The 143,821-nt window shown below is 51.9% G+C and overlaps 1 protein-coding gene across 3 annotated transcripts; it reads right to left on the reverse strand.

The window, feature by feature from the left end:
* Positions 1-24,819: 24,819 nt before the first annotated feature.
* GFRA2 (GDNF family receptor alpha 2) lies at positions 24,820-120,656 on the reverse strand (the record flags this gene model as incomplete). Of its 3 annotated transcripts, XM_082616623.1 has the most annotated exons (9): positions 24,820-25,146; positions 26,055-26,108; positions 36,197-36,369; positions 38,541-38,681; positions 39,388-39,497; positions 81,218-81,572; positions 108,964-109,047; positions 114,892-115,206; positions 120,530-120,656. In XM_082616623.1, the coding sequence occupies 9 exons, from the start codon at positions 120,567-120,569 to the stop codon at positions 25,024-25,026; spliced, it is 1,395 nt and encodes a 464-aa protein (XP_082472749.1). In that variant the 3' UTR covers positions 24,820-25,023. The 3 variants fall into 3 exon arrangements, with proteins under 3 accessions (XP_082472749.1, XP_082472750.1, XP_082472751.1); XM_082616624.1 differs by lacking the exon at positions 114,892-115,206 and having other exon boundaries at positions 120,530-120,569; XM_082616625.1 differs by lacking the exons at positions 108,964-109,047; positions 114,892-115,206 and having other exon boundaries at positions 120,530-120,569.
* Positions 120,657-143,821: the final 23,165 nt, after the last annotated feature.

Genomic DNA, 143,821 nt, shown 5'->3' on the forward strand with positions numbered 1-143,821 from the left:
TTACAAGATATTGGCTATAGTTCCCTGTGCTATACATTAGGTCCGTGTTTACCTATTTTATACATAGTAGTGTGTGTCTGTCAATCCCAAACTTCTAATTCATCCCTCTCCTGCTTTCCCCTTTGGTAACCATAAGTTTGTTTTCTATGTCTGTGAGTCTACGTCTGTTTTGTAAATAAGTTCATTTGTATCATTTTTTTAGATTCCACACATAAGTGATATCATATATTTGTCTTTCTCTGTCTGACTTACTCCACTTATAATAATCTCTAGGTCCATCCATGTTGCTGTAAATGGCATCACTTCATTCTTTCTTATGGTAACAATTTTTTCCTCCACTTGACCATCAGCTCCTCAAAGGCAGCGTGCCTGCTCCTTCCTGGCTGTGTCCCCCTGGCACATAGAGGCACTCAGTCAACGTACATGGAAAGAATCAATGAGCACGTGGCATTTGGGAGGAGGGCTCTGGCGGGGGTGGGGTGTGGTGCTCAGAAGACAGGGGGCTTATGTCAACAAGTGTGAGAGGTCAAGACGGTGTCAGAGAGAGAGGAGACCCGAAGAGTTTAGGAGAGGGACTCCAAGGAAAGTAGGAATGTTCCAAAGGCATCCTTCCCTGGCTGCCACGAGATCCGCCCTGTGAGCAGTTCCCTCCAAACAGCTTTCCCACGTGCCAGCCCATTTATGATCTCAGAACCCTCTGTGCCCCAGTAAATATGAGAACTTTCCCAACAGCTCCTACCTCTGTGGAGGCTCTCCAGACATCCCTCCCTGACCCACCAGAGCTCATAAAGCTGAAGCAAGGGAAGGGAAGAAGGGATGGACATGGTGACCCCCCTCCAAGGCAGGGCCCCTGGAGAGCAACTGCCCAGCTCGTCGGCCTGGATCCCCTCCCTCTAGTGCTTTGGCTTCAGTATCTGGGAGAACAGGCCAAGAGAGAGTGACAGGGTGGCAGGAAATGGGGCCTGAACTCCTGCCCCAATTTAAAGAAAATAGGGGAGGAAAGAAGCCTGCTTCCAGATGGGGTTGTTTATTCTCCCTCTGAGCTGGGGAAGCAGAGCCTCAGTGAGAACAGACCCGTGGAGGGGGTGCTGGGACGGGTCTCCCCGCTGTCAGCCTGGGATGCTGGACCTTCCTCTTAGCCTCGCTGGCACCCATCTTTGCTCCGGCGATGCAAACTAAACAGCCTGGCACCACCATGGTAGCAAGTCCAGCAAAAGCTTCTCTGTCCTCCAGGGCAAGGGGCTGAGAGATGCTGCCTCTCAAACGGGGCTTCCCTTCACCCCAAATTCCCTGCAAAGAGGTGCCAGTGCAGGGCGGGTGCCGGGCAGGAATGTCAGTTCCAGCTGGGAAGTGCTCTGGAGATGACCCGGAGCAGCCCCACTCCCCCCGCCCCATTTCACTGGGGAGGAAACAGAGGCCAGCAGAGGAGCACCCCCCCTTCTCACAAGCACTTTCCCTCCTACGTGCGGCCAAGGGTGTGTGAGGGTCACAGGCGGATCCAGCAGAGCAGGGTGTTGGGGACACGGGGGTGGGGAAGCAGTGCTCCTGCCAGCACCTCCTACCCAGTACCTATCACAGGCCCCATCTAATCTCTGGCGCACAAGTCTTTGTTGTTAGTGTAGCAAAGACCTCAAGTTTTTCCAAGATGTGCTTTCCTTAGTCCTTGGGGACTACAGGGAGAAATGGTAAGGAAACAGACTTTTTCCTCCTGATGACAAAAAATCCAAGCTGGAAAACAGTGGCCAGGAGAGGGTAGGATAAAGGGCCAGGCTTCAGAGGGCCATGGCTGTCCTTGTGGACGGCTGGCCACTGCCACTCAAAGCCCAGCTCTCAACATCTTGCCCCTATGGCTGTGGGACCACAGAGAGCCCAGCTGGAAGGCTACTCAGCCTGAGCCCTCCTGGGTCCTCCCGGCAGCATCTTCAGCAGGCCGAGGGATTTAAGGAGCCCACTCTGCACACAGGTTCTCCACAAACATCTCCCTAACTTCCAGAGAGCATCTCAGAGCCTCAGAACTGTCACCTGAGGACTAAGACCACGGTCCTTATTCCCCAGACTCTGTACCGCCTGCATGGTCATTATTTGGGTTCCTCCTTTCTGCTCCCCCATGAAGATTAGCAGTAAACCCCCCAGAAGAAAAGGGCCTGTGTGCCTAGACACAGAGTCAGCAAGGAGGTGAGGCAGTCAAGGTGGCCTGCTTATGAGACACACAGCCTGTGGGACAGGCAGGAGAGTTCCAGAAGGAGAGGAAAGGGAGATGGCCAGGGGCCAAGAAATACCCCCAAGGCCACCTCTCAGGACTAGGGTCTCCCTCTGCATTATCTCCTCTACAAAAGTGGAGGGAGTGGTTCCTGGAGGGAGAGAAAGGACCAGAGGGATATTTTTAAAGCATCTTCTATCCGTTTTTCTTGAACAAGGTTTAGGGGATGGGTGACGGACATCTCTGGGTGGGTAGATAGGAATATCCATCAGAGCTCTCAGAATTCCCTGGGGCACTGGGAAGGGTGGGGTGTAGTTTGAAAATGTATATTCAAGGGCATAATAATTTCATATTTTAAAACAAAAATAAATGCCTGTCATTTTCATAATGCAAATTGTGGAAAAGAAAATCCAACAACATGCTTTTGATTGCTGGACCTGGGCATCAAAGTGTGCCATGATTCTCTGCGGGATGGGAGGACCAGCCCTGTGGCGGACCAGAGCAGGATCCCCAGGGGAAGGAGCAAGATTTTCATGCTCATCAGATTTGGACCTGGGTTTTCAAGTTTGAGAACGGAGGCGCTGCGTCAGGACCTTCACGGGGACAGTTTCGTCTGATTGGCTCTTTGTCACCAAGGATGAGATTCAGCACTTTCCCAAACCTCCCGCACGAAGGAAAACCCAGGGCTCATGGGGAAACACACATTCCCGGTGCCCACCACAGAAAGGGGCCTGGGATCTGAATTAATTTTAACAAGTAATCCATAGGATTCTTAAATCAAGCTGGATTAAGACATTCAGGCTTCCAGGACAAGTCAGGTAAATACATCTGTATTCATCAAAAGCCCTAGCTAAATAAAAAGATACACCCAGAGAAGGCTTGCTCCATACCTCCCCTATTTTCCACCACAGAGAACACTTTGATTCCTTTCTCATTTATTTTTCCAGTGCTTCTTTATGTAAATATAAGCACAAATGAATATATATTTTCTTCTTTCCTCCCAGGGTTTCACAAAAGATATACTATTTACATGTTCAGTACCCAGCTTTTGTCACTTAACAAAAATATTCTGGAGATCTCTACATGTCTGTATATGGAGATTTTCCTCTTTCTTTCTTACCACTGCATAGCTTTCCAATAGGTAGATGTACCATAATTTATTCATGCAGTCCCCTGTGTCCAGTCTTTTGCTATCACAAACAATGCTGCAATAAGGGATTTTGTACATAGGTGATTCCATACTCACACAGGTGTATCTGTAGGAGAGATTTCCAGAAGTGGGATTGCTGTGACATTGGTAGACATACCCAGTGTTCCTTGCATAGAATTACTCCACGTTACACTCTGCCAGCAATGGAGTGACTGCACGCTTCCCCACAACTTTGCCAACACTGTATTTTGTCAAGATTTCGGATTTTTGCCAAATCTGAGAGATGAGACATGGTATCTCTCAGTGTAGTTTTAATTTGCAACTCTCTCTTTATGAATAGGTTGCTCATCTATTCAAAGGGCAAAGGACCTTTTGCATTTCTTTTTGTGAACTCAATGTTCGTGTCCTTGCCCCATTTTCTCTTGGGTTATGGATCTTCTTCATTTCTAATTATTTTTACCTTAGAGGGCTTAGCTCTTTGTGATATGTATTACAAACAGTTTTTTCTCAGTTTGTCATTTGCCTTTTGACTCTGCATATGGCGTTTGGGGCATGTGTGTAAACTTTTTTATTTTTATGTAGTCAAACCTATCCACCTTTTCTTTGGCTTCTAGATTTTGAATCATGGTTAGGAAAGCCATCCCTATCAAAGCTGATCCCTGTGGTTCCTGAAAGCATTTTTAGGTTTGTGTTTAACATTTAAATCTCTGCTCCATACACTTTCTTCTCAAGTGCACATGGAATATTCTCCAGGACAGATCACATCTTGGGTCACAAATCAAGCCTCAGTAAATTTAAGAAAATTGAAATTGTATCAAGCATCTTTTCCGACCATAACACTAGGAGACTAGATATCAATTACAGGAAAAAAAACTGTAAAAAATGCAAACACATAGAGGCTAAACAATATACTACTAAACAACTAAGAGATCAAAGAGGAAATCAAAAAATACCTAGAAACAAATGACAACGAAAATCCGACAACCCAAAACCAATGGGATGAGGCAAAAGGAGTTCTGAGAGGTAAGTTTATAGCAATAAAATCCTACCTCAAGAAACAAGAAACATCTCAAATAAACAACCGACCCTTACTCCTAAACCAATTAAAGAAACAAGAACCAAAATCCCCGCAGTTAGCAGAAGGAAAGAAATCATAAAGATTAGATCAAAAATAAATGAAAAAGAAATGAAGGAAACAATAACAAAGATCAATAAAACTAAAAGCTGGTTCTTTGAGAAGACAAACAATATATTGATAAACCATTAGCCAGACTCATCAGGATAAAAACGGAGAAGACTCAAATCAACAGGATTAGAAATGAAAAAGGAGATGTAACGACTGGCACGGCAGAAATACAAAAGATCATGAGAGACTACTACAAGCAACTATATGCCAATAAAATGGACAACCTGGAAGAAATGGACAAATTCTTAGAAAAGTACAACCTTCCAACACTGAGCCAGGAAGAAAAAGAACACATGAACAGACCAATTACAAGCACTGAAATTGAAACTGTGATTAAAAATCTTCCAACAAACAAAAGTCCAGGACCAGATGGCTTCACAGGCGAATTCTATTAAACATTTAGAGAAGTGCTAACACCTATCCTCTCAAACTCTTCCAAAATATAGCAGAGGGAGGAACACTCTCAAACGCATTTTATGAGGCCACCATCACCTTGATACAAAAACCAGACAAAGATGTCACAAAAAAAGAAAACTACAGGCCAATATCACTGATGAACATAGATGCAAAAATCCTCAACAAAATACTAGCAAACAGAATTCAACAGCACATTAAAAGGATCATACACCATGGTCAAGTGGGGTTTATCCCAGGAATGCAAGGATTCTTCAATATATGCAAATCAATCTATGTGATACACCATATTAACAAATTGAAGGAGAAAAACCATATGATCATCTCAATAGATGCAGAAAAAGCTTTTGACAAAATTCAACACCCATTTATGATAAAAACTCTCCAGAAAGTGAGCATAGAGGGAAACTACCTCAACATAATAAAAGCCATATACGACAAACCCACAGCCAACATCATTCTCAATGGTGAAAAACTGAAAGCATTTCCTCTAAAATCAGGAACAAGACAAGGGTGCCCACTCTCACCACTATTATTCAACATAGTTTTGGAAGTTTTAGCCATGGCAATCAGAGAAGAAAAAGAAATAAAAGGAATTCAAATTGGAAAAGAAGAAGTAAAACTGTCACTGTTTGTAGATGACATGATACTATACATAGAGAACCCTAAAGATGCCACCAGAAAACTACCAGAGTTAATCAATGAATTTGGTAAAGTAGCAGGATACAAAATTAATGCACAAAAATCTCTTACATTCCTATACACTAACAATGAAAACTCAGAAAGAGAAATTAAGGAAACACTCCCATTTACCACTGCAACAAAAAGAAAAAAATACCTAGGAATAAACCTACCTAAGAAGGCAAAAGACCTGTATGCAAAAACTATGATACTGATGAGAGAAATCAAAGACAATACAAACAGATGGAAAGATATATAATGTTCTTGGATTGGAAGAGTCAACACTGTGAAAATGACTATACTACCCAAAGCAATCTACAGATACAGTGCAATCCGTATCAAATTACCAATGGCATTTTTCACGGAACTAGGACAAAAATTTTTACACTTTGTATGGAAACACAAAAGACCCTGAATAGCAAAAGCAGTCTTGAGAGAGAAAAATGGAGCTAGAGCAATCAGTCTCCCTGACTTCAGACTATACTACAAAGTGACAGTAATCAACACAATATGGTACTGGCACAAAAACAGAAAAATAGATCAATGGAACAGGATAGAAAGCCCAGAGATAAACCCACACACATATGGTCACCTTATCTTTGACAAAGCAGGCAAAAATACACAATGGAGAAAAGACAGCCTCTTCAATAAGTGGTGCAGGGAAACTGGACAGCTGTAAAACAATGAAGTTAAAACACTTTCTAACACCCTACACAAAAATAAACTCAAAATGGATCAAAGACCTAAATGTAAGGCTAGACACTATAAAACTCTTAGAGGAAAACATAGGCAGAACACTCTATGACATAAATCACAGAAAGATCCTTTTCAACCCACCTCCTAGAGTAATAGAAATAAAATCAAAACTAAACAAATTGGACCTAATGAAACTTAAAAGCTTTTGCACAGCAAAGGAAACCATAAACAACATGAAAAGAGAACCCTCAGAATGGGAGAAAATATTTGCAAACGAAGCAACTGATAAAGGATTAATCTCCAAAATTTACAAGCAGCTCATGCAGCTCAATATCAAAAAAACAAACAACCTAATCCAAAAATGGGCAGAAGACATAAATAGACATTTCCCCAACGTAGACATACAGATTGCCAACAAACACATGAAAAGATGCTCAACATCACTAATCATTAGAGAAATGCAAATCAAAACCACAATGAGGTATCACCTCACACCGGTCAGAATGGCCATCATCAAAAAATCTACAAACAATAAATGCTGGAGAGGGTGTGGAGAAAAGGGAACCCTCCTGCACTGTTGGTGAGAATGTAAACTGATACAGCCACTATGGAGAACAGTATGGAGGTTCCTCAGAAAACTAAAAATAGAACTACCATACAACCCAGCAATCCCACTACTGGGCATATACCCCGAGTAAACCATAATTCAAAAAGATACATGCACCCCAATGTTCATTGCAGCACTATTTACATTAGCCAGGACATGGAAGCAACCTAAATGTCCATCGATTGATGAATGGATAAAGAAGATGTGGCATATATATACAATGGAATATTACTCAGCCATAAAAAGGGATGAAATTGAGTTATTTGTAATGAGGTGGATCGACCTAGAGTCTGTCATACAGAGTGCAGTAAGTCAGAAAGAGAAAAACAAATACCATATGCTAATGCACAATTACAGAATCTAAAAAAAAAAAATGGTGCTGATGAACCTAGTGGCAAGGCAGAAATAAAGTCGCAAACGTAGAGAACAGACTTGAGGACACAGTGGGGGAAGGGGAAGCCGGGACGAAGTGAGAGCCTAGCACTGACATATATACATGACCAAGTGTAAAATGGATGGCTAGTGGGAAGCTGCTGCGTAGCACAGGGAGGTCAGCTCGATGCTTTATGACCACCGAGAGGGGTGGGAGAGGGAAGGTGGGAGGGAGGCTCAAGAGGGAGGGGATATGGGGATATATGTATACATAGAGCTGATTCACTTTGTTGTACAGCAGAAACAAACAGAACATTGTAAAGTAATTATATTCCAATAAAGATATTTTAAAAATCTCTGCTCCACTTGGAGATTTTTCCAGTGCATGGAGTGAAGTAAAGAGCCATATCTGTCTTCTCCCCAAAATGGCTGTTCTGTTGTCACGATATCCTTTAACTAAACTTCATCTTTACCATATTGATTTGAGATGCCACCTGTATCATTTACTAATTTCTTATGTATGTTCTGAGCCATCTTGGGACTGTTCTGTTCCGTTGGTCTGTATATCTCTTCCAGTGCCACATGGTTTTCATTACTGAAGCTGTGGAGTATTTTCAAATTCTCTGGTAGGTCTAGTCTCTTACTGTTCTTTTTTTTTTTTTTTAAGTTATTTCTAAAGTTTTTTTTCCATATAAACTTTAGAACACTTTGTCTAGTTCCAGGGGAAAGAAAAATTTGCTCATATATTATTGGGATTGTATTAAACATATAAATGAACCTAGGAACTATTGACCTTTTCATGATATCGAATGTTCACGTCCAAGAGCATGGCAGGGGCTGGGGTGAGGAGAGAGCATGAGTTCCAGCTGCAGGGTCTTGAGGGAGGTGTGTGATGGGTAATAAGTGTGGTGAGGGTCAAGTCTGAATGTACCGTGTTCCCCCAGCCATTCCTGCTGTGATAGCTTTGGAGCCAAAGTTCACCCGCATTGTTCCTAGTTCACTCCTATTACTTGAGATTTTATGAGAGGACATAAGAGGTACTGAAGAACTTTAGCAGGACACGATAAACATGTGATCTAATTTCAATCATCTCCTGAATATCCAATTTAGGATTAGAATTGCTCAAGTGTCACTGTGGGGAGGAAAAACATAGGAAGACAACTTACAAGATGAGTGGGTGCTTCCCACCTACTAAGACTGGGGAGTGGGATTTGCAAGGAGGGATAGGTTCCCAGACACCCCAGAGCATGCAGCTGTGTTCAACAGCTTGCAACTGCTTAATGCAGGGGCTGGGGTCCTATGGCACTGACATCAAAGGGAACGTGCAATACGGGTTTTAAGTTTTCAAGTTTAGAGAGAAGAGCATTTATGGATAGTACAGAGGGGCCTCAGCAAGACATTGAGATCCATGAAATTTCCCCTCGTCTTTCAGGTAGGCCCTTCCCTCCATCCATCTGAGCCTTCCTGCAGACGTATAAACCTCCTGCTGGCGTTGGGCAGGTCATATTCCAGCCACACCAAACAATGCAAGATGCTCAGAGGCAGCAATGGATCTCATCTCTCTGTACCTCTGCACACGCTGTTTTTTTCTCCTGGGTTACCCTTTTCCCCTTGGCTGCCTGGCATCTCTTGTCCATTCTTCCAGACTCAGCTCAAGCATCCCACCACCTCCATGAGGCCACCCTGACCCTTTCCTGTACGCCATCAGTCATTAATGCTCTGACACCCTCCTGGGGGTGCTGTGTGCTCTGTACGTCCTCTACTTGCTACACCCAGTGGTGTGCTTCCAAGAAGTCCTCCCCTTTAGACCCTGAGCTTCTCCAGGGTGAGGACTTCCTTCACATTTCAGTGCTGGACACATAGAAGACATACAATATATGTTTGTAAAAATGGACAAGCTGACAAAGCAATAAGCAGGAGGCCCCGGGTTCAAATCCCAAGCCTCCACCACCACCACTTACCACAACTAAGTGACCTTGGACAAGGTATAAAACCTCTGTTAACCTCAGTTTCCATGCCTGTAAAATGGAACAATTAATAACACCTTCTCATAGGATTGTTATTAGGATTAAGGAAGATAACCCATGTAAAATGCCTGAAAGGAACATAACTAAAATTAACCACTATCATTGCCGTTAATGAGATTTTAGTCAATGAGGCTTGAAGCTTGAGCTTAGTATTCAACAAGAGGACCCAGGGCCGGGCTCAGGTCGCATTTCCTGTAGGAGAGCTCTTTCCACCTTTTCCAATAAATGTTCCTGCTCCAGCTGAGGCCAGCGTCGGTGTGCCGGGCCCGCCAACGCAGATGGACTCAGAGTTTCCTGGGTTGAGTGTCCTTTGGAGCGGCTGCCACAGTGACAGAGAGCTCCTGAGCTCACCACAGAGGCTCCGAAGTCTGGGTGGGCGTGCCGGTGACACGCGGGACCCAGCAGGGCAGAAGCACAATTATAGCTCCGTGGGCCTTCCAGAGCATCCAACAGAAATGCTTGCTGAACAGCAAATCCCAGCTTTACATACAGTCCCATGGGAAAACCTCTGACAAAGGCCTGGTTATGTAACTGAGACGGCAAATAATTAGCACAAACGCTCCCCAGCAGAAGCAGAAGCAACACCCTCTAAGGCCCGAGTCATTCTCCAGAAGGAGATTGCAGAGAAAGTGGCTTGCCTGTCCCAAGTATTCGGAAAGGACTTTGCTCCCAAGAACAGATTTAATTGAAAATCTTTGGAGGACACCCTGCTGAACCAAAGGCCTAGGGATCTACCCGGGGTGGGTGGGGGAGAAGGGGTGACAAGTCTTTCTTCACTTCCTGGGAAGGTGTGGGGAGACACAGGGGACAGGAGTTTATGGGCACCAGGTACCCGCACACAGAAAGGGGACGCCTGTGCTGCTGGCTGGCCCATCGGACACTTTTTAAGGCAGGTCCTCCTTGGGCTCCCTGTGCTCAGCACATAGCCGGCTCTGGATAAATGGTGTAGAATGAATACATTTTTCCTGCATCTCAGGCTCCGGGCCCTCAGGGATTTCCAAAGGACTAGGGGAAGATGTGGGTCATCAGGGCGGAGGGGAGGGGGGCAGGCAGACCGCCTCCCCCTACGAGGTCCCACCTGCCTCCTTGAGTTAGCCACCACCCCTGGCTTCCTTTGTCTGAATCCAGGAGATGTATTTCTTCCAGCTAAGGGTTAAGCCCCAGCTTTCAGCCATGTGGAGTGAGTTCCCGCATAGATTATAAATCGGTGAGGGCTTCATAAAAAGCTGCTGAATAAATAGGCTATGCTTTAAAGGCTCTTAAATGTGAATTTAATTTTATACTGCAATTCGCCTTTGGAAATTTGCTAAATGCCAATCCGTGCATGTGTACGGGTGGCCGCCCTGAACGGATGCATGTGTAGACATGATACAGCCTCAGGGCAAACTTCAGAGGCTTAACTCTGCACACGAGCCCCCATCCGCACCCTACCACATTATTCATGCTGTCTTTGGCAAGGCTGTCTGAGCATTTGACTTTGAACCCAGCCCAGAGACGAATCAAGGCCTTCAGAGTTACCCCCGGTCTGCTCCTGATGCCATCAGCCCATGTAAGCCACGGGCAAAGGAGGCCTCACTAAAAGGCCAGGCCCCCTCAGCTTCCACAGGCTGGACCGGTGGGGATTCAGCCTCTGACCTCCTTCAGAGCAAACTTCAGGGACAGTGCCAACTGCTCGACACAGCCTCTGGCGCATTTCTACCAGGCACAGGGCAAAGAGCAGTGACCCAGGCTCCCAGGCTACAGTTCCTATCCCAGCGCAGTCGCTCATGGGCTGAGAGATCCCCACCTCATCACTAAACCTCTCTGGCCATCAAGCTTCTCTCAGAGAATCCAGATGAAAACCACTGCCAGCCTACTTCACAGTCCTGAGACGATGAAACAAGATCACGGTTGTGAAGTAGCACTTTGGAAACACAAAGCTACATGCCTGCACCTCGGGTAACTACTGCAGCTTCAAGACAGCACGAAGCCCCGTGCTCGGAGGACCCATAACCCCAGGCCAGGTTCAGTCTGTCCCCAACAAGGGTCTCTGCCTATGGCCAGGTGGAGCAACATGGTGACGGGGAAGGTGTCCTTGCCCGATGTCAGAAGCCCAGGGTGCCAGCCAGCCTGGCCACCCAGCACTTGCCTAGACCCCAATTTCTTGCACTGTAAAATGAAAGTCAGACCATCTGGCCTCAAAGGCCCCTCCCTGATCTCTGTGCTAAAGACACATGGAACCAGAGCAGTATTTGCCTGGACACTTTTTCTAATGGTGTCAGAAGTTTATTTGGGGATTTGCAGAGCCAGTGAGCCCAGTCCTGAGCCAGGTGGTCAAGATAACCCAAGAGGAACATCAGGCAAGGCGCCTGGCTCCAGGGGCTAAAAGTCAAGTTAAAACACAGGACACATGGGGCACATCATTCACAGCACCGGAGACTTTTCTGCACTCATCATAAAAATTTGCTGAGCGCTTCCATCGGGCCAGGTACTCTGTTACACACTTTACTTATGTGGTTTTGTTGCATCTTCCACAACCCCACAATGGAAATTCTATGACCTCCATTTTTATGAATCAGACAACAGGAGGTTAGATGCAAAGCAACTTGCCCAAGTTCACACAGCTGTTAAGGCACAGAGCCAGAAAATGCACATCCTGCTTCTCTCCAAAATCTATGGTCCTGAGCACAAGGCACTTGCCGGCTGGGGTTGGCAAAGAAGGCTTTGTGGAAGAGGAATGGCGTTACTTATTTGTTCATTGATTTATACCCCTCACCCCATGTAATTCCGAAAAGCTTTAAAGTTGTGTTTATAATAAAGGTGTGCAATAATTATAAAAGATCAAACCCCAGAGAGTAGAAAGAGAAGATGATGTATCTGACATTTGAACTAAAATGTTCTACTTAATCATGTGTTCATTCATTCATCGCTCCATTCTATGAGCATTTATTGAGTATCTTGTAAGGTCCAGATCCAGATCCTGTGCAGGGCGTACTGAGCTGAAGGACACACTCTCTGACCTCAAGGAACTTAAAGGGGGATGAGTGTGTGTGTGTGTGTGTGTGTGTGTGCATGTTGAGAGAAAGGAAATGAGACAGTCAGCCTGATAATGTTCTGTAGAGAAAGCACAAACACCAGGAGCACTGAAGTCAGCCTCTTTCCCAGACTTGGGGAGTCAGAGAAGTTTTCCTAGAAGGATGTGTAAGAGAGGTTGGCTAGTCCAAGTATTTCAGACATTAGAGCTCCTAAGCACACAATTTAGCTGAGTTCTCTGGCAACCAAAGCAGAAAGGGGAACTACGATCCATTCCACAGTAGTCTAACATCAAGGGGGCCTTTATTTCCCTGTACTCAAGTCTAAGGTCGTATGTATCCATATTTCAGGGACATGGCCTATAATGGGCAGTGTCTTCCAGAATGGGTTTGCAGACAGTGCAAACCTCCATCAAGTGGCCGTGACTTACAGCAATCTCCCAAGAGAGCCGAGAGCAGGACGCTGGAACGTCACCCAGTGCACAGGGTTAAACAGGGAATCAAACTAACGCAGTGCCCCTATGTGGCTTTCCAGTTCCCAAACTTGGTGCTGCAATTGAGCACAAGAATGTCGGAGCAGGCAGTGAGAAAACCAGGAAATGAGAAGGGAACCTATTTTTTAAGAGCCTGCTATGTACCAGCCCCTGCACTAGGCATTTCATCCAATACCTCCAACTCTTCAAAGTGGTTTCCCAAGGTCACAACGCTGGAGCTTACTGTTGAAGGCCTGGAAATTGAGCTGGCCCGGGTCGAGACAGCCCATCTTCTCAAGTTGGCCACCCACAGCTCTTACCCACTCCGCTCATTCTAGATTCTCTGACACCTGGTCCAAACCACTCACCTGATGGAAGAGGAAACTGGGGCTGACAGATGCAAGTGACTTAGACCAGGAGGGGGACCGCTTGCCTGACTCCCTTACACATTTTCCTCCCAGCCTTGCTCATCCTGGCAGATCAGCCAGGCTAGAGCCCCCACTAACTGCTACTTCTCAGTGATGAGGAGCTTTTTAGGACCCCTCTGCCCTTTGCCTGCCCTCCATCTCAAAGGCATGGCCACTTCTTACAGCTCTGAGGGCCAGACACAGAATTCTCCAAAGAAAGAACACATCCAGGACTCTATCCAAAGGAATGCAGTGTTCCAAAATCCCATCCATCTTTTATTAGGAGAATGCAGTGTCCCAAAATCCCATCCATCTTTTATTAGGAGACAATATCCACCCAGCGCAAGGAAGCCAAGAAAAGTGAAAGGGGAAATCCTTCCACCAGCCTGCTCTGTGGATGCTCCTCTCTTCCCATGTACACTTCCTCTGATTTCTCTCTGAGTTCATGTGCAAATAGCTAATGACATTTTTAAAAGGCAATTGAGGGACTTAGCTAAATTCCTCACTAGTTGCAAATTATCGCAGGAAGAATACCTTCACGGGGGGCCATGGAGGGAAATGGCCCTGGGCGGGAAGGCAGGCAGACAGATCGCAGGACCCACCGGCTGAGTGGGCTTCCTCCCAGCCACTGCTAGGACAAATCGTGGTCCCCGTGGTCACCTGAGACCACAAGAAGCTGCGTGGATGGAGGGCCAGGCCAAAGAGGCAGCGTTCCTACAGTCCGGTCATTTCTCTGTCCACTTCCTGTGATTTGCTAGTCAGTCGGCTTCCCACGAAGGAACTCAGGGTTTGGTTCAGAGAACTGTATAAGAGGAAAAAATTCCACCTACACTCTGTGTTCTGCCAGCAAGCAACTTCTACATGTGCGCACATATATATATATACCCACTTGTGTACACATATCCCAGGGGACCTCACTGCAGCACGAGAGCATCAGAAATAGAAAACATGTGTGACCCCGCAGTCGTGACACCGCCAGAGCTGATCCACTGAGCTCCACTAAGCATCCTTTTAAGTACAAGATCGTCAGCAAATTTAGAAAACTTAAGACCCAGGGCTGGCCATTCCTGGTCCCTCCCTTTTCCTTTGTCTTCAAAAGTCAGCATCTTAACACATATATATGGAATCTAAAAAAAAAAAAAAAAAAAAATGGTGGTTCTGAAGAACCTAGAGGCAGGACAGGAATAAAGACACAGACGTAGAGCATGGACTTGAGGACACGGGGAGGGGGAAGGGTTAGCTGGGACAAAGTGAGAGAGTGGCATGGACATATATACACTACCAAATGTCAAATAGATAGCTAGTGGGAAGCAGCCGCATAGCACAGGGAGATCAGCTAGGTGCTTTGTGACCACCTAGAGGGGTGGGATAGGGAGGGTGGGAGGGAGGGAGACGCAAGAGGGAAGGGATATGGGGATATATGTATATGTATAGCTGATTCACTTTGTTATAAAACAGAAACTAACACACCCTTGTAAAGCAATTATACTCCAATAAAGATGTTAAAAAAAAAAGTTAGCATCTTTGTGACCCCTGACCACAGGGAGGTGGAGGAACTTTGGCCTCTGACCCCAGCCCTGGTCCCTGACCAATGTTCCTCACTCTCTATCACCATTGGCCAGGAGGATGATTATCCCATAGAGGCCCTCACCCAAATGGACTTTTCATGAAGTTGTGTTTGTCCACCAGAGCACATTGGAATCTTCCCATTTTATCGTTCTCCTGAGATTGTATGTTTCCTCCCCATTTCGAGAGGCAGCTGTTGGTCTCAGTTATAATGGCTTGGTGATTTTCAACAAGCTCCCTGTCCCTGGGCTAATGGCCTTTCTCAATCACATACCTGAACAAGCAAGACTGGGTTTCCCCTTTCCTTATCAGTAGTTCCCACTTAGTAAATAACAACCCCCCACCGGACCCCGCTCCCCTTTCCTCCCTCTCTAACCAGCCTCCTCCTTAACACCTCCACGCTCAGGCACGTGCCCTGGGTTGATTTTTCCTTACTAAATTCCCAGCATATTTACCAAGACATCTGGCCGCAGTGCAGAGCAAGCATGCACTCTTGGTGCAAATTCAGAAAGAGACTTGTAGAAGCCTGGCTTGTCATTTTTTTTTTCCCTAGGAGGTTGAGGCTGGGTAAACCAGGACATGAGGTTATTTAAAGGGACAGGATGCAGAAATCCAGATGACAGTCGGCTTCATTATAAGATAAGCTTCCCGCAGAGGAACTCAGCTGAACTTGTTTAAACAGATGTCCGAGTCTCTCTCTGCTACCAAGAAGCTCTCCCCACAGGGTTCCCTTCAACATCCTCCTCAATTCCGACCAGGCTGAGATCCACGGTGCTTTGATGGCTGAACCAAAATTCTCTTTGTTCTACCCAACAGAACAGAGTTTGCTGAGCAAATTATTTCTTTTAAATGAGATTTCAGGGTATGTATGTAACCGCCTAAGAGAAGAAACCAAAGGAGGATCGGACTAGGAAATAGAGTCTGGATTTCTAGCCTCAGCCTTGCTGCTGAGGACACACTGTGTGGCCTGAGATACTATATAGTCTCTGGACTTGCTTCAACAAGGGAAAAGTTGTCCCAGGCTCGCACTCTCTGGGCTTCTGCTTCAATATACTAATTCCAGATTTCTGTTCCTCATTTTTTCTCAGTGTTCCACCTGCACACTCTCCTGGGACCCACTGAAATTCCATATCTACTTTCTTTCAGTCAATCAACAAACACTTGCTGAAGTTCCTCTCTGCCAGGCACTGTAGTAGGTGCTAAGGACATGGTGCTGAAAACACAAAAGATGAAGATCCTGCCCTCTTGGAGTTTACATTGTAGTAGAAGGAAGTAGATAATAAATACCCAACACACTCTGCACACACATGAACATATATGTGTATGTATGGTATAGTGGATCTGAAGGTGATAAGTGTGATAAGCTTTGAGAAAGTAAGTGTTCAAGATGGGAAGTCCTGAAGTAGGGGGCAAGGAAGCGTGCCTTGGACAAGGAAGATCTCTTTAATTAGCTGACATCTGAGCAGGGAACCTGACGGAAGGAAGGGAGGGAGGGAGATGGAACAGCCACTACAAAGACGCTAAGCTGGGAGCCAGCCTGGTGTGTTCAAAGAACAGCAGGAGGCCAAGGTGGCTGGAGCAGAGTGGGGGCAGGAGGGAACAGTTGGACAGGAGGTGAGAAAGGCAGCCAGACCAGATCCTGGGGACCTCCCAGGACATTTCAAGGCCTACTTTAGATATTAGACTATATTTGTTAAGCAAGATTCTATAGTTTCGATTTTTTAATCATTTAGATGAGTCTACTTTAACTCCCCAGTTAATTCAAATGAGAGGAACTTGGCCCCAGGTTGTAGAGGGATGCAAGAAAATGCACAGTGAAATCTGAAGAGGCTAAAACTAGGGGGGAAATGGCAATACTTGAACAAACCACAGGAGCAGACAAGGCTGCCTAACATACTGATGTCAACCTCATAGTTTCTGCTCTCAACTCCACTCCCTGGGGAAGGGACAGTGCCCTACAAAGGGGCTGGACCAGACAATGGGGAGATGCAGACGCAATGATAGCGACACGGAGGCCAGTTCAGGGACTTTGGGTGGATAGTCCCCCGAGATGCTGCTCAGTTGGATCCAGCCTCTGAGAGGAAGAGCAGCCTGACCTGAAGCAGAAGACTTGGGGGGAGAAAGCCTCACTTCTGCAGGGCCTGCAAAGGCTGAACAAAAATGTCTGCACCAGGGCTTCCCTGGTGGCTCAGTGGTTGAGAGTCCGCCTGCCGATGCAGGGGACACGGGTTCGTGCCCCAGTCCGGGAAGATCCCACATGCCGCAGAGCGGCTGGGCCCGTGAGCCATGGCTGCTGAGCCTGCGCGTCCGGAGCCTGTGCTCCACAACAGGAGAGGCCACAACAGTGAGAGGCCCGTGTAACACACACACACACACACACACACACACACAAAATGCCTGCACCAGAAGGTGACAAGGGAGAAAGCCAGCCAGGCAGAAGAAGGCTCAAAAGGAAGAGGATGAAAGACAGATTTCCTGGAAGAGAATGATTCCAAGTGTGCACCAAGCTGAATTCCTAACAGGACGCAGCCATGGGGAGTCAGCTAACCTCGGGGCACAGCCAGGGCCATACGCAGAGCCCACACCTGTGGTCTCAGAGCCCACCTGCCAAAGGTGGAGGCTCTGGAGTCACTTCAACAGTAAGGAAAGGTGTCTGAGGCCACAGCCCTGGCCTGACAAAGAGGATGAGCGGCAGGGGGGCGGGGTGGGGGGGATGGCAAATTCTCTGGGGGAACAGCCCCCAGGGATAGAAGTCAGAGGTCCTGCAGATGATGAACAGAACCTAGGGGGTCTCCGGGAGCACCCATCTCCCACCGGAAATCAGTCACACGATCAGTTACAGTTATTCAGATGGAGGTGGCACCCCCAGTCCTCTCACTGTCCTGAGCGTATCAAATTTTATGCTGAGGATGTGGATTCCTGAGTCTACATGGAGATGCCCAGGACGGGGCCAGGCTGAGCTGTCCCCCTGATGCGTGGGGAAGAAAGCCCCACCCTGCTCTCTGAGTGGGGTCCCTTTCCCCCCGGCAGACTCGGGGCGGGTGATGGGGTGGAGTGGAGGAAGTCCCGCCAGCCGACGCCCACAGAGGAATGCGACCCATAGCGCTAGCTCAGCCCCACCTCCACTCGCGGCAGGGAGGGACCCAGCAACTGTAGCTGCTCCCCAGATTGCCCAGGCTTTTTCTAGGCCTGTCCTTCCACAGCTGCCCTAGGCTGGACAGAGATGCATGGGTTTACGTGAGTTTGAGGGGTTAGCGAGGGGTCATCGCCGTCCCCTGGGATGATGGCATCTCTGGACCATTTCCAATCATCAATAAAGTCAAGTCTCCTCCATTTGGGAGAGAAGGTGATTTCAGCAGCCCCCCAGGTAGAAATGCTATAACTCTGCTTCTGGGAGGCAGGCGTTTTCATCCTTCATGTCACTGTGGCCTCACACTCACCCAGCTTTCTAACACAGTGAGAATTAAGGGTGATTTCAGGTGACTGGGGCCCCTGAAAAAAAGGCCTTTCGGGCTTCTCTGGTGGCGCAGTGATTGAGAGTCCGCCTGCCAATGCAGGGGACACGGGTTTGTGTCCCGGTCCGGGAAGATCCCACATGCCGCGGAGCGGCTGGGCCCGTGAGCCATGGCCGCTGAGCCTGCGCGTCCGGAGCCTGTGCTCCGCAACGGGAGAGGCCACAACAGTGAGAGGCCCGTGTAATGCAAAAAAAAAAAAAAAAAAAGGTCTTTCATCTTCCACTGAGGATAAGAGTGAAGAATGGCCTGGGCCAGTGGTGTTATCCCACAAGGATTTGTTTGGCCAACCAGGCCGGACTCTTGTTTTGAAATGGAGAAGAGTGTGAGCCGCGGGCCTGTATTTTAAACTGTCAAGTTCCCGCATGTGGGTGGGCGGGGGAGGAGAGGAGAGAGGTCAGTCCACCAGGCTCAGGAAAAATCAAGGGGGAGGTTTTCCTGGAAGCCTCTCTTCTGGCTGCAAGAGCTTCAGCACCCTGAATCATGCTCACGGTGGTAACTATGCAAACTCCTCCTACGGGGACGTTAGATGAGAATTAGTCACTTCTGCCTGGCGGGTCCCAGTGGAGGAGGCTCTGTGACCTCTGACTGCCCAGCAGGATCCAGGTCAAAGCGGTGACTAGAGAGCACCCTACCCAGGGAGGGAGGCCAGGGCCGGCTCGGTGGGTGCTCCATGTGGCCGACGGGTATGAACTTTCCGGGAAACACTGTTGTCTGAAAAGAGGAAATGGGGCAAAGCACGAGGGGTAGTACTGTCAGCCATACCCAGAATGAGACCCAAGGCAGCAGTCTGCAGTTCTGCATAAGATGGTGGGTGAAAAATTGGAGCAACCAAGCAGGGTGGCGGTGTTTATTGAAAGAGAGATGAATTCCGCCTCCTTCCAAGTTATTCTGTGCCGGGCTGGTGAGTCCAGAAATAACTGGAAGTCATAGAATCACAGAATCCTACTGTGGACGGGAACCTTGGAGATCAGCGTCTCTGACCCTTCCCTTTGTAGACGAGGAAAGTGGGGGCCGGCCAGGTTAAGTGACTTGCCGACAGCCACGCAGGGGCTCTCAGAGCCCCACTGCCCTGCTGGACCTTCTCTGCATTCACATGTGAACTTCTCCCCTCACACCCCTGGAGCGGCAGCTTCCCTTGCCCTGGACCACAGGTCCGTCTGGCGCCTTCCTGCAAACCAGGGAATGGCACTCCCTCCTTAGGGCTCAGGTGGATACACGGATGGATGAGTTGAGAGCAGCTGAATTGCAACCTCATATGCCCTCCCGGCCCGATGCCCCTGTACAGAGGACAACTTCAAAATCACCCGGGCAGCCCTCATGCTCCAGACCACACCTATGTTTGTATGGCCCACAGGCTACATGAATTCTCCCTCACAACCCCTGCCCAATGTGGGGCTTCTCCTCCCAGCGTCCTCTTCTACCAGCTCATCTGCCTTTACCTCCCTGTCGCAATGGCAACCTGCCCTCTCTCTTCCTCCGACCTGTGGATGATTTCAGCCCCACCACCCGTCATCACTTCCTGCCACCAAAGCCCTATGGTCAGAGAGCCTGGGATTGAGAGCTTGGTCTCACAGATCATCTAGAACAGGGGGGTCAACTCCAGCCTGGGCCTGTTTTTGTAAATCCAGTTTTATTGGAACACAGCCAGGTCCCATCACCTACGTATTGCCTCTGTTTTCAAGCTACAGTGGCCGAGTTGGTAGTTGCAACCAAGACGCCATGGCCCATGAAGCCTATCATATTTATTACCTGGCCCTTGAAAAAAAATGTTTGCCAATCCCCAATCTAGAGCAACATTTCTGAGGCTCAGGGAAGTTCTGTGACTTAGCTAGGGTCGCTAGCTGATGGGTGGCCAAGCCAGAGTTTGAGCCCAGGTCCCCTGACACCCTCTCCAGGTATACCCCAGACTTCAGGAGGAGAGAATATGGACTTGAATATGTCCTCAGACTCCCGCCTCATTGCCAGCCCTTTTTCCTATCGGGAAGTCACAGGGGAGGCGGTTCTGCTCACAGAGCATCAAGATGACTCAGAACTCATTCCCAAAAGCAAGATGACTCAGAACTCATTCCCAAAAGCTTGGGTTGCGGACTTGGGGCTCCCTCCCTGCAGGGAGTTCCTCAAAACCCCTGGGGGTGAAGCTGCTCTGGTCTTGCCTTGGGCCCCACCAGGGATGCCACGCCAGCCTGCCTGCCCCAGCTCCCACGGCCAGTCAACGCGTCCTGGTCTCAGTTTTGAGCTGGCGCACCCACGGCAAAGGCACACCTTCTGCCTTCCCGAGTGGAAAGGGGGTGGCGACTCAGACAGCGGACTCCAGGGAGCATGACATTTGGATGTTCTGTAGCCACTGTCCTCGGCGACTTGCAGATCAAATCAACTTTGCTTTACATATAGGAGGAAGTTTCCTTTTTTCCCTTGCCTCCCCCGCCCTCGTTGTTTTTTTTTTTTTTTTTTTTTTTTGCGCTACGCAGGCCTCTCACTGTTGTGGCCTCTCCCGTTGCAGAGCACAGGCTCCGGACGCGCAGGCTCAGCGGCCATGGCTCACGGGCCCAGCCGCTCCATGGCATGTGGGATCTTTCCGGACCGGGGCACGAACCCGTGTCCCCTGCATCGGCAGGCAGACTCTCAACCACTGCACCACCAGGGAAGCCTCCCCAACCCGCCCTCTTAACTCCACTTGGCAATGCTTCCAAGAGCAAAGTCCAGAGGCCTGATGGTGATCATTTCTTGTTTCTGCCACAGGAAATCATAAAAACATCTCAGGACATAGATAGGAGGAGGAAGAAGGGAGAAGCTCCAAGGGCAGACCCCAGCACAGCTCCTCCTGCGGCCAAGAGGAGGAAACCTGGCCGGCCAGGCAGGAGCTGAGAATCTACAGAGACCCAGCGTCATGTGGCCACTGGGCGAAGGGAGGGGCGTAGCTGAGTGCCAGGCACTTGGCAGGGTATCCCATTTAATCCCAACACCGTTCTCAGGAAGCAGGGCTGCGGCCCCATTTCACAGATGAGAAACTGAGGCTCAAATTGGACATGGTCACCCAGCTGGTGATCAGCAGATTTGGAATTCAACCCCAGGTCTGCCTCACCCCCAAATGTACCCTCTTTCCCTCCCTGGAGCTGCCACAGCCGGGCCCAGCTGGGGCCTGGGGATGAAATCCTTGGAAGGACTCAAGAGAGCAGCGTTGGGCAGTCCTGGGAAACCTGTGTTGCCAAACAGGGCCTGGGGTGCAGGGAACTGAGATAACAACTCTGTGTCTGATCTCAGAACAAGGCAGGGAACCAGCCATGCGGCCCACACACCAGGGCCGCCCAGGGCCAGGGAGCGGCCCGCTGGATGCCAAGTCCTCTGAGCCCCTGAACCAGCCTCCTTGGATCCCCCACTGCCGCTGTGCGTCTCTTCTAGGCCTTTAGCCCAGTCGAGTGGTCCCAGCTGCATTGAGAGGAAGGTGGCAGGGCAAGAGCCAGGCAGGAAGCTGATGTCTGGGTTCTGGGCAGAACCACAATTGCCTCAGGCTGGAAGCTTCCCCAGGGAGGGCAGAAGTATCCCTATAGGGTTTCAGTCTTGACAACATACTAGAGCTTAGAAAACAGGATAAGACAGCCTTGTAGACAGATGCATATCCCAGATCAGCAGTCACCATGGGGCCGGTGGCAAAAAGAAAATCTCATTTTACAGACTGCTGACTCTGCAGTAAAGGCACAGTGGGCCTATACTTCATGTGGATGACTCTCCCCGAAAGAAGGCGAAAGTAATTTCAGATCTCTGGTGGCCCCTACCAATCTTGTCTCAATTCCTTTCCTGCTTCTCTCCACTTATCTGTCCCCCTTAGCCTAATTTCAAAGTGTAGGCTCAAATGCCTTAATGTTACCAAGATTCATTCAAACCATTAAACTAACTAGCATTAAGATAGTGAAACTTTATTCTTCCCAGTTTTATTTACATATTTTGAGAGGATCATGGAGAACAGGAATCATCTCAACCAAAGGAATGAATATTTAATGGTAAAATTTCCTCTCTGTGATACCTGGGTGGGGAGATGTTTTAAGGCAGAATAAAGCTGCCCAGCCTCTGTTCCTCCTTCATAATGCCACCTCCATTTCCTTTGGGGAAATTTTCTCTCCCCCATGATGCAAGCCAAGGGCTTATCTCCCATGAGGGAGGCCAGACGTGACATACAGCCTCCTCTCCCACCCAAGTGGGGCAGGAGGTAGGCACAAGGCCCCAGCTGAGCCAGCTGGATGACAATGGTTGGTTGTTGTTCATCACAGAGACAGTGGCACGCTGACCCTGTAGACTGTGCTTTCTGTCCCTTCAAATGTCCTTTGGTTCCTGCCCGAGCCTCCCTTGGTCCTCCCATCTCCCACTGACTCTATAAGCCAACTTCTCCCAAAGCCTTCTAAGTGAATCAGTCGTTGCTGTTTGCAAAGAACATGGATTGCCAGCTGAACGCCACAGCTGTTCTATGTTGCTCTACCCACGTAAGGCCAGCGGTGGCTGGGGAAGAGGGCGGGCTGGCTCACTGTCCCTCCATCAGAGGCTGCAACATAGCACACCAACCTCATCACCACCAGGGACCCATGTTCCTAGTGCGTGTGCAGCCAGGAACAAGAGCCACTGGGGGGACCCAGGATTGGGAGAGAGAAGCATCTCATCTCCCAGGGGTGACAGGATGGGATCATGTGCAGCCCTGAAGGTCATGCTGACACAAGGACCATCCCTTCTCCCGGCAGTCTTCCCTCCTCCCTCCTGCTGTGCGCATACTCACGCATACCCTGAACACACACGAGCCCACACTCGCCAGCATGCGGGCACACACACACACGTGCACATGCACACACACACACGGCCAGCAGGCATTCCCCTAGTATTCTCTGAAGGAGAGTCTCTCCAAGAGAATATGGCAGGCCCAATGTCCGGGCAGAGCCTGGGTGGCAAACGGAGAAAAAGAGAAAAAGGATGGACCACAATTGTCTTCCTTCTCTGCTGGGACCCAAGAGGCCAGGTCTCTGCCTTCACAATCACATACCTTAAAAAAACCAGGAGTCCCAGCAGGAAGATACCACCCACCCTACATAAGACAAACTGTGCCGCCTCACAGGGCCACCCAGGCAGCCTTCTAACAAAAACATCCACAAGATGTGATGTCAGGTTGTCTCCACCCCCCCATCCCCACGGCTACGTTCATTCTCTTCCAGTTTGGGACCAACGGGGGGCATCGGTGCTAATTGGGAAGGGAGGGAGGCGATGACAGGTGAACAGCCCGCAGGCTCAGCACAGCGGGGACCTCAGCCCCACCGTCTCCTAACAGAGCTCTATCACCCACACCGAGGACACACGACAGACACACGTGTGCACACGCGGACACACACGCTCTCCCAAGGCCCACCAGGAGCCCTCGGGGAAGCAGCCAAGAGGTTGGCACTGGGCCAAGAACAAAATAGGGGCAAAGGCACACCCAGAGTGAGGCAGAAGGCAGACTGCTTCCTAGTACGTTTATTGGAGCCTCTGCTAAGCGTGACACAGATCAGGAACCCTCTTCCGCTGCCCAGTCAACCCGACTGCAGCGGGGACCCAGGGAGCCAACCTCCTTTGTTTCCCATTATAGACAACATTATTAAAAAAAATAAACTTTACAATAATACATTTTCGCTCATCTGTGAGGGTATTGTTTCGTTAGTTTTGTTCCTTAAAAAAAGGAATGGAGGGGGAACCACACGATATATGTATACGGACGTGTATATACATATATGTTGACAAAGGAGCCGTGTTATGTACATACAGTGTGTGTACATCTCAGAAATGAGGAAAGAGGAGAGCGAGGCAGAGAGAAAAGAGTTGGAGAGAGTCGCAGAGACCAGAGTGTGGTGCAGGTAGACGGGCCACGGTGGTCTTCTCTGCCCCTCTCAGCGCCAGCCCCTCCCTCCCAAGGGAGAACCACCAAATGGACCCAAGAGAAACCAAGGGAGTGGACAAAAAATCATTTCTCTTTGATTTCAAAACTCCTGCCACCAAGCAGGAAGAATCAGCCTCGAGGTGGTATCCAAGTTTTGCTCCCAACCCCCAGCGGGATATCCCAGGCAGGCTGGGCTCCCAAGCCCCCTGGAACTGCCCAGCCTTCCACCATGTGCTACAGTGGAGGTCAAGGGGGCTCAGCACCACAACCCTCCACAGGTCAGATCCAGCCCTCAGAGAAGGGAGGTGAAATAACCCCCATCCTTGAAGCCAACTGGAGGTGCTGAAGGTACCCAGCTGGACCCCAAGGGGGGCAGCCTCGCTGCTCTGCTGCCCGACGCCCACCCGCCAGCCCCCGGCAGGCCCCCGGAGTGGGGAGCTTGAGAAGAGTGGCAGCCATCCTGCCCCAGCCCATGTCCCCTAGGCAGTGGGGATGTCATCCTGGTCTCTCATGTCAGCAGGGTCCAGAGAGGAAAACACCAGAAGAAAGTGAAGGGCTTCTCTAGACCCTTGTGCCCTCCTCAGCACTGGGTTTCCCCTGCCAGGGGACCTCTGGGCCAGCTCTTAGGCTGCCCGCCTGCTTGTCTGTTTGGTTTAGAAAAACTTCTCCAGAGAAGAAACCTGGGAGGAGACAGGTTCAGAGACAAGGTGGGAAAAGACATTTTTTTTTTTTGCAAGGTGTGTGTGTGTCTGTGTGTGTTTCCATTTTGTCAGGCGGGTGTTCTCATCCGTGTAGCTTTCGGAAATCTCCCAATGCGATTCCCAGAGCCTACAAGGCCAGCTTCAGCATCAGGAAGGAGACAGCGGTCAAGGCAGCCGATGGTCTGGCTCTGCGGGGGCCTGAGTTAGGTTTGACCACCCTTTTACTCCCTGGGATGATATTGGTCGTGAGCTGTGGCCAGGCAGAAGCGGGAACAGAAGCAGAGAGAAGGACAAACGAGTCAGTAGGGCTGGGATCAGGCAGAAAAAAAAAAAAAAAGACTCTGGAAGTGGAGAACTAAGGCCCCTGCCCTCCTGGTCACCCAGGGGACCCTCTTTCGCAGAGCCAGGCTTCCATGGAGCTGGGCTATGGCTCAGCTGACTACTCGGGGAACAAGGCAGCAGCCCCCAGGGCAACGGGTGTCTCTACCTGCTTGGCTGACACAGACCAGCGAGGATGGGGATGGTATAAAGATCTAAAGGAAGAAAGTCCCAAGGTCCACAGGACTCGCTTCTGGAGAGGGGAAGGGAGGAGAGGCAAGGGGTGAAGAGAGAAGCTCCGCTCTCCGGGTTCCTAAGTTTGTTGGAATCCCTCCTCCACTGTGGAGCCTCCGCTGCACACCCTAGTCTGACTGAACTCTCTCTCCTTCTGCAGACTCTTACACTAACTTTACTTCTCCTCTAAGTTATATATATGCTATACATATACATAGTCACAGATCTACTCCTGTGCTGGGGTTCCTTCGAGGAAGGGCCCACGTCCTGTGCCATGATTCCACCGCCTCAATGTCACAGAACCAGCACAGAACAGGCTGCTGCGGACACCTGTCTTAAAGAGTCAGGAAGCCTTGCCAGGACCCCTGCTCAGAGTAGCTTCTTGCGTCTCACCCAAGAGACAAGTAAGGGCCCTGGCTGCAACATCTACACCCACCCACCCTCACCCCAGCAGAGTGAGCACCTACCCAGGTCCAGGTGGGCCAGAAGCTCAGCCAGCCCAGTCCATGCAATGGAATCTGGGAGCTTCAAGTCCAAGGCTCTCCTGGAAAACAACCCACTCTGGCCCAGCCCCCGGCACCCACCCCCACTCAGGCCCTCACTCACCTCTGTGAAGCACATGCTTAACTCTTTGGAGTTATTGGCCTTCAGTCCCTGCTCCTGTGGGAGAGAAGGCGCTAGTAAGGATGGATCACCAGGGCTGGGTCTCTGGCCGTGCTTTGTCCCATGACTCAGATGAGACGACATATTCCGTGGCCCTGCCATCCACCCCTGACATCACAGTGTACATGCAAAGAGCACTGGCAGCACAGAGACCTTTGCCCTTCTCTGACACTCTCAGTGGTTAGGACTCTTGAAGAAGCGAGTTCTAACTCTGCTCTCCAACTTACAGCCTAATAGAGTAATAAGCTGCTCCCGGGTCTGTCTACTATACTCAGAGTTCCTCTTGATGAGGCAGGGACCATGTTTTCTTTCCTTGTATAACAGCAGCTCAATAAATGTTATACTCAGTTACTGTCTGTTAACCATGATTCATTAATATATCTGTGAATGAATGAATGAATGAATGAATGAATGCCACAGATCAGAACTAGCATCCCAGTGCCAGCTCCAGAAAAATCATGAGTCCTCATTGGGCTCATGGGGAAGAGAGCTGTGATTGATTAGTGATGTCTGCCACTGGGGCAGGTTAGGCGGACATCTGGCCATGGTGCCAGGTGTTGGCTAGTCCATCCTAAACAGTTGTGTGGCACCTGGGAGCTCTGTGGTCCAGGTGAGGAATGAGGAAGGAAAGCTGGCTTGGTGATGACTCCAGGGTTTTCCACCCCTGGCACAGCCACCTGGATGAGGACCAGAGGGTATGTGTGATAAGCAGCCCTTTGTTGTCATCCTCATAATAGTGATCCACGGGAACCAGCTGGGAGATGTGATGTTTCTAAACTGGCCTCAAATGGCTCTGGCCACCAGAAGCAACTGGGAAGCCCAAGAAATTATGCCTAAACCACTGCTCTTGGCCAGAGGTATTAATGATGCCTTGAACATCACAGGCAATCTACCACCCAGGGCATCTGGTCAGCTAAACAAGGCCCCAGCTGTCACACAAAGGCCCCAGCCAAGAGCAGAGTCACTACCGAAGGTAGAAATGTGATCATGGGGACAATGAGTGCAGCCAAGACAGAATCAAGGCCTCAACCAAGGAGGATCCTGTATAAGACCTTGGCACCAGTGACTCTGGGTGCCAAGATCTAGCCCGGCCAAGCCACCAACCTGCATCCCTGCAGAAGGGTGTGTGCTCGGAGGCCCTTGCGGACCCAAGGACTGGATTCCACTGCCCAGGACCAAGTGCAGCTCCAGATAGGGCTGTGGGAGGTCACTGCCTGATGGAGCCTGCCCACCCCACCTCAGAGGCTGCGCTGTCACCATTAGCTTACACCTGACTGCCCCACCACCACCATCCTCACTCGGTCACCTGCCTGAGCAACTCCCAGCCCCAGCTGGGTCCCCACCTATGACATCCTGTAGCCTGTCAGGGTCTGTGCCACGCAAGCCAGCACCTATATTTCCTGGCAGCCTTTCTAGCTCTAACTGTTGCAGGTACAGCAGCTGTGTCTCTGCCCCCTCCAGGGTCCCTGTCTTCTCCCTGGTGCCCCCTCCCACAGTGCTCACTAAACAGGAGGCTGTGTGGAATCACAGGCATACAGCTGGGGATCCCGGTCCTCACCCCACCAACCTCAACCAAGAAGTTCCATTTTGACTTGTTTTATATGTTAGAGTTATCTACAGAATTATTTTTTAAAATAGTCTGTGGCTTATAAATAAATAAGGTTTGAGAAAATAGCTAAACTAGATGACCTCTTGGCCTGACCTTCTGCGACAGGATGCCAGCTCTCAGGGAACCCCGGGTCCTGGACACAGACCTGGACACAACTTAGCCTAGTCAACCACACAGAGAGGAGCCATTGGGGGAGGAGGTGAGATCTGAACGCTCAGCTCTGGAGCCGCCTGGGACTTGAAAGTCTTCTCTTAAGAGGGAAGACACAGGAGGGGGTGTTGGCAAATATTAGATAGGAAGCAGGAGGAAGAGGAGAAGGAGGAAAAGAATAGAAGTAAGAGGAAATGACAGGAGGGATGAAGTAGAGAAAAAAGGGAAAGACAGCACCCAAGGAGACTGGAGCACCAGGTAGGGAAGAGGGGGAGGGGAGGGAGGGGGGAGGGAGGGAGCATCGGGGGAGGGGAAGGAACAGGAGAGGACCCCTTCATCCCGTCCTCTGACCCATATTATCGTGAGAGAGGGATGCCACCTCCCAGGACCAGGGCCAAAGGAATCCGACCCACTGTGTGGTCTCTGACAGGCCACAGGGACCTGGTGGGGGAAAAGGACTGGGCTCCATGAAGATCAGGACAGGACCCCTCCCCATGCCCCTTTAGTGACCCACCTTGGATCCGTCATCCACAGCACTTGCCCAAGCCCTTCTGAACCAATGGCATTTCTATCTGGCAGGCTCCAGGGCTGACCTGCCACACACTGAACACGTGCTGAGTGGCCAGGTGGCACACTGGGCTTCCTCTCACTGTCCTCAAGTACTTCCTTCAAGTGTTACAACATCCAGCTTACAGATTTTTGTCCTCAGAGACCCATCCCAGCCTTTCCTTTTTAGACTGCAGGGTCCTAAGCCTTGGTGCCCATCCCCGTGGAACAGCCCCTTGATCCAAGGAAGGACCCCAGAGGCCAGAGCCCAGGGCTCTAGTCTTGGTTCAGCCACTGACCCCCGGCAAATCCCTTCATCTACTGGCACCTCGGTTTCCTCATCTATACAATAGCGATAGTCAAGCGAACCTGACTGATGCACTGTGAGATACATGAGACCATGCATGTGGCGCAGTAAAGCTCTGGACAAGTATAAACGCCCCTTAATCCCCAAGCATGATGCAGAGCGTTTGCATCCAGTAAACTCCCAGGACTGGGGCTGCAGGGTGAGACCCAGGTCAGCTGGTAGCCTGGGGCTATCCTAGCTCTACCCTGAGAGCTCAGCAAGCAAAGCCAGGGAGAAGTCTGGGCCCCCAGTGGACCCCTCCACCTGACTTCCAGAAAACACAGAACAGACAGCGAAGGGTGAAGTCTGCAGTCATCTCCCCCAACAGCAAGCCCAAGACCTCTCCCCCAGTCCTGGGCACACAGAACAGTGTGGGTGTTTGCCAGTCAGCCAACCTTTTCTGAAAGTGGCAGATGGGGGAAGTGCATAGAGAAAGAGGTTCCACTACCTAATGCCCAGGCCTTAGGCTCCAATTCACCGTCTCCTTCACCATTAACTCCCCCACCCCCCACCATTCCCCGCAGGGTGTTCCAAAGATGAATGAGTCACAGCCCTGCTCACACCCAGATGAGAGAAATAAACATCCACAAGGTCACCTCTACCCTAGTTCAGCAAATGGGAGGGGAAGAGGCTCTGTCTTCCCCAAGCCCCCCACGGTGCAGCTGTCCTCTGAGGTCACACACCCCCCAAGACCACCCTTGATGCCTATCTCACCCGATTATCTTGGTGGCAGGAAGGGAGGATGGCAGCAAAGACAAGGTTCATCCTTCTAGAAAGTTCTCCCAGAGGGGCCCTTTGCTCAGGAACTTAGGAGGAAATTATCGTCTTCCTCCTCTTCCTTGCCACCTCTGTCCACACTCCCGAAACTGGGTCTGGCATGTCCAGGTGCCAGGGACCAAGTCCAGTGTTGTCTCTATGGGAAAACCCCTGGCCGGAGCTGGCAGGCCCTCTCCTGTGTCCCCTGCTTCTGTTCCCAGCCCCATTCCCAAATCTCAGTGCCCTTGGCGACCTCCGCCCTGCACACGCCCACCCCCAGTAACACACCTCGCCCTCCTCCACTCCCCACCATCCCCTAGTACAACCCCTCTTTTCTTACCTCTGAGGACCATCAACTATCACTGACTATTGCAAAAATCTCCTAACAGGTCCCCCAGTCACTCTCCCTCGACAACCAATCTCCACCTGCTGTCAGATTATCTTCCCAAATCACACTTCTCATCACGACATCCCTGTTCCAAAGCCTTCAGCGGCCTCTCCACACTCACCAGTTCAACCTGAAAATTAGGTTTGACTTCCCACCCGCTCCTTCCCATATCAGAGCCCTGCGTTCTCCCAAACGCATGGCCTGTGTTCCTCTAGGTCAGGGGGAGGCAAACATTTTCTGCAAAGGGCCAGAGAGTAACAATTTTAGGCTCTGCCGGCCATAGCATCAGTCCCAACTTAACTGTGCCTGCAGCACGTGGACAATACATAACAATAGGGTGTGGCCCGTGTTCCAATAAAACTTAATTTCTTCAAACAGGCAGCAGGCCAGATTCAGCCGGCAGGACCCGCCCCCCTCCTCAGCGGCCCTGTGCTGTCCTGACTCCCCATCTCTGCTCCCTCCTTGCCCACCCCTCCCAGTTCTACATCTCTGCATCTCTGTGTCCTCAACTCTCCCTGTTCCTCCAGGCCCAGCAGCAGGGTACACCTGGTCCCTGAGTCCTGTGCTTCCACTGCCAACCCAAAGTCGCCTCCCCGCTCTGCGTCCATAACGCCTTATCCAGCCCCCTGGCGCACCCATCACCCCCTGCCCCGTAATTCTCTGAGCGTGCACCCTGTCCCTCCTGCTGGTATGAGGACCAAGGTACCGGCCTCATATGCTGGTCAGCCTCAGTGCCTGGAACAGAGTGACGTGGTAAGAATTTACGTTGAATAAATGAGGGAATGCACGGACGGATGAATAAATGAATGACTACAAAGGAGAGCCAGAGGGAGGGAAGAAAAGAAGGAATGCATCAGCCTCTCAAAGCTTTGAAACGAGCCGAATTTGTAAATCAGAAATGTATGCCTAATAGGCATATGGATACACTGACCAGCCTCTGGGTTGCATGCTCTGACAGCTACCGGCCTGCGTGCTGAGTAAGAGACCCGTCCAAGGAACAGGCAGGGGGCTGAGGAGACGGACGTGGCTGCCGGCTGCTGAGCCTGTGACCAGCATGTGGTGAGGAGGGTTCACGGCAAGCCCTCCAAACTCATTTTTAATTCCCCCAGATGTGATGGGCACTAGCAAGGGGGAGAGCAGAAATTGGCTGGTGGAGACAAGGAAAGCCAAGGAGATTGCGTTACTAGGGCCCCGCAGCCCTGCAGAAGGTGATATGACAGGGTCCCGCAAACTGGCCCAGAGCCAGTTTTTTTTTTTTTCGATACGCGGGCCTCTCACCGTTGTGAGAGCACAGTTTTTTTTGTTGTTGTTTTGTTTTGGGTTTTTTTTTTTTTTTCGGTACGCGGGCCTCTCACTGCTGTGGCCTCTCCCGTTGTGGAGCACAGGCTCCGGACGCACAGGCTCAGTGGCCATGGCTCACGGGCCCAGCCGCTCCGCGGCATGTGGGATCTTCCCGGACCGGGGCACGAACCCGTGTCCCCTGCATCGGCAGGCGGACTCCCAACCACTGCGCCACCAGGGAAGCCAAGGACACTGGAAACAAACCAAGTCCAGGGAAAGTGGGAAGCCACTGCCAGTCTGCCCCGCCCACGCTGCACTGCCCCGGTCCAGGCCCCATCTTATGACAAAAGCGCCTCTTCTAGCCAATCCTCCTGAATCTTCACCTTCTTTACCTACTTCTTTACCTTCATACCTCACGGCACACAGAGGGCATCCATGAGAGGGAGGAAAGCTGAACAGAGTTGCCTGCGAGCCACAAAACAGACCGTTTTCTAGAACAAAAAGCAGGAAGTTCCCATAAATCCAGGAATAGGGAACTCTGGGCTCTTTCTCTTGACCTGTGTGGAGCACCCCCTCGATGCTAGGCACTAAGCACTCGGTTATAAGGGCTCCCAAGGGGGGTGATGCGGCCCCTGCCCTCCAAGGATGCTTGTCTGGTGCGGGGAGCAGAACACGTTGTGATGGGGGCTGAAGGGAGGCAAGTGGGAGCCCTAAGCAGGGAGAAGGCAGTTCTGCCAGAGCAGAGTCAGGAGACCACGCAAGAGGTGACATCCGAGGAGGATTCAAAGGCAGAGAGCTGGAAGAGAAGGGAAGGAGACGCCCTTTGCCCAGAGGAACTGGTGAGGACGAGGGCCAGCATCTTGCTCAGCCTGGCCCTCAGGCCTACACCAGGGGTGCCTGACGGACTTCAGAAACAAAGGACCTTGGATGAGGGTACAAGGTTGATGGCCTCCTGTAGATGCCTCGCTTTAGGGACCACTGGGAAGGAGGGAGGGAATTCACACAAGGGGTGTGTGTGTGTGTGTGTGTGTGTGTGTGTGTGTGTGTGTGTGTGTGTGTGTGTGTGTGTGTGTGTGTGTGTGTGTGTGTGTGTGTGTGTGTGTGTGTGTGTGTGTGTGTGTGTGTGTAGCAGGGACAGAGGGAGACGCTGTTCTGCAGATTTTGCCACACTTTCTCCAAGTTCCAGAGAGCCCCAGGCTGGCAGGCCCACCCAGAGAGGGGACCACAGCCAGGAACGGAAGCATAGGAGAGCCAGACTCTAGGGAGCGTCAAGAACCACAGACACAGGGCCAACTTGCAGTCTGCCCAGCTCCCGGCTGCTCTCTGGTACCTAAGACACCCACATTTCTGCTCAGCAGCCCCTCGGTGGAGACAAGAGTCCCCCAATTCCAGGCCCCGCCCCACTGTGGGAAAGTCCTTTGGGGGAGCGGATTTGGAGGAAGAGTCAGCACAGTGCAGCCAGAAGAAAACTGTCCAGGAGCCGGGGGCCGGGGGTGCTGTGGACAAGTCACTGTCCTCACTGGCCTTCCATCCTTTGGGATTTGGGAAGGAGCTCTCAGAGGGCCCACGGATGCTAACATCCTGTCACTCATGTGAGGTCCCCACCTGGCTACCATCTCTGGGTCAGTGAAGGAGGTTCCTAAGGCTTCCCCCCGGGTCCACCTGTGGATAAGGAGGGCAGAGGAAAGTGATCTTGCCTCTCTCTCCAGGGGTGTCTGGGGTGTGCGGCCTTCCTCTCCCTCCCTCCCTCCCTCGCTCAGCTCCCTGTCTCTGCCCTCACTCGGAGACTCCCTTCTGTGGCCATGGGTTGCTCTCATTCCCAAGGGCCCCACAAGGGCTCCCACAGAGCCCTTCCAAGCTAGCAGAGCTGAGGGAGGGGGCACGGGCTGGGGAGGGACAGACCACCCACACCAGCCTCCAGCCAAGCTGAGGGCAGGGACGCGGGCTTATTCCCTCTGCACGCCCAGCACCTGGCACAGAGTAGTAGGTGCTCATTTAAAAGACCGCAATTAGGACTTCCCTGGTGGCGCAGTGGTTAAGAATCCGCCTGCCAATGCAGGGGACACGGGTTCGAGCCCTGGTCCAGGAAGATCCCACATGCCACAGAGCAACTAAGCCTGTGCGCCACAACTACTGAGCCCACGAGCCACAACTACTGAGCCCATGAGCCACAACTACTGAAGCCCACGCATGCTCCACAACAAGAGAAGCCACCGCAATGAGAAGCCTGCGCACCGCAAGGAAGAGTAGCCCCCGCTCCCCGCAACTAGAGAAAGCCCACGCACAGCAACGAAGACCCAACACTGCCAAAAATAAAATTAAAATAAAGAAATTTTTAAAAATGAAAGAATAAAAAAAATAGAGGACTGTAATTAAAACAGAATCAGAGGCACTTCCCTTTCAGTTTCTGTAAGAAAGAACAGGGGTATGAGGGTGATGGTGGGTGGGTCCCTCTGAGGGTCTGCTTCTCTTCCATTCCTCCTGGGAGGTCCGCCCCTGCTGTCCCACCAAGAGTGACTTAGTCAACACATCCGAGTGGACGGACCCTGGGGTCCTGGGGGAGCCCCCTGCCAGACAGCCCTCCAGGATTCAAAACACCTATCACGTGTGTAAGGTTCCTCACGTAAGTCATCTCTCATACAGATCATGTGTTAACCCCACTGGAATCAAACCAAGTGTAAGACAAGCCCCCAGATGGTGAGTCTACAGAAAGCCAGGCTGGGGCTGAAAGAAACCAGGCGATGGTTTAGCAAACCACTGAAGGGAAACAGCGGGGGGTGGGGGAAGGGAGTCTGAGTCATCAGGCACTGAGGGGGCTGCGGTGGGCATGAGACCAGGGCTTTGAACTTCTCCACGCCCACAGTGACTCTGTGGGAGTCTTAGGAAGGGTCCGCAGCCCCTGCTGAGTGGGCATCTCCCCGGTGAGCCAGCCCCAAGGGGCTGGGGAGGAAGGTTGGCAGTGCCCAGAGGGACCACGCCAGAGCCTGCTCACCTGACAGGTGGCACAGCCCTGACCTGCCGAGCTGCCTGCCACTCTAGCATGAAATTGAGTTGGCAACCATCTGTGGAGTGGCCCCCGAGCCCCGCCAGCAGCCACTGAAGCGAGTGTAATTAGGAGCCACCCAGGGGTGACACAGGCACCTCAGCCCAAATCAGGAGGGGCGGCCTAATGGAGGGGAGCGGGGCATGGAGGGGCCCACGCTGGGCCTGACCTGAAGGCACTTGGAGGTCAGCTGTTACAGCACAGGGTGCCCACCGGGAAGGGAAGGGGGAGTGGGCTTCCCAACCAGGACAGGCACCAGCAAGGGGTGCCCGGGGCGACCTGGACACTTCTGCCAGGCCCCATCCCTGCTCAGGTCTCATGCCAGCACTCTGAAAGCCCACTGCTCTTCATCTCTGGCTGTATTGAGGTTATATAGACCATCAAAAATTGTATCTATTTGTGAATTCCCTGGCGGTCCAGTGGTTAGGACTCTGCGCTTCCACTGCAGTTGCCCGGTTCGATCCCTGATTGGGGAATTAAGATCCCTCAAGCCGAGCGGTGCGGCCAAAAAAAAAAAAAAATTGTATATTTTTAAGGTGCACAATCCAATATACATAAATATTGTAAAATACTCACCACGAGTCAATCAACACATCCATCACTTCACACTTCTACCATCTTCATTTTTTTACTTTTTTTTTTTTTTTGTACTGAGAACACTTAAGGTCTATTCAAATTTCAAGTACTCAGTACAACACTGTCAACTACAGTCACATCACTGTAACCAGTTCTCCAGGACTTACTCATCTTGCAAGACTGAAACTTCATAGTGAGTGCCCACTGGTGATCCCACGGGCCCGCCCCACTCAGACTGGCGTCTTCATTGCCACACGCAGCCGGGCCTGTTCCCCCGGCCCCCAAACCTATGCTCACGTTGTGCTCCCACTGGCTGGACTCCAGACCCCACCCCTCCTTGGCAATTCCAGCCCCAATTCCTGCCTGAAACATCCCCTCATCCCCACCTGCACACCCTCACTGTTTCGCCCCTCCTCTGCTTTCCCTGATATTCTGCTCAAGGTCTTCTTTTAAACTCTTTGTTCTATAGTATGAGTGTGTATATGAGTGTGTGTGAGAGTGTGTGAGAGAGAGTGTGTATGAGTGTGTGGGGGGGGGCACGTTCTGATTAGAACCAACATCCTAAGCAAAGAATCTACTGTAGCAAATGGTGTGACAGCATGAGGATAGCTCAGCAGAGAGAAGGGCTGAGTGGGGAGCCCTGGGATGTGTCTCCACAATGCCACCCACGTGGTCTCCTCTTGTGGCACTGACCGCAGCCCACGTCTGGTGCTTGTTGAACTGTCGGACCCTCGACAAGACCACAAGGACCACAGAACACAGGACTGCATCAGCCTCATTCACCAGTGTCTCCCTAGCATCTCACATAAGACGTCGAACTCAGTGCATGCATGACACACGTTGGATGGATGCATGCATGCATGGATGGATGCATGGATGGATGGATGGACAAACAAATGAAAATCACAGGTTTTGGAATCAGATGTAGGTCTGAAATCTTATTCCACCACTAACCAGCTGTGTGACCTTGGGTGTGTCGCCTAACACCCCTGGGCTAGTTTCCTGCGTGTAAAACAAGAATCCTAACAGCGCATGGTGTGAGAATCAATGAAATAGGTAGAGTCTACTAGCGCAGTACCCAGTAATTAGTAGATGGTTAGTAAATGGTAACCATTCCATTTCTCCGGCACCCCCGTAGTATCTAGTACAATCCTGTGACAGAATAGGTGTCTGATACTTGCAAGGTGATACTTAGTGAATTAATCATGAAAAACTAGCTCCCATCAGCTCTTCCTACCTCTTGGGTCCTGATCCAAAGGGAGGAACTTGAGTGCCCCATCCCTGGTCCCCAGGCTGTAATTTCCCACCTCGCCTCTGGCATCAGGTGCTTCTCTAAGCCCTCAGACTGCCCCGGCTCCATTTCCCCAGCGGCAGAGCTGCATCCCCTTACCTGGAGAGATGTGCAGGTAGTGATGATGCTGGTCCCCAGGCTGGTGCTATCACTGAGGTCATCTGGCAAAGAAGGCGTTTTCTCTACCCGAGGGGCCTGCGTGGCCTGGAACGAGGGGTTTTTAGGGGACAGGTTCACATCTGTGCCATTGCCAAAGGCCTGGATGGCGTTCCCTGTGGGGAAAGAGAGCAGGGAGACACAGAGAAATCAGGGGCCCCTCCATCACTCTGCCCCTTGCCATCCCAAACTTGACCTTCCCTGTGACGGCCCAGAGCTGGGGGCGGGGTGGAACTCGTCCAAACTAACTTGGCTGAAGCTCCCTTTCAGATAGCTACCAAGGTCTCATATCGAGAGAAGAAAAGAGCAGGTAGTGTATATATGTCCATGCCACTCTCTCACACTACCAGACATAAGGTAGATAGCTAGTGGGAAGCAGCCTCATAGCACAGGGAGATCAGCTGGGTGCTTTGTGACCACCTAGAGGGGTGGGACAGGGAGGGTGGGAGGGAGGGAGACGCAAGAGGGAAGAGATATGGGAACATATGTATATGTATAACTGATTCACTTTGTTATAAAGCAGAAACTAACACACCACTGTAAAGCAATTATACTCCAATAAAAATGTTTTAAAAAAAAGAAAAGAAAAGAGCAGGAAGGAAGTTGAAAAAGAGAAACCGGAATAAAGGAAATGTACTGGATGCGGAATGAAGAGGAAAACAGGAGGAGAAGTGGGGTGTGGGGAGCCGGGAGGCGAGGGGCAGGCAGTGTCCACGCAGTGCCCACCTTCTCTGTGGCATTCAGTATTGCAGACCACCACGCTCACGTGGCCCCCCGACGTAGTCCCCCTCCCCAGGTGGCCTCATCCACCCCCCACTCCATCAGTTACACTAATCCACTCAGGACCAACTAATGGGACCTCTTGGACAAAACTGCATCCCCAAGCCAAGAGCCTAAATGAAGCTCCACCTCCAAGTCCCAGGTGCACTTCAAGCTTATCATGTCACCACCTGAACTAGGCACCACTCCTTCCACTGCAACATTGCCTCCCGCTGCGTTTCCAGTCCTGACGGTGACATCTTTCTGCACCCAAGTCCCCCAAGTCAGAAACCTGGGTTACTCAGGACACTTCCCTAACCACCCGCTTGCCATCAACCAAGCCCACCTCCCCACTCCGCCCCCCGCCGCTGCTCTGGATTAGTGGGTGCTGTCCTCTCCCGAGAGCGCCTACGACAACCTCTAGCGGACTCTGTGTTGGGTCACCTGTGAGAACCACATCCTTACCCCCACCCGCTCCACACCGGAACCAGAGAGTGAGCCTTCCGAAATCAGATCTGACCATGGCACCACCTGCCAACAACCCTTCAGCGAGCTTCACACCACCTCCACTACCTGCAGGACCCTAAGATCCAAACGCCTTCAGATCTGCAAGGGCCCTCACCAGGAGGACTCTCTCCACCTGTCCAGGTGACCCTGGGCATCCTTATGCAGTGTGGCAAGGCTAAGTGGTCTGCAGTTCCTGAAACCCACCTCTGTCCAGAGCGGACTAGCAGGCCCTCCCTGCCCCTTCAGCTGACCGGTGGCCAGTGATCCCCACGTGAGTCAGCTTCTGAGATGCCTTCAGGGCGCCTCTCCTCCAGGCTGACTTGGGCAGCCCCACCCTGGGCTTCTGCAGACCCCTCTGCAGACCTCCACCCTAGCACGGTTCCTCCCCCACCCTACCGTGATGGCTGTGACCCCCTGATGGTGCACCTCCTTCAGAGGGTGAGCTGCTCAATGACAAGCACTGTGACTTCCATCTCTAACCCCCCAGTGCTGTCAGAAAGGCAGGATGGACAGGTGGACGGAAGGAAGAAAAGAGGGCAGGAAAGGGGGAGGAGATCTCCAGGTGGGTGTGGATAGCGAGGGTGTCAGACTAGAAAGACCAGGCAGGCAGAGCTTGTGGCTGACCTTTCCTTCTCTCTAGCCTTCAGATTAGAAGTTTGATGAAACTCCAATGCCAAGGGGAAATCGATCCTTAAAGGGAAAAGTGACAGATGCTAAGACCTCACCACAGGGCTGTGCCTGAAGGAACCTGGCTGAGACTGTCAGGATAACAGACCAGAAACCTTCGGCCTTGACTTGACATAGGTGGAAGGCCTCCAGTGGCCTCCGGGCAGCTGCGGGGTGAATCGCCAAAAGCACAAAACCCATGGTCTCCACAGGCAACCCCCCTGCTGGAGAAGCCCCGCAGGCATCACTGGCCACTGCACGGGGAAGGAGGGAATGGCCAGGCAGAGCTCCAGGGCCCCCTGGGATAGGAGGGGTGGGGGTGGCTGCTGGCTGGGGAGGACGTGGCAGGACTCACGGAGGCACGGGTTCTCGGTGAAGTCCCTCAGGAACTTCTCACACTCCTCCTCCATGTTTCCGCTCCCACGACAACTGCACCAGGGGGACACCACGATGCCAGTGGGGCTGGAGTCCACGTAGTTGGGTGTTATATCAAACCCTAGGCAGGGGGAAAGGGAGGCAAAGGAGAGAGGAACAGTAAGGCTTCCCCCTGGGGCCCTAGACCCCAGATCTATCAGAAGAGGCTTAGGACACCCCCCTCCCTCCCATCCACCTGCCCCTCAACACACATATATCCCAGCTCACATTCCAAGCCACGGGGGTTAGCAGGGGGCCATGGCATAAAGGACAGACCAGGGTGGCAGAGAGGATACCCAGGAGCCCCCCCGACCCCCGCACCCGAGAGCACGGGCCCTCACTTTCTCTTTCGCCAACAAGCAGAGCATGTGTCCTCCAGTCAGGGAGGCTAAGGCTCTCTCTTGGGTTTGGATCCCAGTGCCAACGTTGACCAGCAGGGTGAACCTGCACAAGTTACTTAGCTTCCCCAAGCCGCAGTTTTCCCATCTGTGAAATGGAGCCCCACCCCCTGCCTAGTAAGAGCTACCGTGAGATTTAAATAAGACAGTCCATGTAAACTGCTTAGCACAGCATCTGGAATGTTGCACAATGAATGTTACCCTTTCTTCTTATTTTGGAAGCTCCTAAGGCCCCTGGGGCCTCCTCCCCCATGATAAAGCTCCGGCTCCCATCACAGCAGAGAGGGGCCATCTCAGGCTGTCTACCCGCCAGCCCTGAGATGGGCCTCAGTCCCTAACTGAGCCTGGGGCAGCCGGGAGCCACCGAGAGCCCGGGTGGGGGCAGCTTACCAATCATGCCAGCGTAGGAGCCCAGACACGCCTGGTAATTGTCGGTGGGGCAGCCGGTGAGCGTCCGGTAGGAGGCACGACAGTTGGCGTGGAAGTCCGCCAGCCGGGACCTGGGGTCAAGAGAAGATCCATCGGACGGCAAGTTATTCTGGCGGCCCTCCTGCTTCCCCGGCGGCAGAGTGGCTCCTCCACGACCTCCCAGGGTGGGAAGAAGCCAGGAAGACAGAGAGGAGGAAGATGGAGGGAAAGAAGCTTGGAGGGCTTTAGGCTAGGAGCTCCTTGAGGACAGGACTTCCTGGAGACCCAGGCACCCAGGTTAGGCAAGGCCTGCTCTGAATGGGTCTCTCCGTCGGAGGAACACAGAGGGAACCCGGGTGGGTTTGCTGAGAATGCCTGGGACCCAGGAGGGAAGGCCAGGCCCTGCTTCCTGCTCAACCCACTGCTGGTGACCTTTCCCGAGTCCTCCAACACAGCACCACTGCACAGAATGAGTACAATAATCCCCGCCCAGACACTTCATAGAATCCGTCTGGGGGTCAAAGGGGACAGCCCCCAGGGAGGTTAAAGAAAGAGTCCCCCTAGGACGAGACATCCCCTGGACATTCCTGACCCATCTCTTCTGCATCAAACCAGAGCAAAGCCTCCCCTGCCATCCCTCCACCAGCTTCCCCATCCTGCAAGGCAGAATCAGCCTTTTCTTCCCCTGCTGATGTAAACTGTGATCATCCGTTCCTCTCTGTCAGTGCAGATAAAGCTGCTTTGTAACCACCTGCACACAGCTCTGTGCTCCCCACTCGACCATGAGCTGCCTAAAGGCAGCTGCTGTCTGACCCGGTCTGTCTCCAGCCCCCAGCACCTGGATGTCAAGATCACAGGGAGCCCAGGGCACCCAAGTCCAATCTGCACAGCAACTCCCGCTCCTTCTTCTTCCTGCCCTAGCACCCTGGCCCCAGGCTGTTACCATCAACCAGCCCAGGCCACCGCCCACCTCCCCACCCACCGGGGCTTCCTATAGGCGAGTGCCCTTTGCCCCAAGGTCCTCGCCATCACATCCCGAGTGTCTCACAGCAGCTGCAGGCAGCAAGTACCAAGGTCTCGTTCACTGGTGTTCTCTCAGTGATGGGCACATAGTAGGACCTCGACAATACGGGCTCAGTGAGAACACTACAGTAGCCACAGGAAGGACCAGAACCCAGGCCATCTGCCTCCCTGCCCAAGCCCTGTCCATACGGTGAGGTACCTCACAAAGCCATCCCAAAGGTCACCCCAAATTCAGCTCACTTGCTTCTCCACTGGAACTCTGTCCGTATCAGGAAGGAGCAGATAGACAGAAAGACAAGAAGTTGAGAGAGACCAGGACAGCCTAAGAGGAACGCTCTCAACACAGAGGCAGCTCCTTGGGTCCCATCTGGTTTGCCTGGAGGCCCCACAGTCCCGGGAGAGGGGGTTTAGGAGAACGAGGAAGCTCTCCAGAGTGATTTGACCCCAAAGAGACCTTGAGTGTCCCTGGATCCTTGCAGCCCACAGAGGCAGCAAGGCGCTGGAGATGGAAGGTGAGCTCCCAGCTGAGAGCTGGGGGTGAGGTCTCACTTCAGCTCCGCCCCATCTTGCTGCGAAACCTCAGATGAGTCCTTGCTTCTTGGGGACTCATTTGCCTTATTTATCCAAGGAATAAAAAGTATTTTCACAGTCAGGGAAGATGAAAAAGTTCTGGAGACGGAGGGTGGTAATGGCTGCATAACAATGGGAGTGCACTGAACACCACTGAGCTGTACATTTAAATATGGTGGAAACGGTCAATTTTATGTTGTGTGTAATTGACCACGATAAAAACGTGACTTAAGAAGAGGTCCTTTCACATCCACCTTTTATCACGTAATCCTCACAGAAACTTTGCCAAGATCTGCCAAGCAGTTGTTATCACCATCCTCCTTCACAGAGGAGGAAGTTGAGTCTAAGAGAAGCTGAATAACTTGCCCAAGACCCCAGAGCTTCTGAGCAGCGGAGCCCAGACCCCAGCCCAGAACCCCAACAATAGGGCTACCCCTTCCGGCAGGTCCTCCACCCACATCCTGCTCCTCTATAAAAGTATCTTGTCCTCATAGGAAAAGAGAAGGAAAGTGTCTCTGCCCTCCCTCCTGCCCGTAAATCATACCCTCTATCTCCTCACCACCCAGTCCCCAAAACAGGGAAAAGCAGCATTTCCAATCAAGCCCCCAGCCCCTGCAGAATGACACTTGGTCTTGAATGGCCAGACCGGAGTCTGTCCTGCTCCGTGAACTAGCAAATGAATGAAGGTCAATGAGAGATGGTCTCTGCCCACACCCCGGACCTCCAGAGACCTGTCAGGAGGCCAGGAGGGGACACAGACTTAATAGTTAAAGGAGACTGGGAGGCCAACAAACCAAAATCTCTAAGCAGCTATCGTGGGTTGAACTGTGTCACCCAAAGAGCTAGGTCCGCATCCTTGGTACCCGTGAACCTGACCTTACTCAGAAATAAGCTCTTTGCAGATGTAACCAAGATGAGGTCACCGTGGATTAGGGTGGGCCCCCAATCCAGTGTCTGGTGTCCTTATAAGAAGAAGAGCAGAGACACAGACACAGAGTGAGAATGCATGTGAAGACCAAGGAAGCATTTGGAGCGAGGCGCCTACAAGTCCAGGAATGCCAAAGACTGCCGGCAACACCAGAAGCTAAGAGGAAGGCATGGAACAGATTCTCCCTTCAAGCCTTCACAGGGAGCACAGTCCTGCCAACACCTTGATTTTGGACTTCTGGCCTCCAGAATTGTGAAAAAATCAGTGCCACCCACTTGTGGCACTCTGTTCCAGCAGCTAGGGAAATGAATACAGCACCTTCAAAGATTTCACTGTTTGTTTTGGCCAAATGTCTCCCTCCAGAAGGAGCCAAGGGGCTGTGGTCAGGCCCTGCAGTGAGGAGGACCATAGGGGTCAGCGTGAAGCCACATCCGAGCTCCTGCAGGGTGTGGGGCTGCGAGATGACAAGCAGAGCTGCTAGGGGCCATCTCCTCCCCACCAAAGAGACGTTCTAATAGGATCTCTTAGCCAAAATACAGGAGTCCATTCTAATGTCATTTGATCACACAGAGAGCCCAAGCCCCTCCTACCACCTCCCCAGTGCTCACCGTCAGTCCAGCCCGTGAAGCCCTGTCTGCCCCTCCAGCCACATGGACTTCGTCTACCTCTGTGTTCCAGCTACACATATAGTCTGGACCAGTCAATTGCATACTTAATTGCATACAGATTAACTGATATTGCCCTGTTTGCTCTCTCCAACTGGAGCACACATTCCCAAAGTGGCAGACTCTTGTGATTTCTTCATCCATATCCTCCAAACCCCTCTGGGCAAGTGGTAGATATCCATTCATCTTTTCTCCAAATACGTATTGAAGCCCTGCCATGTGACTGACAGAACGAGGAGAACGATGGGAACGGCACGCATGTCAGTGCCATGTCAGGAAGGTAATTCCAGCTGATGGGGTCAGGGCTCCACAGAGGTCAATGCCGGCTCACCATCCCGGAGGAGCGTGCCACCTGCTGCAGCAGACCTGAGAGCCCAGCTCCAACCTCCCGGAAGCTCCGCTCCCCGCCCTGCACGCAGGGCCTCACCTCCCTTCTGCAAGGCTGGTTCTCCAATCGCTGACATTAAGAACCTCAAGGGTCTTGCTGTCCTCACCATCCACGAGGCATCTTAAAATATCACTGGAGGGCTTCCCTGGTGGCGCAGTGGTTGAGAGTCCGCCTGCCGATGCAGGGGACGCGGGTTCATGCCCCGGTCCGGGAAGATCCCACGTGCCGTGGAGCAGCAGGGCCCATGAGCCATGGCCGCTGAGCCTGTGCGTCTGGAGCCTGTGCTCCGCAACGGGAGAGGCCACAACAGTGAGAGGCCCGCATACCGCAAAAAAAAAAAAAAAAAAATCACTGGGTCCCAGGCTGGAGACGGAGGGAACGTGTGAAAATGGGAGTATGATGCCCGCAGAGAGAGACAAGGTCATCCAGAGAGAAGGGGTGGGTAAAGGAAGTGAGCCAGGACACGGAAAGTGAAAGAGTTCCAACACCAGGTGCAGTGGGCCGGCGAGACCCCTCAGTGAGGAGGGGAGGGCAGATCCAGCTGCTGGGAGAGACGGGAGCAGCTGTCACACAACCGCATTCAGTCTACGGCTCGCCTGCTGTGTGACCTTGGGCAGGCCTGGTGTGTCTCTGTGCTCAGTGTCCCCAGTTATCAAAGGGGGTGGGCTGTGCCTGCCTACCTCCCTCACGGGATATGTGGGAGAGCTGGGGCACAGAGTGGAGACACCGTCCTTATCTTTCTTCTCTACCCAGATGTCTCATCCCCAGCACCATGCCTGCCACAGACAAACGGGGAGTAGCTTTTCCTGTGTCTGATGTAGAAGAAAAATACCTGTTCACCCCTCCGAGGCCGGTCTGGACCCCACACAAGGCAATGTGAGCCTATCGGGGAGAGACAGCTCCCTCTCTCTCCCCACCAGGCTCCAAAGTCACCCTGCCGGACCGAGGTGAACAATGGCCTCCCTGCCCCACGTCACTCTCCATGCCACGCCGAGGACACAGGAGGAGCAGCACAGGCCCCTTTGCCAGACCTTGGGCGACCAATGGGGAAAGGCCACCTCGCTCCGGGGAGGCTACAGCCTACGTCCTTTACAGCAGCCCTGTGGCTCTCTTCAGAGCACAGGGAGGGGAGGGAGAGGAGCTAAGGGCAAGGGTGGAGGGAGGGGAGGCGGCCAGGCCTTCTGTTGCCCCATTTCTCTGTCCTCAGCATCCAGGCAGCCTTGGCAAGTCAGAGTGACAAATGGAGCCGCTTAGGAGGAGGCCGTGTCCGAGTCTCCAGGAGGCCTTTGATTGCTCAAGTTCCCTCTGTCCCTTAAGTCACACCAAAGTCCATAGCAGCCGGCTCCCTCCACCGGCAGGCGAGACCAGCGGGGCCAATTTCCTTCAAGCCCATGACACTCTCAACTCCAACCATGAGTGAGTCAGTCCCGTCCTGGTAGGTACAGTCTCCAAGGCAAATGTTATCCTTTTCATAGTGCGCAGTGAGCCAGCTGGGGACCTCGGGCCAGATGCCACTCGTCCCTGCTGACGCCAGGAGGTCCCCAGTCTCTTGGACTCTGTTCTCACTTCCAGGAACAGCCTTTTCCTAGACCAGCCTCATCGCTTCTCAGATTTCTGCCTTGAAGAGCCCCCATAGGAGTGAAGGCATAAAAGAAAGCATGAGAGAGAGAGAGACAGACAGACAAAGAGACCCAGCAAGAGAACCAACAATGAACACGAGCCAGGTCCATCTCAGCAAGATGGAGTAAAGACTGCCAAATGAGCTCAGGACAGCAGGTGGATCTGTCCAAAACACACAAACCCTCTTTGGGCTTGTTTCATCAGCAGCTGTAGCCTATTCAATCACAGGAAAGCGGCAAGAGAGGCAGAGAGAGACATCTGACCCCCAGTTTTATTAAACAGTCACCAGATTAAATGCAGGACGTCCATTTAATTTGAATTTCAGATAAACAATGAAGATTTTTTTTAGTATAAGTACATCCCATGCAATATCTGGGATATACTTATACCAAACAGTTTTTCGATGTTTGTCTGGAATTCAAGTTTAACTGGGTAGCCTGTATTTTTATTAGATCTGGCAACCCTATTTGATGGGCAGATGTGTTCCTGAAAGGAAAAAAGAGGCAAAACTGGAAGTGCCAAGGTCAACCCACATAAGCAGAATCATCCAAAACTGGGGGAGTGGGGATGGGAGAGGGTGGACTTCCTATAGCTCAGTGGTTCTTAAAGTGTGGTCCGCAGACCCACAGCATCAGTGTAAAACTGGGGAATTCTTAGAAATGCAAATTTTCCAGATCCCACCCCAGCTATAACAGATCTTAAATCTAGGGGCAGGGCCCAGCAATCTTCATTTTAACCAGCCCTCCAGGTGATTCTGATGCAGGCAAAAGTTGGGGTAATGAAGCAAATCTGCACAGGCTTCAGAGCTGGGATTGTGGGAACCCTCCAGACTCCACTCCCTGGTCTCAGCTTTAAATATACCTACGATATAGCCCAGCCCATAGAAGAAAGTAATGCTGCAGGCTGTAGCCCAAGAAGGTTCACAGTTACAAGACTGTGCATGTTTGTACACACACGCGCGCACACACACACACACACATTCCTATCCCCATACAAACACAGTTACACTTGGGTACACACCTCTCGCTTCTTTTCTTTGGCCTTAGCCAAGAAAGTACAGGTACTTGTTATCAACAAATCCCTCCCTTGGTGCAGATTGTAAACACCTTCCCAAGCACAAAGACCCTTCTCAAATCTGTCTGGCCTAGAATAATACTACGGTAAATTGCTCCCCCGAACTCCAAAGCGTTCCAATGCTGGCCAATACGTGGCTTTAGGGTCTGAAGCTCTTGGCCAAGTTTCCATTTATCAGGTTATACCTGTTATACTGCTACCACAGAAACCCATGGGTTTCTACTGGTTTAGAATCGGAGGAGGAGTAAAGGAAGCTAATATTTACTGAGGATACACCGTGTGCCAGTCGTGGTTATCGCATTTCACTTTCTGAACAATCCCACAAAGTAGACATATTTCACAGCGAGGACACGGCCGCTCCAAGAGATAGGTCACACGGTCACACACCCTACAGCCAGCAAAGCAGGGCCAGGCACCTGCCAGTGAGGACAGGGTCTTTCTCTGGCTCTGCTGCCATGACCCGCCCCCGCTAACAATGCTTCCAGACGGCGGCCACCAGCACTGCTGCATGCTGATGAACAGGGCACTTGAATACCTTAGGGAGGAGAAAAAGGGTTCCCAAGAAATGCAAATTACTCATGATGGTCTTCAGAGACAATTTAGGGGAACACAGAGGAAATGGCTTTCATAGACCCAAGAGCCTCTGGAATGGCTTTCCGAGGTCCCCTCCAGGGGTGCAGGGCACGGTTAAGTAGGCTCAATGTTACATGACACTGAGAAAGGGGAAAATGGATTTACCCCACGTGCCTGTTTTCTGACGCCTCCAGGGCTCCCTGTGGACAGGCTGAGCCCCCGTCCTTTCCTGCCTGTTCCCGAGGACTACCGCCACTGGTCTCATGAAATCAAGAATCCACTTGGCTTCCTTCCCTCCTGTTTATTCTTTAAGTGTACATGGATACTTATTCTTTCTGCCTAGAACAGCAGCTCCCCTTAGGGGGTGGGTTGAGGACTTCCTCCTCAGGCCAGGTAGTTCTTACAGGCTGTCAACCGTGGCACTCCACCATCCGGGGCCACAGGTGGACACGTGACCCAGGCTTGGCCCACCACACAGCTCTCTTCCTGGCCACACTGACTAGTCTAGGTATAAGGAAGTAACACAAGCCAGGCCAAGCAGAGCCCTGCCCAGAGACTTCCTAATGGAGCAAAGAAGAACATTCTTTTCTTTCTGGTTATAAGACACTATGGATGTGAGCCCAGATAAATTGGGACCGTAGATCTAGCCTCGTGGTCACAGTAAGGATAAGCATGCAGCTAACCTGCAGAGAGAAACAGAAACTAGAGACAAGGAGAGACAGAGGGAGACCTACTTGTATGAGTCCTGGAATACACTCCTGCCCTTTCTTTTTTTTTTTTTTTTTTTTTTTTTTTTTTTGCGGTATGTGGGCCTCTCACTGTTGTGGCCTCTCCCGCTGCAGAGCACAGGCTCTGGACACGCAGGCTCAGCGGCCATGGCTCACGGGCCCAGCCGCTCCGTGGCATGTGGGATCCTCCCAGACTGGGGCACGAACCCGCGTCCCCTGCATCAGCAGGCGGACTCTCAACCACTGTGCCACCTGGGAAGCCCTCCTGCCCTTTCTATATTTTATTGGAAACCAACAGATTCCTTTTTAATTTTTCTTAAGGTAGTTGGGTCTCTGTCACTTAAAACAGAAAAATTCTTGGGAATTCCCTGGCAGTCCAGTGGTTAGGACTCCGCGCTTCCAGTGCAGGGGGCCCAGGTTCTATCCCTGATCAGGGAACTAAGATCCTGCAAGCCACGTGGCACGGCCAAAAAAGAAAAAGAAAAAAAGAAAAATTCTTCACTACTGCTTAGCTTTGCTCTCTGATTTTATCTGATCTTCTTTGTCCAAGTTCAAAGCAAATAAAAAAGGCACACACTGAAAGGGACACACACCAAAAACCAAACCCACAAAGGGTCTATCTAATCCACGTGAAAGAGACAGGATCACAGGAACACTTCAGTGGGAGTAACTTGGAAAACCAATGATGGTACAGTTCATGAAGGAAGACAGACCTGGCCTTGGATTCTTTCCTAGAGAGGAATGGTTCAGATGGGTAAGCCACAGAAAGCCACGTAGCTATTGAAAATGACAAGGACATAGAGGATACCAACATGTGAAAATTTAAACATGAAATCATGTTAAGGGATAAAATTCAGGAGACCAGATACTTTATGCACCCTGGTTGCGGAACAGGGGAACATGGTGAGTGTGTGAACTGACATGATCCAGAATTAAATTTCAAAAGATGCTAATAGAATACACTGTTTATTACGTGCTCTTTTAATAAAGCTGCTTTAAGATGGTAATTATTTCTTTACATTTAATGGAATGAGGCCCCAGGAATCCTGCGTTTTTATGAACAATGATTTCTCGAAGGCTTTGGTTAGAGAAAATGTTATTGGTTCCAGAAGCATCAGCAAATGCGACTGACCCTAGATCCCAAAAGAAAGAGGCTGAGAGAGAAAAGTTACCCATCTCAGAGCACTGGCCCCTCACTCCAGGGCAGCTCCGAGTCCTAGGAGCTTGCAGGTGAGAGAGCTTGATGCCACACTGGCAGATGCAGACTGATGCCACACTGGCAGATGCAGGTCAGAACCCTTCTGGACCTGACCAAGAGCTCAGGGCAGGCTACTGCAAGGAGAAATGTTTGCTCCCTTTCCCCAGGAGGTCCTGAACTCTGAGAGAACCCCACCCCTCAACAGAAGGAGGCCCACCCGTGAGGTCCAATTTCTGACATCTTGTCATCCTGGTTGGATCTGAAAGTTGGCTCAGCTCTGTGGCCTGGACAAGGTCATTAAACCTCTCCAGGTTTCCTCATCTGCAAAACGGAGGTTATAATAGTACTTACCTCCTCGTACAGTGGGGACGAGGATTGTATGAGCAAATGGATGACACTGCCCCCTCAACCCCTGCTACACTGTTATCTAGATTAGGGGACTCCGCTCACCACTGCTGAGCATGGGACACTGTGTAGAAGGCATGAGCTCTCCCTTCAGGCCAAAGGAGTATAATATCTGTGATCTATTAACAAGCATCTCCTGCATTTACCCCGAGTCACACCAAGTACTTCCACTAACACCACCACACTTTACCCTGACAACAATTCTCTGAAGTTAGCATGACTACCCCTGTTTTACAGGTAAGGAAATAGAGGCATAGAGAGGTTAAGTAACTCACTTAATATCACAGCAGCAAGGCACAAGACTTAGCTTCAAATTTTAGCTCCAAAGCCCGTGGGTCTTCCCCGCCACCCCACTGCCCCCACCCTTACCCAGCCCTCTCTTTTCTCAACCCACTGCTCCCTCCCCTTCTCCCAGCATGTGGCAGCCGCAAAAGGAGAAAGGCTTATTTCTCTTCTGGTGTCATCCACGGGAATCAGTGAAGTGCTACTTTCCTCCTTGGCCCCCCCTTTTCCTCTAGTCTGGAGCTCACCCAGCATCCCCTCTCTCCTCCCGGTGAGCCATGAGAGCATCCAGAGGAAATGACCTGGAGATGGCTGTGGTTGGAGCCACTGGACCCCAGGTGACCAGAAGCAATAAATTAGACCCAGGCCACCATCAAAAGACTGGCATGCAGGCTGCCCTGGTGGCGCAGTGGTTGAGAGTCCGCCTGCCAATGCAGGGGACACAGGTTCGTGCCCCGGTCCGGGAGCGCCCCACATGCCGTGGAGCGGCTGGGCCCGTGAGCCATGGCCGCTGAGCTTGCGTGTCCGGAGCCTGTGCTCCGCAACGGGAGAGGCCACAACAGTGAGAGGCCCACGTACAGCAAAAAAAAAAAAAAAGACTGGCATGCCAACCAGAGTGGCCAACAGAAGCCTGCTTCAGGAGAGGATTGGGAGGGTCTGGATGGGACAGAAGCCAACCCGAACCCACACGGATCTCCCACCCAAGTCCCAGAGATGGGAGCCAAGGCCACATCCTTCTTCTAGACACCACCATGGGATATAGCCCTTCGTGTTCTCTGAAAACACAGGCAGATGGGCAGATGCCCTTTTCCCCAATTTCCCCCCAATCCCTTCACCTAAGTTCCAAACCTATTATTAGCTGGTAAGAGGACAAAAGAATTAAACGTATGCATCATTTGATTTTAATTGAAGGACTGTTCTATTTCATTGAACTGCTAAGTAAGCTGAACAAGAGATTGTGTTTACATAAGCAAACTCAGAGTCACTATAGACTTGCTGTCACGTTAAGTCAATACTTATGAAGGCTCTCTATTTAATTATTCAGTGAGAATTGACTTATTATTGTGTTAAGAGTGTAGTTAGCCTTGAGCTAGGTAGCCAGCCAGCTGAAAGATTTCTTTCAACTTTCTCCAAATGCTGATGTGGCTCCTGCTGGTGGTATGAGGTTAGTTTCTCCTCTCTCTCCCTCCCCACTGCCACCCTCCCTCCTGCTCCAGAGCAAAAAGCTCCAGGTCCACCTCCTTTAAGTCCTTTGAGTCAGGGGTAGCAGGTGATCCTGTGGCGGCCAGGAAGCAGGCAAGACCCCCATGGCCAGTGGTCGGCCTCTCACGTGGTCTTCCTAACCCCAGGGATTAGTCCTAAGATTCTGACACTTGAAGTCTCATGAGCTAAGTTCAAGCACTTTCAACCTTTATTCTTCCCATTCCAGAAGCTGAAGACCTCCCCCTCAAAGACCCAGATCACTCCCCACCTTTGCAATTCCCCTCTCTCCCACCTCCACAGAGTGTTTCTCAACCTTCACAATCCATCCAAACCCTATGATTTCACGGCATATTGTTACAGAGATTCAGATAGGCTCTGATATCAAATCATATTTCATAAAACATAACATACAGAGGAAAATCCAGCCTAAACTACAGACCAGTACGAGGGGCACAGTGACTAAAAGCAAAATCCCAGGCCTCAAACAACCTGGGTTCAAGCCCCAGTTCTGCAAATCACAAAGGGGACAAGCTTGGGCAAGTTACCCCACTGTGAGAACCCTCATCCAGAAGAAAGGTCTAGTTATTTCTGGGAAGTGTCACTGAGATTCCCGTACAGCACCTAGAACTGTGCCCAGCACGCTGGCCTCCGCTTTTTGAGGGACTTATTCTGACTCTGGTGACTATGGCCCCACTAATGCCCCCAAAGGAGGACTTCCTGGGTTTCAAGAGCCCGTCATTTGCCACCCTGACCCTCCCCCATAATCGGGAGCATGATGACCTCTCCATCTCATTTCTCCCCCTCCTCCTCCTCTCTCTCGCCCAAACCCTCGTAGCAACAGCATATGGCATGAGTTCCCCAACCATGATGCTCCATAGAGCCTCACCCCACAGGCTCCTCCTGCCAGGACTGCCTTCCCCCGACCACACGCTCCTTATCTCCTCTTCCAGTTCACCCTTCCAAACCCAGTTCAGGAGGTGTCGGCGCTTCCAGAAAACTTTCTGAGAATGATGCCTTGCCCCAACTCTGAACGTATTTCACAAACACCAGTTATTATGTTTTCCCCACCAATCATATCATAACATACATTTTTTGTATCTGTTTCTCCCATTAAAGTATGAAATCTTTCAGAACAGAAATGACTTTATTCATGTTTGAATCCTCAGTGTCCAGAGTAGTGCCCAACACTGAATACAGAGCCTTTTGGATGGAAGGGGGAAGGGAGGGAGGGAAGAAAGAATGGATGGATGGATGGATGGATGGATGGATGGATGGATGGATGGATGGATGAGTGGATGGATGGATGAGTGGATGGATGGATAAGTGGATGGATGGATGGATGGATGAGTGGATGGATGGATGGATGGATGAGTGGATGGATGGATGAGTGGATGGGTGGATGGATGAGTGCATGAGTGGATGGATGGATGGATGGATGGATGGATGGATGGATGGATGAATGAGTGGATGGATGGATAAGTGGATGGATGGATGGATGAGTGGATGGATGGATGAGTGGATGGATGGATGGATGAGTGGATGGATGGATGGATGAGTGGATGGATGGATGAGTGGATGGATGGATGGATGGATGAGTGGATGGATGGATGGATGAGTGGATGGATGGATGAGTGGATGGATGGATGGATGAGTGGATGGATGGATGAGTGGATGGATGGATGGATGGATGAGTGGATGGATGGATGAGTGGATGGATGGATGGATGGATGGATGGGGACTATATCTGGAGGCACAGAAGATTTTCCGCTAAGCAGGAAAAGAATCAAGAACTCTCCAAACACCTCCCCTTGAAAACTAAAATTACAAGCAGATTTCCAGGTGGCTGCAGGGTAAAATACATCAGGGTCACGTTAACTTTGGCACTAAGATAGGTCAGCCCCCCAAAATGCCCTTGGGTGGGTCTGTCTCCCTCCCCTCCTCACACACTGCCTGGTGGTTGTTAGGAACTTGGAAAAGTATCTTTGCTATCTCTGATACCAGCCATTTGCTAAAGGAGGCCCCAGTGGCCTGCAAGAATTAACACAAATCCTTAAGCACCACTCTTAACATGAACAAGTGCCTTGGGGACCCACAGAGGAAAATCCAATGGGTCCCTGTGGAGAAAGCCTGGGTAAACTGTCCATTCTCAAACAAGCAGAAGGGCAAAAGGAATCAGTGTCAGGGTGGAGTATTTGGATCAAAACACCTGCTGCTTATAAGCCCTAAACCCTGGAAACATCACGGTTATTCTTAGTGCCTAAATGGCTCTGACACCTACACAGAAGAGTGTGGAAATGAAACCACATATGCAAAAGTAAACAGTGAAATCACATATGCAAAAGTACTTCCATAAGATAGAATTCACTCTGTACATGTTTATTCTTTTCTCCCTAGGAATGATGCAAAGAGAATAAGTGCAGGGGGCCAGAGCAGGGACAGGAGGCTGATGTGGCAGAGAGGGAGAGAAGCCTGCATACCGCAGCCTGGCCCCAGCAGGACGCAGGAAGGACCGGGAGTCCGGGTCTGCTCTCACAGAGGACTGGGAGAACCCACACTCCCTCGGGGCCACAGAGGCTGCAGGGGACTTGGGCCTTCAGCCTGGCCCCGCCGCGTCCTTCTTCCAGGCCTTCTAGAGCCCACTGCATAGACAAATATTTTTCCATTCAGGCAAATATCTGGGCAGCTGTGCCACCACTAGGAGTATTTCTCATTATATAGACTAATGAGAACGCCGTGCTTCCTGGGAGCTATTTATCAAGGCAATATCCATTATAAATGACATTTTCCCTCAACTAACAAAGGATATGAGGCCGGGGAAGCTGGTTAAAAGGAAATGTTTAGCTGATTCCAGAAACCATTCAGAAATTAATGACCCACCCCCTTGCTGGCCAGTGCTCCCTTCTGTGCTCTGCCTTCCACTTGGACCCCTGCCCCTGGCCGCCCACCTCCCACCACCCACCGGAGCCAGCAGGTTGGGGAAGGGGAGTGACACTGGCTCCAAGGAATATACTGCCTTAGGAGGAGAGCCGAGTCTTAAGCAGCAGCATCACTGAAGCATATAAGACCAGATTATTTGTGGTCCCAACTTGCTGATGCAAGATGAAAAATACAGCAAACTACAGCTGCTGAACTCAGCTTTTTTTCTTTTTCTTCTTTCTCCTTCGCTGAGGTTAGTGTTTTACGAAAAAGGCTTTAACAATAAAATCTATAAACTGAGGGACTCCAACCTGTCAGCTTAAGGTCAAGCACACAGAACACAGCATCCAGAGAGGAAAGAACTGAATCCGGGCCCTCTGTCTCACCCGCAAGCAGGATGCTCACTCACACGGGTCCCCACAGGCACGCCCATGTGAAGGCCCTGCCACCCTGATGGACGCAGCACACGCAAGGCCACACACACCTCCAGGCAGAAAGTCCGCATTCCTCCCAATCACAGGCCCTTCCCCTAAGCCTTGATTCTTGGGCAGGCCCTTCCTGCTTCTACCCTCCCATTCCACAACAGGTAACAACTCCAGGTTGACATCAGAGGGCTGGGAGCCATGCCCCTCCCGTGTGGGTGGTACGTGCACCAACGCTGATTACAGGGAGCTGCAGTCCTGCAATGGGTCCAGTGCCTCCCGTGAGGAGTGGGCTGGATGGAAATCAGAGGGGACACGGCAAACCACTCAGGGAGAACAAGTGGTCACAAGGTCCCAATGGATTTGTCACCAGCTCTCCGAAAACTTCTACCGTAAATCAATGAAACATCAGAAACTTGGAGCTTCTGAGATTTGAACTGGAGTTTGGCTTCATCCAAGAAGACAAAGTGTGAAGGTAGACTGTTCCATGTGGCAGAAAAAAGATGGTGACTTCTACGTGAAGACATAACACCAGACAAAGAGTGAGAAGAATCTTAAGTGCTCATCAAGTGTCTGAATGCATTGATCTCAGAATAAGCAGTTCCTCACTGCTTCTACTGAATCTCTCACACATACCCTAAAGGGCTCTGCTAAGGCCGAGGTCCAAGAGATAGTAGACAGGACACAGGAGTACAAGGTACAAAGGGAAGAAAAGCCTGTAGGTGGAAATTGAGACAGGGAGGAGCAGACCCAGGAAGAGAGGAAAGGCCATCATGGCAACAGTGCAACAGAGAGGGGAGTGGACCTAGCAATGGGAAAGGATGAATGAGTAGGTTCTTGAGGCAGAAACAAGAGTAGCATTTGTTCTGGATGCAAAGAACAGAAGCCTTTCCAGGACACCTGGGCAGCCCTGGGCAAAAAGATTTCCCTGAGGGGCCTGCTGTAGACTGAATGTTTGGTCCCCACAAAATGTATATATTGAAACATAATCCCCAATATGATGGTTTTAGGAGGTGGGGCCTTTGGGAGGTGATTAGGTCATGATGGAAGAGCCCTTGTGAATAGGATTAGTGCCCTTATAAAAGAGATCCAGAGAGCTTGCCCCTTCCACTTTTGTTGTTATACCCCCTAGTATATGGTATTTCTGTTATAGCAGCTCAAATGGGCTAGGACAGGGTTCACCACCAAGCCCTCATTCTCTCCCATGAGTATAAGGGGCAGGGCTCCCCAGGAGAATTCTGAAGTGAAGGTAGGTTCCCCCAAGCTGCTCACTCTGTCCTCTTCCCAGTCGGCTGGAAAGTGGGTTGGCCATAACACCATTGGACATCCAGCACTTCCTGTAAAACACACTCCAGTTCCTGCATCCTGCTCCTGTGGTAGGCATCTGGGGTCAAGGTAGGGGGCAACATCTCGGTGTGTCAGCCAAGGTGGATCCCCACGGCAGCTGGCAGACGGCAGGGGTGACTCAACAGGTATGGCCCCAGTGCAGGGAGTCAAACAGGGCAGGAAAAATGGATGCTGATGGGCACAGTGGGTAGAAAGCTGCAAACTACAGCCCAGACCTACCAGGACACAACAGGGGCCATGTGCCATCAGGGTCTGCTCAAAGAAAGCCACCAGAGGACACCCCATGAGGCACAGAGCCTGAAGACATCAGTCAATCAGGCTGAGGATGTCTGAGCCCAGGCCCCAGGGAGTGGTCCTCCAGCTTCTGGCACAGGAAGGTAATGTGTCCCAGCAAGACAGCCTGACAGTGTCCCCCCATAGATGGTCTTCCATGGGGGCCTGGCATTTTGCAGTGGTCCTTCTTGTTGCCCCTTGGCCTACGAGACGTGTACTGGATGTCCTTACAGGCAACGTGAATTTCATTTGGGTATTACTGGTGGTGATGTTGGTGTTCAAGAGAAAGAGTAGACCCTACCATTGCTCTGGAATGGGGTAAAGTGGGTTTTAATATATGGAAATGAATGTGGCAAGAGGAAAGTAGACCAGTTGTATAGCTGATAGGAAGGCCATCCCTTGAATACCCAGCTGCACTCCTCTGAAGCAGTAGGTCTGCAAATAGTAGGTAGATAGACAGGCTGTTGGAAGGCCTAAAGCAGAACCCTTCCAAACCAGGAGGCAAACTGGGAATGGCAATTAGAGATCAGGTGGCTGGTGATCTGCAGGGAAAGGATCTGTGACGGGTGATGACTGACATTTTCATTAAGGTATCCAGGACCCCAAGACAGTGGTAAGTCCATGTGCATAGAACTGAACAGAAGTGAAATAAAAAATAACTATGTTCCGGTGGACATTCAGAAGTTGGCAGAGGATACCCCTGACCCACCCTCTAGGCTCAAATCCAAATAGCACACCTAATGGAATCACACAGAGTGTCATTCCTGGTGGAAGTCTCTGTGGGACACACTCAATGTGTTGACCAGGCTACAATGGCCCGCTGCAAAGGAGCCACAGCCCAGGCACAATCTCTGGACACCAGCCTTCCAGGCTAGGACTTTCTCCCACTCACCCTCATACAGCTGACCTTCTCAAAACCCATCACGTTTGACCCCTCCTGCTCTGAAAGGAAGCAGAGGGTGGCAGCAACAGCCATGAGAGAACACAGGATGCCACCCAAGCTTCCACATTCAGAGCAGAGCCAGACAGCTCGGAGAAGTTGGGGAGTCAACGATTAATATCAGTTAGTTCCTCCCAAAGGAGATTTCTGAGTTTCTCCCCAAACTGAGACCTCAGAGCTGGGTCACTCCAATCCAGGTCCTGACACAGACCACGCCCCGCAGTCTCGCTCCCACCACCAGGAAACAGGCTGCTGCCGCCAGCAACGACACACTCGAGAGGCTGAGAGGCTCCAAGGCAGGTGGCCGGGTGGAAACCTTCACGGAATTCCGATGCCCAGCCCGGGGAGAGCCACAGGGATGCTGAGCCAGCCCACACACTCAGGATCTGAAATCTGCACCATGGAAGCCTGGTTTTTTTTATGCAGTTTATGTTTCCTGTATTTTTATGCAGTTTATGTTTGCTCTAATTATTTCTATTTCAGTCCTGTCTTTGCAATTCCTGAGACCTACCAAACTAATAAAAAGTAATAATAGCTAACAATTTTGAGCATTTGCTGTGTGTCCGCTAAGCACCTCTAAAAGCATTAACGTGTTTAATCCTCACAAAATCCCCCACCAGACAGAGAAGGAAACCGAGGCTTGGAGAAATGACTGTGACGTGCCTGGGAAGTGCTGCGGCTGGGACTTGAACACTGGCCCGCCTGGGCTGCAAGCCCAAGGCTGCCAGTCCTCTCAGAGCGGCAGAGGGACCTGGGCTACTGCTCCCACGTGGGAGGGACATCGCCCTCTGGGCTTGGGTACGACGGTAGCAGCAGAATCTAAGAGAGGCCCCAAGGTGCAGCCACAGCCACCAGGGCAGAGCCAGTGCTGCCTGACCTTAAACACGCTCTGCCTTTTTTTCCTTCCCCCTCAAGAGTCACTGGGCTTTGTTGCCACGAGGAAGGCTCGCCCCTTACAGGCCTACAGCACACCTGCTTTTTTTTTTTTTTTTTTTAATTTTTATTCCTGGCTGCATTGGTTCCTCATTGCTGCGTGCGGGCTTTCTCTAGTTGCGGCGAGCGGGGGCTACTCTTCGTTGCGGTGCGCAGGCTTCTCATTGCGGTGGCTTCTCTCGTTGTGGAGGACGGGCTCTAGGCACGCGGGCTCAGTAGTTGCAGCACCTGGACTCAGTAGCTGTGGCTTACAGGCTCTAGAGCGCAGGCTCAGTAGTCGTGGCGCCTGGGCTTAGTTGCTCCGCGGCATGTGGGATCTTCCCGGACCAGGGCTCGAACCCGTGTCCCCTGCATTGGCAGGAGGATTCTTAACCACTGCACCACCAGGGAAGTCCCACACCTGCTTTTCTTGATCTCTGCCCTCAAGCTCGTGTCTTTCCCCAGCTCCTGTCTCTGCCTAGGAAACCACAGAGCCCCCCACTCACCCCAGAACAGACCCCAGCCCATCCTCTCCCAACCAAGTGCCCGGGAACCCACCATCTTACGTCCTCTCCCCTTCCTCAGAAAGCCCCCTCCCCTTAGCATTGTCCCACCTTTCCAAGCAGCACCTGCCCATTTGAGGTCCCTCCTACCCGCCTCTCATGGGAAATCAACTGTCATGAACTTTGCCAGGGCCCACCAGCCTTGGGGGTCACAGTCTTCCTCTAGCTAGGGACGCCCCTGGAGAAGTGTGGGAGACCCTGCCTCGGCGTGTTCATGTCCCATGGCCCCCACGGCAAGTCACCACAAATCGAGGGGCTTAAAATAAGAGAAATTAATTCTCTCTCAGTTCTGGAAGCTAGAAGCCTGAGATCAAGGTGTCAGCAGGGGCGTGCTCGCTCTGAAGGCAGCAGGAAAGGAGCCTTCCTTGCCTCTTCCCGCTGCTCATGGCTCCAGGCAATCCTCAGCGATTTTTGACACGAAGCTGCGTCGCTCCAGTCTCTCTGCCTCTGTCTTCCTCCCTATATGTCTATGTCTTCTCTCTCCTTCTTATGAGGAAACCAGTCACCGCATTTAGGGCCCACTCTAATCCAGCATGGCCTCATCTTAACTAATTACATCCGCCAAGACCCTATTCAAATAAGGCCACATTCTGGGGTTCCAGGTGGACCTTCTGGAACTTGGGAAGGGAGGCTATTAACCCACTTGCATTCATCAATCCCCTCCCCTTTATAGCCGGCACTTGACCTTGCCGCCCCCGACCCCAGCTTGGTTCAGAGGCAGGCTGAGACCCTCTGTGTCTGGCCTGAGCAGCCACTCCTCCAGGACCAGGCTTTTGCTCTCCAGGGTCTCAATCTCTGCACAGGAGAGAGGCAGGGCCCCCCCCCCCTGCCCATGCTGGGGGCCTTCTCTGGGTAGGTCCTGGGAGAGAGGATTGGGGCCGCTCCAGCACAGTCCCCAGGACCTGCACCGGCAGCCATGACGCCCTGGGGGAGAGATTCCCACTGTGCTCTCCCCCTGGCAAGGACAGCTGGGGGGCCTGGGCCTCACTTCCTCTGGTTCCCAGACTCCAAGCCTGCGTCCCCCAGGGCCAGGCATGCCCCAGCGTGGGAGAGGGCGAGGCTGTGCGGGGTGCTGCACTTGGCAGCAGACTCGCTGTGATGGGAGTCAGCCAGACCCGTGCAGGGGTGTTGCCCATCCTTGTCTGGCCACAAGCACCAGCCTCCACGCTGGGCCGAACCCCATCTTCAAGGCTCAGGCCCACCCGTGCATTCCATTCCCACCACAGTGGTCTCTCTGCACTGGCATCCCACTTCCAGCGACTGTGTGGATTCACGGCAAATACTTTGATTGTTTTCCAAAGGATAAACAGACAGGGGTCATTTTAATAGTAAAAAACGCCAGCTGGATATTAAAGCAAAAGTTTTTGGATGCTCCACACAAGCAAATGGCAGATGAGGGCTTCCCTGGTGGCGCAGTGGTTGAGAGTCCCCCTGCCGATGCAGGGGACGCGGGTTCGTGCCCCGGTCCGGGAAGATCCCACATGCCGCGGAGCGGCTGGGCCCATGAGCCATGGCTGCTGAGCCTGCACGTCCAGAGCCTGTGCTCCGCAACGGGAGAGGCCACAACAGTGAGAGGCCCGTGTACCGCAAAAAAAAAAAAAAGAAAAAAGAAATGGCAGATGAATCTGGGCCACTCTCCAGTCCAGGCACACTCCTTCCACCGTCAGAAGAATTCTAGAGAACACGGAGAAGGAGACACCAGCAAATAAACTCCTACTCACAGGTGAACCTAAAAAGTGGATTTGTTTGCCAGGCCGCACATCCAGGACCTTCTCTGCAGGCCCCCGTACCAAACCGACTCCAGGCATGGGCCCCAGCAGCAGACCTGGCACCAGGGTGCCTGCAGGTGTCAGTTCTCAAATTTCACAGTGAAGATAATCATCCAGGGAGCTGGGGAAAATTGGATTCCTAGGCCCCAAACCCAGGAAGCTGTCTCAATAGGTTTTAGGGAGGACCTGGGAATCAGCATTTTAATAAGAGCCGCAATTGATGGAGATGGGGGCCCACGGGCCACATCTGGAGACACTGCAGAATAACTGTGAAAACACAGCCTCTGGAGCCAGCCCTGCTTCAGGGTCCGTCCTATAAGCTGTACAGTCTTGGGCAAGTCACTTAAAATCTCTGGCCCTCAGTGTTCTTATCTGAGCATACAGAAATAATAGTAGGGTTGTAAAGAGCACTTGAGGCTGAGTGTGACAATTCCTCAGAGTGACAGGCACCTAACACACAAGCACTCCATCAGCGTCACCTGCCTTGCAAGGCCACATCCTTCTGGGCAAGCCTGGTCTCCCTAGGGAATGGCATTCCCAGCATTAGCGACAAGGGGAAGGGACAGGTCCCCTCCAGCAGCCTTGCCCTCTGGGATCTGGACAAGGAGTCAGGCCTGTGCCCAGGGAAGCAGATGCCAAATGGTGTCTACCACGCGGGCAGCCCAAGACCAGAGTACGATGGGGATGGGGGTGGGTAGCCACAGAGAGCGTGGCAGCCCTCGGAAAAACAGACAACCTGGGCTCTGGGTACCCTCCGTGCCTACCTCCCCTTGTCTCCCTTTATTTAAGTGTCATTAACAGCTGATCCCGGCTGTGCGTGAGGTTTTAGAAAGCGGACAGGCATCTCCACTGGAGCCTGAGTGTTAAAGGGGAGCAGGGCTGCCCCCACCCCTTCACACTCGGGGAGTGGCAGTGGTCATCCCTGAGAGAGCCCCAAGGGAAGGGGGCCCCAGGAGAGGACAGTGGAGCCCAGGAGATTTCCCCCTTTTCCCGTGGAGAGCCTGGGTTTCGTTATTATTAAAGCAGATGGCAATTTCTTTACAGCGGTAGCACCTAGGGTTCAGAGACACTTTGAGGGAGCGTGCTGATAAAATCCACAGACCACCCATAGGACATCCCTCTCCCACAGGGACACACACTTTCATTCACTCGAGCACCCTCCTCTGAGTACACACTCATCCCCCAAAGAACACACACGCTCGCATCTGCCTTCCTCCCGCTGCCATCACCAAAGGGCATCCTCTGGGTGGAATCACCAGAGAAGGACTCTCTCCTCTTTGCTCTTCCAGCCACCAGAATTAGGAGGACCCTGATCTGCCTGGCCCCCATGTTTCTGAGCCTGGGAAGCCCAAATGCCACACAGCACAGCCCACGGGCCTATGGACTTGCTCTCAGACCTGGAAAGCCTAGAATTAGAGATGCAGCACCCAGGATGCTCTGGAGAGCTGATCCGTCATCTGCACCCCAACCAGAGAATCCAAGGAGGGGATGGGCCATTGGGCAGAACCCCCCACGTCCTCCCTTGCCAGGAAGAGGGGAGACTGTAAAGCGTTTCTCTCGTTCTCAGTGGTTTGGGTGAAGAGGGACCTTCGAGACCAGTGAGCCCAACCGCCTCAGCCCAGAAATGAGGAAGCTGCTGTCCAGAGGCCCCTGTTTCAGCTCCTACCTGCACGGCAGAGAGGCAAGAGTCTGGCCTTGCACAGGCATCGAAGTGGAACGTGCTTCCCCCAACAGCTCCGCTGGTCAAGCTGCGCTTCCCTTGGTATTTCTGTCCCCGCACCTCCTCAGGCCACACACACACCGCCTGCATCTTCTCATGCAAACTTACGAATCATAAGACAAAGACACTTTTGACCTCACTGGGTGGCAGGAAGTGTACTGATGCCCTGAGCCCACGGCGCTTCTCTGTCACATACTCCCTCCTCTCCTGCCCAAATCCCAGAAATAAGGCAAGCCACAGTTGATGAAGCACAGAAGTTGGGATATCATTTCATTCACTCCCTTTGCTTTCAGATAAAGGAGCCAAGGCTGAGGGAGTACGGAGCACCTCTGAGGTTTCCCAGACAGATGGGGCCGGTTTGGGGGCAGGACCCGGGAATTCTGGCCCAGGCTCGTCCCTTCCATCAAGCTGCTGACACCACCCCAGCTCACACGTCCCTCGTATCTGAAAAGAGGCCCTCACGAATATAAATTGGCTCAGCTACTATGGAAAACAGTATGGAGGTTTCCTAAAAAGCTAAAAATAGAGTTGCCATATGATCCAGCAAGCCCACTCCTGGGCATAAACCTGGAGAAAACTATAATTTGAAAAGATACATGCACCCCAGGGTTCATTGCTGCACTGTTTACAATGGCCAGGACGTAGAAGCATCCTAAGTGTCCATCGACAGATGAATGGATAAAGAAGATATGGTGTATACACACAATGGAATATTACTCAGCCATAAAAAAGAATGAAATAATACCATTGGCAGCAACATGGATGGACCTAGAGATTATCATACTAAGTGAAGTAAGTCAGAAAGACAAATATCAGACGATATCGCCTATATGTAGAATCTAAAATATGACACAAATGAACCTATTTACAAAATAGAAACAGACTCACAGACATAGAAAACAAACTTACAGTTACCAAAGGGGAAAAGAGGGGAGGGATAAATTAGGAGTTTGGGAGTAACATATACACACTACTATATCTAAAATAGATAACCAAGAAGGACCTACTGTGCACAGAGGGAACTATAGTCAATATCCTGTGATAAACCATAATGGAAAAGAATATGAAAAAGAATATGTGTATATATATTCTGTGTACACCAGAAACTAACACAGCCTTGTAAGTCAACTATATTTCAATTAAAGTTTTTTTTTTAATTTCTGAAAAGAGGCCCTCACCGTGCACTCTCTCCCTGGTCCTCACAGCACCCTAACTGGGTCAGGCCTTACTGTCACCACCGCTGACTCGGGTGCTTGCAGTGAGACACAGTGCAGAGGCGACAGCTCCAGGATGAGACGATATCCCCTGCTGGTGTGACAACCCTCGCCCCTCCAAGGCCCAAACCTCCCTCAACCGAATCCCCAGGCCCACCGTCAGTGATAAAAAAGGTGGAATTGTGCCGTTACCCAAGGTCATCAGGGAAAACTACAGATGCTGAAGATTCAGGGATATTCTTTTCAGAAAAAACAGAGTTCGCCTCTCCTTATCCATCTACGTAGCCAACTCTAATTCCAAAAGGCCTTAATATGCTCTCATGTCCCTTTTCCAAAGTCATCTTAAAATATACTTTTTTAATCTGAAAGGTCCACCATAATAGCACTTTTATAGGTCACTCCTCAGGCAGCCCGCCAAGAACAAGGAAGCCGCCTGCATGGGGAGTATGGAGTTTGTACACTAAAATAGATATTTTACTCCTAAGAAAATCCTTCTTCTCTTTGCTTAAAGTCTAATGGTGCCTAGTGCATAGATAATCTGAACACACAGGTAATCTGCTTTTCTGTTCCAGAGAAAACCAGTGAAAGAAAACGGATGACAGAGGGAAACTCCCAGGGGCAGACAGAACCTTCAGCGAGAAGTGACGGCAGACACAGTGAAGGAAACAGAAATACTAGAAAAGCAAAACACAATTACTCAAGATTCACGGTGTCTGAGGCTAATTAGTGTAGGGTCCAACAGTTCTCTTTAAGTCAGTAACACCTGAAGGCATCGCGGACGCCATCTGTGCGAATTAACCAGTAGTTAAGGACAGCACTGTGTCGATAAGAAAAGGTTAAGTTACCTCCTACAATCTCTGTTTAAGGCAAGAAAGAGCATTCAAGAATTCAACAAGTGGGAAGATCCCACATGCTGCGGAGTGGCTGGGCCCTTGAGCCACAGCCGCTGAGCCTGCGCGTCCGGAGCCTGTGCTCCGCAACGGGAGAGGCCACAACAGTGAGAGGCCCACGTACCGAAAAAAAAAAGAATTCAACAAGTATTTCTTGCACCCTCCACTGTGCCAGCCTTAGGCTAGGTGCAGGGGTACGTGGACAGGCCACGTGGCAGCTGCATGCAGGATAACTTGGTGGAGAAGACACCGAAGAACGAGAATTGAAATGATAAAAGGTGCTTTCCCTTCCTCCCCCGACACCCATGTGTCCCTTCTAGAAGGAGAACAGGATTTTGAGGCCGGGAGGCCTGAGCGTGCCTGCCGCTAAGAAGAGGCCTTATCTTCAGAAGCCCCGTGAAAGCAGGCCAAGAGTGGGAGGTGCCAGGGCTGGGTGATGGAGAGGGCAGAGAAGCCCAGTGGGGCAGGAGAGAAAACCATTCCCCAAGCTAGAGGAAACCTGGGCCCCCTGCTCTAGGGCCCACATGAGGGACCCCGGGAGCTGCTGAACAGGGAGGCCCCATGGCCTTGAGGGAAGTCCCTGGTCGGGGGGCTCCCTCTGGGCAAGTCTGGGGTGAGTGGAGATTACAACTGTGGGGTCTCGGGGGTGCCCAGCAGATGCTGAAGGACCCAGCCCCACTGTAAGGCTGGCAGGGGGAGCAATGCCACAGGCGGGCAAGCAGCCTCCTCACCGCTGCAGGTTCCCATGCCCTGAGCCTGGATCCCGCATGCCACAGACAAGGGAAGCTCCATTAATGGTATTGCATTTCCTGCCGGCCAGGCTGGGGCAGAGAGAACCTGGAGCCAATTTAGAAAAATCAGGAAATGTGATCTGACCCCAGAGTGTGTTGTAGAGTGAAATCCACACACGTTACAGCTGCAATGCATCCTAAGAAGACCTCTGACGGGGGTCGGGACAAGCGGTGTAGGGAACAGAAAACATAACCTCCAGGAAGACAGACACGCTTCAAAGAGATGGTGACCTCAAAGGGTCTCCTAAGATGAACGGGAACTTTCCATTTCATTAGGAGGACGGCCCAGGCAGGGGAGCCGGTCCCTGCAGGACCCCAGAGGCAGGAAAAGCAGAGGGAAGTTACACGTCCAGGGAGGCTGGGGCACAGGCGCCTGGAAGGAGGGCCAGGAAGAGGAGGCTGCGGGTGGGGGTCCGAGGCAGGCAGTCTCAGATCCCAGATTCTTCTGGAACCAGAGGCGGGAGGGCCCTGGGGTTTGAGTGCTTTGAAAAGTTCATTCTGAGGACTTATCTGATGGCTGCTCACTGCCGAGCTATTTGCTTGCAAAATCCATTTCCAAATGGCCTGCTCATCGGTGAGAAGCTACAGGGACTGTATATCAGGAGCTGCCATCCTCCCGATGGTCCGCAGCTGTCTTGCAGCTTCCTTAGGCTGCAGCCCCTCCTATTCCACCAGACCCAGCCTGCAGGCCCTCACACCCACACCTCAAAATCACCAGGCACCTACCCTGGGCCCAGCCCCCGGCCTGCCCTCAGCCCGAGATCGGGCAGAGGAGGGTCACTTCTTGTTAGAATGAGCAGACTACAACCCCTGCATTTATGCGTGGCCCCTGGTCAGAACCAAGGGAGGAAGCCCACGGTCCCACCACCGCAGCGTCCCCCGCCCCAGCATCCCACACCTGAGGATGTGCCCTTTCAATCCTAGGAGAGAGGAGACAAAGGGAGAGAAAGCCCTGGCCCCTCCCCCATTTCAACCACCACCTGGCAGGTTCTCCCGGGCCCAGCAGGACTCAACAGCTGCTGAATTGGGGACCCACTGAAAACCCTGCTCTGGTTAAAATACATCTATCTGCAGCATTCAGAAAATAGCTATCTACAGTATTGCTTTCAGCTATAATGGAAAACTGATGGCTTTTATCTCCCCAACTTTATGACTATTGATGGGATAGAGGCTGAGGTTTGATGACCATTTAATAGCCGACCCTGTGCAGTTAGGAGAGCATCAGAAAGCAATGAAAGCGCTGAGATGATTGTCTGGCAGAGAATTCTCCGCTGAGGTCCAGGAAGCAAAACAACCACCCTCCCCAGGCTCCGACAGGAGAAGAAAATCAAAGTCATCATCATTTCTGTTTCTCCCCCCTCTTTTTTGCCATTGACCTCTGAGAGGTTGATCCAGGGGGGAGGGAGGGCAGTGGGGGACAGGAGCAATGCAGGTGTGAGCCCTTATGGAGAAAGGGAGGGTGGGAGGGGGGCTCTGGACTGCGGACTCCCAAGATGGGCACCCCACGCCCCGCCCCTTCCAGCCCAGCCTTCACTGTGCCATGGACAAACCAAATGGGATTCTCGCAGAACAACAGGGGCTCAGGACTGTCTAACGAGCTTCCTGCAAAGAGCTGGAAGGAAAAGGAAGGAAGTGGAGGTCCGGTCTAGCCCGTGATCCAAATGGTCTTAGACCTCCTGTCCACGGCCAGAAGCCAAAAGCCACCTCCAGGGCTCTGCATGGACTCAAGCATCAAGCCTTCCCTGACAGTCCGCCCCTTCCCCCTGTGTGGGGACCTACCCATTGCTGCCCGCCTCCCTTTCCATGGTACAGGCCAGCACCCTGTGCTGGGGAACACCACAGTTTTAAACATGGTGGGGAGGAGTGTAGGGGAGGGGGATTCTTTGCAGCATTCCAAGTACCATCACGGTGCTTCTCTCATTTTCTGTTCTACGACAGCCCCGTGAGGTGGACAGGACAGATTTGATTCTGTCTGTTCTTTTTTTTTTTTTTTTTTTTGCGGTACGCGGGCCTCTCACTGTTGTGGCCTCTCCCGTTGCGGAGCACAGGCTCCGGACGCGCAGGCTCAGCAGCCATGGCTCACGGGCCCAGCCGCTCCGCAGCATGTGGGATCTTCCCGGACCGGGGCACGAACCCGTGTCCCCTGCACTGGCAGGCAGACTCCCAACCACTGCGCCACCAGGGAAGCCCCTGTCTGTTCTTTAAATAAGGAAACTCAGAGATGTTCCAAGTCCTGAGTCTGGGACCCCAGTGTCTAACCCCCTGTCCGGTTAGCCCTCCACCACGCCAAGCCTCCTCGCAGGACAGGGCACTGCCCAGGGAGGCCAGACCTGACCTCTTGCCTGAGTCCTGCCACTCCCTAGCTGTGTGACTGTGGGCAAATAACTCCACCTCTCTGGGCCTCAGCTTCTTCATCTCTAAAATGAAATTTTGTGGGGATGAGCTTCAAGCCTGCCTCTAGCTCTGTTTTGAGGTAGAATCATGGATTCCCCCAGGCTCCACCCAGAAACATTTTCAGGCACAACGTTGTCCTGTTCTGCCCACAGCTGCCACCTCCTCAGACAGCACACCTTCCTCCCATCATGAATCAGGCTGAGGCACACTACAGACAGAGCAACCAAGGCCCACCCCCGCCGCTGCCAGCACCCCCTGTTACACATCCTCGAACTAGGGGCCCTCCAAGCCACGCCTCCTTCAAGCAGTGCAGGAGGCGGGGTGCTCAGGCCAGTGGGAGGGGATCTCCAGGGCCCTCTCCTCCCCCATCTGGGACCAGTACAGGTGTTCTTGTTGGTTCTCTCTGAGGCCCCCTTACCGGCTCCACCTCCTTAAAGACACAGGCCCTAATTAAAGCAACTAGAATACAATTGAGCCTGCAAAAGGAGAAACAGGCAGAAGAGGTAGCCAAGAGGCGGCCAAAGTGCCTCCTCCCCACCCCAGGCGTCTGTGGATGAGTTCCCAGCAGGGGAAAGGAGGAGGTGGGGGTTCCCCAGACCTGTGCACCTGCCCAGCTTTCTTCCCGCCCTGTGCATCTTCCAGGAGGTAAGAGACCACCTCTGCTCCAAGCACAGATCTCCACCTCCTTCCGAGAGCAGCAGGGAAAGCTGGCAGCTTAATGACCTCTGCTGCGGTAGCTTCCATCTTCTGAGCTCACTGGTTACCACCTGGCAGCTACTATTTTTTGATTTCTTAGGGATTTCCAATTGTCTCTGCTGTAATGAGGGGAGGATTAACAAGTTGCAGGCAATGACCCTTGCTTGGTTTACTTAAAACTCCCCCAGAGACACAAACACTTAGGAAAACCGGACGGAGAAAATACGCCACCACCCCAGACCCACCTTCCTTCCAGGCTTGGCCCACCAACCCTCTCCGTCCCTCTCTAACGTGGCCCGCAGCCCTGCTCTTGACATTATCAACCAGCTTGTTTTTTTATGATGCCAACACACATACAGATTCCTAGAACGTTCCACCTTGGGCATCATCTTTCCTTGTCTTTGGATGGCTGCTAAAGAGGCCTCTGCTTTTTCCGTTCTCAAATTCACTGCTTGGTACAGTCCTCACCCTGCACACAGCCCTGAGAAGTTAGAGGAAACAGACTATCCCCTCCTGAGTGGTCCCTCAGTGGAGAACAACCCAAACCCATAAATGGCAACTACCCAGAAATACGCCCACCCACTGTGAAGATCCCACTTCAGTCCAGTACCCTGTCCTCCCCTTGACCTCGAGGAAGGCCCAAGTCAGGGATCCAAGAGCTCTCTTGTTGTCTAAGTATCCCCTTCCCTCTGAGGGCCCACGTGTCCCCTACCACGTGGCAGGCTCCGATCCAAACATGAGTTTCCTACATGACAGAGTGAATGTACACGTGTAACCACAGCAAGCTCTGCGTGTCACCCACAGGGGAAACGAGACCACCACCCAAACCAGTAAACCTGCGTGTGCAGAGATGTTAAAATTGAAACATTCATATATTTAGAGGAAAAAGAGCTAACCAAACAGCATGTACGGGCTTCCCTGGTGGCGCAGTGGTTGAGAGTCCTCCTGCTGATGCAGGGAACACGGGTTCGTGCCCCGGTCCAGGAAGATCCCACATGCCGCGGAGCAGCTAGGCCTGTGAGCCATGGTCGCTGAGCCTGTGTGTCCAGAGCCTGTGCTCCACAACGGGAGAGGCCACAACAGTGAGAGCCCCGCGTACCGCAAAAAAAAACACAAAAAAACCCAGCATGTACTACATGACATCATTGTTGTTAAAAATATGTGTATGCATATTTTAAAAGCCTGGAAGTATACATTCTCCTAAACGTTCACTTATTTCAGGGTTATTTCAGGGTGTTAGGGCTGCGGATGATCTCTACTTTCTTGAGAGGACCTTCCTGTCTTGGCAGAATTATGTTTTCTAGCGAGCACACACAGCTTTTGTCATCAGCAAAAGCAGGAAAGTGGATTTCATTTTGAAAATCAGGAGAAAAAGAAAGAGAGGGGAAGGAGAGGAGGGGGGCAGAGGGAGCCTCCTGGTACCCACAATGCTCTGCCTTCACGTGACCCCCAAGAGACAGGAAGTTCACGTTACAGCAGCTCAGAAGGGACCTGAAAAGTCCCAAACCTGGCATGCATCTGAGGTCTGGCAAGGGGCCTCCAGCCTCTGCTCCATACCTCTTAGGATGGGGAACTCCCTACCTAACAAGGTGATTCATTCCAGTTTCCAACAAGATCACAGAGTTAGTTATAGGCCGAGGTAGTACTGGGACTGCGGCAGTATTAGGATGTAGTATAACTCCTAATCCGGGACTCTTTTCGCAGGCCTCTGTTTCTTCCACTTATTGAGCAACAAATTTGGAGAACCCAGAGTCTGCTGGAATTGGGGACCAACAGGTGGGAGGCTGGGACAGGTCGTCCCTATCTGCCCAGTGTCTCCCCAGGGCATCTCAAAGCTCCAATCTCTCCCCCTCTCTCTCTCTCCCTCTCTCTCTCACACACACACATATGCACACACATACACACACACACACACAAACACGCACACATATACACACACACACATAAACACACACAAACACATACACACACACACCCCTCCCACCACTGGCACCTGTGCTGCGAGCAGGATACCCCTCTCTCCTGGGAGGAGCCGTGCCCAGCCCTGCTTCCCCCTCCTGCCCCCTTCTGGAAGCTTCCTTCCCTCCCGAGCTGCGGGACCCCAACTCCACTCCGCCTTCCGTGGCTCTTCCGGCCACACCGCTCCCCTTTTCTGAATGGCTGCAGCACACGGTATAATCCTTACAACACTTAATTAAGCAGGGTCTCCTCTTCACATTCAATGTTTCCACAGGTGTGAGCCTTGTCTCCCCAGATGAGCTTACAAGCTCTTTGAAGGAACTAATGTTTACCGTGCGCCTGTGTGCCCGGCCCTAGGCTCACTGCTTTTCCTGCTTTATTTCTCTTAACCCCATAATCTCAATCTCAAGCCCCGGCCTCTCCCCCAAACTCCCACATACACAGTTCCACTTGCCTGTTCCAAAGGCTTCCCAACAAACAAGTTCGAAACCCAAACGTCTCCCCTCTATGCCCAGACCTCCTGCTCCCTTCCCTCAGGTAACAGCTTCGCCAGCCGGCGGCCACCAGGCCAGAGACTGCGGTGTCCGCCTGGACTCCTCCCCTCTCCCTCACTGTCCACATTCGGCAAGTCCCTGGGAACCGACCTCTGAAGGTCTCAGACCCAGCCCCTCCCCACCCACCCTCTGCCTCGCCTCCTGATCTCAGGCCCCATCACAGTGGGTCCCCAGCAGGCCTCCGGCCTCTCCCTCCTCTGACCCATTGTACACACAGTGGCCAAAGGGATCTTTCTAAAGTACTAACTGTACTGTGTCACTCTGTTGCCTAAAACATTTCATGGTTCCCATTGCCTTCTGGAGACAATCAGACTCCTTGGCAAAATGCACAAAGGTTTTAGGAGCTGATTCCCCCTTGCCTGGCCGCCCCTTTCAAGACACACATTCCCCCTGCGAGGACCAGAAGGGCTGCCTGCTAGAACAGGCCTGCCTACTCCTCCTTCAAGCTCGGCTCAGATACCTCCTCCAAGCCTCCTTCCCTGACAGCCCCTGCCAGCCTTGGGGGCCAGCCCCCCACCTCACAGCCAGCACAGCCTGGGGGCTGCTTGGGCAGGCCGGCAGTTTATCTCAGCATCCTGGCTGCTGAGCACCTAGAAATGGAGCTCCATGGAAGTCCTGGGGAATGGGTGACTAAGCTTCCATGTGGGCGTAACTATCCTGATTTTGACAAGGAGCACAGAGGCTGCGTGACGTTAAAGAACCAGGCCGAGGTCTCACAACTGCCTACGCGAGGATCAGAAGCCGGGGCTGCGACTCCAGCCCCTCTGAAGAACATTTCTGGGGAATCTTTCCTTGAGCACGTCGCAGTGCTCAGAGAGCACCCCCGGTCCACCAAAGGCTGAGTGATGGAGAACTCGCGCACTCAGGAGGACTCCTGTTGGACCAGCGCAAGGCACCTTGGGCCAGGCAGGGCATGAGCCGCTCTCCCCAAATTTCCCTCTCGCTCCGTTTGAGGATCTTACTGTTCCTTGGTGCTTAATTCAACGTCCTGGTTCTACTCTAGGTGGGAGGGCGACCATGGTGCTCCGCTACGCTTACCCACCTCAGAGACCCTGGGATAACAGAGGCATGTGCAGGTCTCCGAGCATTCCAAGAGAGCCCCCAAAAGGGCCCTGAGGAGGACAGTTGGCCCCAGAATACCAGGCTAATGCTACTTAAGAAGCAGGGCAGGATTCCTCACTTCTGTGGGTACCGCCCCGGGAAGACAAAGACCACGTCCTGGCTGGCTATGGGAGAGGTCACATCCCATATCCAGCACGGAGAGGAGGTCCAGTGCAGGTAGCCTGGGGGCACCTCTCAGGCACCGCTCAGCCTATTCTAGGAATCTCCTCAATGAAGAAGGCTGAAAAAGCAAGGCTCCTCCTGGCAGCCCCAGAGCCTTCTTCTCTGAGAGGGCGGGCCAGCTAGGTTGCTCAGAAGAGCCCAGAGCTTAGAGAAAGGTCTCTTCCCACATTGTAAAGAGTCTTTTGGCCATGGCTGGAGAAACTGAGTCTGCAGCATCCATATCGTGGTCCCTGAGAGCCCAGGGAGGACATGGGAGGAGGGGATGCTGAGGTCCTAATCCCACTGCAGTGGATGCACTAGGATCCAAGACCATCAGGCATGTGTGGCCCACACTATGGGCTGTCCCAAGGCTGCATGGCCTCAGGATCCAGACTGACCCTGGCCGAGGGTGTGCTCCCAGGACCTGCAGAGTGCCATGACGGAGCCCCTGGATTGCCCATGCTGGCAGGACCCCCAGCCCACACTTCCCAAAGCCAAGCCAGTGTTGAGTTTTCCTCAGCTATCTCTCCACTGAAGGGACAAATGAGCAACTTCCCCGCACTGGATGGTTCCCTTTCCATGAGGATGTTTCCCAGGAAGCTCTGACCAACCGACTTACAAACATTTCTTTAGCTCTCATCAGGTTTCTTTTTTTTTCTTTTTTTTTTTTTTTTTTTTTTTGGCCATGCCACTTGTGGAATCTTAGTTCCCCGACCAGGGGTTGAACCCAGGCCCTCGACAGTGAAAGCACAGAGTCCTAACCACTGGACCGCCAGGCAATTCCCTCTGGTCAGGTTTCTGTAATCACCACTTCATCAAAACTGCTTTTGAAGAGGTCACCAACGCCTTCCACTTTCCCAAATCCAACAGTTACCGATGCAGGGGACACGGGTTCGTGCCCCGGTCCGGGAAGATCCCACATGCCACGGAGCGGCTGGGCCCGTAAGCCATGGCCGCTGAGCCTGCGTGTCCGGAGCCTGTGCTCCGCAACGGGAGAGGCCACAACACTGAGAGGCCTGCGTACCGCAAAAAAAAAAAGAAATCTTCTTTGACTCCTGGGGCGCCATAACAACACCCCCAAACCCTTACCGGGCATTTACAGGGGAGCCAGGCACATTCTCAGGACTTCCTCTCATGCTGGCCTCTCCCTAGGAGAACCTACATATTCCCCTGGCCTTAACCACCATATATATGTTAATGACCCCCAGAATTTATAACTCCAGTCAAGCTCCAGATAGGAATGTCTCAAAGGCATCTCAAAATTAACATGCCTAGAATGGAACTCCTGATTTATCTCCCCCTCCAAGCCTTCACCATCTCAGAAAGTGGCACCATTGCCCACCAAGTGGCTCAAGCCAGAAGTCTGTGAGCTCTCCTCGAGTTCCTCTGTCTCCCTCGCTCCCACATCAAGGTACATCATTTCCATCTCCAAATTATCTCAAATGTACCCACTTATCTCACTCCACACGGCCACCCCCCGCCGGCCTGGGCTGCCGTCATCTCTGATCTCGTATACGAAACTAACCTCCTCCCTGGTCTCTCCAAGGTCATTCTTGCCTTATCCCTTAATTCTCCACCCAGTAGCCAGAGTCATCTTTTTATGTCACAGCTTCCATAATGTCACTAGCTGGCTAAGTGTACTCAGAAGAAATCCAAACTCCTTGCCCCGAGCTACACAGTCCCGTGTGACCTGGCTCTGCCCGCATGTCTCTCCCGAGTCCCCTCTGCCCCAGCCACGCCAGCCCCGTCAATGCCAACGCCAAGGCCAAGTTCCTCTCCTCCCCCCAACCCTTGCGCATGCTACCGCCTCTGAGGGAGATGTTCTTCCTTCCACCTGGCTTACTTCTGGCCCTCGTTCTTCAGGTCTCAGTTTAAATGTCATCTCCTCAGATACACTTCTCCTGACTGCTCTGCCCAAAGAGGTCCTCCCTCCTTCCCCCGTTATACTCTCTTTCTACATCCTGCTCATTTCAAAGATGTTAACCATATACTTGTCTGTTTGCTTGATTATTGTCTATCTCCCCCATCAGACTATAAGATCCAAGGGGGCAAGGGCCATTTCTACTGTGTTCTCCAGTAGGTATCTCTATCCAGTGTCTAGCACAGTGCCTGGTACACAATAAATATCTGTTAAATAAATGAATCAACATTATACATATATATGGCAGTACCTATACATATTATATACGTATAAGAATATTAAAAACAGAGATCTAGTTGGGAAGATAAAGTATCAAAGGAAAGCCACACGATTAGCGCCACAGGAAGGATGCAGATGAGTTCTAGAAAGCATCATTGGAAGGAGAGGCTAAGAAAGGGCTCAGGGAGATGAGAACCAAACAGGCTTTGAATGAAGTGCAAGTCTAGTTGCTGCAAACTGAGCGTGTCCCCCCACCCCAAATTGATATGTTGAAACCCTATCCCCCAATGCAATGGTATTTGGAGGTGGAGTCTTAGAGAAGTAATTAGGCCATGAGAGTAGAGCCCCCGTGATGGGATTTGTGCCCTCATGAAAAGAGGAAGGAACACCCAATCCCTCTTGGCACACATACAACAAGGAAGCCACGTGAGGAAATTACCCCAAAGAGGGCCCTCGCTGAGACCCCAACCATGCTGGCAACCTGATCTTGAACTACTAGCCTCCAGAATTATGAGAATAACATGTTTGTTGGTTAAGCCCTCTGGTCTATGGTATTTTGTCAAAGCAGCTCCAGGGGACAAAGACAGTAGCAAAGAGAAAGCCCAGGTCACTGAATGGAAGCAGAAATAATCAAGGAGCCTCCTGGTGAATGAAGTAACATCTGGGTAGCTGAGAGCATGCCCCGCCCTGTGTGAGCAAAAACACACCCAACCCTGACCAACTTGGACTCTGATTCTCTCTGCATAAGCAGCATCCCCATGATGGGTCATTCCTCCTTCCAATCAGCCAGGGATGGAGTGGGTTCTCACACAGAACTCCACCAATGGGAGCCTTAGCTAGTCAAGGGTGTACCTCATCTCTCTGGGGTGTGAGCTTTATGGAGCCCAGGTGCCCAGAGAGCAGCCTGGGTGGTAAAAGGTAAAGGCGCTCTCTACCCAGCCGTGCTGACCTCCCTGTAGCAGCCAGAGCAGAAAGCCGTATAAACCCTATCTTGCAAACTAACTATCTAGGTTGCAGCTTCTCTCTGTGTTTATTCTCCCAGAGCTTTTAGTAATGTTCAACATTCCAGCCTTGTGTCAATTTGCCACAGGAAATTCCAAGAGGAAAAATCTAGGCACCCTTGGCACAGAGTTCAAGGGTAAACAGGGCCTCGACTGAGGCTAGTAGCAGAAGCCAACATGGGATCTTCAAGGGGAAGATGGGTCTCTGGCAGGGTCAAGGATCCCATGTCCCTCCCCACAGAGTCTCCCCCCACTGCAACCTGGTTAAGTCTTCTTCAGGAGGATGTGACTTCTTTACCCCATGGCACTCCTGGGCACAGCTCTGCTCTGAAGACAGATAGGGCTGCTGGGTTCTGAGCTCTGTTCGAGGCCAGACAGGTCCCTGAACAAAGTTCATCTGTCTGTGGCTCATCTCCCCCAAGAAACAGCTGCTCTCTGGGCCACCAGAGTGACCCAGGGAAGGCCTGGTAAGAAGCAGAGCAGAACTGGGATTTCAAGAGAACTTGAATGGAAATGCTATCATCTAGTTCATTGTGTGGTTCCATTCCCATTGCAGAGGCAATCACCACAGTGTCCAGTCACTGGACTGTGAGTCCCCTGAGGGCAAGGGCCTCTGCCTACTTCATTAACTCTCTAATCTCAACACGAGGCCTGGCCCAGAGTGGATAATCAACAAACAGTGGTCAAATGAATAAAGGAATGGCCCCGAGACCCCCATTCCTCCTGCTACTGGTGAACCACTGGTCCCAGGAATGACTAGCTGGGTTCTAGCGGGGCACCCATTCTGCCCCTTCCATGCCAGTGGCAGACATCACTAATCAATCACAGCTCTCTTTGCTATTGAGCCAGGAGGCAGATTCACAATCCTTCAGACAGACAATCCAAGTTGGCCATCTAGAGATGGCAGAGATTCTTAAGTTTGGGGAGGTCAAAGAATGCTTCAAGAATCTAATGAAAGCAACAAGTTTCTCTTTAGAATATACACGCAAAACTTTACATCTGATTTCGAGATATTCAAGATCCTCTCCTTTAAAAGAAGTAAAGGCTTGGAAGCCCCAAGCCTGTACTCAAATAATCATTTGCTGCCATTTAGAGATAATCTGCTGAAAACATCAGCCAACAGGTTCTAGAGTCCAAAAGAAGCTGAGGGACAGCTCCTAGGAGCAAAGAATCAAACCCAGACCTGTCCACCCACACTGCCTACAGACACCAGACACGCTCCAAGCTAGGCAAGGGTGGGGAGGGGGCTTGCTGAAGGGATGCCTCCCCGCTCCCTGCAGACAGTTGAGAGGGGAGACACCAACCCCTCTGCCTTCCCAGCAATCCTCTCCGACAAGGACAGTGTCCACAGCACAAAGGAGCCTAGGCAGCCAGGGTAGTCCCAGGCTGGAATCTATTTATGTATATCCTCAGCACCCAAAGGTTAACTTACAGCCCGAGATATGGCACAGGGCCAGCACCGAGTTATTTATATCCTCTTGGCCAACCAAGAGGAACAGGGCATTTTAGGGGGCCTCTCCAAATGAGGCCTGGAGGGACACAGTTTACAATATAACACAATCATCACACACACACACACACACACACACACACACACACAATCTGGACCATCCTTGCAATGAGTGTAAGCTGAGAAAGTATAAACCAAAAGATTACGTTTAAAAAAGAAGTAGGTCGGGCTTCCCTGGTGGCGCAGTGGTTGAGAGTCCGCCTGCCGATGCAGGGGACACGGGTTCGTGCCCCGATCCCGGAGGATCCCACATGCCGCGGAGCGGCTGGGCCCGCGAGCCATGGCCGCGGAGCCTGTGTGTCCGGAGCCTGTGCTCCGCAACAGGAGAGGCCACAGCAGTGAGAGGCCCGCGTACAGCAAAAAAAAAAAAAAAAAAAAAAAAAAAAAAAAAAAAAAGAAGTAGGTCATGGCCCACTGGGGGGCTGGGGTGAGAGAAATTAGCCAAATTCCATGGAATCATTCCAAGAGATTCTCCAGGCTTTCCAGACTCCATATCAGAAGGCTTTTAAAGGTAAAGCTTCTCCTGGTCCTAAATCCACAGCCCTAAAGGCCTGTGGGATGTGAACCAGACGAAGGCAGAAGGCAGGGCATGGGCTCCCAGAGTGCAACTTCAAGAAGAGTCAGACCCACGGCTTGAGCAGGAAGCTTCCACTCTCAGAGGTTCCCTGCCTTGGTCACTGACCCCAAACTGATCCTGGTCCAAAGAGCAGGAGGAGGGTTCGGAAATGCTCCCAATACCCCTGAGCCCCAAAAGAAAACACCCTTGTTTAACCAAAACTTCTTCAAACCCCTGTGCTTTGTGCTTAGTAACATTCGAAAGAGCACAGCAGAGTCTGTTAAATATCCCACGGGGCTGTACAAGGCCTGCTGCTAGGTGCGCTGCACAGCACGTCTTGCTTTGATGTAGTGCCGTGTAGCGGGGGTCTGGCAGAGCTGTTCCTCAAGGAGTCCTGGGCCAAGATTCATTCGGGGAGAAGCCTGGGCATAGCCGGGCCAACTCACCCAGCTGAAGGGCAAGGGGGGCCAGGCAGGCCCAGTGAGGTGCAAACTGGGCACTGTAGCCCTGGAGCATGGAGCGTGTTCTAGGAGAGGCCTGCAGACAAGGGCCTCATTCCCAAAGAGTCAGCCCAGAGAGGCTCTCCCGTGACCCCCATCAAGGCCAGCTCCATCCACTAAAGTATCCAGGACAGGAAGGCTTGGGGGGTCCCCCGTTCCTGCTCCAAACACAATGGCACTGGACCCTCCCATTTTCACAGTCAAGATTTCCACCTGTGGTGGCCACCCTGGTAGGCAGAAACCTGGAGGAAACCAAGGTCAGGAAGGAAGGGAGAGCGCCCCTTCCTGGGCATAGTGGAGAACTGCCTCCCCAGCCACCCATCCCCTCCCGGGCTCCTCCATGGACCACAGAGACAGGGTCCAGGCGTCAGTAAGTCAAGCCCGCAGGAGCATGGAAGGAAGTCGGCTCCTCTCCTTCAAATCTGCCCTTCCACATCATCTACCCTCACGAGGGATCTCTGGCCATTTCCTCTTGTAGCAAGGGCTCACCTCTCTAGGAATATGACCTCAAGTGGAGGCGCAGATGGAGAAGGCAGATGGGAAAGCTGCTTGTGATAGACTCAGATCCAAAGACCGGGAAGGGTCCTTGGAAAATGGGCAGCATCCTTGTTTGATCAGTGAAGAAGCAGCCCGGGCACGCAGAATGAAATGGTCCATCCAGGATCACGCGGAAGACCAGGGGCAGGGTGAACACAGAAGCCAGGTCTCGCAGCTGCGGGGTTACCATGGCAAACACCTCCACCCACCTGCCACTCTGCATCACAGGCAGAGCTTCCCAAGGACACTTGGCCACTCTGTAACAAACCCCCAGGTCCTGCCAGACTCACCCTACACTCGGGTTCTGCCCTCACCCCTCGTCTCCCCACTTGCAGGACCATACTTTAAATCTGCATGGGGATGGGAGCTGGGTGGGATGGGAGTTGGGGGAGATGCATTAGAGGAACTCCCTGGTTCTAGACCAGGAGCTCAGCCGGCCACATCCAGGAGCACCTGGAACTTCCTACGCGAGACCCAACTCAATAATCCAGACACAGCACTGTCCGTGAGTCCCATGGTTGCTGTTATTTTTTTTTAAGATTTTTTTTGACGTGGACCAATTTTAAAGACGTTATTGAATTTGTTACAATATTGCTTCTGTTTTATGTTTTGGTTTTTTTGGCCGCGAGGCACGTGGGATCTTAGCTCCCCAACCAGGGATCGAACCCGCACCCCCTGCATTAGAAGGTGAAGTCTTAACCGCTGGACCGCCAGGGAAGTCCCACTGTTGTTTAAATTTACATCAGGATGCATGGCACTCACAGGCTTGGCTCGGCGCCTCTCAGAAAACTGTCAGCCCTTAGGTCCTGGGACACCTCATTCTTGACCCTCCCATACTTAGTTTTGTTTAAACACCCTCTCTACCACGTGAAGCTTCTGCCCCAGCTCTCCTGTTCCAAACTCCGCCCCCCATCTCCAAACAAACAAAAACCCCTCTGGCTCTTTGAACAGACACAGATGTTCTACAGGCTCTTTGAACAGACACAGATGCTCCACAGGCCACCAAATCCACCCTGCTCCACGCTCTCCAGTCTCCTTAGGAGCTGCACATGTTGTCCTCCCTTAAAACACCACTAATAACGGGTGTTCACAAGGCTGCTCTGGCTCAGGACCCCTGCAGAGAAGTCCACCTGAGGTTTGATGCCGGGCAGTGGTGCACCTGGCCTTGGTCCTGACACCCTGGCTTGTGGTCACTGAGCCTAGACTCAGGCTGGCCCTCCAGCCCCTCCAGTCCCTCATCCATCCTGTCACCGCACATACACCGTTTGTTGTGCAACCTAACCAGGTCAGTTTAGCATTTAGGACAAGGAGAAATGCATTTCCATCCAAGAACTAATAGGCTCCTTCCATCACGTTTGGGGAGTGACATGGCCCATCCAGTCTTGGCTTTCTCTCAACTCTTGGGAAGCTGAGCTCCAGCCCAGGAACCCCGCCAGACTCCTGACTTCCTTTTGTGGGCCCTCAGTTTCTCTTTTTTTTTTTTTTTTTTTTTTGCCTTTTTCTTTTGGCTGCGTTGGGTCTTCATTGCTGCATTCAGGCTTTCTCTAGTTGCGGCGAGTGGGGGCCACTCTTCGTTGCGGTGCACGGGCTTCTCATTGCAGTGGCTTATGTTTGTTGCGGAGCACGGGCTCTAGGCGAGTGGGCTTCAATAGTTGCAGCTCGCAGGCTCAGTAGTTGCAGCACGTGGGCTCAGTAGTTGTGGCACGTGGGCTCAGTAGTTGTGGCACGCGGGCTCTAGAGTGCAGGCTCAGTAGTTGTGGCGCACGGGCTTAGCTGCTCTGCGGCATGTGGGATCTTCCCGGACCAGGGCTCAAACCCGTTCGTGTCCCCTGCATTGGGAGGCGGATTCTTAACCACAGCACCACCAGGGAAGTCCCTGGGTTTCTACTTTTAACCATCCTCTTGTAGGGCGCATATTTTATTTGAAATCGTCCCCACTGTTTTTGTAAGCGATAAGGTATGTTTCTTTAAGTAAGCAAAAGAGAAAAGCCCACTTTCTTCAGGCTTTCCCAGCCCTGCGGGGATCAGCCCTTCTCCGAACTCCAGCTCATTTTCCAAACCAAGGTAGTGCTTCCCCTTCAGCCACACAGGCCCTGAGCTCCCTTCCCTCTGCAGCCCCATCCTCCAGTCCCCGCCACAACCCCCAACCCCATTTCTCCACTCCAACCTATTTATTGAGCTCCAGGCCCACAGGTCCAAATGCCCCAGACATTGCAACTGGGGTGGCAATGGTCTCCCTTGCACCGCCGTCTCAGATGCTGCGCACCCCCATTGCTGAATGATCCATCGCCCCAGAATTATTCACCCAGTAAGCATGGTGGCCACCATCCATGTATCCATTCAAGTAATGTTCACGGAGCACTCACCATGTGTCAGGCTCTATGTGCAGGACAGGTGCAGGTGCGAAGTAAACAAAACAGAAATGCCTCTCCCTCCAGGGAACTTTCAACCAGTCCCCAGTCCTGTCAAGTCTACTTACCAATCACCTCTGAACTGATACACTTCTCCCCGTGCTCACAGCCACTACCTTAGTCCAGGCCAGTGTGCTACACTGGGAGGAAAGCACTGGAGATCGGATCCAGCTCTCAAATGCATGAGCTGTGTGACCTTGGGCAAGTTACTTTCTACGACTCTGATCATTTGACAGATACAGACGATAACAGTACCTACCTCGTAGCCTTGTTGCAAGGATTAATGAGGTAAACCATATAATAGACCAGTGTCTGGGGTACAGTAAGCAATCTCTGCTTATCTGTGTGATTGCAATCCCTGTCTCCCTAGCAACCTCACCTCTGGCCTTCCCACCCCGTGGCCCACACTCCACGTGCACCCACCACCTGCAGGTGCCCATAACCACAGGCTCTCTCCTACCCTCCAGCCTTTGCATATTCTTTCCCCACATACAAATAACACAACAAATAATTCTGTGCAAAAGATGTTTCTCCCTCATCCATACATCCATCTAACAGCTGCCCTCCAACAACATGTGGCCCCATTACATGTTCCTTTCATTTGCATACTCATTCCCTGTCTTTCTCCTTCTCATGTTCCAAGGTTCAGCTCAAGGCTTCCCATCCTCTGGAGCCCCAGGCTGAGGCAGATGCCCTTCTCCTGTGCACCCTCCTCTGGGAGCCCACAGCCCTCAGCCCACTGCATTGGGATCCCTGCTCCCCTTGTCTGACTCCCTTCTGGTTGCTCCTTGGAGAGTGTTGTGTTCACCTCTACATGCCTAAGCCTTAGAACCATGCACGGGATGCAAGAGAGGTTCAATAAATGGTTAATAACAAATGAGAAAAACAGAAGAATCACAGAGGCAAATTTCAACTCACTGTAACAGAACAAACCTTCCAAATAATTAGACACTTATTAAGCAATTACTTTATGCCAAACTGTGCTAAGCTTTAACACACATGTCATCTAATCCTCACAATAATGCTGTGCCTTTTTATTCCCATTTCATGGGTGAAGGGATGGACACTCAGGACATTTTTTAAAACCTGCTCCAAATCACACAGCTAGTAAGTGGAAAAGTCAGGATTCAAACCCAGGACCGTCAGAGTCCCCATGCTCCACCCAGCACTAGACGAGTTCAGCTGTCAGTGTGGAAGGAGCTGCCTCTGGGATGTGCAAGAGCCCTTCCATGATGGCCACAGGACCTCACTGGGATAAGGGGTGGGCTTCCTTTAGAAGTAGACCTAAAGTAGGCTTCCCTGGTGGCGCAGTGGTTGAGAGTCTGCCTGCCGATGCAGGGGACGCGGGTTCGTGCCCCAGTCCGGGAAGATCCCACATGCCGCGGAGCGGCTGGGCCCGTGAGCCATGGCTGCTGAGCCTGCGCGTCTGGAGCCTGTGCCCCGCAACGGGAGAGGCCCCAACAGTGAGAAGCCTGCGTACCGCAAAAAAAAAAAAAAAAAAAAAAGTGGACCTAAAGTCACTGAAGGTCCCTTCTTACTCCAGGCTCTAGGGTCTATGATGTTAAATTAGGAGCTCCTAGGGTGGTTCATCTTGGTTTCCCCCATGGTGCTTAGCCTGAAGCTGGGCACAGAGAGGGCAAATGATAAACCTGTACTGAATAAATGAATGGACAGATGAATGAACGGATGAATAGATGGATGGATGGATGGATGAAGGAAGGAAGGGAAGGACGAATGAATGAATGAATGACAATTCGCTTTGCACATGTCCGAGTCACCCTCTCTTCCGGGCTCAAGATCCTAACCCAGTGAACTTGGGAATGTCGAGCAGGCAGAGTACCCCAGCCGACTCCCCTCGGAGCTGCGGCGACCCCTACCTGCAGAGGTGGTCCGTCCGGCACAGGCTGCGGAGGTCCAGGCAGTTGGGCTTCTCCTTGTCCTCGTAGGAGCAGCTGGGCAGGATGGTCTGGCGGCGGCGCTCGGCGCACGCCTGGTCCTGGCAGGAGCAAAAGAGCATGCGGTAGGTATACTCGCTGGGCACGCGGTCAAAGAACTGGCGCAGGGCCTTGTGGCACTTCCGGCGGTTGCAGCGCTCAGTGGGCGAGATCTCGCGGTTGCAGATGGAGATGTAGGAGGAGCGCAGCTTCTTGCAGTTGTCGTTCAGGTTGCAGGCTTTGGCGGCATCCAGGCAGTGGTTGCTCTTGGCGCTGACTGCCGGGTCTGCCCCTGTCCCTGGAGGGAAGGAAGGCGGCAGTCAGCCCGTGCTAGGGACACCCCCCAGGGTCACTGTGCTCTCTGACTCGGCTTGCTCATCTGTGAGATGGGGATCACTTAGCAGCCCTCCAGCCTAAGGCTGTGATGAAGATCAAGTGAGTTAACATGCGGGTCCACTGAGAAAGCTGTATGTACAGTGCGCTTTTAGGATGACAACTATTAAACCAAAGTCTTATTTAAAACTTATTTCGAAAACAGTATGAAGATTCCTTTAAAAAGCTAAAAATAGAGCTACCAAGTGATCCAGCTATCCCACTCCTGGGCATATAACCAGAGAAGACGAAAACTCTAATTTGAAAAGATACATGCACCCTAATGTTCAGAGCAGCGCTATTTACAATAGCCAAGACATGGAAACAACCTAAGTGTCCATCAACAGATGATTGGATAAAGAAGATGTGGTGTATATATACAATGGAATACTACTCAGCCATAAAAAAGAATGAAATAATGCCATTTGCAGCAACATGGATGGACCTACAGATTATCATACTAAGTGACGAAAGTCAGAGGAAGACAAATATTATATGATATCACTTATATGTGGAATCTAAAAAATAATACAAACGGGCTTCCCTGGTGGCCCAGTGGTTGAGAGTCCGCCTGCTGATGCAGGGGACACGGGTTCCTGCCCCGGTCCAGGAAGATCCCACATGCCACGGAGCAGCTGGGCCCGTGAGCCATGGCCGCTAAGCCTGCGCATCCGGAGCCTGTGCTCCGCAACGGGAGAGGCCACAGCAGTGAGAGGCCCGCGTACCACAAAAAAAAAAAAAAAAAAAAAACAAGACCTCACAAATCTAGCTAGGAAACGAAGAGGCAGAACAGCAGAACAATTAAGACTGGGCGTCCTACAATGGAGGCATCTGCATCGATTACTCATCCTGCTGCTTCTCAGCTGTGTGGCCTTGGGCAAGTGGCTGGACTTTCCTTCGCCTCAGTCTCCCTGTCTGGAAAATAGTACCTACTTCATAGTGTTGCTGTGAGCATGAATGAGCTCATTTTTCTCTCTCTCTCTCCCTCATGATAATTTTGCCCTACTAGATCATCCCCATCTGCTATTACATTGCCCATCTTTAAGGGAAAAAATGAACTTCTTGTGACCACACGCCCACTGCTAAACTACCACCCTATCTTTCTGCTCCTCTTTAAAGCAGAACCCCTCAAACGAGTCATCTATACCAGTAGTCACTTTCTCCCCTCCTGTTCTCTCCTGGACCCACGGCAGCCTGGCATTTGCCTCCTTCCTTGGCAGTGATCAGAGACCCTGGGGGTTCCTCCTCGCCTGCCCATCATCACACTGGACACAACGGGTGGCTCCCTCAGCCCCCCTTTTCTCACAGCCTTCCTGTTGCCTCCCTAGGCTCTCCCTCCAGGCCTGCTTCGCTGGTTCCATCTTCTCCACCAGGGCTCAGCCCCCTTTCTTCTATATGCACCCACTCCCCAGGGCCCTCCACTCATGCATGGCCTTACACACCATCAATACGTTGTCTACTCCCAAATTTATATCCCCAGCCAGGGCAGGGACCTCCGCTCTGAACCCCAGACTCATATGTCCAGCTGCCTGCCCACCAACTAACTCTACCTGAAAGGCTGTCACTCGCATCTCAAACCACACCCCACGTTCCTGCAAGGCTGCCCCCCACCCCGGGTCTTCCTCACCCCTCTGAAAACAACTCCAGCCTTTCAGGAGCTCAGGCCAAAAATCTTGGCCCTCCCTTGACTGCTCTGTTATCCACAGCAGAAAGACCTGGGAGAACACACCCAGAATCCAGCCACTCTCACCACCACCACTGCCCCGACCTCAGTCCAAGCTATTGTCACTGTGTACTGGTAAAGACCTCCTTCCCAGTCTCCCTGCTCTGTCCTTTTGCCTCCCACCCACAGCAATCTTCTCTCATCACAGCTGGAGTGAACCTTCTAGAACCTAAGGCAGAGATAATGCTCCTGGGCCCCAAAGCTTCCAGTGGCTTCCCCATCTCATTCAGAGGCCTTGGCAGGGTCCATAAGGCTCTTTATGTGTGCTGTCCAATATGGCAGCCATTACCTCATGTGGCTATTGAACTTGAAATGGAGCTAGCCCGAAAAGAGATGTGCACACCAGATTTTGAAATCTTAATAAGAAAAAAGAATAATGTAAAGCATTTCATTTCAAACAATGTTTTACCTGATTACACGTTGAAGTGATAATATTTTAGATATATTGTGTTAAACAAAAGTATTATTAATTTCACTTGCTTCTTTTTAACTTTTTTAATGCACCTATCAGAAATTTTAGAATTGGTGGGGGGGATAAATTGAGAGACTGGTACTGACTTATACACACTACTATATATAAAATAGATAACTAATAAGGACCTAATGTGTAGCACAGGGAACTCTGCTCAATAGTCTCTAATGACCAATATGGGACAAGAATCTAAAAAACAGTATGAGATTGGTTCAAGATGGAGGGGTAGAAGGACGTGCACTCACTCCCTCTTGTGAGAGCACCAGAATCACAACTAACTGCTGAACAATCATCAACAGGAAGACACTGGAACTCACCAGAAAAGATACCCCACATCCAAAGACAAGGGAGAAGCTGTAATGAGATGGTAGGAGGGGCACAATCACAATAAAATCAAATCCCATAACTGCTGGGTGGGTGACTCACAAACTGGAGAACACTTATACCACAGAAGTCCACCCACTGGAGTGAAGGTTCTGAGCCCCATGTCAGGCTTCCCAACCTGGGGGTCCAGCAATGGGAGGAGGGATTCCTAGAAAATCAGACTTTGAAGGCTAGTGGGATTTGACTGCAGGACTCCAACAGGACTGGGGCAAACAGACACTCCACTCTTGGAGGCACACACAAAGTACTGTGCACACTGGGACCCAGGGGAAGCAGCAGTGACCCCATAGGAGACTGAACCAGACCTACCTTCTAGTGTTGGAAGGTCTCCTGCACAGGCAGGCGGTGGCTGTGTCTCACCATGAGGACAAGGACACTGGCAGCAGAAAGTCTCGGAAGTACTCCTTGACGGGAGCTCTCCCAGAGTCCACCAGTAGCCCCACCAAAGAGCCAGGTAGGCTCCAGTGTTGGGTTGCCTCAGGCCAAACAACCAACAGGGAGGGAACCCAGCCTCAACCATCAGCAAACAAGCAGATTAAAGTTCTACTGAGCTCTGCCCACCAGAGCAACACCTAGCTCTACCCACCACCAGTCCCTCCCATCAGGAAACTTGCACAAGCCTCTTAGATAGCCTCATCCACCAGAGGGCGGACAGCAGAAGCAAGAAGAACTACAATCCTGCAGCCTGTGGAACAAAAATCACATTCACAGAAAGATAGACAAGATGAAAAGGCAGAGGGCTATGTACCAGATGAAGCAACAAGATAAAACCCCAGAAAAACAACTAAATGAAGTGGAGATAGGCAACCTTCCAGAAAAAGAATTCAGAATAATAGTAGTGAAGATGATCCAGGACCTCGGAAAAAGAATGGAGGCAAAGATCGAGAAGATGCAAGAAATGTTTAACAAAGATCTAGAAGAATTAAAGAACAAACAAACAGAGATGAACAATACAATAACTGAAATGAAAAATACACTAGAAGGAATCAATAACAGAATAACTGAGGCAGAAGAATGGATAAGTGACCTGGAAGAGAGAATGGTGGAATTAACTGCCACAGAACAGAATAAAGAAAAAAGAATGAAAAGAATGAAGACAGCCTAAGAGACCTCTGAGACAACATTAAACACAAGAACATTTGCATTATAGGGGTCCCAGAAGGAGAAGAGAGAGAGAAAGGACCTGAGAAAATATTTGAAGAGATTATAGTCAAAAACTTCCCTAACATGCGAAAGGAAATAGCCACCCAAGTCCAGGAAGCACAGAGAGTCCCATACAGGATAAACCCAAGGAGAAACACACCAAGACAAATGGTAATCAAATTGACAAAACTTAAAGACAAAGAAAAATATTGAAAACAACAAGGGAAAAATGACAAATAACATACAAGGGAACTCCCATAGATTAAAAGCTGATTTCTCAGTAGACACTCTACAAGCCAGAAGGGAGTGGCATGATATATTTAAAGTGATGAGAGGGAACAACCTACAACCAAGATTACTCTACGCAGCAAGGTTCTCATTCAGATTCGACACAGAAATCAAAAGCTTTACAAACGAGCAAAAGCGAAGAGAATTCAGCACCACCAAACCAGCTCTTCAACAAATGTTAAAGGAACTTCTCTAAGTGGGAAACACAAGAGAAGAACAGGACTTACAAAAACAAACCCAAAACAATTCAGAAAATGGTAATAGGAACATACGTATCGATAATTATCTTAAATGTGAATGGATTAAATGCTCCAACCAAAACACACAGGCTCGCTGAATGGATACAGAAACAAGACCCATATATATGCTGTCTACAAGAGACCCACTTCAGACCTAGGGACACATACAGACTGAAAGTGAGGGGATGGAAAAGGATATTCCATGCAAATGGAAATCAAAAGCAAGCTGGAGTAGCAATACTCATATCAGATAAAATAGAGAATAAAGAATTTTAAATGTTTAAAATAAAGAATGTTACAAAGACAAGGAAGGACACTACATAATGATCAAGGGATCAATCCAGGAAGAAGATATAACAATTATAAGTATATATGCACCCAACATAGGAGTACCTTAATACATAAGGCAACAGCAAATAGCTATAAAAGAGGAAATCAACAGTAACACAATAATAGTGGGGGACTTTAACACCTCACTTACACCAATGGACAGATCATCCAAACAGAAAATTAATAAGGAAACACAGTTTTAAATGACACCACAGACCAGATAGATTTAATTGATATTTATAAGACATTCCATCCAAAAACAGCAGATTACACTTTCTTCTCAAGTGCACACAGAACATTCTCCAGGGTAGATCACATCTTGGGTCACAAATCAAGCCTCAGTAACTTTAAGAAAGTTGAAATCATATCAAGCATCTTTTCTGACCACAATGCTATGAGATTAGAAATCAATTACAGGGAAAAAAACGTAAAAAAAAGGCAAACACATGGAGGCTAAACAATACGTTACTAAATAACGAAGAGATCACTGAAGAAATCAAAGAGGATATCAAAAAATACCTTGAGACAAATTACAATGAAAACATGATGATCCAAAACCTATGGGATGCAGCAAAAGCAGTTCTAAGAGGGAAGTTTATAGATATACGAGCCTACCTCAAGAAACAAGAAAAATCTCAAATAAAAAATCGAACCTTATACCTAAAGGAACTAGAGAAAGAAGAACACAAAACCCAAAGTTGGTACAAGGAAAGAAATCATAAAGATCAGAGCAGAAATAAATGAAATAGAAACAAAGAAAACAATAGCAAAGATCAATAAAACTAAAAGCTGGTTCTTTGAGAAGATAAACAAAATTGATAAACCATTAGCCAGACTCATCAAGAAAAAGAGGAAGAGGACCCAAATCAATAAAATTAGAAATGAAAAAGGAGAAGTTACAGCAGACACCGCAGAAATACAAAGCATCCTAAGAGACTACTACAAGCAACTCTATGCCAATAAAATGGACAACCTGGAAGAAATGGATGAATTCTTAGAAAGGTATAACCTTCCAAGACTGAACCAGGAAGAAATAGAAAATATGAACAGACCAATCACAAGTATTGAAATTGAAACTGTGATTTAAAATCTCCCAACAAACAAAAGTCCAGGACCAGATGGCTTCACAGGTGAATTCTATCAAACATTTAGAGAAGAGCTAACACCCATCCGTCTCAAACTTCCAAAAAATTGCAGAGGAAGGAACACTCCCAAACTCATTCTATGAGGCCACCATCACCCTGATACCAAAACCAGACAAAGACACTACAAAAAAAGAAAATTGCAGACCAATATCACTGATGAATATAGATGAAAAAATCCTCAACAAAATACTACAAACAGAATCCAACAGCACATTAAAAGGATCATACACAGTGATCAAGTGGGATTTATCCCAGGGATGCAAGGATTCTTCAATATATACAAATCAATCAATGTGATACACCATATTAACAAACTGAAGAATAAAAACCATATGATCATCTCAATAGATGCAGAAAAAGCTTTTGACAAAATTCAACACCCATTTATGATAAAAACTCTCCAGAAAGTGGGCATAGAGGGAACCTACCTCAACATAATAAAGGCCATATATGATAAACCCACAGCAAACATCCTTCTCAATGGTGAAAAATTGAAAGCATTTCCTCTAAGATCAGGAACAAGACAAGGATGTCCATTCTCAGCACTATTATTCAACATAGTTTTGGAAGTCCTAGCCACGGCAATCAGAGAAGAAAAAGAAATAAAAGGAATCCCAATCAGAAATGAAGAAGTAAAGCTGTCACTCTTTGCAGATGACATGATACTATACACAGAAAATCCTAAAGATGCCACCAGAAAACTACTAGAGCTAATCAGTGAATTTGGTAAAGTTGCAGGATACGAAATTAATGCACAGAAATCTCTTGCATTCCTATACACTAATGATGAAAAATCTGAAAGAGAAATTAAGGAAACACTCCCATTTACCATTGCAACAAAAATACCTAGGAATAAACCTACCTAGGGAGACAAAAGACCTGTATGCAGAAAACTATAAGACACTGTTGAAAGAAATTAAAGATGATACAAACAGATGGAGAGAGATACCATGTGCTTGGATTGGAAGAATGAATATTGTGAAAATGACTATACTACCCAAAGCAATCTACAGATTCAATGCAATCCCTATCAAATTACCAATGGCATTCTTTACAGAACTAGAACAAAAAATCTTAAAATTTGTATGGAGACACAAAAGACCCTGAATAGCCAAAGCAGTCTTGAGGGAAAAAAACGGAGCTGGAGGAATCAGACTCCCTGACTTCAGACTATACTACAAAGCTACAGTAAACAAGACTGTAAACAAGTATGGTACTGGCACAAAAACAGAAATATAGATCAATGGAACAGGATAGAAAGCCCAGAGATAAGCCCACGCACCTATGGTCAACTAATCTATGACAAAGGAGGCAAGGATATACAATGGAGAAAAGACAGTCTCTTCAATAACTGGTGCTGGGAAAACTGGACAGCTACATGTAAAAGAATGAAATTAGAACATGCCCTAACACCATACACAAAAATAAACTCAAAATGGATTAGAGACCTAACTGTAAGACCGGACACTATAAAACCCTTAGAGGAAAACATAGGAAGAACACTCTTTGACATAAATCACAGCAAGATCTTTTTGATCCACCTCCTAGAGTAATGGAAATAAAAACAAAAATAAACAAATGGGACCTAATGAAACTTAAAAGCTTTTGCAAAGCAAAGGAAACTCCAAACAAGACGAAAAGACAACCCTCAGAATGGGGGAAAATATTTGTAAATGAATCAATGGACAAAGGATTAATCTTCAAAATATATAAATAGCTCATGTAGCTCAATATTTAAAAAACAAACAACCCAATCCAAAAATGGGCAGAAGACCTAAATAGACATTTCTCCAAAGAAGACATACAGATGGCCAAGAAGCACATAAAAAGCTGCTCAACATCACTAATTATTAGAGAAATTTAAATCAAAACTACAATGAGGTATCACCTCACACCGATGAGAATGGGCATCATCAGAAAATCTACAAACAACAAATGCTGGAGAGGGTGTGGAGAAAAGGGAACCCTCTTGCACTGTTGGTGGGAATGTAAATTGGTACAGCCACTATGGAGAACAGCATGGAGGTTCCTTAAAAAACTAAAAATAGAACTACCATATGACCCAGCAATCCCACTACTGGGTATATACCCAGAGAAAACCAGAATTCAAAAAGACACTTGCACCCCAATGTTCACTGCAGCAGTATTTACAATAGCCAGGTCATGGAAGCAACCTAAATGCCCATTGACAGATGAACGGATAAAGAAGATGTGGTATATATATACAATGGAATATTACTCAGCCATAAAAAGGAACAAAACTGGGTCATTTGTAGAGATGTGGATGAATCTAGAGACTGTCATACAGAGTGAAGTAATTCAGAAAGAGAAAAACAAATATCGTATATTAACGCATATATGTGGAACCTAGAAAAATGGTACAGATGAACCGGTTTGCAGGGCAGAAATAGAGACACAGATGTAGAGAAAAAAACGTATGGACACCAAGGGGGAAAAGTGGCGGGGGAGGGGTGTGTGTGATGAGTTGGGAGATTGGGACTGACCTACAGACACTCATATGTATAAAATGGATAACTAATAAGAACCTGCTGTATAAAAAAAAAATAAGATTCTAAAATTCAAAAAACATAAAGTAAAAAAGAGTAGATACATGTATATGTATAACTGATTCACTTTGCAGTACACCTGAAACTAACACAACACTGTAAATCAACTCTAATAAAAATTTTAGAAAAGGAAAGAAATTTTAGAATTGCATGTATGTGACTCATAACATACTTCCATTAGCCAGCACTGCCATATACGACCTCACTTCCTACTCATCCCCCCTGTTCACTTACTCCCTTCCAGCCACACTGGCCTCCTTACTCTTCCTGGAGCATGCCAATCATGACCCGACCTCTGGGCCTTCGCACTTGCTGATTTCTGCCTAGAAAGCTCTCCCCCACCCCCATGACCACACAGCTCCTTTCCTCAACTTCTTTCAGGTCTCTGCTCAATGTTACCTCATCTGTGAGTCCTTCCTGACCACCCTCTACATAATAACAAGCCACTCCCTTCACCCCCTACTCTGATCTCTTTTCCCCAGATTACACATCACCATCTGCCATCGTATACACTTATTTAGTCATTTGTATTTTTCTACCAAATATAAGCTCCATGAAAGCAAGGGTTTTGTCAGTTGTACTCACTGCTGATTCCATAGGTGCCAGTGTCTGATACATAGTGAATGCTGTATCCATATTTGATGAGTGAAAAAATAAATGCATTTAGTACAGTATCTAGTTCATAATAAGTGTTCAAAAAATGTTGGCTAATATTATTAAGGAAGCCAAAAATGACACAGGGCCAGCAACATCAGTCAGTACAAGACCACGTGCACTCAAGCATCAATGTGGGGTCCAGCCCGGAAGTGTTCAGAAGTGAAACTAGGGGGGCGATCATCGAAGACTGAACCATCACCCCAATATCCTACCCAGACAACAACAGCCCTATGAAGGCAGAAAGAGAAAAGTTCCCTCCCTTCTTATAAAAATAAAAGGGGAATCAGGGCAGAAAGGGAATCAAGGTTCGTTTTCCTACCCATTCAATTAACAAATCTTTGAGGGTCCACCATGTGCCAGACACTTCCCCAGACACGTGGCTGGGGTCAAGGCTGAGGTGATGCTGATGTGCTGGGGAGGTCAGGGCACTGCCTGTAGGAGCCAAGAGGAAAGCATCCTGCCCAGACCAGGGGGTCCCAGAAGCAGCAACAGCTCTCCTGCAACCTACATGATGAGGGAGAGGAAGCAAAAAGAGTGGAAAGGGGGTCCCAGGCAGAGAGAAAAACAGCAAGGTCAGAGGCTGGAAGGAGCCGACAGCAACCCAGCGTGCCTGGATATGCAGCCTGGAAGAGGGACCACCAGAGACGATGCTGGGGAGCCATGCAAGAGCTTTCACCCATGGGGCAGGGTGGGGGCGAGGCACATGGCCTCCCAAGGGGTTCTCTGAGCAGCTGCCAAGCCACTCTGTCCGGGCCAGGCGAGGACCCAAGGACGCCTGTCTACACGAAGGCTATTCTGAGTCACCACTTCCGTGGGAGGCTCTCCCGGACCAGCCAGGGTGTTCTTTCCCATTCAGTGCACCTGTCAGGACGCTGGCTGGTGGAAGCGAACCGTCAAGCAGCCTGGGGCTGAGGTGGAGGAGAGCAAGGACATGAGGGGCCCCAGAGAGGAGCAGGGTGACAACCGCCAATGAACAGCAGCTAATTTAGGCCCACGACGGCTCTCAGGTTCCCAGGTGCACCTTCCCGCTCCCCTCAGTATGTTCCCGAGCTAATGTGGTGTAATTACAGCCTCAGCGGCTTCCATTTGGAACTTGAATAGTGAAAGCTTTTGCTAAGGGGGTGGGAAATGTAAACCCCTGGGCCAAAACTTGGTAAATTTCCTAGGAAATACACACACACACACACACACACGCACACGCACACGCACACGCACACACGCACACACAAAAGGTGGCGAAAGTAACAGCAATTGCCTACTTACGAGGAAGATGCCCCTTCTTATTCTCCCGGAGTGGGTCGAGAGGCCAGTGGGCCGATGATGGGGCCCCGCTCCACCGTGGAGAAAGGCCCAGGACTGGCCTGCTCTGGCTCCCCCAGTAAGTGAGGAAGCCCGTGCTGGGGCAGGCAGGCCTGGGAAAGCCTCTTCCCAGCCCATCCACTGCCTCTGCATCTGCACTAAGGCGCCTCTCCCTCGGGTCCAGAAGGCTTTGTTATCCTTTTCAAGAGTCCCCACTGGGGAGGAAAAAGGATGTGCTGGATTGCAAACACCAGCCCAGTGTGGGCCGCAGCCCCTGAACTAAAATATCCAAACAGCAGGGAGGGAGGCCCCTGCTAGCCCACCGCCACCCTGCCCCATCCCTACACAGACCACACAGCACCTTTGAGGGATTCAGGAGCAAGGAATTCCTCCCAGGCCTCGGCCAGCCCGCTCTCCAGGCCTGCTGAGAAGAGCGCAGATGGGCCAAGAAGTAAATGGTAACAGCTGCTCAAAGGAGAGGGAGGTGGGATTTAACCATGCTTGGCACCTCCCAAAACCTCCGTGGACTCATCCTCCCAGCTCCAGCCCCTGGGGACAAGGAGGGGTCAGCTGTAGAGGGACTGCCTCACCCCAGCCAAGCCTCACCCACCTCCCCCCTTCCCTCCTGGGGTGCCACCCCAAGCCAATGACCATCTGTCTTTGAATCTTCAAAATGATATCCTTGAATATTTTCTTTTATAGAGCTAGGTTTACCAAACCGCAGTCACCTGGGTACCACCTATATCGTTTTGGCCATATTACCAGTACCGCCTGTGCCAATATTTAATTAATTTTTTCTTTAAATCCCTTAATTCTTATATTAAATGAAATGTTTAAATTTCTTCAACAGACTCACTTTTTTTTTTTTTTTTTTTGTGGTACGTGGGCCTCTCCCGCTGCGGAGCACAGGCTCCGGACGCGCAGGCTCAGCGGCCATGGCCCACGGGCCCAGCCGCTCAGCGGCATGTGGGATCCTCCCGGACCAGGGCACGAACCCGTGTCCCCTGCATTGGCAGGCGGACTCCCAACCACTGCACCACCTGGGAAGCCCCAGACTCACTTTTTAAATTTTTCAGTACCTACCTAGATTTGTCCTGGATGATAACATCCATGTTAGTTCTGAATTTTTCCAAGACGTGTTAAAATGTACTACTGTTCAAATTCAAATATTTATTCCTGTGCCCATCTCCCATTCTGGCAACAGTGTACATGCCCTTGAAGGGAAGTAACTGATTTAGACGTGAAGTTCTTAAACTTTGGTGCATTTGTGACTCGCTCGAACTGCCTGTTACCCACAGATGCTCAGTCCCACCCAGACCGTCCCAGTCGAGAGCTCTGTGGCTGGCACCCAGGAATCTGGATTTCACAAGCTCCCCATGATTCTGAGGGTGCCTTCCAAAGCTGGAGAACCAGAGGCTCAGAGGAGAAGCAGAGGTGCCCCTGGCCTGGTCCCCCAACATGCACACACCCCATCCAGCCCACAGTCAATCGACCAAGCCCATCCTCCGCAGAAGGGAGTTGATGGGCCTCTGCTGTCACCAGAGCAGGTCCCCTGGGGGCTTCACTACCCCACCGCCCGCCCCGAACTGAGAGGCCCATCAAGGTAGACCTTCCAACCACAAAGCAGGCCTTTCCCTGGAGGAGCAAAAATAAGATGCTCTCCTTTCCACAAGGCTTCCAAAGCAATAGGACTTGAATTTTTCATCTCTTCCTTCTGGCCTTCCAGGAAACTGCCACGCTTGTCACTTGTCCCTAATCCTGCTTCTGGCCATGTCCACCCTCAAGCTGACCCTGGGCCCCTAGGCCATGCTCTGCAGCTTGGCCACTAAAGTGGAAGCCAGAAACCTGGGCCCTAATTCTGTTTCTACCTCTCCCAAGTGTGTGAAACCCCCAACAAAGCCTGACCCTCTCTGGGTCTCATTTCCTCACCTGAAAAATGACAGGTTTTTTTTTTTTTTTAATAAATTTATTTATTTTATTTATTTATTTTTGGCTACGTTGGGTCTTCGTTGCTGTGCACGGGCTTTCTCTAGTTGTGGCGAGTGGGGGCTACTCTTCATTGTGGTGCGCGGGCTTCTCATTGCAGTGGCTTGTCTTGTTGCGGAGCACGGGCTCTAGGCGTGCGGGCTTCAGTAGTTGTGGCACATGGGCTCAGTAGTTGTGGCACGCGGGCTCTAGAGCACAGGCTCAGTAGTTGTGGCACACGGGCTTAGTTGCTCCGCGGCACATGGGATCTTCCTGGACCAGGGCTCGAACCCGTGTCCCCTGCATTGGCAGGCGGATTCTTAACCACTGGGCCACCAGGGAAGCCCAAAATGACAGGTTTTGAACTATATGGCTTTCTAGGAAGTTCTGTGACTCTCCTGTCTACTCCCATCCCCCCACACGCCACTGCAGGACTCTGCGAGCTGGAGGGAATAAGGGAGCTCCCCCGTCCCACCCTGCAAACTCAACAGTGCATGTGCACACCTCAACACGCACACACACACCAGCGCTCACAAGGCACAGCTCCACATCCCTGTCGGTCAAACGGCTGTCAGCCAACAGCTATTTTCACGTGCTGACCACATGCCCCAGAAATCCAGCCGTGAGCTGAAAAGACAGAGTCCCTGCTCTCCAGGGGCTTTTATTCTATTGAGAGAAAGACTGGTAATAAACACACGAACAAATAAATCAGGCAATTTAAAGCGCTATGAAGAAAATCAAATAAGCGGAATTCAGAAGAGAATGAGGGATGAGGGAGGCCCTGTCCTAGGAGGTGACATCCAAGCTGAGAAAGAATGATGGGCAGAAGTGAAACATGCAAAAAAAAAAAAAAAAAAAAAAATCCAAGGTAAGGGAATCCCAAGCAAAAGGAAGAGCAGGTACAGAGGTCCTGAGACAGACATGAGCTCGGTGTGTTTATAGGCAAAAGGAAGGGGAAGTGGCTGGAGTTTCCGAAACGAAATGAAAGTAAGAGGGAGAGGAAGCCAGAGGGACAGTCAGCAGAGATCACGCGGGACCTCGCAGAGCAGGGTAAGAACTTCAGAGTTTATTCTAACACGCAAAGCACTTAGAGGGTTTCAAGGATGGGAGTCACCCGACCTCATGTACTTTGGCTGACAGATGGAAGACCGAGTTCCCATGAAGGGGAGGGGGCTAAAAAGGAGACCAGTTACAGGCTGTTGCCGTAGCAGGCTTGGGGAGAATGGTGACTGCAAAGATGTCCAAAAACGAGCGTATTCTGCATATAATTTAGAGATAAAGCCAACAGGATGGGTTGGATACTGAATGGAAAGGAGAGAAATCAAGGAACATGCCTAGGTTTTTGGCCTGAGCACCCAGCGGATGGTGGAATCATTTTGTGAAACAGGCAAAACTTGGAGAGAAAAAGGAGAGGCAGAAAAAAATGTTTTCAACTGAAGTTTGAGATGCCTATGAGATGTCCACATGGACATGTTGAAAGGCAAGAGGATAAATGAGTCTGGAGTTCAGAAGAGAGGTCTGAGCTAGTGATAAAACAGCATGACTGACATTGGAGGCTATTTAAAGCCACATAACTACATGAGGTAGCTGAGGTTGAGGATGAAAATAAAGAAGAAGAAGTGGGTCAGGCCAGAGCTCCAGGTGCCATCATTTAGTGGAGACTGGGGAGGAGCGGACCATGAGTGGTGGACAGTCAGGAGATGCTGGTGTCATGGAAACCAAGACAAGAGTTTCAAAAAGGAGGACAGTCAACTGAGTCCAGATAATTAGGGGCACAAGGGTGAGCAGAGAGGCACTCAACAATGAGATGTAGACTAAACAAACTCTAAACAGGGCTGGAAGGAAGGCAGGAAGGGTGAGGAGGAAGAGGGAGGGGCAAGGAGAAGAGATTCCACGTGGAGGCCCCATCTTCCCTGCTGGGTTGCAGCCACCCTGACCATTACCTCCATGCTTCTTGCCCTATGCGGCCACGCATGACCAGCTCTCCCTCGAGATTCATTAACTTTTACAACAGTCGATTACTGAGCACCCACTACATGTGGAACACTGCTGGAGAAATGAACAAAACTGACAAAACTCCTCTCTTCCTAGAGCTTACATTCCGGTGTGAACATGAGATTATAATCAAGTTAACAAAGGGAAACTTTCCCTTTGGCCTGAGGCTTACCCCGCAGGCTGCACGAGCAGCCCTGCCCATCCTGCTTGGGGCTGCGCTGGTGATGAAGAGCAGGGACTCCCAGCCATGTCTGGGGAGTTAGAGGACCCGGCTGGGCCACTGACTAGCAGAGCAAGCGTGCACAGGTAACGCAACCTCTTTCAGCCTCATTTAACTCATGTGCAAAATGAAGATACAACACCCACCCTGCCTACACACAGGACTGCGCTGAAGATTACAGGGGATAATGTGGACACAAATGCCACAAGCGGTTTCCAGCCCATAGCACGTGTGTAATAAATGCTTGTTTAAGAATGTGGTCCCTGCTGTTGGTGGGAATGTAAATTGGTGCAGCCACTGTGGAAAAGAGTATGGAGGTTTCTCAAAAAACTGAAACTAGAACTACCATATGATCCAGTAATTCCACTCCTGGGTATATGTCCAAGAAAAAAGTAAAAACGCTAATTCAAAAAGATATATGCACCAATGTTCATAGCAGCATTGTCTGTGATTGCCAAGATATGGAAGCAACCTAAGTGTCCATCGACATATGAGTGGCTAAAGAAGATGTGGGGTGTGTGTGTGTGTGTGTGTGTGTGTGTGTATACATACATACATACATACATATATACAATGGAATACTACTCAGCCATAAAAAAGAATGAAATTTTGCCATTTGCAGTAACATGGATGGACTTGGAGAACATTAAGCCAAGTGAAATAAGTCAGACAGAAAGACAAACACTGTATAATATCACTTATATGTAGAATCTTAAAAATACGGCAAACTAGTGAATATAACAAATAGGAAGCAGACTCACAGATATAGAGAACAAACTAGTGGTTATGGCGGGGAGGGGCAATAGAAGGATAGGGGAGTGAGAGGTACAAACTCTTGTGTATAAGATAGGCTCAAGGGCTTCCCTGGTGGTGCAGTGGTTGAGAGTCCACCTGCCAATGCAGGGGACGCGGGTTCGTGCCCCGGTCCAGGAAGATCCCACATGCCACGGAGCGGCTAGGCCCGTGAGCCATGGCCGCTGAGCCTGCGCATCCGGAGCCTGTGCCCCGCAACGGGGGAGGCCACAACAGTGAGAGGCTCGCGTACCGTAAAAAAAAAAAAAAAAAAAAAAAAAAGATAGGCTCAAGAATGTATTGTACAACATGGGGAATATAGCCAATATTATATAATAACTGTAAATGGAAACTAACTTTTAAAATTTGTACAAAATATTTTTTTTGATTTTTTTAAAAGAATGTGTTCCCTGGCTAGAAAGACCCTCCCCTCCATCTCTCCGTTTTCATGAGGCCCTGCTAGATTGGCCTGTCCCATGTGCCTGTCACTCCAGCCACACGCATCACATACCAAGAGCCAAAAGGGTTCCCAGTCTCCCTGTTGGTGAGCAAGAGAAGGGCTTCAGAGCTCCCTCTGCTTATCCAAGAAGCCTAAGAGAGCAGGACCTCAAAGATCTTTCTCACTTCTGGGCCCCTGCACCACCAGGAGCTGTGGCTGGTGGCCGGAAGCCCCACGCCATCCAGCATGAGGTGAAAGCTCAACTTCCCCGAGAGATGACCGGCCAAGCCCAAAATGCCCTCCTGCCAGGGCTCTGCTGTCACTCAAGGCCCATGGACCCAATGGGAGCCCAGCCTTTATCCCCACTGCTCTGGTGCCTGCCCTCCTCAAACCGGCCCCAGCAGTCTTAGTCCAGGCTCCCTAACGTCCTCAACTTTCTGTCAGAACTTTCCCCTAACCTCCACCCCACGTAGCACGCGGCCACCCCAGCGTTCTCCGGGGCCCCTGCATTTTTGGAAGCAGGCCAACCCACCAAAAGTCAATTTGATGAATGGCAAATTCACTGCAAATCAATTCAAAAAAATCAGTTGCTGGGCTTCCCTGGTGGCGTAGTGGCTGAGAGTCCGCCTGCCGATGCAGAGGACGTGGGTTCGTGCCCCAGCCCGGGAAGATCCCACATGCCGCAGAGCGGCTGGGCCCGTGAGCCATGGCCGCTGGGCCTGCGCGTCCGGAGCCTGTGCTCCACAACGGGAGAGGCCACAACAGTGAAAGGTCCACGTACCACAAAAAAAAACAAAAGAAAACAATTGCTTTTGAATATCATTTTATATTTTGACAAATTTTAAGCACTTTCAGAATTTTCTCCAATTCTGCAAAAGGCATATGCGTCTTGATTTTGTGTTCCTAGCAATTAAAAATTAAAACTTCATTCAGTATTTCACATTTGAAGGGACTTTGTAAGCCACTTTTGAAGGCTCTCTGTACTTTTAAATATAGTCTTGGTGTGTGTTTTTTTTTTTAATATTTAAGATTTTTACCATTCTCATACCAATTCCCACAATGGCTTATCAGCTTTAATTCTGAATTTATAACAATTAAAAACCAAAATTGAGGCATTTCATATTGATGTGGTTCACCTTAATCCTTCGTCAGCCTTTTTGTGTGTGTGTGTGATGAACGAAGGTAGGACTGGAAGCCCCAATCGTAAGCTAAATTTTTTTACTGATTACAAAATATACTTTATTGCTCTAAGAAGTCTACATCAACTCCTGATGCTTAAATTCCAAAAAACTGAATATATCTTAAAATACAGCAATGAAGACCATTTGCAAGAATCTTCAGAAGCCATGAAAACCATTCAAATGTGAATTTCTAAAAGCTTTACAAATGATAAAAAGAAACAAGTTTTGGCAGATTCATAAATCCGGTAAAATCAGAGATTTTTGGTCATTTAGCACACTGATTTTGGAAGAAGTGACCACTGGGCAGCTCTGGGCCCAGAGGTGGTGGGAGTCCTGCTTCCTCCGCAGGGTCATTTCTGGGCCATTTCTCCTCCTGTGGGACTCGTGACACCAGTCCACCCACTACTCCTCCTTGGCACTGTCATCTACGGACCCCATCGCTCCCCGCTGCCCTCTCTCAAGAATGATCTCCCATCCAGCTCACTGTCCTCCCTTCCTCCTCTTCCCAAGCATCCCGCCCAGGGGCTCCCCCTCCACACTCGCCTCCCTGCCTGCGGAGCTCCCCTCCCCCAGCTGACTTGGCTCCCCTTTCCTCACTGGCCCTGGTCTCAGCCTCCTCTCCTAGCGCTTCCTCTCTGCGTGAAGAGCCCCAGCCTCCCTCTCTGTCTATACTCTCCCTAGGTGACCTCATGGTTCCACGGCTGTAAATACCATCTATATGCTAACGATTCTCAACCTATATATCAACCCTGACCTCTCCCAGGGCTCCAGGCTTACATCCGACTGCCTACCTGGCATTTCCAGGTGGAGGTTTAACTAGCATCTCAAGACCCACGTGGTTGAAAGAGAACGCTGGAGCTCAGCTCCCGCCCCCAACCTGCTCCTTCCCTCATCTTCTCCAACCTAGTAAACAGTGGCACCATTGTGTTCAAGCCTAAATTAGCAGTCATCCTTAACTCCAGCCCTACAACAGATCCCAGCTCCTCGTGTCCTCTCCTCTCCCGCCATCGTAGGACGTGGACCACTGTCACAGTTCTTAGCCACTCTCCCGGCCCCTGATCCACTCCCCCACAGCACAAGAGCAATCTTTTCCAAAGCATAAATCACACAGGGCTACTCTAGTATCTAAAATCCTCAAAGGTTTCTCATTACTCTTAAAAAGAAACCCAAACCCCTTAACTCACCTGCAGCATCTCAGGGATCTGGCCCCTGCCTGCCTCTGTGGCCACCTCCCAAATCATTACCTCCACCTCATCACTGTCCCAGCCTGTGGCCTTCCCTAAGCCCCGCCCTCCACCGCCCGCATCCCCACCTAAGGGCCTTTCCCCAGCTGTTCCCTCTGCCATTCCCAGGCCTTCCCATGGCTGGATCCTTCCTGGGAGTCATACTTTGGCATTTCCAATCCAGAGTAGCCACCAGGCACCTCTGCCCATCATGCTATTTTAATCCTTGCTTAGCATTCATCACTATCTTACTTTTTATTTTTGAGTATTTGTTGGCTTGTTTGGTTTTTCTGTCTTAGGCTAATCGAACGTAAGCTCCACTAGAGCAACAAGACTCCTCTGTCTTGTCCACTGAGGTATCCTCAGCACCTAGATCAGGGGATGGCATGCAAGGGATGCTTCGTGAATCTGAGGGATGGACTCACACACACACCGTTTCTGCAGAGAGAGTACCTAAGCGTCCAGAGTCCAATGACGTAACCTCCAGACTGTAGGAGGCCGAGAAACACACACATAAGGTTCAGTCTGCTATTTTTTGTTGATCAGGAGAAGGACGGCCTTCCATCCCTCAGTATTCACCCCTGGCCACTGTTTCCAGGGCTTCCCTAAGAGGTCAGAAAGAGGCCGAGGGCAGCGCTTGTTCCCCGAGGGAAGGGCCACACACACCCCACTTTCCCACTCAGGCCTCTCCAACCCTGCCTCCTTCCCCTCCTTCCCTCTCCACATGCAGAAGGAGGCCACTGCCAAAAACCCATAAACACACATCACCCGACACACACACACACCACACACACACACACACATCACCCGAAACACACACACCACACACACACACATCACCCCACACACACATCTAACACTCCACACACACACACCACACACACACATACACACCACCCATGTGTGTACCACACACACTTATACTCCCCCACGTATACACTACACACACATACACACTTGACCCCAGTCAGATCTGTTCCTTTCTCTACACACTCATGGGCTTAAAAGAACACGGTGACAGAAAGAGAAGAATAAATACCGTATGCTAACACATATATATGGAATCTAAAAAAAAAAAAGGTTCTGAAGAACCTAGGGGCAGGACAGGAATAAAGATGCAGAGAATGGACTTGAGGACATAGGGAGGGGGAAGGGTAAGCTGGGAGGAAGTGAGAGAGTGGCATGGACATGTATACACTACAAAATGTAAAACAGATAGCTAGTGGGAAGTAGCCACATAGCACAGGGAGATCAGCTTGGGGCTTTACGACCACCTAGAGGGGTGGGATAGGGAGGGTGGGAGGGAGACGCAAGAGGGAGGCAATACGGGGATATGTGTATACGTATAGCTGATTCACGTTGTTATGCAGCAGAAACTAACATACCATTGTAAAGCAATTATACTCCAATAAAGACGTTAAAAAAAAAAAAGAACACGCTGACAGATCTGTTGGGAGGAGCATTCCCAGAACAGTTACTCAAATCCTACCTTCCACCCAGATAAATAAGGTGAGCATGGCTCCTGGCTAAGCCAGGAGGAGCATGCCTGGGACAGGGCAGGGATGGGGATGGGGTGGGCGGGCCAGAGCCACCTCAGGGGCCATGAAAGAGCTGGTAGACCCAGCCCAGAACTGCCCACACACACACATAGACCACCGCTGCTGGCAGAGCCTGTCCATCTGCCCAAGGGGAAGCAAGTAGGTGCCCCTAGGAGATGCTATTTGAAGGGAACCAGAAATACCTTGCCCCCCCAATACCTCACCCCAACCGTGGCACCTAAACTTCTACCATTAAAAAGCCTCTCTTTGGGGTTAAATTTTGTTCTCTCCTGGTTGTTGTTTTTTTTAATTGCAATTTCTTCCTTGGACATGAAGACAACCAAACATGAAGCCACCGACACCCTGCTCACGCCTTCTGCGAGCAAATCCTTCTCCTGGCTGGGGGAGCCCGGGGAGGGGGGCACGGAGAAGAGGAAATGAAAGGGAAGAGGGGAAGCGCTTGGCGCCCCTGATGGAGCAGCTGGCGTCCTCCTGTGGGTCCCCACTGCTGACCAGTGCGGCCAGGGTCACGGGTCACCTGGCCTGCCCTCCCCACTTCTCCCTGTCCCCATAGTCCCTCCCACCACCCCACACCCTCTCCTGGGCCATCAGACAATTCCTCCCTGAAAGGGGGGGTGTAAGAGGTGACAGCGCTGCAGCTAAGGCCCAATTTTCACTGACACTCAGAGTCTCTGACAGCTGTTAGAAGAAGAATGTGATTTTGAAATTTAAATAACATGCTTCTGCATTCAGCTCAAGGAGACAACCTGAGGATAAGCAGTTTATCGCCCGAGCCACCATGCAGGTGGCAGGGAGACAGGCTGCCTGCTTCCTCCGCGCCTCCCCTGCCCTCTGTCCCCAAAGCCCCACCACCTCGTCACAGGGGCCGCCTCACAGTGGGGTCTCTGAGAGGCACCAGCCGACCTGCTGGACCTTGCTCGCCACCTTCTGCTCAGCAACCCCAGGGAAGGAGGGGCTGGGGGCACAAAGGCTCGGCAGCCGCTCAGCAGAACCAGGGAAGGGAGGGGGGGCTCCCTGGGCACCCAGCGGAGTTAAGCCAAGCCCGACCCTCTCCCGGCCCCTACATGGCCAGTCAGGCTACCTTCACAGGGGACTGACTCGTGAGCCCGGGGCTAAGCTCCTCCCCGACCCAAGGGCAGCTCAGCCCCTCTCCATAGACCCAGCCCCAGAGCCAGGCTGTCACACTGAGCCCTGTCCGGGAGACTTCCTGGGCAGGAGTCCCAAGGGAGGAGACCCCAGAGACGCCAATCTCCCATCTGCCACAAGGTCTCTAGTCACTGTCATCTGAGCCCACCAGGCCCAGAAGGTATGCGGTTCCTGCTGAGGCTGGCCGGGCCTCTGAGCCATGATGCTATGATGCTGCCGGCAATGTCATTCCCAGATCCCACTCTCTCCTCTTCCGAGACTTTGCTGATTTTCCCCAGGCACCGCCTATTGCTGCCTCCCTTGAGCTCTCAGGGTTACTCTACCACCATTGACAGACCACCCAGTGGGCGTCTAAGTGGTGTCCGCCTGCCCCACAAGCCAGTAAGGACACGGTCTGGTGCCTTTCAAAGCAGCATCTTAGGTAGCGTCTGTACCACACAGAGATCCGGCCCCAGCCCTACCTCTTCCACGAAGCCCTCGTGAGCTTTCCTTTCCTTCTCTAAACCTCAGGGCCACCTGACAGGTAGTCCACACAGGATGCCTCAGTCTTGCCTGGACCTCTTAGCCACCCTCCCTTGTACAGCCCTAACGGCTCACACTAAACCACTAGCTGCCCCAGCCCCTGACAGCGTCACCTCTGGCCACCACCTAGGGTGCTCCTGGGCTCCGGCGCCCTGTGGGGAGCCATGCACACGTCATCACCCATCCATGCAGGGCTCCATTTTACAGATGAGAAAAATGAGGTTCAGAGTCAAGTGACCCACCCTGTGGTCAACCAGCTGGTAGGGCAGGACCAGGATTCAAACTAGGACCAGCAAGCCTCCAAGTCCACAGCCGCCCTCTAGTCCAGGATCCTCCATGGATGGGGTCAGGAGCACAGCACAGCACTAGACACCCAGGGGAACACAGGGAGAGGCGTGGGTGCAGTGACACAGAGACCAACGCCCACAATCAGAGGGTGGGCGCTGTAATAAGAACCAAGTTCAAGGGCACAGAGTGGGAGGGTGGTGTCCCTCAGGGGCCATCTGCAAGGCTTCTTGGCAGGGGTAAGTTTCCCTCCTCTCCTGAGCCCCCAAAAAGGGGACCACTGGAGCCTCCAACTAGAACATCCCCGGGCCTCTCCTGGCTCCATCCAAGCAAGATGGTCCACCCCAGAGGCTTGCGGCCAACTGAGGCTGTTGCCACCCATCGCTTCTTCCTCCAACCCACAAAAGGCCCGAGCCCAGGCCTCTCGCCAGCCTCCCTGTGTCCCCACCCAGTCACAATGCAGCTAAGGCCACAGAGGCTCAGCAGTAGCCCCAGGGACCTACTGTCCCCTGAAAATCGCCCCGTCGCCTCCCACTGCAGGCCCCACCCAGCACTAGCATGGGTGGAAGGCAGCCTCACGTCACCAAAAGCCATGCAACCATCTCCCAGATGCAGGCTCCAGGCTGGCCCTACCCCAGCCGGCCAATGGCCTTTGGAGAAATCACTCCACAGTCAGTTCTAAGAAGTTATGTGTTTTAGTGCAACGTGCCAGGCACTGGACCAGGCACCTACCTGCATTTTCTCATTTAGTCCTTACAAAACCCGAGCAGGTAGGTTTTGCTATCAGTCCCGTGTTGTATAAGAAGAAACCCGGGCTTGGAGGTGAGGCCCCTGCCTGAGGTACACACTGGGCAGCGATAGAAGCAGGACTGAATCCCAGTCTAGTCCATCCCTTCCCTTGGGGCCTCAGTTTCCCTTTTTGTCAGGTAAGGGGTGAGCTCAGATGATCTCCAAGTTCCCCTCCAGCTATAGAAAAGACAAGACGTGTTTGCATAAATATGCTCCATACCCGTGTATCTCCAATGCCTGCATCGGATGCCCAAGGCCCTGGAGGCCCCCAGCCTCACCAGAAATGCAGAGGCAGCACTCGCTGACAGCCCGGCCCACACCACCTGCCTGCCGCTTCTCCTGGTCCCTGAGGCGCAGCCCAGCGGGGAGGGAAACCACTGTCTGGCCCTTCCAGGCCTTTCACCCTCACTCTGATGGTTTCACCCCATGTGGATGGAGCGGTTCCCTTCCCTCACTGTCCGCATCACCCCTCACAACCTCTCTCTCCCTGAACCATCTCTTCTTTCCCTAAGAAGCCTTTCTCTCCTCTCTCCACTTTGTTCCATCCTCTCCTGCCTCCCAGATGGGACCAGCTGGGATTCAGTATTCACAGGGTCACAGGCGCTTGGGGAGGGAGGGACTCCACCCAAGGGACCCCTCTAGAGGAGCATCCTCGGCAGAGAGGATGGCTGTCACTTTGCCTGCATCCATCCTCATGGACTCCTCTGTATCGACCAGACCAGTAGCCATCCCCTTCTCATTTTACAAATGTAGGCACTGTAGCTCAAAAAGGCCCAACAGGGCTTCCCTGGTGGCGCAGTGGTTGAGAGTCCGCCTGCTGATGCAGGAGACACAGGTTCGTGCCCCGGTCCGGGAAGATCCCACATGCCGAGGAGCGGCTGGGCCCATGAGCCATGACCGCTGAGCCTGCGCGTCCGGAGCCTGTGCTCCACAACGGGAGAGGCCACAACAGTGAGAGGCCCATATGCTGCAAAAAAAAAAAAAGGCCCAACAAGGCCTCCAGAAACACTCCGTTTCCTGTTTCCAAGGGCAGTTTAAATTGCTACAAACAGGACAAACCTCATTACAAACGTCATTTCTTCTCCGTGAAATCTCCCTTCCCGTCTACAAGGCTAGGGCAGGACATCTGGATCCTTCCAACAACCCTGTCCCCTCTGTTCAGGGCAGAGCCAGACTGTTCCCCTCCCGGCCTTGGACTTGGGACTAACTGGACACCAGGAATTCCAGACCCAGTCACTGATCCCAGCACCTGTCTCTGAACTGGGCAGACAAGAGGGGAGGACTCGCCCTTCCCCCAGGGCCTCGGCCTCAGAGAGTGTTGGGGGAATCCAGGCAGCTTTCTTTGCCAACAGAATCCCAGCTGGGCTTTCGAAGAAGCCCAACAGAGAGAGCAGGCCAGAGGGAAAGAAGAACACACGTTCCAGGAGGCCCCGAATTCTCAGACAGTAGCAACTCGGCCCCAAAGATACAAGAGCACCCTTCTCCAAGTCCCTGGGCCCCGACTGGGGGTAGTGCGACCTAGAGGGGCCTCCATGGCCCACACCACAGCCTTTCCACACAGAGATGGCGGGGGGAACATCATACAGCCACATGTAAGTGTGTAGAAGTGGGGAGGGACTCCATACAATCCTGCAGGACAGATTGCTATCGTCCTGGAGCATCAGGGCAGGATCTGGGGTCCCCCAGACCAGGCTTTCCCAGGCAGCGAGCCACATGGGTGATACATGTGCCCAGATACTGACCCCTCAGCCCGCAGGGCAGCCAGGCAAGGGCCTGTGACCACCTGAGCTCCAAGCTGGTCTGCTCTTCCTAGATACCAAACAACACGGCCGCTGTCTGTGCGCCTGGATGGGGAAAAGGCTGCTCTAAGCTCACCTCTTCCTTCTTCAGAAAAGAAGTGTAAGGTCTGGAGCAGGGAAGTGACCTGCCCAAGCCCATCAGCCCATCTGTGGCAGAGAATGAGCTGGAATCAGGGTCCCGGCTCCCTATCCAGCCTTCTTTCAGCTGCGTGCTCCCCACCATGGCCCACTTGGTTCCTTGGTGGCTGGGCCAGGGCCTCCCCACCCAGCTATGTACCAGAGTTTCCTCAGATAGAGCCGCTCATGCAGCAACTCGAGGGCTGCTCTGGGTGGAGCGGGGTCAGCAGGGGCAATGAGGGGGAACCTTGCCCTCACTGTGGGGAGTGGTCCCCAGAGCCCAGGGATCTACGGTCGTGTGGGGCCCAGTTCCATCTGAGCAGCAGGTAAAGGATGCTGATTCAGTGAGCTGCAGACCAGTAATCTCCTCGTTTGTCTTGTCAACATCCTTGTCCCACAGAGTGTCAAGTCCATTATGGAAAGATTTTCTGCCAGGAAGATACTTAGTGTCAGTCCAGGAAGCAGCAGGGGCCTGAGCTCAGGTGCGGACCTCTGACCTTCAACCTTCAGGGGGCAAGCCAAAGCCATTTCTTCACTGGAGGTAAACCCAGTGGCTCCCGCCCAGGCAGTAGCACCTGAGCTCATGGTAGGGTGGGAAATGGGTATGTCGGGCTGCTGGGATTTCCCCATCACAGCGTCCACGCGCAAACCATCTCCTCAATCGGCTGGAGCCCCCTAGCACTGTCTCAAAAGGAGTGGCCCAAAACTAATCAGGAAATGTGAGAATCAGAATGTCTGTGCCAGGAGGGGCCTCAGTCAGTCAGTCACCCAGTTCAGCCCTGTGGGATGGGCAAGGCTTATCACTGCGTCATCACAGTGCCACAAGCAGAGGCAGGATGGGAACCTCGGCCATCACCCCACGGCGGGGTATGATGATGAGAGCCCAGGGCAGGCCACTCAATGCACAGACCATCTTCGAAGTCACCATTCCATCCACCACTAACCCTGCCCACCACCAGGGCCCAAGGGTATGTCCAGATGGTCACCCTTTGGCCAGTGCCTCCCTTCTCATGGGGCCCAGGATTCCTCCCACCAGTACATGTGTATCATCCTATCTCAATCCCTGAAAGCATGCTTTCTCAATGGGAGAGGAAGGTATCACCCCCAAGGGAGCAAAAAGGGGCTCCTGGGTAGGCAAAAAAAAAGTAGATATTACAATGGTTTGTGGCCCTCCAAAACTCAACCCTATCTGACAAAATTTTAATACTTGGCATTTACTATGGACTAAATTGTGTCCCCTCCCCAAACTCATATGCTGAAGCTCTAAACCCCCAATGTGACTGTATTTGAAGATAGGGCTTTTAGGAGGTAATTAAGGTTAAATCAGGTCATAAGGGTGGGGCCATAATCCAGTAGGACTGGTGTCCTTATAAGAAGAGGAAGAGACCTTTCTCTCTCTCTCTCTCTCTCTCTCTCTCTCTCTCTCTCTCCCTCTCTCTCTCTCTCCCTCTCTCTCTCTCTCTCTCTCCCTCTCTCTCTCTCCCTCTCTCTCTCTCTCTCTCTCTCTCTCTCCACCCCCTCTCTCTTCTCTCTCTTCTCTCTATCTCCCCACTCCAATGCCCCACTTCCTTCCCACCCATTCCCATCCCTACCCTGTGAGGACACAGCGAGAAGGCTGATGTCTGCAAACCAGGAAGAGAGCCCTCACCAGAAACCAAACCTTCCAGACCCTGATCTTGGACTTCCAGCCTCCAGAACTGTGAGATAATAGACTCTGTCGTTTAAGCCATCCAGTCTATGGTATTTTGTTATGGCAGCCCAAGCAGACTAAGACAGTATTTCTCTAGTTAGAGAGAATTAACTTTTCTCCTTAGAGGGGCAACAAAGAAAACAAAGAAAATGTTTGAGAACCATTGTTCTAGAGAGTCCTTCATTTGAAAGGCCTTAGGGTCTCACTGGAGAATCTTTCATTTCACAGTCTAGAGTAGTTCTTCTCAACTGGCAGCGACTGTGCCCCAGGGGACATTTGGCAGTATCTGGAGACACACTGCATTGTCACAACTTGGGGGACTGCTACTAGTGTCCAGTAGGTAGAGGCCAGGGATGCTGCTAAACATCTTACAGTGCACAAGACGGCTCCTGCCACGGAGAGAATTACCCAGGTCAATGTCAATAATGTTGCTGTTGAGAAACCCTGGCTTAGAGCAAAAGAAACTTCGGAAGGTTTTACATATTGCCACAAAGTGCCTGGAAGCCTGAGGTCTGGGGCCCGTGAGCAAGCCCACCCTGGCCCCCTTTAAGCAGCACTGGTGATTCCAGGAAGCTCATCCCAGCCCCAAGAGTTCCCAAAACTGGAAGGTCCTCCCTAGTGCCCGAGCAGGGGCAGGCTGCCCTGGGTCACCCAAAGGCCAGAGGGAAGAAGACCAAGAAGAAAGAAGGAAAAACTCACTGGGCTCCTATACACAGACCAGAGCAAGCAAAGCTAGAGCTCATATGGGTCTTCTCACTCCCCAGGCAGGCCAAGGCGGGAGTGGCCAGAGAGCAGAGGCTTTCCTCAGCGGGATTCAAGAAGCAGAACCCCCAGGGGAGAGGGGGATTTCAGAGCAGAATGGACGATGATGATGATGGGAACGCGGACAACCACGGCTAACGGCTCTCACGCACTCAGCAGCATGCTGAGCCCTGGACAGCCATTGGTTCACTCTGACCTCATGACCATCCAACGAGGTAGGTACTCTCCCCTCTGCACCAGAGAGGAAACTGAGGCATAGAGAGGTCAAGTAACTTGCCCAGAGTAGAACAGCTGGAAAGGACCCAGCCAGGCAGGACAGGTGACGAAATGGGAGAGCAAGACCACGTTTCAGATTCAAGATCTCCTGCACAGCAAGCTCATTCTAGGCAATTCCCGTAAGTGCTTTATGCCACACACAACCTTGTGGGTAGGTGTTACAGTTCCCTCTTTACAGATGAAGACCCCAGGCTCAGAGGCATTCAGGTGCCTGCTGGCGAGCCGACACCTAAGCCAAGCCCCAAGGCCTGATCCACCACCCACGGGGACCGGAGCAGGTCTGGCGAGGCCCCAGCATGAGCCCACTCACCTGAGAAGATTGAAGCAAGCCTGAAGATGTCCGAGAGGCGGGCGGTCACTGGCTCGTAGGGTGAGGCTTCATAAAACTCCTCACCTAGAAGAGAGAACCGTGTCAGGCCCAGGCTCACATCCTGCCCAAAGTGCTGTACAGGGCAGGTTAGGAATGAAATGCTGCACATTTCACATGAGAAAGGTACTTCTCTCCAACCAGAGCAGGTCAGAACTGCCAATACATCTCCCTCATGACCTCTCTTCATGTCCCGGCCTCTTCTAAGGACTCCCGAATGCTTCTGGAAAGAAGGCACAAGGGGAGCTGGAACCCTGTGGAAGGCCAGGTACAAATCCCAGGATCTGAAGCCAAAGGACCCTCCACAGTCTTTCAGTACAACTTCCTCATTTCACAGGGGAGGGCTCTGAGGTGGCCCAGAGAGGTGAAGCAACCTGCCTGAGATCACACAGCTACTCACGGCGGAGCCTGAGCTGGACTCCAGCCTCACACCAGCATTCTCTCCCATCACACCAGGCTGGCTCTGCCCAGACTTAAGGGGACAGGATTTCCCCTTTGCTTCCCACCATGCCACCAGGAAATCTGACTGGCTGAAGGTCCGCTGGGTGGGGGCCTGACTGCGGCTCCTGTCTGCCTGACTCCCGACCCATCTTCCCCTCCACCTGCTGCTTCTCAGCCCTCTCCTCCAGGCTCCGGGGTGCACCAGAGGCTCGGGGAACAGAAAAGCAAGCGAGTGACAGGAGATAAATGACACAAGGCTGCCCTGGAGACCCACCACCACCTCAGCGGGACTCCAGCCTCCTCTGCCAATGCCTCGGCAGCAAAGGAAATATCCTCTTGAGACATGACGGCGAGGAGAAATCAATGGATAATCACTCAGACTGTGTGTGTGTGCGTTGAGCGGGCGGGGGAGACAGATGATGAGCACAGCCTCACACACTGATTTCCCGTCCACCCGGGGCCCAGCGCCACGGGCAAGTACCCCCACCTAAAGAGGAGCACGTGGGGCAGCGCCCCTGGGGGCCACCTGCGGGAAGGAGCCGGCCTCCAGAAGAGGAGCCTTGGAATCTGCTTGCAAGGGGCTCGTTCAGCCAGGCCCCCAACGTCACCCACAGGCTAGCCCTCAGGGCTTAACCAGCCCTCCGCTGGGCCACGGACCAGGCATCTGTCTGCTATACCAGGCAGACCCCCCAGAGAAGGGTACAGACCCCCAAAGGATGTGGAGGAAGAGCATGCCCCCTGGAGAAGCAGCCCCACCCTTCACTGTACCTCACAGGAGCACCTTAGGCCCAGCCACACCCAGCACACAGGGCACCTTACGCACAGGGGGTGCCCACTGGTACCGGCCAGCGGACCTAATCCAAAGGTTAGTCTTTCCTTCAGGCCTGTCTCCAATCCCACCTACCCCCAGGGCATGCAGGGTCATCTCAGGCCTGCATGATCTCAGCATCCTCCACTCTACCCACCGGCACAGGAGAAACTCCCTGTGGTGGGGTTACCAGCCATGCTGTCTGCTGCCGCCAAACAACACCAGAGTCTAGGAAGCACTTTTGTAATAAAGATGATGTTGTCTTGTGCTGCCTGCGTGCCAGCACTATTCGAAGTGCTTTAGATGTACTAACTCATTTAATCCTCTTAATTTCTCTAGGGGGTAGGCACTATTCTTCTCCCTATTTTACTGATAAAGAACTGGGGCACAGAGACACTGAGGTACTTGCTTGAGGTCACACAGCTGGTAAGTGGCAGAGCCTGGTTTCAAACCCAGGAAGTTGGCTCCAGAGTCCAAGTTCTTAACCATTATGAATACTGTCTCCAAAAATAAGAAGTGCTATTGAAACCAAATTGTTCTTCAACAAGTACTACTGCTGCTTAACTTTTCACAGAGCAGTCTTCTGTGGGCTGGACTGCTCCCCCAGAGCAGGGTCTGTCTGTCCCTATAGCATCTGGCGTAGCACCGTGCCTGGGTATGGCTAGGCTAGTACGATTGACTAGGAGGGGACAGGGGATGGATCTCTGGGGGAAAAGAGCCTCTTCCATGACCGGGTGGGAGGGGCCCGTCCTATTTAACTCAACTTCCATCTCCTGGTCCTGCAGCCGAATTCACCAGCGGGAAATCCGAGGCCTGCCTGGCAGCCAGACTGAAGCCAAATCCAGGATGTCAGATTCCAGGGCCACGACCTGGGAGATGACAAGTAGGAGCAGCCTCGGCACTTCACGTTTGCAGGACTAGGATGACCCTGAACTTCAGCATCACCTTTGGGGAAGGCAAGAAGCCTGGTCCCCTGTGCAGCCAACAGTGACAGCCCCACCGTGTAAATACTGGTGGTTACGGGGGTGGTGATGGCAGAGAGGAAGCCGTGCTCAAGGCCACAGCTCTCCCCCAGGGCAGTGGAAAGGGGTCCAGATAAGGAGTCGGGGGCCTGGTCCCACCAGCTGCTTGCTGTGTGCCCTGGGAAGCCCCCGACTCGCCTCCCTGCATCTCAGCTTCCCCGCCAGAATGATCTCGAGGCCCTTTGCGGTTGGGACTGTCCAGGAGCTCGGCAGAGGCCACAGTCCTGCCACCGCCAGCTCTGCCCACACACTGAGAGCCTCAGTCTGCACGGCGAGCTCAGCCTCAGGTAGAGGCAGAAGGTGGAGCCGAGTTTCCGGGAAATCACAGCAGGAGAAGCCAGAAGCTAAGTGCAAACCCACATGGGTCTCTCCTCTCCGTGATCCCCCCACTCCGGCCCAAGCCAGGTTATTAAGAGTCTTAAGGAATAGGGAGGGTGTGCCTGTAGCCTCCCCGGGAGACCACTCAGCCCACACCAGGAATAGCCCCCTCTCAGGAAGATCCTGTCCCTCAGAGGAACACCACCTGCTGTTAAAAGGCCTCTGGGTTCCTCTGGTCAGCCCTGGACGGAAACCACCTCTGGCCCCAAGACCCAGGGGGAGGGGACTGTGCAGTCTGCAAGGGGTGGGGGGCAGGGTTCTGAGGAAGGAGAAAAGCAGGGGTCTGCCTTTTTAGAGTGGGACCAGGGGAAGGGTCCCCCAGCCTGTACACACCAGCACAGGGACCACGGCTTCCCCAGTGCTTTCACCCTCTGAAGCACACAGTAGGTGCTTAACAGATATTTGTTGAGTAAATGAACCAACAAACCATCTCAAGCCTTGGAACGGGGAGAGTTTACAGTCAGGCCCTCCTGGGCTGAAAGGGCCTTGAAGACACAGCAGAAGGCAGCATAAAATGCACATTATGCTCCTTCTTGTCATCAAACTGCCTCATCGTCCTGGCTCCGAGCAAGGTCCCTGGAGTCTTGATGCGGTGATGCCCACAGAGCCAGTCCCATGGGAAGGTTCTCAGGCGGCCCACCCAACTCTCCAGCCGGCAGCTCTTCCATCCCTTTCCTGTCCATTCTGCACCCACAGCAAGCCCACCCACCTTCCACCCAGTCTCCCTCGGGTGGAAACTGAAGGCTGTCGGAAAGAAAGCAAGACCCTAAACAACCCAGCTGGCTGAATCGGGGCCTTTAATGTTCTGGGCACAGAGTCAGCCAATGTGGCAGGCGGGGACACAGCTCCTTGTCTCACGGAGAACAGAGGGCCCGTCTCTGTGGCCGGCCCCCTCTCTTTGCTAACTTCTAGTTCTAGGACTCCAGCATTGCTGGCAACGGAAGAAGTGACTGCCCGATTCATGAGCAATTCCTTTGTTACCAGTGGTGGTAATGCTATTAATAATTCCATGCCCGCTTATTCCTATTTTCAGGGCACATTTGAACCCTCGGGGCCACTGCTCAGGAACCTCTTGATATCCAGGCCCCACCCCTGGGCCCAGTTTTCTCCTCCCCCTCCAGCAGCTGGAGGTGGGGCTGCCCCTCAGATCCTAGGCTGACGCCTCCCCTCCCCCAAGGGCACAGATCCCCAGAGCACCCCTCTCTCTTCTTCACCTCAGCCTCTCCATCGCTACTATCCTACCTTAGAATTTAAACTGCTCGACTCTCTCACATCTTTAAAAAAAAAAAAAAAGTCAGCCTTTGTTCTTCTCCCATCTTCACACCAAACTTCAAGAAGTTGGCCACACTCATCATTCCCCTCTCCCCGGCTCCCAGGCACCCCCTAAGCAGGCTTCTGCTCCCAGCAGCCACCTAAGGCGCTCACCCCAAGGGCATCAGGGACCCTTTCCACCCCTCTCCTGCTGGGCCTAAAGTCTTAGAGGCTGGTGACCCTCCTTCCTCTGAGAGTGAGCCCCTCCCGAGGTACCCTACTGTTCTTCTTACCTCACCCCCAGAGCCTCCTTAGTCATCTTTGCAGCCCATCTTTAAATGGCAGTGGTCCTGGGAGCTCTGTCCCTGACCTCCTCCCAATGTGACTGCACCCACTCCCTCGGCCCCAGTTACCACCTGCAGTCTGCTGGCGACTTCTAAATCCCTATGTCCAGTCGCCCTTCCTCACGTGCCCCCCAGCCCTGCATGCCCAGCTGTCTGTAGGGCGGGGCCGATGAGAGGCCCACACCCCAGAAAAAATTCACATCGCCCAGCCCTCCCCCCACTCACTACCTTCACTGTGATCAGCCACATCACCCACCCAGCTGCCCAAGACCGAAAACTGGGGGCCCCCTGACCCCTCTGACCCTTCACCAAGACCTGTGGATTCTACCTCCTGGACGGCTCTTAGATCCGTCTTTCCTGCCACTGTCCTCATCCAGCCACCATCATTCCTGGCCTGTAGCACAGCAGTGGCCTCCGAACAGTCGCTCCAATCTACTCTGTTCATTGGAACCACATGAACTTTGTCCTGAAGCACATATCCATCGTGTAAAACCTTCCAAGGGATCCGTACCCCTCCCATCTCTCCTCCCCCATCCCCACTTCCACCCGCCTCTACCACACTGAGTTACCCGCAGGTCTGTAAGCAAGTTCCACTAACCTGAGTTACCCGCAGGCCTTTGCCCAAGCTCTCCCTCCACCTCCCATACTCCCCCCATACACCTTCACCAGGTAACTGCAGCTCGTTCTTGAATCTCAGCTTGGAGGCTGCCTCTTCCAGGAAGGCGCTTTAGATTTTGTAAGAAGGGGTTTGATGCCCCTGCTCGGTGCTGCCGCAGCACCCAGTGCCTTCCACTCACATCACCAAATGACAGATAACTGTCACCAAATAACTTCTCTGCATCCCCCCGCCCCCGACCATGAGCTCCACGAAGGCAGAGGCTGCCTCGGCCGTTCTCAGCTGTTGCCACAATGCCTAGCAGCCGGTAAACTCTCAACAAACAGTTGCTGAATTAATAAGTGAATGCCTGACCCCAGTGGCCAGCAAATCCTCCACACCCCAGTCTGGAGGGGGAGGAAATGTGGGAAGGTGGCTGTCCGGGGAAAGGCTTACAGGTTCTGCCTTGGGCCTTGGAGGCGGGCTTGCCCAGGGCTGTGGGACCTGCCGCCCACACGCCGCTCAGAGCTCTGTTGAAGGTGCCTAGGCCAGGCCTGCGGTCAGGAAGCCACCTGAAGGGCAGGCCTCCTGGGAGCAGGAAGGCAGGAGGGGGCAGCGGGGAGCGTCAAGGGCTGGTTTGGTCTCGTGCAGACCTCACAGCTCCGCCTTCACGCCGCCTACCCCTCCCCACTCCTCTGTTCTCACCTGTCCATCCACCTGGGCACCCTCGCCTCACCTTCTCTCGTCACCACTGCACACGGCCGTCCAACCAGCCCCGGTTCACCTCCCCTCCCACCACCCCACCGTCTCTCCTCCCCACCTCCTCCTTCGTCTCTCTCTCCAACAACAGCTGCCCTCCTAGGCTGGGCAGCTACCTCCTCTGGGTTCTAGGCTCCCTGGAAGGTGGAGAGAGAGAGAGAGAGCTGTGGCCACTCCGCCCCGTTACCAAGCCCTCCCGCTGAACCTGGGCCCCAGGAGGCCCTCCCGTCACCCCAGCCCCAGCGTGCCTCCCATCGAGGCGGGCGGACTTACCCTCGGTCAGCCCCAGGTGGATGCTCCAGTAGATCTGCAAGCACTGCAGCTCCTTCTTCATGCCCCGCTTGCAGCGGCAGTCGTACAGCGGGCTCTCCTGCAGCACCTCCAGGGCCGCCTGGCACTCCTTGTTGGCCAGCATGGTGTTGCGGTCCCGGCCGGCCAGGCACTGGCGCAGCGTGCGGTAGCGGGAGCTGCAGTTGGATTCGGCCGCGCACAGCTCATTGGCCCGGACACAGTCCACTGGGGGGCGCCAGCCGTGGAGCTCGGGGCCCTGCGGGGAGGAAGGGCTGGCCAAAGAGCGGAGGGTCTCGTCTGGGTGGTGGGGAGGGAAGACAAGCACGAATGAGGGCCGCAGTCTCCGACCCCAGAGGCAGGCCTGGGGGCTTGGGCCCTTCTGGGAAAGCCACACCCATTCTACTCGGCACAGCAAGGCCGACTCAAGGCTGTCTTCCCCAACAGACAGCAGGTCGGAGGAAGGGCTGCTAAAGCGTCCCAGGAGTCCACCATCTCTCCTCAGACCCAAAGGAGAAAAGCTGCCCTCTGCCCTGGTCCTACCAGACTCTCTTCTGGTGCCACTCCGTGGCCCTGGGCCCAGGAGCACAGAAAAGCCAGAGGCCCCAGCAAGACCACAGACAGTCTAAGATGCCAGGAGTTGGCGGCTGCAGGACCTCCTGGGGTGGGCCGAGGGGGCATCTCACTTTCAGAGCACCCAGACCTCCTGCCAGCAATCTCGAGTCCAGCCAGAGGTCCATCCAAGACACCAGACTAAACCTTGAAAGCAGCAGCAGGTGCTTTAACTCTCACAGCCTCTTAGAGGCCAGAGTCAGCCCCTGCATTCTACCCTGGGGAAACTGAGGCCCAAAGAAGGGAGATGAAAACTCGAGGTCACACGCAGGCCGAAAAGACCCCTTTAACCACCCCCCCCCAACAGTCTATCCATTCTGAGTCCCCAGACTTCCCGAGGAGACAGGGAGAGACAAGCATGACCCCTTGGTCTGAGCCCAGAGGGAGGCGCTCCTCCAGGGGGGGCTCAGCCCTCCACATCTCCCTGTCCCACAGTGCAGCCAGAGACAGAAAACGTCCCCTGCGGACAAGTTCCACCCCAGACCCCGCCAAAGTAAGTGCTGCAGACCCAGTAACTCCATCCCACCACACCCCCCACCCACACACACCTCCCTCTCTCTCTCTCCATCGGGCTGTCTCTCTCCCTTTCTCTCTCCTATTTCTTTTTCTCTTTCTTTCGTCTCCTCCCCACCCTCCCCTGAAACCCTCTCCCCTCTGTCTCCCCTTTTATTTCTTATTTCCAGAAGCCAAATAACAAGTCAATTGCAAGCTGACCCTGGCCTCACACACAGCCCCTCGCCTCCCCAATGATGAACAAGCAGGAATCAGTCCACCCTCCTCATCCACGGCCTCAAGGGTCCAAACCCACGGTCCTCGGAAGGGAAGAGGTCAAGGAAGGAGATTCGGAGGGGAAGGGCAGGGAAAGAAAGGGCCGCTTTGTCCTTTCAAAAGCAAGCTCCCGGGCTTCCCTGGTGGCGCAGTGGTTGGGAGTCCGCCTGCCGATGCAGGGGACACGGGTTCGTGCCCCGGTCCGGGAGGATCCCACATGCCGCGGAGCGGCTGGGCCCGTGAGCCATGGCCGCTGAGCCTGCGCGTCCGGAGCCTGTGCTCTGCAGCGGGAGAGGCCACAACAGTGAGAGGCCCGCATACCACGCCCCCCCCCAAAAAAAAAGCAAGCTCCCAAAACGGCTTCCTCTGGCCACAGACCTCCTCCGGGTCTCCCGGTCCTCTCCAAGCCCCTCACTCAGATCCTGCCCCACAGAAAACCATACCATGGCCCAAAGCCAACACTGGCTTTTCCAAGACCCGAGGAGTGATCTGGGGGGGGGCTTCCTCCACTCCATCCTGCCCCAAAACATAAAAAGATCCTAGGGAGAAGTCCCCCACCCACCCCCACCCCCCGTCCCCAACCCCACAGAATCCCCTCCATCTCTACCCAGAACTGCCACTTCTCACTCCTTTCCCCAGGGAGGCCCTGCTCAGGGGGCAGCTACCACAGGGAGACAGCGACACCTAGAGGCAGAGTGCTGCACCGCGAGCCTGTCACTCCTGACTGAGTGCCGAGGGGAAAGGAATCAAGGAATGGGCTCCTGGAGCGCCAGGCCTACCCCACTAGGAGAGCAAGGGGTGGGCCTGGGTTGGAGAAGCCCTCAGGGTCCAGAGCAAAAGACTTGCCTTCTCCTCCTGACCACACCTCTGCCTCAGGACAGGAGGAGCTGAAGGCTGTGGCCAGGCTGAGACAAGACCATTGAAGAAACCAGCATGGAATGTGGTCATGGACAGTGGGGCATCTGCCCAGGTGTGGGTGGAGAAGTGTCCTCCGACCGAGCCCAGGAAGCAGCTTTACTGCCCGGCTTCAGCAAATTCCTGGGTCTCTGAGCAGGACTCAGCTGTATCTGGGCCACCCAGGAGCAGCTGTGTTGACCCAGCCTCACTGGTACCTGCTGCCCCACCTAGCCAGCCAGGTAGCCAGCCTGCTGGAGCCTCAAGACCGGCCCAGCCCTGGGCCTTCCACTGACTCCGCTCACCCCAGCATCCCAGCAGGCATTTCCCCTTCCCCATTGGCATCACCTGAGGCTGCACTGTCAGAGGTAAAATGAGAAAGGGGCATCCTACCCAGGCTTAAAGGTCAGGACCTTAGCCTAGGGAACTGGGGCAATAAGGAGACTTCCTCCCTGCCCTACAGGTGAGGTCTAGAGCCCCAAGGGATGATCCTTATAGAATCCTGGGCTTCCCTCATCCTGCCAGCTCCCAGGCAGGGAGATGCTCTGTAGGAGGGCCGGTGCATCTTCCGACCAAACTCCCTGACTTTTCTAGTCGGAGTCATGACCCCCAGAACCAATCAAGCCCAGCCAGAGAAAGAAGTCATGGCAACTCGGTGCCTTTGACCAAGAATTCTAGGAGCATAAATGTTGGAAGGTATCCTGGTGATGTTTCCAAATTCTAGATCAGGAGAAAACTCAGATCCCTCAAGGAAAGCAAAGACACGTAGAAGAGCTTTTAAAGACACAGAAAGACTGAGAAACCACACAGAACTACAGCCACCCTCGTGCATCAAATGCCCCACAAGAGCTAGAATGCCAGTGAGAGGTGGGCCCTCTGACCAGTCCTGATCCCCACCCCCATCTCATTTTCTCCCTGAGCTTGTCAACACTGGAGGTCAGGCAGGCTGGGCCAGAAAGGCCTCTCCAGCCCCAGACCTCACTAGAACCTTGGGAGGGGCACACCAAAGGCCCCTGCTCCTAGGAACATGCTTCACTCTACCTCCCCCCACTGAAAATGCCCACCACCTCTCAAGCTCCAGACAAGCCTCTCCCCCAAGTGGAATTTCCAACGAACTCCCAACTATGGGTTCCTTGCCAGGAAAGGGCCCTGGGGCTGAAATGTCCTTAGCACCAACCTATCCCTTGTTCTCGACTGGCCTAACCCAGAGCCTTTCAATGTCCTGTGGTCACTCAGTTAACCCCACACCCCAGCTTTGGAAAGGGGCTTCTCATGGGAAGAGAACTGAAAGGCTGTGACCAAAGAGGATACCGACAGCGCCCTGCTCTCAACTCCCCACACACTAGGGTCACAGACACCTGGGAGGACATCTCTGAACGGGCCCCCTACACATCCACAGGAGAACAGTCTCTCCTCAGGCTACTCAGCTGGTACAAGCCTGCCTGCAGCCTGTGGGGGGCTGGGCCTGGAGGTGACTGACAGGCTGGCACTGCTCTCCTCCACTGGGGGCCGGAGACCTCAGAAGGTGCCCACATCTGGAAGACCTGCCGGCCCAGGGTGTGTGCAGCTCAGGAGCAAGCAATCTGGCTGCTTTTCCTGAAATACAATTTTCTTTTCTTCTTAGCCCTGCTCATTCTTGGCCCCAAAAAGCTGCGTTTTTTAACCAGCAGTAGGAGAAAAGGTCAGGTTTTGTAATAGCCCCTTCAGAGAGAGAGGGTTGCTGGGAAAGGCCACAGGAGCACAGTAGGCCAGGAGCACCGACCCAGCCTCCTCCCTCAGCCCCCTCCCTCAGCCCCTCCCACCCCGAGAAAGCTGCCTGGAGAAAAGCCACCTCTGGCTCGGGAGGTCGGACAGTGAAGGCCACACCCTAGAGCTCGGCCTGGCCCCCTGGGGAACTCATGCCTGTGGGAGGGGGAAGAGGAGGGAACCAGCAAAGGGCCCAGGCCCCAACCAACATCGATGGGACTGGAAGCCCCCATCCTAGACAGGACAGTTCTTAGACACCCCCCACAAGTGTTTCCGGGACCTGCACCTACGTCCCCAGGCCTTCCCCTCTCCCTTCCTCCAGGAGGGAAAGGGTGCCCTCGTGACCCATCTGGGCAACCTGGCTCACCGCTGGCTTCACAGCAGCCCAGGGTGGCAGGAGCAGCAGCCACAATGAAGCAGATGTGTGCTCCTTCAGAGCGCGCACTCACACACGCACACACACACCGTTAGCCTGCTCCCTCTCTGGAGCACCTACTGGGGCAGCAGCCTTGCCTGGGACTCCTGGTTAGCACACAGCCTTGCAAAACCCACTTTTCCTCACCTCCACCCCCAAGAAGGCTCCCTCTATACCCCTGTTTCCCAAGATTTTGTGTAGCATAAAAAGGGGACGAGGGGTTGGTAATTCGGGGTGCGAAAGACACTGCCGGGGTTCAGGGGCACCAGGCAGCCCCTGCTCGCTGCCCTTGGGGGGAGTGGGCTTAAAGAATGAGCAGTGGTCTTTGTTCAGTCCAGGATTCTCCCCTCACCCCTCTCCTTCTTCACCCAAGGAAGCAAACTTTGGCCTCCCTCCCATCTCTGCCCACCAGCCATGGGGTCCCCTGCCCCAGAGGTGGCAAAGGGAAGGCACTGAACAGCGGCTAGAAACACTCCACTCCCGCCCACCCATCTGGCTCGGGTCTGGGCGCGAGGGAGGGCAAACGGTGGGGAGAAACTTGAAAAGTGTTCCAGGGAGTGGAGCCGCTAGGAAGGGATTCAGAGAGTGGGAAACGGGGTGCATTTTCTATAGGTTGATTGGCAGGTGGGGGATGGCTGCCAGGGCTGCCCCCACAGATGTCCAACCGGGAGATCCTGGAGAAACCCATGCCCTCTACCACGATCGGCTCAGGGAGCCGCCGGGAAAGGTGCGACTGGCATGATTTTCCTTTCCACGACACTGAGCCTCTCCCCTCCCTTCTCTCTTCCAGATCAAGAGTTGGATTTTTTTTTCCTGAAGTTGCCGCAATTTGAACCCATTATTTTGAGGGAAATGAGCGCTATCACTGCGTGTGAGTGAGCGAGTGTGTGTCTGCGTGCGTGTGCGCGGGGATGCTCTGGGTGTTCTAAGTCTCCTTGCCAATCCCCCGCGTAACCAGCCAGCCGCGGCTCCCGTCCCTCCGCCCGCATCCTCGCCGCCGGCCCTGCTCGGTTCCTCTACGCCCCGGCCCGGCTCGCCCCGCCGCGCGCTCTCCCGGCCTCTCCGTCCCCCGCCAGCGCCCCGCTCGCCCCCCGCGTTCACGGCTGCTCGCCAGCGCTCGAACGCACTGCCCGCGCAGCCCCCGAGGCTCCGGCGGACACGCTGCCCTCGCCACCCGCAGATACTCACCTAAAAAGAAGAAGAGGCAGAAGGCGTTTGCCAAGATCATGTTAAATAAATCCCACAGTTTTTTGTTTTTCTTTCTCCCTTGGATTAAAAAATAACAACAACAACAATAATAATAATAGCCAAGCAGTGATAATCAGCCCCAAATCCAATGCGGAGATCCCAGCTAGTCCACCCGATGAAGATCCTGAGTCCTGCGATGCTCGCCCCTGGCTGGAGGGGGTAGTGGAATGGAGGGCGGTGGGCGGCCTCTCGACGCCCCCTTTGCCCACTAAAATCAAATATACACGTATTCGGATGTGTGTCTGCTTTCCAAGCCCACAGCCGGTCCTCAGGTCTGCCCTCCCCTCAGCTCATCCGGAAAGGCGCGAGTCCCCACGGGTCCGATTCCCCTGCGCTTCCCGGGAGGGGACTGGGGAGGTGGGGGAGAAGCGATCTGAGAGCGAAGGGCTGGAAGGAAGCGGCGAGGGTGGGGGTCAGAATAAAGCGCAAATAAGAAAGAAATCCACCGACGGGTGTAAGCGCCTAGGAACAAACCAGCGGGAGCTTCGAGGACCAGAGACCGGAGTCGCTTCTTTCGCACAACACGACGGAATGATTTTTTAAAATCTTCTCCCGCTAACCCTTGCTCGTGTCACTTTTTTCTAATGTAATTCCAGCGACCGTGTGTCTCTGCGTGCGTGTGTCTTTCTCTCTCCTCTCCCTCCCTCTCCTCTCCCCGGCTCTCGCTCTTTTTGCTCCCGCTCTCTCCGGCTCTCCCTCGCTCTCCTCTCCCTCCCCCCTTCTCCCCCTCCCTGCTCCTCCCTCCGCCCGCCCCCTTCCCCCTTTGCGGCTCCTTCGCCGGGGCTGTCGCGCCCGCGCCCCTCTTCTCCGCCCGGGGCTCGGCGCTCGGGCTCCCAGGCGCTGGCGGCGCGAGGCGCGGGCGCGCAGCGGAGCAGCGACACTCTGCAGCGGCGGCGGCGACAAGGCGGTGGCGGTGGCGCCGGGGAACGAGGGCCGAGAGGAGAGCTCCGCCGCTGTCTCCCTCTGGTCTGCCGCCCGCCCTTCCCCGGATTGACCTGCAGCCTTGCCGGAAACTGACCGGCTCCCCCGGCAAAGGCTCGGGCTCCAACCCAAACCCACCAAAGCCTCCGCACCCTCCTCCTCCCCCCGCCGCGCGCCAATCCCCCACTGCCCCCGCGCCCCGGCCACCGGCTCACGGAGGCCTGGAGAGGCTCAGCGGAGGCCCGAGAGCGTGGAGTGCCGGGCGCCCGAGCCATCCCGGGGGTGTGGGGGGAAGGGCGCTAGAAAAAAAACCCGCTTGGTGGCTAGGGTCTGGGCAGGGGGCTGCACCAGCCGCGGGCGTATGCGTCCTTCGGCCAGCGAGCCGAGGCAGAGCGTCTTCCCGAAAGCGCTAGGGAGAAGAAGGATCCCCTCCGGAGCCAGCCCCCAGCGTCCCGGCGCAGCCTGCCTGCCCCGGTCGAGCCCCGCGTACGCATACACGTGTGCTCTCCGCGCGGAGCTCGAGAACTTTCCCCGCACGCCCGCGGCGCGCTCGACCCCTATACGCCCCAGAGTCGCGGCCCTTCGAGACTGCCCTTCCCCACTGGTCTCCCTCCTCCGGTGCGGGAAGAAGTCTGCCGAGCCGGGGCGGCCTGACCCCCTCATCGGAGGCCGGCGAACCTCCCCGAACTGCGCTGGAGGGATTGGGGAGGGGGACTCGCACCCCACCCCGGCGGGAGCGCCCCGGGACCGACCCTCCGCGCCAGGCTCGGCGGCCGGCGCTAGGCTGCGAGCTGGGCTCCGGGGAGTTCTCCCGAGGCAGCAGGCAGCTCCCCGCTTCCGAGGCTCTGGGTGGGGTCCCCTCCCCCTTCCGGGAAGGGGGCGACTGATCCATCTGTCCACGGGCCGGGCTCACGGGCGTGCGTTAGTCACGGCATTTACAGTAAACGCTCAGAAGCACCAAAAAGGAAGCATCTGGCTGGGATAGGGCTGAAGGAGAGGTGAGACTGCTGACACGTTCCGACAAGAGGGGGCGAGACGGTGGGCTGTGGACACGCGCGGGCACACCCACGCACCCCGGGCACCCCAGTTTCACGCTGCCATCTGACACATCCTCAGCTGCGTTAGAGCTGCCCAGCATCCCTCGGCTCCCGCGCACGCATTAGCTCTGCGCGCGCACCCCAAGTGTCGGGGCGTGGTACACACAGTGCCTCGTAAAGTTTCCGCGCTACCCAAAACCGGATCTGGGCTGGATCGAAGGTGTAGGTGTTAGTGCCTTTTAAGATGCGTTTTTAAATGAACAAGACTCTGGAAAAGAGTAAATGCTAGAAATGGACCTGGGCGCGAAGGCAGGGGTCACTTACAAAACCTGCAGCCTAGCCTTCGCTAGCGGAAAAGCTAGAGGGAGCAACTTCCATCTTGCGGATTCAGGCGGGAACGCGGCTTCTCCAGCCTTGGAAGCGCAGAGCTGAGGGTCTCCTCCGAACGCCTCACATATGCCCCATCCTGGGGCATCAGCGCTCACTCCATCCTGTCACCCTGCCATTGAGTGGTGCCCGCTTGGAGGCGTGGCCCTAGAGGGTGAGTGGAGAACCTGGGCCGGGAAGGCTTGGGGATTGGAGCTGGGGAAAGTCCCCTCGGGCTGTCCTCCCTGCCATTCCTCGGGGCCTCTTCAGTTCTAGGAAAGGACTTCACATTTTCACTCCGAAAGCTGGGAGACTTAAGGAACCGGCTTCAGAAAAGTTTAGGTTAAGGGTTGAAAACCTGATAGGAATTATACTCTTGGATCAAGGCTGGAGGCTGGGAGACTGGTGTGAATAAATTTTCCCCCTCTCCTCTCCTACTTCCTGGGCCTTCTGGCTGCGCAAAGGCCCTCCACCACTCCCACATTTCCGTATCCCTCTTCGGATTTTTCCTCTCCCAAGGCCCTACTCCAGGCTCCAAAATTGCTGCTAGGCACATCTCTCTACCTCCCCCACCTCAAAAACAATTTCTATAACTTTCTTTTAATTCTGGCTGGGCATAAGAAGGAAAATTCTCTGAAGCATATATGGGAGCTTTGCTGAGAAAGCAGTGATGAACACCGGGGCGGGGGGGGGGGTGCCCACTGATTTCCCATGGTGGCAAGGGGGGAATCTAGTAGCAGGAGGTGAGTGCCTGAGATCCTTCAGGGACTCCAGATCACAGAGTCGTCACAAGGACAGTGGACAACACCAGCCAGGCCAACATTCATCTTGTTGTGGGCATAAGGCCCTCTGACCTTGGGCCCTTTCTTCCCTCCAGTCTATACAAGCATCTCCCACTACACCTCACTCTCTGCTGACCCACCTTCCACCTGAACTGCCCTTAGATATGGCAGAGTCCAAGTGTCACCCCATGATTTCCCAAGAATCTCCCATATGCACGCACCCCTGCCCCATGCCAGGTTCTGCAGAGGAAACACAGATGGACGTGTGCTAGCCATAGGCAATTTAATCTCTCTGAACCTCAGTTATCTCATCTATAAAATGGGGATTTTTTAAAAAAAACCCAACCTTGTCTAGATGAGTTGAGATACTGTACACAGAGCAGCTACTCAAATGCCTGACTCTTAGAAAGTTGTTCATAAAATGTCACCCCTTTCCTCCAGGATCCAGAAGAATTCAGAACCTATGACAAGCCATAAACACCAAAGTGGCAAATGAAAACCAGAGATAAAAGGCTATGGGGCTTCAAGGGAAATAGAGACAGCTTTGTAGAGGGTCAAGAGAGAGACTCTCAGGAGGGGTAAACAGCTGCCCTTAGGTTCACGGATACACGTTCACACACCCTTCCTCAGACTTTAAAGGCCCATCCCAGGTGAGCTCATGGGTAGATGAGTCTCCTGCCCACCCAAGATGGCCCCTCCGCCATCACAGATCCGGAAGTTATAATGTGCAGGGAGAGGAAGAAAGGACACTCGGGCCGTTAGTTTCTTCCCCTTCCCTCTTCTCTCTAGGTCTAGTCCTCTGGTGGAGTGGATTCTCTGGAGGGGAAGAACAGTAGGGAAGCAGAAGGACTAGTGGAAGGGGGGAGGGTTGCAAGCCTACCCGAGGATGCACACATGCGCACACGCACTCTCATTAGCCACACGGCTCAACAGACCAGACTTGTGCTACTCCCAGCAGAATCTCATCCCCTCTTTTCCTTCTGTGGAGCAAAGAATGCTGAGGATTCCCTTGCCCCAGAGAGAAAAATCCAACCAGGAATTTAAAAAAAGGAGGTGCAACTAAGATGTGTCAGAAACCACGGAGCTGGCAAGCGGAGGTGCCCTCAGCCATGGGACAGCAGCTGACCCAGGGCCTCCCACAAGCCATCAACCAGCACAAACTTACTGGATCCTGCACCACAGTGCCAAGGGCTGTGGGGAATACAGTCCTGAGCAGGACTGCCCCTGCCATGGAAGCGTGCACAGGTAGAGTTAGATCGGGTACCCATGAAAAGAGCGAGCAGCCCAAAGGCACACTGGGGTCAAGTGAGAGAAAGGAGAGGTGGGCTTCAGGACTCACAGGGGGACGTAGGATTCGAGATGGACCTGGAAGGATGGTAGAGTTTGGCAGAGCACAGAGGAGGGCACGCTGGGGAGGGGACAGCATAGGTCAAGCACAGTGGTAAGAAAGGTTTGAGGAACAGTCCAAGCGTTGGGAGGAACAAAGGGCACAGGTGGGGAGAGGCCTGACAGAGAAGATCTGGAGGGTCCGATCGGGAGGTGCGGTGGAGGACAAGCACTGAAGGCTTAGCCCTTGTTCCCCTAGGAGCCACTGAAGGTGTTCGAACAGGCCAGTGGCATGAGAACAGTGTTTTAGAAGATTGATCTGACAACTCCATGAAGGATGGAGACAAGAGACGAGTTAGGAAGCGATGTTAACAGCCTCAACCTGAAATAATGAGGGTCCAAAAAACAGGAAGTAGTGGTGGGCCTGAACACAAGGAGAGGGTTGTCAGAGGCTCTATAAAGATGAATTGGCAAGATGTGATAGATTCAACACAGGGGACAAGGAAGAGGGGAATTACCTTCTACTCACACAGTGACCCAGGGGACAGCCCTGACTTCTCAGACTTTGTCATTGGAAAAAATAATTAAGGTAGCCAACTTTATGGCAAGATACATGTTGATATTCCTTTAATTTTTAGAATAACTCTATGGGGTAGTTACTGTTAATAGCCCCAATTTACAAATGAGAAAACTAAGTCAAAAAAAAAAAAGGTGATATAACTTGCCTAAGGTCATATTTTAAGTGGCAGAACCAGGATTTGAACTCTGGCAGTTGGGATCCAAGGCCCCACCCTGCTAACCTCTATGCCCTGAATAAATAAGCAAAGTAACAGCTCTCCAGTCTATAAATTTTCATGTCCCAATTCAGAACATCTTAAATACCCCCTTTCTCCCTGCCCTGTCCAGCAACAGAGTAAAGAAATCATGAGAATTGAAATTTCTTTTTTATCTTTCCCATGACCTCGTCTGGCCTAATCCTTGGAGTTCAAATCTAAAGCCTAGAAAGGATCCTGTCTTACCATGCATGGCACATGCCACAGTGTCCAACTTAGCGCCCTGGGCCTGAGTCATGATCATCCATGAGCTTTCCCAGGCCCGTTCCAGCCCCGTCCCTTCTCCTAATGGCAGGCTGACCCACTCACCAACCTTCCCTCCCCACAGAGGCCACTCCAGATCCCTGAGGCCCAGCCTGGCCAGAGTGAACTAGTCTGGGAATGGAGACCAGCAGGGATTTAACTAAAGCTTCTGATTCCCAAAGAGTGAGCAGGGCTGCTGGGGCAGGGTGGGTGGGACCAGGCTAGGAGGAAAGAAATGCATACCACAGTCAGAGGCATTGATTTCTCTAATTGATTTCGGTCTGTGTTCCCATGCTTCATCATTCTCTTTAGAGGTAGGCACCAGCAAGAGGTGGGAATCTGGCTTTACTTAGCCTCTCCCCAGGGCCTCAGAGACCTCTCTGCAGCTGCACCCATGCCAGAGAGGCCCCCCTAGCCCCAGGGTAGCCCATTAGAAGGGGAGAAAGCTGCTGCTGCTGCAGCGGGGATGCAGGGATGCAGATGGGGAGTCACTCGGTCAGGAAGCTGTCAATACCACCTTATGCAGATATAGCACCTCAGAGTTTCACAACTTCTTTCTCCCAGATCTTGAAGCCCTTACAGCATCCCCCCTCCCTCTGGGAAGAAGGCGTGGCCAAATCAGCATCCCTTCCAAGTGAACAAACTCAGGCTTGAAGATGGCCTATGACGTGGCCCAGGTTACAGTGCGGCCAGCCAAGTGGCAGAGCCAGGACTGGAAAGGAGGTCCTCCCACACCCTGGTCTCGTAAGCTTTCACCTTCGGACAGAGAAGCCAAGCATCCAGCCAGCCGGGGCTCCAGGGCTCTCTGCTGCTTTCTCCCATGCAGGAGATCATGGAGGAAAGGGAGAGGCACCCAGCAGTTTTTGGCTCTTCTTTTCATCTGGGACAAGTCTGGGAATGGCTTTTTCTCTAAACTCCTCTTTCCCCAAAAGTCACAGGCATCCTGAGAAAACTGAAGCCCCACGCCTCCCCTGCCACCTTCACAACTCCCCAGTTGTGAGCTGGTAAACAGCCCTTCTGATGAGCTACTGTCAGCTTAAAATATCCCAGCTACTGTCGAAGCCTCCGCCCCACTGGCCCTGGCTACGCTGCCCTCAGCTGATGCTGGCCCCATCCCGGCCGTGCCCCAGCGTTTCTCCTCGTGCCAGCACTGCACTTGGCAGACCCCAACTGCCTTCTCTCCTGAGCATGCCACCCTCCCCAGCTCTGAGGCGCTGGTGATCTGCCAGGTTACCCAAGGTCAGAGGCAGAAGCCAGGGAGAGGGACAGTGATTGCTTCTGCTAAGCTGTGGGGAGCCGGCTCCTGCTGCCTGGAGCCCCCCAGGAGAGCTCTCAGCCCCAGCGGCTCCCCACAGGGACAGTGTCTTTATTTACCTAAGCCTGGCAAGGTGGGTGGAGCATCAGAGCTGGGTCTGAGATGGACTGTCACTTGAAGGGCCCAGCTTGGTCTCCAGGGACTGGAAGGCAGCTCACAAGGGGCTCTGGACAGAAAATGGGGACCAGAATGTCCCTCTTGGAGCAGACATGGCTTCCTTAGGCCCAACCTAGAGTTTGGCCAGATGAGCACGTTTACCTGCGTGCCCACCTCCCTCACCCCAATCTCTTGTCCTGGGAACTTCTTTTCCCATCATCCAGAAGGTTGTTTCCTTATCCCCACTGCCCCCAGGTACTAGTGCTTTCCTGTTATCCTATCTCTCTTACTGCTCCCAGGGGGAGGGGTAATGTTTAACCAGAAAGAATGAATTCCAATCATCATCAGCCCTCAGGCTCTTAGGGTTGGAAGGAAACTTCCTTGACAACAATAATAAACAGCCAACAAGTGCATAGCACTCAACAACTCACAAAGCTTTTTTCTATAAATTCATCTCTCTTAGGCCTCCCAAACAGCCTCCTGAGGTGGGCATTTCTCAGACGAGAAAACCTAAAGTCAAGGCACCCAGTGACTTGTCCGTGATCACGGTGAGTGGCTGACCTAGGACTTGAACCCAGTCCTGACGGATTTCAAACTCCCTTATTTGGGAAGTGGTCTTTGCTTAAACGTTTCAGGAAAATAAACTCAAAATAAAATCCTCTTAATTACAAAAACTAAGACAATTTCACAGAAACACTTCCCAGGACAGGGTGCTCCCGGGGCCCCCATTCCCTGATTCCAGACAGCTTGGATATTTGAGTTGTTCCTTTGCCTCCCATAACTCCACCTCCACACAGATGGGAAGCATGAGGGAGTCTCCCAGAAATCCCTCAGACCGCACACATCCCTGGACAGCCAGCAGCCCGTCGGCCTCCCTGGTGGCAGGCCTGCGTGGATGGCGTCTGCCTGCAGCAGAGCAGGCCGAGTCCGCTTCTGTCAAAGCCATCAGGTGCAGTCGCCACCTCCTACTCCACAGCCCAAGTCATCACACGGCCAAAGCGGCTCCATCCAGAATGGGCCACTCCCCGGGGTCCAGGCACCCGCTGCCTCCCTATTCCAAAATGGGTGAGTCCCTGCTCCTTGGAGAGTCCGGGGCTGGCTTCACTAGAGGGTCTGAACTGCTGATGGCAGTGTGCGCTTCAGGATTCTGCAAGCGTCCTGGCCCTAGGGTGGGTCCCACTTCTTCATATTCTTGCTACCTGACTCCTGGGATGACACCCCAACTGGCAAATGTGGCATTTTGGTTTTTTGGGGGGTTTTGGGGGCTTTGGGGTTTTTTTTAACATCTTTATTGGAGTATAATTGCTTCACAATGGTGTGTTAGTTTCTGCTTCATAACAAAGTGAATCAGCTATACATATACATATGTCCCCATATCTCCTCCCTCTTGCGTCTCCCTCCCTCCCACCCTCCCTATCCCACCCCTCTAGGTGGTCACAAAGCACCGAGCTGATCTCCCTGTGCTATGCGGCTGCTTCCCACTAGCTATCTATTTTACATTTGGTAGTGTATATATGTCCATGCCACTCTCTCACTTTGTCCCAGCTTACCCTTCCCCCTCCCCGTGTCCTCAAGTCCATTCTCTAGTAGGTCTGTGTCTTTATTCCCGTCTTGCCCCTAGGTTCTTCTGACCTTTTTTTTTTCTTTTTCTAGATTCCATATATATGTGTTAGCATACAGTATTTGTTTTTCTCTTTCTGACTTACTTCACTCTGCATGACAGTCTCTAGGTCCATCCACCTCACTACAAATAACTCAGTTTCGTTTCTTTTTATGGCTGAGTAATATTCCATTGTATATATGTGCCACATCTTCTTTATCCATTCATCTGTCGATGGACACTTAGGTTGCTTCCATGTCCTGGCTACTGTAAATAGAGCTGCAGTGAACATTGTGGTACATGACTCTTTTTGAATTATGGTTTTCTCAGGGTATACGCCCAGTAGTGGGATTGCTGGGTCGTACGGTAGTTCTATTTTCAGTTTTTTAAGGAACCTCCATACTGTTCTCCATAGTGGCTGTATCGATTTACATTCCCACCAACAGTGCAAGAGGGTTCCCTTTTCTAAGTGTGGCATTTTGGAATGAGGGTCCAACTAGGGTTCAAGTTCCACCTTTGACCTGGGCTTGCTGGCAGCCCAGGAAGGAGTTCAGTACTGTAGCACCATGCACGTAGTCAGTGCTCAGTATGGGTTTCCACATTGCAAGAAAGAACAAAAGGAAGAGGAAGGCTGAGCTATGTGCTATTGGAATCTCTGTCCTCTCCTTGTCTCTGTCTCCATGCTAACTCCCCAACTCATCTTCCACCAGTGCACCCCATGGATTGAGGGAGCAAAGTGTCCTCGAGGTCTAGCCTCCAGCTCTGCCCCCAGCTACACATGTGACCTTAGGTCCCCTGAAATGATGATTCCCACACCCTGCCAGCCTCACAAGGAAGAAGGAAGATCAAATGAGACGCTGAACAAGGCAGTGCTTGGAAATGTATGTGGTGCAGCGCTCTGCAGATGCAGGCAGCAGCCATTCTGTTTGGGGGCAGCCCACACCCCAGGGAGATGTCTGGGGTCACTCTCTCCCACCTGCTTCAGGGACGAGCAGCCCACGCCCCAAGCACTGCTGGGACAGCTCTTGCTGCTCTAGTGACTTGGAGACAAGGTAAAGAGGAACATTCCCATTTCACAGATGGGAAAACTGAGGCCTCCAGAGCTCGGCACCTACCACACACTGTCAAAAATGCCTACTTCTTGTCTATGCTCCTCATTGACCCAAAGCTCTATGTAGACAGGACCTATGTCTTCTTCATCCATGTATCATCAGAGGCTGGCACAGCAAGTGCTCGTTGAATGAATGAATGGATGGATGAACCAACGATTCCTCTCACCTGACATAACCTTAGTACAGAGACTCGGGCTGGCATCGCTGACCTGGTTCAAAGCACTTATCCCCTGTCACTGGACTCACTGGAGTAAATGACCCATATATGAATATTTCTCTTTCCTCTTATTCTGTTTTTCTTAGAAAAATTGATAAATCTGACCAGAGGATTTTTTGGCCATTTAAGTTCTTTTCATTCACACTAGATTGGCTTATACTCTTCAAAGTCTAATTCTGCAAAGAGTTAGTACATTAATGGAAGTCAGACTCGTTAGAATTCTCAATCTACACAGTGAACTGCCTGGCTCTTACTTGAGAGTGTGTGAGTCCCCTACCCCCGACACGCCGCCCAGTGACCCCAGTAATTGTTCAGTCTGAAAACTAAACCTTGGTCCTCCCCCAGCCTGACCCCACTGAAGCCAGTGGCAGGGGTACAGCCCACAGAGAATAGACCACAGTGCTGGGAACACGGGGCTCCCCCAAGAAGGAGTTTCTGAACAGAAGAAAGAGTAAAGCTGAGCTCAAACCCCAGGTGGTCAGTGCCCCTGGTCACCTCTGGCCCCCTGGTGTCCCTGTTGTAGGGTGACCCCTGATGGGGGAACCCCAGTGTCCAAGCTTGCCTTCCGCCACATCCAACTAGTTTCCCGTTTCCTCTCAGCCAGCTGCCACTTTGCAAGGCAGTCTGATAACCCACCCTAAGCCAAAAGATAATCTATGTATTTGAAGAGTTGCCAGTGCATCATTGCATTTTCCAGAACTAGCAAAACTGATAATGATCTGTTTTTGGTCATCAGTCCCAATCAATCAATCACTGAATTCTTTAATACCTTCTTGGTACTCCTCTCTGACGCATATGCATTTTAAAGAAATATGAACAGAGAGACAGGACTTAACGCGAAGTAAAGGCTCTCTAATAGCAGAAATGAGGCACCAGGAGAAGGAGATTCAAATGAGAATCCGAGAAGATGAATCTGCATCTGTGGCATGTCAGCCACTCCCCTCTCTTCACTGGGGCAGATGCTGTTAATTGATTGCAGCTAAGACTTAATGCGACGCACAAGGCAGCCATAACCAGTCACTTGAGTCGGCACGTGAGTTCAGCTAATCCACTTGCAAGTGTGGCTCCATGAATTCTGAATGCCCTCCGGTTCTAAGATCTGGGGTTTGGGCAGGTACCTGGGAAGCTGCTCCCTCCACCCTTCAAATCACACTCGGGGCTGACCCCCATGTATGCCCAGCAGTGCCAGGAGTGTCCCATGGGGGTGTCCAAAAGACTTTTCAAAAGAGAGAAAACTTCCTACTCCCTGAAGGAGGACAAGGAAGGGGTGTGTTGGAGCAGGACTATTGTGCCGAGAAAAACCATCAGTCCCTGTTGGAATCTGATCCCTGATACAAAAGCACTTCCAGGGGCTTCCCTGGTGGTACAGTGGTTGAGAGTCCGCCTGCCGATGCAGGGGACACGGGTTCGTGCCCCGGTCCGGGAAGATCCCACATGCCGCGGAGCGGCTGGGCCCGTGAGCCGTGGCCGCTGGGCCTGCGCGTCCGGAGCCTGTGCTCCACAACGGGAGAGGCCACAGCAGTGAGAGGCCCGCGTACCGCAAAAAAAAAAAAAAAAAAAGTGCTTCCAACCTCCCATCAGTCCTGAGGGAGGGGGCATTTCTCCCTGAGGTGCTGCTCGGTCCCTACCGGACCACCACACCCAGAAGCTCCATCCCTCTCTCTCTTGGCTCTTGGGTCTGACTCAGGCCACCTGAGGATGAGAAAGGGCCTCCCCTCCGGCCTCCCCCACAGGAGAAGCCAGGAGGCGGGGAGGCCACAGGGCGTGCCTGATGTTGTGTCCGTTAAGAACACGAGGAAAGCACTTAAATGGGCTGCACAAGTGCCACGCCAAGCCGGCCGCCCCAGCCCCAGGGCAGGAGACAGGGGATGCAGGCAGCCAGAGAGCACACGTTCCCCACTTCACACACTCCATCCCAGACCCCTGCTTTCAGAATTCAAGTTACAGTTTCCTTTCCTGCCTCCCCACACCTGCTTCTTCCTTCCCGTTGGTTCAAGAGGATGCTGTATTGAGCACCTGCTATGCTCCCGGTACCATCCTGCTGCTGAGGGTACAGCAGACAAGGCTCCTCCCCCGGGAGCCCCACCCAGTCCTCTCCTGGACACACTACCTTGGGCCAGCCAGGCCCATCTCCAGTTAGGACACCACCACGTGGGCCTCCTTACTGGCCTTTGGAAAGAGGATATGCAAAAGTAGTGGAATGCCTCACCCTGGCCCATACGATCTCACTTGATCCTCAAAAGAGCCTGTGCACAGGGGCTTCCCTGGTGGCGCAGTGGTTGAGAGTCCGCCTGCCGATGCAGGGGACGCGGGTTCGTGCCCCTGTCCGGGAGGATCCCACATGCCGCAGAGCGGCTGGGCCCGTGAGCCATGGCCGCTGGGCCTGCGCGTCCAGAGCCTGTGCTCCGCAACGGGAGAGGCCACAACAGTGAGAGGCCCGCGTAATGCAAAAAAAAAAAACAAAAACAAAAACAAAAAGAGCCTGTGCACAAACAGGCAGGTCAGGCTCTCCAGTCAGAAGGAGGCTGGTTGGCTCTGCCACTTACCAGCTGTGTGACCTTGGGAAAGTCCTTTAACCGAGATGCGCCTCCAGAGGGGAACAGTAGGCCTCCCTGTCTCCCTCACACAACCGGTGGTCCATGAGCCATCATTAAAGCACCTGCTGCAATAGACACAGACAAACCAAATCGACGAGGCGCTGCCTCTGTCTTAGATAAGACGGTATCAAAGAGCTTCCAGCCTGGCTGGGGGAGGCAGATGGACAAGCAAATAAGTGCAACAGAGTTTGGAAGCTACGGTGTAGAATTAGGGTATAGTGGGGAGAGGGGTTGATTTAAAACTGGATATGTATAGAAATGGGGATTTTAGAGCCGTCAATGCATAAAGAAATAACACTAAGCTCTTAGCAGGGGCATTCCCATCTATGTAATTGTTCCAAGGATCAAAAACGATGGTTGGTTTGAGCCTGCTCTGTAATAAACTGCGGAAAGCTGTCCAGGGCAAGGTATTATACTATTAATGTAAAATGTCATACTTCACCCAACCAAGACGGGTCGTATTGGTTAAGCGAGGCTATGCTACAGCCAAAAAACAGCTGCAGAGTCTCTGAGGGTTACGCCACCAAGGTTTATTTCTTCTTCATGCAACGTGCTCCGTGTAGGTTGGCAGGGGGCTCTGTTCCACACAGCTGCTCAGGGATCCAGACTGACCGACGGGCTGACATCTTCCATCTCCCAGAACACAAGGCCTTCTCAGTCACGGAGGCTGGAGGAGAGAGAGCTGGAGTGTGGAGAGCCAGGAAGAGTGATGGGTGTCCCTTTCACCCACAACCCATTGGCCAGAACCAATTACGTGGTACTGTCTAACAGCACTGGGACTGGTCGATGTGGGGGAACAGATGGGATGTCTAGTGGGCATCAATGTCTTTATCACAGGGGCCAAAGGAAACCTCTCTCCATCTTGGGTGTTGGGCTAATCAGGGAGTCCTTTAGGGAACTCTGTGTCTGGTCCCCTAGGGGCCAAGCAGTCTCAGGGGGATGGGACTGGACCTGAATTCTACCCATCTCCAGAGTGACTAGCCATGGCAGAGAACTCAGGGACAACCACAATATTTGACTTATGTCGGTGACTCAGATAAGCCCAGAGTTAATAATAATCATAGTTAACATTTATTGAGCACCTACTATGCGCTAAGTCTAGAGCACCTAAGTTGTTTCATTTAAGCCTCACGATAACCCAGGAAAGTAAATGGTATTGTTAGCCCCAGTTGATATATGAAGATAATAGAGGAGTCCAGAGCTCTTCATACTCTTCAGTGAGTAAAATAACAGAGCAGGAAGTAGAATGCAGAACTACCCTGTCTCCAAAAACCATTCACTTTACCACCAAGCTATACTGTCTCCCACTGTAGTCCCAAGATCTGGATTCTCCCTGGGTATATGACCTCTGGTAAGTCAGCTCACCTCTCTGAACCTCAACTTCCTCATCTGTAAAACGGGATTAATAGAAATACATTATCTCATGGGATTGTTGAGAGAATCAAAAGATTATCTCTTAATTATCTTAGAGAAAAGAGTTTTTGTCAACTATACACTTCTCTGCTGTTACATGACCAAAAAATAGCTGTGGATTAGACACCTCTGCGGGATCAGGCAAGAGTCTGAAGAAAGATCACACCTGCTGGATGGGGTTAAAGCAGGACAGATCCCTTATTCCCCGAGGAATCTTGCTGACACACTCGAAACAGCCCCAGCCAACCAGCCAACTACAACTAGGTATAGACCTTCCTTGCCTCTTCCTCTGGCCCCAGGCTCCCTTTGGCAACTCTGCTACAGCTTCATATTTGTTTATCTTTCCTGCAGAGGTTTCTGCAATATTTCTCCCAAGTGGGACAGCTACATCAATAAGTTCCACTGCATCAGGAATGTAATGAAGAGCAGAGTGTCTGGCTTGCTGGCTGGGGCTTCTGGTCCAGTGCACAAGGCACCGAGTCACACACACACACCCCTCCCCCCTCGACAGTTTGGCCCCTTATGCCCTCGCCAGCCCTTTTCCCCTTCTCCAGCCTCTAATTCCATTCTGCCCCAGGACCCAGGACCCCGGCTCCAGCCTGCACATCCATCCCCCAAAGTGCTGACCAGAGATCCTACCCTTCCCCAGCCTGGAGCTTTCTGTCAAGACGTTTCCTCCACCTAGAATATCCTCCCATCATCTCTGCCTGTCAGATTCTCTCCGATAACACACAAAAGAGTCAACAACAACAACAACAACAAAAAAAAGAGTCAACAGCGGTTATCTCTGGCTGATGAGATTACAGATTATCTTTATATTTTTCTTTCCAATTTTCTCTCTTCAGAGATTTGGGGGAATGAGCACATGTTATTTTTACACTCAGAAAAGCACAATGAAGTCATGCTTCAAGTCCCTGCCCTCCTGCAAGGCACACCCCTCACCCTAGCACACAGTTATCTTTCTCCCCTGAAATCCTATAGCTCTCAGCCCTATCACAAATTGTTTTGTACTCGAGTTAATTTACTGCCTGTGAATGTCTGATACCCACAACCAAATCATAAACGCCGTGAAGGCAGGGACACGTCATCCACATCTGCCCTCCCCTGCATAGCCCTTTGCATACATCAGGGCCCCAGGCACACACGAAGTTGTGAATGAGACTTAGCGATTTTCAGGGACAGCCTGGAAAAGTATACTAGGGACGGCTCTGGTATACTTTACATTGGCTTGGGCTTGTGGGGGGAGGCGGGTGAGATCATTGGAAGTTAGAATGAAGGGGCATTGGAGTGTGTATAACCCAATGGCCTGAATTTATACAGACTTTCTGACAGTGAATTTGCCCACTAATAGGACTTTATTACTCCCACCCCATGAGCAGCCAAATTAAGGCCTGGAGAGGTAAAGCCATTTGGCTCAAGAGTCTAGAACCCACATATCCTGTCGCCCAGCCCACGCCTTAACCACTAAACCACAGCCGCCACTCCAAGATCTTATTAATAGCCATTTCTCCCCCCAGTCAGCAGCTGGACATGGCTTGCCAGGTTAATAATTTGCTCATTAGGCGCCTAATGAATTACTTGTTAATTGCTAACTTGACGCACAGTCAGCAGTCCCCATCTGCCTGGAGAAATGGCAGCAAATAACCATAGAAGGGCCGGCCAAGCTCCGGCCTCTGGAGAGCAGGAGTTTTCAGCCGGAGAGGCTGGTGGCAGTGGTTCCCAGGGGAAAAGCCTGTCTTGGCCAGTCGCCTGGAGCATTGAGAAGTCCCCAGGGAGTGGCACTCTCCGGGTAAGCCAGCACAGACAGGGCACCTCTTGCTGGACCGATAAGTTCCCTACAAATGTTCAGGGCTGCCCAGATCTTCATCCCCCATCTTTCAAGCCTCCTCTCCACAAGACTTCCCCTAATGATTTTCTTATATTTTCATTTTCTCTGAGCTTCCACCACTTGAAGTCAGCACTATTCAATTTAAACGTCACATCATGTTTTGTCTGAGTATCGGTCTTGTCGCCCCATCTTGAAGGCTGCTGCAATATCCCTATTGGACTCCAAGCTTCCTGAGAGCAGAAACCACATCTTTCTTGTTCATCTTCGTATCTCCTGTACCAACAGTGCCCAACTTAATAAGTATTTATTAAAGGAGTGAATAATTTACACTTTCCTGGATAAATGTGTACTAGTTTGCTAAGGCCGCCATGACAAAATACCACACACTGGGTGGCTTCAACAACAGAAATTTATTGTCTCACAATTCTGGAGGCTGGAGGTCCACGATCAAGGTGTTGGCAGGTTTGGGTTCTCCTGGGGCCTCTCTCTTTGGCTTGTAAACGGCCGCCTTCTCACTGTGTCCTCACGTGGCCTTTCTTGTGTGTGTGAGCATCCCTGGTGTCTCTCTGTGTGTCCAAATTTCTTCTTATAAGGACACCCTTCCAAGATTGGATTAAGGCCCACCCTAACAGCCTCATTTTAACTTCATTACCTCTTTGAAGGTAATTATCTCCAAACACAGTCACATTCTGAGACAGTGGGGGTCAGGACTCCAACACAGGAATTTGGAGACAGACACAATTCAGCCCCAAACAATTTCCCACCCCACAATGCCTACCTCAGTGCTAGGCATGTATTAAAGAGTCATTACATGCTCCAAAGCTGATAGGCCTTCCATTTTCTCTGCAGGAAGGGCTCACCTTTGTGACCTGGGTTCGCAGTCCTGCTCAGGTGCCAGAAAAACTCCATGGTGGAATATTGAAGGCAAACCCTCTTGGTCATGTTGGCTCCCAAATCCTCATAGCTGTGTTATTTTTGAAATCATTTTAGAGCAGCACTGAATAAAGATGATGATTTTTCACATTTGCATAGCAATTTTTTCTTATCAGAGCACGTACTCGTGTGATCCTTCCAGCATTGCTGTGAGGAAGAAGAGGGTTACGACGTCCATCTTACTGGCAAATAATTGAAATGGGAAGGAATTAATAAACTTTCCCAAGTCATGACTTTCACTCCCAGGTCCCTTCCTAGGAACCCCTGTAGGACGGGACTCGGTCATTTGCTTCTCTGTGTCTCAACACCCGGCCTGGTGCCAGGCACGGAGAGGATGCTCAGGGGATGTTTGCCATTAACAACAGTGGAGCTGCCGGTAGAGCCTTGATCCACAGCGGAAAGAGGCTGACGAATCAGTACTGACTACCACCACCCACCCCCGCCCAAACACCCTCAGGAGAAACCAGCTCGAGGGCCAAGAAGATGGCCAGCTTCAGTGTCTGAGGTTCCCATGCCAGCCTGCTTTTCAGATAAGACCCTGAAGGCCAAGGTTAAATCGAACATGATCTGGGAAATAATATATCTATTATCACTTTCACACTGCTCCCAGCGACGATAAGGAAAATGTGTTTATGGTACAATTGCAAAATGATTTCACATATTATTTATTTTTATCCCTTTATATCGCAGGTGTTTTTAGGAGCTCTCTCAAATTCATTGCAGAGTGAAGCAGGGGATACATTTTAAAAATGCACTATTGCATTTCGTCCTCAGAACAAAGCTTCAAAGAGGATGAGAAGGATATTACACCCATTTGGCAGAGAAGTAAAGCAAAGCAGAGAGAGGTCAAGTATTTGCCCAAAGTTGAACAAGGAGCAGCGGGCCTGACTCAGACTATCTGTCCTTTCCTTGGTATCACTGGATCGATGTGGGAAGAACTCTGAGGAAATGGACCAGGAGAGGTCCCTTCTGCGGGCAGGAGGCAAAGAGAAAACTTTGCACCAGCAGGTACCAGATTCTATCTGCAGATGTATCATCTTTGGCAGACACAGAGTTTTTAAACACTTTGAATGATTTCAACTGAGGTGCAGACTCCCCAGCCCCACACAGGCCACACCGCATCAATCCCCACTGTCCACAGTTATGTTGCCATCTGGATGCTAATGGCTTTTGAGTTTGTACCCCGTTTAGCCTGTGAACAGCAGCCTTGCAGTGGGCTTCCTTGGGCAGCCCAGTGGATGTTTGGGATGGGAGACATCTTTAGGTACTAGACTCAGGAAGGGGAGTGGGGGAACAGCCAATGCAAACTGCACCCCCCGTCACCCAGCAACAGAATTCTGCCACAGTCAGGCAGACCCTGAACCAGGTGATGGGATCTGGCGCCTTAAAGCCTCCAGAGGCTGCTTACCCTACAGTCCTGGGCATAACTGGACCACATTTTTTACCCTCCGTGATCATCCTCCAACACATGGTGTGATATAGGCAATAAAATAAACCAGCCGAGGTCTCTCATCAGCTCAGCCAACCAGAAGTTGTGAGCCTCACAATCTCCATTAAAAAACCAACACAAGAAGCACATAGCCGATGACACAACAGTCCCACTGCCGCCTCCCTGCTGGCTTTTTCTCTGATGAACACAGGTGCCCCAAACCCAAACAGGCTCCCTGCTGCGGTGTATAACTCTGGACTCCTGTGTAAATGACCTAAAACATACAGTCCTTCTCCACCCCTCTTCACCAGGTACGTCTGTCTCTAGCTTGGGTGTGGTCAGCCTCCCTCCCTCTCCCCTCCTCCCTTAATTGGTCTGGAGCTTTAGAGTTGCTCTTTTGTGTCATACTGATGTCCCCACTCTCTTCAAGTCCTTCCCTTCCCCAGGCAGAGTCCATCCTAAGCATTTGCTGCCAACATAGGTCAAAATCTATGACCACTTGGTGCCAACTCCTTGGCACACTGAGGACGCAGAAGGAGCGGCCTGGGGGGGGGGCAGGAGCATGACAAGTCCCAGCGGGATGGTGGGAAAGGGAGGCATCCAAGGGGCTGCCGCTCAGAGACCCCCTCTCAGCAGCCCTGCAGCGCTGCCAAGGACCCAGGAGAATGCCATCGGGAGAGTGGGCTGCGGGCATTCAGTGGAGCCGACGGTGTTGGTGGGAATGTCAGCTACAGAGGCCGAATTCTCTGGGACTCTGTGGCACAAAAAGGAGGTGGTGCAGGACCAAGGCCCGGCTCCTGGAAAGGGGTCCCAGGAATGAGGTGAGAGAGGCACTCAGACACGCCTAGTACATCTTGTGCCCTGGGTACCAGTCTTGGTGGGACCAGGGGTATCTCCCAGCAACCAGGCAACCCCCATGGAGCAGGGAAACCTGGAAAGCACCTGTCTCTGCCAGGACCTCAGGGGAGGGGGCTGCCTCTTGATGGCCTTGCAGAAATATTTGACACTCCTGCCCTTTCCAGAAAATCCATTTTCAAATCCCACTGTCTTGGGAACAGGACAGTGGCTGGACTGGCCTCTCAAGCCCCCAGGAGAGAGGGGGAGATGTGGGCAGAGAGCAGGACAGACCCAAACCCCCAAGCTGGGCCAGAACGGAACATGCACTTGCAGCCACCTCCTTGGAGGCCATCGGGGCCCCTGTGGAGTGTCCCTCTGCTCTCTCGGCCTCATGTCTGCCCTGGAACAGAAGGCAGAGCTGGCCTCCCTCTGAAGCAGCATCACAGCTGGTCCACAGCTCAGCCAGTGCTGCAGGAGGCCCCAACCGAGGCAGGGTCTTCCCTGCAGCTATAACCCCTTCTAAATTCCCAAGCCAGGACACCTTAACTGTCCACTTTTCCCGCTGTTAGAGAACTTGGGGCGGGTTTCCCCAGGCTGGATCAGCCAGATAACTGAGTGTTCTTCCCAGGACTAAACCCCAAAGAATGTCTCCACAGGGCTTCCCTGGTGGCGCAGTGGTTGAGAATCTGCCTGCTAATGCAGGGGACATGGGTTCGAGCCCTGGTCTGGGAAGATCCCACATGCCGCAGAGCAACTGGGCCCGTGAGCCACAACTACTGAGCCTGCGCGTCTGGAGCCTGTGCTCCGCAACAAGAGAGGCCACGACAGTGAGAGGCCCGCGCACCGCGATGACGAGTGGCCCCCGCTTGCCACAACTAGAGAAAGCCCTTGCACAGAAACAAAGACCCAACACAGCCAAAAATAAAAATAAATTAATTAAAAGAAGGCTCAACATTAAAAAAAAAAAAAAAAAAAAAAAGACCGTCTCCACTAACCAAACTCTAAGCAAACTCATGGGCAGGGCCCGAGCGTGTGGAGTCTCCCCAGTCCCCTGTCCACCTGGGGTGATTGGTGGGCTCAGGGAGCGGCCCTTAATATTCCCAAAGTCCTGGGCCCCTTGTCACAGGTTCTTCAGATGCCAGAAACCCTGGGGTCCTCCTGCGTACAAAGCCTCCCCCTCCACACGCCCCCAAAGGCTGTCCTAACAACTCCATCCCGGGAGTGAACGGAGATCTGCCCCTCCACTCCCACCCCTAGGACACTCATTGCAGAGTCTGCCTTAGCTTCTTTTGTTTTCTTTAACTTTAAAAAAAATTAATTACAGATTCACAGGAAGTTGTAAAAAATAGCACAGATGCGTCTCATAGACCCTTCATGCAGTTTCCCCTCACGATTACCATTTACATAACTCTCTTACAGTATCCAAACCAGGAAACTGACTCAGTACAACTACAGTGCGTGCCATTTTCTCACAGGTGCAGATTCACACAACCACCACTGCAACCAAGATGCAGAACCGTTCTGTTGCCACAAAGGCCCCGCCTCTTCCTCCTCCCCCTCACCTCCCCAGCCCCAGGTTGTCACTGATGGTTTTCTATCTCTGTTAAGTGTATCACTTCCGGTCTTTGCCCCACTGAGCTAGTGCCCATTGGGAAACACCTCAGACACCAGGCAGACCCCAGCTGAGAAGAGAACTGACCAGAGCAGGCAGGCCCAGAAGAGAAGTGGCCCAAGGCATCGGAAGCCCAGCCTCACTTGGATTCAGACACCCCGCAGACCCGGAGCCTGTGTGCCACAAACCAGTCCTCACCTGCCCCTGTCGGGCCTGCCCAGTCACTCCTGTCCCATTCTGCCTCCAGGCCTCTTGCTGCCCTAGACAGCGTCCCTCACCTGCCTGGTCCACTCCCCCACAGGTGAGTTCTCCAAAGCAGCTGCTCTCTGCTGCCCCCATCAGGCAGTCTGCCACTCAAGTGTCCCAGCCCCAGGATTTTAATTTGAAATTCTCCCAAGTCATGCTTCTCCATACTGTACCGACATAATTCATTTTTATTACCTAAATATAGAGCTTAATATTTGTCCCTGTTAAATTTCATCTTGTTTGTTTCAGGCATCATTTAAGCCTATCAGGATGTTTTCAAACCCTCAGCTATCTCTCTGGACCTCAATTATCCCTTCTAACTGTCATCTAAAAATTTAATAATCCTGCTCTCTGTGTCTTCACCCACGTCATAGATGAAGTGGTTGAACTGAACAGGGTTTAGAACTGAGTTTTGTGGCACAATACTAGAAACCCCCTTCTAAACTGAGACTTGAGATTTAATCAATCCCCTTTAGGGAACAATTTTTCAGCATCTGTAGGTCCCCCCAAGTGCATATCAACTGGACTTCATTTTTTCATTTATTCACAAGGCTGCCATGGATGATTTTACACTGTCTGCTCAAGGGTTGACCAACCCAAGTAGCTAAGCCTCATCAGCCCCCCAGTATAAAATGTGTGCTCACATTTCCTTTCATACCCAAGTTACGACGCCTTTTGAGTCCTTACTCACTTAACTAAGGTTCTGATTCCCAAATATTCCCAAGAATACCCAGGATTGTGTACATTTATCTAAAACACAGCCCTCCTCAAGGCTACCTGGCTGCTTTACCTGCAAAGAAACTGGAAACCCAGGGACCAGTTCTGCTCCCTGGCCTTGTTGTAGACCTCTGCCTGATTTGTGGAGGCAAAGATGGCTTTCTAAGGTGAGAGGGAGGACATCAAATCTGCTCAGGACCCAAGTTTTGCACCTGTAATTGGAAGTATGCAGCTTTTCCCCAGAATCACCAGGGTCCTGGGCCACTAGGGCTCCAGAGCTGTCCCCCACATCCCTGACTGATGGTCCTGGAGGCCTGGCCCCAGGCCCGATTCCCCCTGCCTTACCGGTGAGTTTCCACCCGTGGAGCCATGCTATTCTTTCCTGCCTGCTGGCCTCAGCGGCAGCCATCCAATACATCAATGTGGACATGGGGTCCCATTCCCCATCTCTGTGAGGACCCCTCCGCTCCTGTGTATGTTCAGGATAAAAATAGAGACTTAAGAGAGGTACCATCAACAAGGCCACCCCATACCTAAGACCCAGGTGCACATGGACAATATCAGGAGAAGGGTGACCCCCACCCATCACCCTCGGCTGAGCAGAAGCGCCCTGTGCCACACTGCCGATCAATCTAACAGCTGTCAAAAAGCGGAAAGAAGGTGGGTTCTAAGTGAACTCAGGCTGGCTTCTAGCAATCACCTTTCTTTTCTAAGAACTCACAAATCAAAAATTTCAGGTATCTGTTTTAGAATTTTGCCAAGAATCCACACTGAAAATACTGAATAATCATTTCCAGAATCAGGAAAGGTTTCAGGGTATCTGGGGCCTGATGAATGAGATCCTTAAGTGGAAGCCAGGCTTCCCCAAGCCCTGCCAGCTGTTCCTTCCCCTCTCACTCACCATCATGATCACACACACGCACACGTGCACACACGCATGCGCACACATGCACATGCACCCGTGAGGCACCCCCCCACACACACCAGACTACACTCAGAGGACAGACAGCCTCTCTAACACAGACGTGCCATCTGGCACAAAGACACCCAAAGTCAACGTTCCTGATTCTTCCCCATCTTTTCATCTCATTCAGAATTGCTCTGTCTTCTGTCCATCACTCCCGCCCTCCCCCACAGGTGGTAATAAACATCTTCATATCTCTATAATTGTGACTGTGGCTGAGGAGCTGCGTGATGGCAGGGAAAGGGGAACCAGGTGCACGGGAAAGTGCTCAGGCGGGCTCTGACCCATGCCGCGCACACACCTCCATCTGGCAGTGGCCGCCCTCCCTGCGTGGGGAGTTGGTGGAGCGTTGGGGAGTTGATGGAGCGTTGACTGCCAGTTCACTAATGTCCTTGTCTGTGGACGCTGCAAAGACACAGTTTTCCGTGGAGGAATTCTAAGTCTTAGACTCAAGTTTTCTCAGAAGTATAGTACTTAAAGTTGAGAAGAGCAGCATGCCAGGGCCCCTCCTTAACCTGTCATTTCTGGGCTGATGAAGGGGATCCGACTTCAAGGTCACTCTGTCCTCCTCCCAGATGTCCTCTCTCTTTCCTTCCTGCCCCTCTGTCCTCTCCAAGCCAGGCCTCAGACAGCCAAGGGCCCAGCCTTCCCCGGTCACCAATGAGAGGCCAACCAGGTCCCCTAGAATGGCAGGAGCCTTCAAAAAGCAGCTCTTGGGAGGCCGCTGAGTCTTCCTGGGCTGGTCGTCTAGGTCTCTTGGGGTCTGGGGCTGTGTCAGAGACAATGTCAGAACTGGAAGAGACCTCAA

This window comes from Mesoplodon mirus (assembly GCF_964341445.2).
Source record: "Mesoplodon mirus genome assembly, chromosome: 1".
In the NCBI taxonomy this organism is placed as follows: Eukaryota; Metazoa; Chordata; class Mammalia; order Artiodactyla; family Ziphiidae; genus Mesoplodon; species Mesoplodon mirus.